The sequence below is a fragment of the Oryctolagus cuniculus genome, chromosome 5 (genome assembly GCF_964237555.1).
Source record: "Oryctolagus cuniculus chromosome 5, mOryCun1.1, whole genome shotgun sequence".
Classification (NCBI taxonomy): Eukaryota; Metazoa; Chordata; class Mammalia; order Lagomorpha; family Leporidae; genus Oryctolagus; species Oryctolagus cuniculus.
Genome location: NC_091436.1, coordinates 116,408,621 through 116,552,799, shown reverse-complemented (window position 1 = coordinate 116,552,799; position 144,179 = coordinate 116,408,621). Strand labels below are relative to the sequence as shown.

Here is a 144,179-nt window from a genome sequence, read left to right as displayed (position 1 = left end):
TCTCTGCCTCTGGTTCCAGATCTTCGCCTCTTGCTCCCCGGGGTGACTTGAAGAATTCCAAGGTGGCTTATATCTCCGCCTCGGCCTGCACTCGCGGCTTCATCCTCCCTAACGTTTTTCTCTACCCGGTATGTTTCCTTAAGTTTTCTTCCAACAATATTCCTCTCATTTCTCCTGGCTTCTCCCCACAGTCCGTATCCAAGTCTAAGTTTCTTATAGGTTTCACTTTCACTTTCAACCTGCAGTCCGTATCTGAGTCTAAGTTTCTTCTTGCTTTCACTTTAAATCCTAACTTCTTTCCCACAGTCCATATCCGAGTCTCTGCCTAGGCTTTCAATAGCTTCTTCCGGCACCTAGGCTGTTTACTAGTCTCTCTCTCCGGTATTTTCCCACTTCTTCCCGTTTCTTCCCTCTTAGGTTTCCTATCCGTTCTAGGTTTCCTATCCGAGTCATTTCTTCCCTCCTAAGTTTCATATCCGTCCTAGGTTTCCTATCCGAGTCACGGCACCATTATGTCGCTCCCCCTCTTCGTGGAGGAACGACACTAAACCCTGCCTAGGCTTCATATCCCAGTCACGGCACCATTATGTCGCTCCCCCTCTTCGTGGAGGAACGACACAGGACCCTGCGCTGTTCTTTCGTCTGCTCGGCCCTCCCCGGGTCTGCTGCTGGTTCTTCCCGGGTTGGCTACTATCCCTTCCACCTCCGTGGAAGGGCAGTTCCCCCTGGCCGCATTCCCCACTTCCGCAGGGGAGCGGCACACCGCCGGCCGGCTTTCTCGGGGGCTGCACGGGTTCCCTTAGATGTTCCCCATAGATGTTCCTGGTGCATGTCGTCTCTCCCCTCCTTTATAGTCCTCCTCCGCCAATCCCAACTCGGCTGAGTACGCTGCTCTCCAATCAGGAGCAAGTCCTACAGTTAATTGGTTGAACTGGAGGCAGCTGTGCGGAAGCTGTTTACTTCTCTCCCAGCGCCATATTGTGGGAGAGCAGATGCATAGAATAAGTCCTAATTCGAGTAACTTAGTCTAGTCAGGATTGCTCCCCACAGAGGGAGAGCAGATGCATAGAATAAGTCTTAATTCCAGTAACAGTATAGTCCGAGTTGCTCCCCACATTTTTCCTTACTGTATAAATGAATATTTGTGTGATTGAATTAACACACACACACACATTTCTGGGAATGAGGACGTGGAGGTTTTGGGATGGATGGCATTGTTCTGTTTACCCTATGGATAAAGTTTAAAGAACTATTGATGGTGTTGAGAAACCAGAAGATGTCACAAAAGTTGAAATAATTAGGCTTCAGATGGGAAGCAAGATGCACAAAGAGATAGAAGGGTTGACTTTTTAATTTTTTTAATTTTTTTTCAAGTATCACAATGTTTATTGATAGATACAAGTATATAAAATCAGGGCATGAACATGACTTGTTAAATTAAGTAGACTTAATTTCAATACTATAATAAGAGGGACCAATTGAAATTCTCACCATTTGTTTCACACCCACAAAAACCACTTCAAGGGCATTAACGATCTCTCAAAACTGATCAGTTTTGTGCAAGTAAACCATGTTTCTTTTAAAAAGACTTGTGCACTTGCCCAGGCTCAAGGATATTAAAATCCAGCACATAAAGCCTATGACTAGAGGTAGAAATACAGGCAATATACTATTACGGCAACAACCATCAATTACAGTTAAGAATTTTTCTGTAACAACCAAATGGATAATCAAATATTGCAACAACTCAAGTATTACTGAGCAAAGTGCATTTCTACAGTATTCAGTGTTGCTATTCAGGTTTTTTAGCTAACTTAAAACAGCCTATGGTAACTGGCAGCAAAGAAGAGAACAGATACATTACAAGAACAAAAATAGGACACCACTAGTCAACAGCGTTAGGAACATCTTAATCTTTAGTGAAAGGGAGCAAAGAGCAAATGTTTAGTTTGGGGATGTCTTTTTCTGTTTCATAACAAACAAAACAGAACTCAGCGCCTAAAACCGCACACTTTGAAAGGTAAGAATGTATTACCATGAACTACACTGGCCCTTCGGGGCCTCACTTGACTTTCAGGGATAGGAGGTACAAGGCAAAGCCACAGGAATGGCCTGAGGTCATCTCAGAACCCAGACAGTGTTTTAAAGAACTTAATGTGAACTTGGAGACTTAAAGAACTTATTGTGAACTCAGAGAGGCGAGGGCAGCCTCATCTATGTTCAGCGGCTTCAGGGATGTGGAGCAAAAAGGAACATGACATCTACAGCTAGGATAAGAGTAGATTCAATATTAGAGATGGGGACGCATCAACCCCAAGCATCAATAAAAAGTGAGAGCCAGATCCAGGAACAGGGATGCAAGTGAAGGGCTTGCAGCAGGGATCTCTCCGTTTGGGCTCTGTTGGCATCTGGACGAGATGATTCTCTGTTGTGTGGGCCCGTCCTGTGCAATGGAGGAAGGCTAGCAGCATCCTTGGACTGCACCCATCAGATGTCAATAGCTACCCTTTCCCAGTTAGTTACAACCAAAAATGTCCCCAGGCATTGTCAAATAGCCAGGGCTGGGGAGAGAGTTGAGAACCACTGGTATAAGACTGAAAGGAGCAGGCAAGGGGAAGCAGCAAGCCAGAAGGTGGAGCCCACGAGCCTGGAGAGATTCTCTGACAACAAGGATGCAAGGAGTTTTCCATGGCCTTTTGCTGGAGCTGGCCAGCTGGCAGGGAGCCACCAAGAATGTTCCAACTGGTTTGCATGTTGGTCTCTAACTTGGCCAAGACAGGCTCTCGGTCAGGAGAACTCAAGTAAAATTTGTTCAGGGACTGCTCTCTGGCTGCTATCCATTTGTTATGAAAGCATTGTTTTCTTTTCTTTTCTTTTCTTTTTTTTTTTTACAGGCAGAGTGGACAGTGAGAGAGAGAGACAGAGAGAAAGGTCTTCCTTTGCCGTTGGTTCACCCTCCAATGGCTGCCACGGCCAGCGCGCTGCAGCCGGCACAACGCGCTGATCTGATGGTAGGAGCCAGGTACTTCTCCTGGTCTCCCATGGGGTGCAGGGCCCAAGGACTTGGGCCATCCTCCACTGCACTCCCTGGCCACAGCAGAGAGCTGGCCTGGAAGAGGGGCAACCAGGACAGAATCCGGCGCCCCGACCGGGACTAGAACCCGGTGTGCCGGCGCCACAAGGCGGAGGATTAGCCTAGTGAGCCACAGCGCTGGCCGAAAACATTGGTCTTAAATGGCGATTCATCGAGCATTTGCAGTATATCTTACATGGTCATTCCGGGTCATCTAGGTTAACTGCCTGTCCTCTTGACCTCTGATTAGTGAGGAGGGAGCAAAGGAGGACACTGGCGCGACTTGGATGTAAGCAGGGCCCCTTCCAGCCAACACAGATGCTTTTTTGTGAATTAGAAAAGACGCACCCTTGGGTGGATGAATGAGGAAAGAACATCTCCCTAGGGGCGAGTCATGAACAGAGCTAGAACTGATGATGCTTTATGTTCATGCCTGGCGGGGAACACAGTACCACAGGTCAGTCCCACATAACACAGGGAGCCCCTGCAGAGTCCCTGTGGGGCCTTGTCCACATCCTGCAGAGGTGTATAAACCTTGGGAAGCAAATGTGGGACATGGGAGCCCCTGGCCGTGACAGCTTCCAAAGTTTGTCTTAAGAAAAAAAATATTTATTTATGTTTGAAAGGCAGAGCGACAGAAAGAGGGAGAGACAGAGACGAACAGAGATCTTCCATCTGCTGGTCCAAAGCCAGGAGCCTGAAATTTGATTTGGGTCTCCCACATGGGTGGCAAGGACTCAAATTTTTTGTTTTTAAGTTTTAAGCTTTTTATTCAGTGAGAGAAATGCATAGGAGGGTGAGGGCTCCATCTAAAAGAGAGAGGGAAATCTAGATTCATACTGAGCACCAGGAGCCAGCCAAGTGGAGGAACATACAGGCCAGAAAGCATGGGGCCAGTGGCCTGAAGGCCACACACCCTGGAAGTGCAGGGCATCAAGTGGATCCAGGGCAAAAGGAAAAAGGCCAGGCCCACTGTGTTCCAGGCCTTTAATCCACTTCCAAAGGGGAGTGGTTAATTAGTCTGATTGGCAGGTTGCGGCACAGATGTGGTCGGGTAGGGGAATGAGGTCACACAGTGGGCATGGTGAAGGCGTGGTGTTCTCCTTGATCAATTTTATCCTGCATGCTTGCGACAACATTCCCCCCTCAGAGACTCCATTCCCTTAGTCCCAAGGGATGTTGAAGGGCACAGAATCATCTTATCTCCTATAGCTGCTTCCTGCTTATAAGGGGCGGAGTGCAGGCCCTGCCTGTCCTGGGTCTGGAAGTCTCATCTAACAAATTCGCTTTGTGAGCTGGAGCGGTCTCGATCACCACCAGTGTCTGTGTCCCTTGCACGGGGACTCAAGTATTTTAGCCATCATCACCTGCTGCCTCCCAGGGTGTGCTTAGCAAAAAGCTGGAATTAGATTCAAACCCGGGCACTCGAAACAGCATCTTAACCACTGCACCAAATGCCTGCCTCTGGTGCTAACCTTTCTTACCAGCCGAGTTACAATTTTAATACTTGAGCAACACATGGTAAAAAGAAAAAAAAAAAAAGACAAGCAATTCCAAAGGAATGAGTGGAAAGTGATTTAAGAATATGCTATGTGAAGAAAAAGCCAGTGGACAAATCAGGAGAGGCGGGCCCAGTTAGCTCTGTGCATTCGGCTGGACAAGCCTATTCGTTATACATGCAGGACCCAGGCAGTGAAAGTGGGGTGCAGCAATAAGCAAGAGCTCTGTGCATTTGCAAGTGAGGGCCCACCCCTAAAATCCTTCTTAAGTTTCAAACTCTGATGACTCCAGGCTGCTAAGTGCCCTGATTCAGGCGATGCCATTCCCTAAAGTAAACCATGACCGCCTATGTGAATTCCTCTGCCCTGGCTGTTGCAGAAAGAACTTCTTTGATGACTAGAAATGTTAACCTTTTCCCTAGACGGGCCAGATATCACCCTGCCAAGGGAAAAAGGAGGAGACCTAAATCAGGAAAACGTTCATTAAGTGCAGGTGTCTCTGCATGCTGTAGACGTAGACCTTGAATCACACTCAGACCAGCCCATACATGTGCAGAGCCTGGGATGGGAGAGGCGGCATGGAGGCCTGGGCACCCAGTGTACAATGTTTGAGCTTTGCTCCTTCCTTGTCCTTTGGAAAATAAGTTTTCACTTATTTTGAAAGTGGGGGGAAAATGAAATGTTTTGTTGTTGTTGTTGTTGTTGTTTTTTTTTTTTTTTTTAAGATTTGAAAGGCAAAGTTAGAGAGGCAAAGGCTGAGAGAGGTCTTCCATCCACTGATTTACTCCCTAGGTGGCCACAACAGCTGGAGCTGCGTCGATCCAAAGCCAGGAGCCAGGAGCCAGGAGCTTCCTCCAGGTATGCCACATAGGTGCAGGGGTTCAAGGACTTGGGCCATCTTCCACTGCTTTCCCAGGCCATAGCAGAGAGCTGGATCAGAGGTGGAGCAGCTGGGACTCAAACTGGTGCCCACATGGGATGCTGGCACTGCAGGCAGCAGCTTTACCTATTACGCTGCAGTGCCAGCCCCTGTGTTTTTCCAATTTGAATGACAGTTGGCAAACATAAAAAGAAATGACTGGACTTCATTATTACTGCACATCTCTGAATGTCCTGCTGGTAGGCTGACACATTTGAATAAGTAATAAAATGAAGGTATACACAACACATGTATTATATATTTATCCATACATAAGTACTTCCGGTTTTCATTTCAGAAAAATCACTAATTCTATTGTTATAAACACTATTTTCACATACTTCATGTTCTATTGACAGTAATGTCAGCAATCTAATTGATTACCTTCCTTGAATCTTAGTTTTGTTTTCTTTTTTAAAGATTTATTTTTTATTTGAAAGAGTTACACAGAGAGAGGAGAGGCAGAGAGAGAGAGGTCTTCTATCCGATGGTTCACTCCCTGATTGGCTGCAGTGGCCAGAGTTGCAGCGATCCAAAGCCAGGAACCAGGAGCTTCTTCCAAGTCTCCCATGAGGGTGCAGGGGCCCAAGGACTTGGGCCATCTTCTACTGCTTTCCCAGGCCACAGCAGAGAGCTGATGGGAAGTGGAACAGCTGGGTCTCAAACTGGTGCCCACATGGGATGCCAGCCTCAGGCCAGGGCGTTAACCTGCTGCGCCACAGCACCGGCCCCAGTTTTGTTTTCTAAAATTTCCATTTAAAGAAGCAAACATTTGGCACAGCAGTTAAGATGACTTTTGGGACACCCACATTCCCATAATTGAGTGCCTGGGTTCATGTCCTGTCTCTGCCCTGGATTGCAGCTTCTTGCTAATAAGGCAGCAACTGATGAGTCAAGTAGTTGGCGTTCCTGCCACCACATGGGAGAGCTGGATTTAATTCAGGCTCCTGGATCCTGGCTTCAGCCTGACCCAGTGCCTGTGATTGGAAGCATTTGGGGAGTGAACCAGTGCATCAGATGCTAGAGAGGCAAGAAAGAAATGGAGCTTCTGAAGGACCACGGTTCCTGCCAACACCAGATTTCCTGCCTTCCAGAACTGTGACAGAATAGATTTGTTGCATTAAGTTTGTAGTAATTTGTTATGGCAGTCCTGGGAAACCAGGGCTAATTACAGACAATTATTACTAATGGTGAACAGTTCCTAGACTTGATTCTGTGCCAGGTATTCTGGTAAGTCCCTTTTCAAGCATTATCTCATTTAAATCTCACAACCATCTCATGAAACAGGAGCTATCATTAATTCCAATTTACAAGTGCAGAAACTACGCACACTAGTCAGGCTTCCTTCACTAGACGCTGCTTATGAAGGAAAAAAGTTCTGCTGTGACTCTCAGTGTCGGAAGTTCGCAGCCTAAAATCAGGTGGTCTGATCTGTTGGACATGTGATGAGGGTGGTGAATGACAATGGCAGAGCAGGTGCATAGAAGGAATCACATGGTGAGCCAGGAAACAGGGAGAGAGGCTGGGCCCCACTCAGGCTGACATAACCAACCCCTCTGTGAGACGTATCTTCTGAGGGCACACCTGCAGAGACCTAAGGACCTCCCACTAGGCCCACCTACTAGGTACCATAATTGAGTCAAGTGTCTTCCCTCTCAGTATCATTAATTTATGATTTAAGGATTCAGTGTCTGCAAGAGCCAAATCATAGTCAAACTGCTGCATTTATGTTCAAGCAGATCAAATAGCTTGTCCAAGGTCACATGGTTAGCAAATGTGGAAGCCAGGCCATCGTTGTGGCACAGCAGGTAAAGCTGCCGCCAGTGATGCTGGCATCCTTTACGGGCTGGTTCATGTCTTGGCTACTCCAGTTTAGATCCAGATCCCTGCCAATGGCCTGGGGAAAGCAGTAGAAGATGGCCCAAGTACTTGGACCCCTGCCACTCATGTTGGAGACCTGGAAAAAGCTCCTGGCTCTGGGGAGTGGAACAGTGGATAAAAGATCTCTCTCTCTGTCTCTCTCTCTCTCTGTCTCTCTCTTCCTCCCTGCTTCTCTCTCTCTATGTAACTCTTTCAAATAAATGAATGTCCATTCTGGAATTGGAACCCAGGTCTAGTTCACTCCAAAGATTACTTTCTTTTTTTATTTTTAAAGGAGTTTTTTTTTTTTTAAATTTGCAAGGTAGAGTTACAGAGAGAGAGAGAGAGGGAGGGAAAGATGGAAAGAGATAGAGAGATCTTCATCCACCGGCTCACTCCCCCAGGTGGCCACAATAGCTGGGACTGGGTCAGACCAAAGCCAGGAGCCAGGAGCTTCTTCTGGGTCTTCCACATGGGTGCAGGGCCCAAGGACTTGGGCCATTTTACTCTGCTGCTTTCCCAGGAGCATTAGCAGGGAGTTGAATTGGAAGTGGAGCAGCTGGGATATGAACCAGTGCTCATATAGAACATTAGTGCTGCAGGCAGAAGCTTAATGCATTGCGCCACAGCACCAGGCCCACAAAATCCACTTTCTTTTTTTTTTATTTTTTAAATTTTTATTTATTTTTTTCAACACACACTGCAGCCTCCCTGCCTTGTCACAGATCCCACTGTCACAGGCAAAAACCCTCCATGTTGTGGTTTCTAACTCTCTGGTACATGTTCCTTGTCTCTCTGCTTCAAGAGGTGTCAGTTCTTTAATCACATTCTCTCCAACCCTCAGCTCCTTACCACCACCTTAGAGGTGAGACGTGGATCAGAATCAACCACTCTTCTAGCTCAGGAGATTAGGAGAAAACTGCCCACTATGAAGAAACATTTTGGTTCAGTGTGGTCACGCACAGGTCTTCTCATTTATCCAGTCCTCTGGGCCACTCCGGTTTATTTGCAGATCTACCAAGATGAATCAGAAATCTGGGGAAACTGTGTGTCCTTGGAGAAGGACAACCGTCAGGATGGATTTTTTTTTGTTGTTAGTTTCTTTTCTCCAATTTTGAATTCGTGTGAAGACTATCTCATTGTCCCAGGAGAAACAAAAGTTGTTTTCTTAAGACCTGAAATATGTTCTCTGAGCTCCTTAAACTATCAGAACTTCAACCCTGGCTCTGGGGACAGCACGCTTTAGGGAGTAACATTTCTTTCCTTCTCTAGTTCAGGAGTCTTTCGGATGCTGGAAGGAATTGTTCTTCATCTGCTAGCAGGTCCAAAGGTAGTGTGTGCTTGTGTGTGTGTGTATGTGTGTGTGCAAGGCACACTAGGGTCTAGATCAGGTGAATGCTTTCATCTTTTTAATACTTTTTTTTTTTTCCAACAAAGCCTATATCCCATTTTACAGGTGGAAACATTGAGTCTTAGTGAATCTTAATGATTTTTTTTCCAAGATAATTCAACTAGACTAATTACCAGTGCCATGCTAGTCGTCTCAAGAAACATTCCATTTAGTGGAAACGAGAGCTGTTATACAATGAATTTGGAGGCTAATTTTAAAGCAAGTCATGGTCCCTCCTGCTGCTCTGACCCAAATACATATGAGACAGACTCAAAGTTGTACACACAAAATAGCAAAATCAGTCGAGGGACTCTATGAGGATGGCTTGGTTGATTACGGGAATGTAAGCCTCATTTTCTAGTCACTGCAAGGCTTCATCAGCAGGGATGCACGTAGTGACCAGTTAGCCACTGCCCGGGAGGCTGGAAGGAAGGGAGCCTGAGTCCAGAGCCAGCCTGGGTCTGACCGTGGGTCAGCTGCTCTCCCTGTATCCAGGTGTCCAGAGCAGCAGAGATACTAATCCAACTGCTCTCCCCAAGATGCTTTCGTGCGGTGCTCACAAACCACTGCTGATGGAGGTTTGATGCCGTGACCCAGAGTGCTCTGATGGGAGGGGACACACACCAGGTTGCTGATCGGAGGAGTGTTAGTGCTGAGAGACATCACCAGCCTGCACAAAAGGAAACTTCACTCCCGGTTTCACTTTTCTGAACCCCCTTCATTCTGTTTGGGGTGACTTCACCATCACTGGGGCTTGGGGAGCTTTCCTCCTCTCTCATTTCTCCCAACCCAAAACTGCTCCCAAGAAATCATTAGACAAGTTCATTTGCATCATGGAGAACAGATGAGGAGGTATAGCCGCATTCAGCAAGCATTTGCATGTGAAGCCTGAAAGCTAAGGTTCTGGGTCGCTGAGCCAGTTCAGGAGTCAGGGATAGTGGGTAGGAGAGGTGGGCACTTCCCCCCGCAGGACAGGCATCTTCCAGAAAGGAAGGCAGAAGTCATTACAGTAAGGGACCCAGGGAGCCATGAAAAAGGCAATAGAAACCAAGGAGGTGGAGAGCAGAGCATTGTGGCTGAAAAGCTCGTTGGAAGTTAGCGACTTTGTCTCTCCTGTAAGACAGTCAAGAAAGTAAGTGGGGACTGGCGCTGCGGTGCAGCAGAATACGCTGCCACTTGGGACACCGGCATCCTCTATCAGAACACCAGTTTGAATTCCAGCTTCTCTGTTTCCCCTCTAGCTCCCTGCTAAAACACCCGGAAAAGCAGCAAATGACAGTCCAAGTGTTTGGGTCCCTGTCATCCACGAGGGAGATCTGGCTGGAGTTCCAGGCTCCTTCCTGGCTTCAGTTTGGCCCAGCTCTGGCTGTTGCAGCCAGTTGAGGAATGAACCACAGTCGGAAGGTCTCTTTTTCCCCCTCTCTCTGTGTCACTCTGCCTTTCAAATAAATAAACATGAATCTTAAAAAAAGTAAGTGTGGTGGGCCGGTGCTGCAGCATAGTAGGTTAACCCTTTGCCTGTAGCACTGGCATCCCAAATGGGCACTGGTTTGTGTCCCAGCTGTTCCTCTTCTGATCCAGCTCCTTGCTATGGCCTGGGGGAGCAGTGAAAGATGACCCAAGTGCTTGGGTCCCTGCACCCACATGGGAGATCCAGAAGAAGCTCCAGGCTCCTGGCTTTGGATCAGCTCAGTTCCAGCCACTGTGGCCATTTGGGGAGCAAACCAAAAGACAGAAGACCTTTCTTTCGTATCTCCCTCTGTCTGTAACTCTGTCTCTCAAATAAAGAAATAATTTTTTAAAAAAGTGCTTCATATAAAAAAGGTAAGTGTGTATACACATGCATTTATACTTGTATTCATTCACATGAAAATATAATTACTAAAGTTTCAGGTTTCAAAGGCATAGCTGGGAACAAGATAGAAATGGAACTTTCAGGCTAGTGGGTGAGGCTAACAATGAGAAAATAATTTCATGTGGCTGTTAAGTCCTTTAAAGAACAAAACAAGGAGAAAAGAGTGATTGAGCTGCATGCCGTGGTTAGAGGCTTCCTACATGGGGGCAACAGATCAAAAAAATACAAGTATAAGGCACACCTACATTTGCATTTTACATATGAGTGCTTTTTAGCATATGTGTGTCCCATGCAATATTTGGGACACACAAGTATTAAATGATTCTTCGTTGATCTGACATTCAACAGTATCTGGATGCTCTGAATTCTCTCTTGTAACTAAGGGTGTATTCCAGGAGACAGAATGGGAAGTGCCACGATTCCCAGCTTTCCCACGAGCCTGGCTGGTTCAGGAAGAAGCCTCACATGGCTGGCATCAAGAGGGCAGGAGGGACAGGGGTGGAGATGGCAGGGGAGGTGGGTGGGGCCAGATCATGCAGGGTGCCAGGCCAGTGTGAAGAGTTTGCACCTTATTCTGATCTTTGGAGACCTCAGCATTGCAGATTATATTTCTATGAATATTGCACTTCTGTATTGTATTTTCCAAAGAGGCTCCACTGATGTTGCATTAAGATCAAATGATCAAATATTAGGATGGGAGATAGTGGTGCACCCTGCACTGAAGAAAATGGGTGGCATCTCCCCTACTGCACCTGACCTCTCTCCTCTCCTTCCACTCCATTTACTATGGTCTTCAGCTTTCCTAATATCACTTCAGCAGACCACAGACAGGAATGTAAACTTTTACTGGGAGAAGAGACCTATAGCATTAAGCTCTTACTAGTGGGTTAATGACTAGCAGAGCAAGGGGAGAGCATGTAGTACAGGGCAAAGCAGGATAAGAATGAAACAGGGAAATGTCAGGGCCGGCGCTGTGGCATAGCAGGTAAAGCTGCCACCTGCAGTGCCGGCATCCCATATGGGGGCCAGTTTGAGACCTGGCTGCTCCTCTTCCGATCCAGCTCTCTGCTATGGCCCTGGAAAGCAGTAGAAGATGGCCCAAATCCTTGGGCCCCTGCACCCGCGTGGGAGACTGGGAAAAAGCTCCTGCTCCTGGCTTTGGATCGGCACAGCTTGAGCTGTTGCAGCCAACTGGGGTGTGAACCAGCAGATGGAAGACCCCTCTCTTCCTTTCTTTTCTCTCTCTCTGTGTAACTCTGACTTTCAAATAAATAAATAAATCTTAAAAAAAGGGAAAAAAAAAACACAGAGAAATGTGACAGTGCTAACGTTAAGCACGGACAGCTTGGCCAGTTTTCCTACCTGGGACCCCAAGGCTGATAGTGTTTGCAGAGTGGAACTGAAATCCAGTTCTTTATGTCAAGACGGCCATAAAGCTCTCCTGGGACCAGGCTGGCTGGGAACCGAGGCTGCCAGATGGCGGAGACGTCCAGACACTGAGCCGTGAGGCCCACACTGTGTTGTGGAGGAGTCTGAGCTTGCATCCGGGCCACAGACCTCGGGGGCTCCCATTTCCTGCTTCCTCCGTCCTCTGCCTCAGGCGGCACGAGTGACTCACTGCTCGTGTCCAGCAGTTTGCTCCTTGCAGGGATTTGTCTTTTGAACCAGTCTCCTCTGGGGGCTTTCTAGTACAAGATAATGTGTCAAAAAAAAAAAAAAAAAAAAAAAAAAAAAAAAAAAGTCTTGTCTGCATTTCTGTGCGAATGGCCCAAACTTACTTTCCTTGCAATGTGGGAGTTTTCAGACCCAACAGTCACTTTGTCAGGTAAACAGAAGGTGGCCGCTGCTCTCCCATTTTAGATGAAGCCACTGAGAACTGACTTGGCAGAGGATGTGAGGACAGTAAGAGGCAGTGCATGAACTTGACCTCTGGATTGAGTCTTCTTTAACACATTAGGGTTGTCAATTCAGTGGAGACATATTTAACAATCTGTTCAGGATTATTTAGTTATATGCCTCCCTCTAAAATCAAAATTTTTAAATATAAAGCCAGGATTTTGAAACCAAGAGCAGTATCTACAAGAGGAAAGAGCTTTTCTTCCATTTTTAAAAAAGATTTATTTTATTTGAAAGGTAAAGTAACAGTGAGAGGGAGGGAGGGAGAGAGAGAGAGAGAGGTCTTCCATCTGCTGTTTGACTCCCCAAATGGCCACAATGACCGGGGTTGAGCCAGGCCAAAGCCAGGAGCCAGGAACTTCATCAGGGTCTTCCACGTGGATGCAGGGGCCCAAGCACTTGAGCCAACCTCCGCTGCTTTCCCAGGCACATTAGCAAGTAGCTGGATCAGAAGTGGAGCAGCCAGGACTCGAACTGGCACCCATATGGGATGCTGTTTCTGCAGGCCAGGGCTTTAACCCTCTGTGCCACAGTGTCAGCCCCCAGCTCCCTGTTAATATTCCAGAGAAAGCAGAGGATAATGGCCCAAGTATTTGGGCCTCTAAAATCCACAGGGAAGATCAATGGAGTTATGGGCTCTTGGCTACTACCTGGTCCAGCACTAACCATTGTGGGCATTTAGGGAATGAATCAAAAGACAGAAGATCTCTTTCTCTCTTTGTCTCTTTCCTCTCTCTGTAATGCTGCCTTTCAAAAAAAAAAAAAAACTTAAAAGAGAAATATTGAAGAGATTAGAAAAACAACAAAGGGATAATAAGGATCACCTATCACCTTCCCACCCAGAAACAGTTGCTGTGATACTTGATACGCATTCTTCTTTGTCATACACTGATTTAGATACTGCAAAAATACATGAAAAATGGAATTAAAAATCTATGTTTGTTTACTTTGATGCAAGAAATTTTTGAAATCCATGCACACTTGTATTATTAGCTTTATTTTTTACTTATTAAAGATTTATTTGAAAGGCAGAGCATCAGAGAGAAAGGAACACACATCCACAGTACACAAATTTTTGCATCACAGCAGTTTGATTAGCAATAGGCAAAATGTGGAAAGAATTCAATTGCTTGTCAGTAGATGAATTTAAATAAATTATGATCTATCCATTCAAAAGAATACTACTCAGCCATAAAACTATTAATATACACAACATAGATGAATGTCAAAATCATTACAGTGAGTGAAAGAAGTCTAAAAAAAGAGTTCATCTTATATGATTCTATTTGTGTAAAGTTCTAGAAAATGCAAACTAAGCTTTATCAATAGGAAGAAGATCAGTGGCTACCTGGGGACGGGAGTAGGAATGGTAGGATGGAGTAAGTCCTAGGGGAATTACAAGAGAGAATCAGGAAACTTTTAGGGAGCTGGCTTTATTATCTTTATTTTTAGAAAAAGATTTTGTTTATTTGAAAGGTGGAGTTACGGGGGTGGGGGGGGATCTTCCATCTGCTGGTTTACTTCCCAGATGGTCACAACATCTAGCACTGGGCCAGGCAGAAGCCAGGAGCCAGGAGTTTCACCTGGGTCTGCCATGTTGGTGGCAGGAACTCAAACACTTGTGCCATCTTCTGCAGCTTTCCCCAGGCCATTAGCAGGGAGCTGGATCGTAAGTGGAGCAGCCAGCACACGAATCAGCGCCCACATGAGATTTCTGTATCACAAGTGGTAGCTTTACCCCTTACACCACTGGCCCCTAGCCTCATCAGTTTTAAAATTAGAAAAGGGGCTGGTGTTGTGGCATAGCAGTTAAAGCTGCCGCCTGCAATGCCAGCGTCACTATGGGCGCTTTTGTGTGTCCCTGCTACTCAACTTCTGATCCAGCTCCCTGCTAATGGCCTGTGAAAAGCGGGAGACCTGGACGAAGTGGCAATCTGGGGTGTGAACCAGTGGATGGAAGATCTCTCTCTGTCTCTTCCTTTCTCCCTGTAACTCTTTTAAATAAGTAAGTGAAACTTTAAAAAAAAGTTAGAAAAAATATAGTACAAACTGGTTGACAAAACTTGGCTTTTCATTGAATAGTTCCAGAACCATTTTCTCCCAACATTAAATTTCCTACAAAGCATGTCTGATCATAGTATGATGTCTAACTTATGAAGGATGCACCTGTTTATAAAACCTATTGATATTCTGAAGTTATGACTATTTTTTTTAAAATAGTCTTATAAAAACTTAGTGATGTTTTTACCCAGAGATTTGTTGAGATCTTGACTTGAGAAAAAACTTAAGTTGGAGAAAAAGCAGAGAAAGTTGATAGTGATGAGCTCAATGTTTATCTGCCGTTTAGAGAAGGAAGAGAGGCAGAGCCACCAATTTCAAATGTCTCCTCTGTAAAGGTCATTTCCTCCCCTGTGCTCTTAGTTCTATTCATTCCTCATCCCCTCTGCATCTCCTTCTCCTTCTCTCTACAACCCACCTCCACTGCCCCTTCAGCAACAATTCTCTGCCCTCTTCATCACCTTGCAACCCAACTTCCTTGTCTCACCAGCTGCTGAAGAATGTTTTTTGTGTCTCTACTTAGCACCTGGAACATTATTTCTAAGGTCACCAAATGAGGGATCCTCATTACAGTAGCTGAGATTCTGTCCATGAAATGCTGTGACAAATCACTGCACTGTTTTGCCGGCCCATGTGTGTAGTGCGGCTACGGATAAGAAGTGGTCATGGGAGCGGGCACTGTGACATAGCAGGTAAAGCTGCTACCTGCAGTTGCCAGCATTCATATGAGCACTGGTTCAAGACCCAGCTGCTCCACTTCCAATCCAGCTTTCTGCTATGGTCTGGGAAAGCAGTAGAAGATGGCCCCTGCACCTGCAAGGGAGACTTGGAAGAAGCTCCGGGCTCCTGGCTTAGGATCCACACAGCTCCAGCCTTTGCAGCCATCTGGGGAGTGAACCACCAGATGGAAGACCTCTCCTCCCCACCCCCCTCTTTGCCTCTGCCTCTCTGTAACTCTGCCTTTCATATAAATAAATAAATCTTTAAAAAAAAAAACAACGCACCTCTCAGCACTTAAAAAAAAAAGTGGTCACGAACTTGATCACTAACAGTGATCTGACATGAGTGTCCCCCCACTCTTATCACGTGCTGTTTGTTAGTTCTGGAAACAGATAAAGACGAGTCAACACATCAAAGAAGGCTGAACACTCTGCCTTTGGGGAATAAATGTCTCATTTGTTGCAGTGTTCTAAAAATAGTTGCCAACATTGGCCTTCACCTTCACAATTATTTTTGTCTTCAGTCTAAAACTGAATGGCACAGAACAGCAGAATTTATGCGAGTTCACTGGAGAACAGAAGGCTCATTAATTCTGAGCACTGGTAGGATCTGGCTTTCTTCATCATATGCTCCATTCTGACACACACTGGGGCCCGCTTTTCTAAGACGATTAAGATGTCGTATTGACAAGCACAGGGCTGTTAAAGACACAGAGCCCTTCACACGTGAGACAAGGTCACAGCTTCCACAAGGGAGCATGGGGGTGACACTCACCCTAATCATATCAGGTTCATTCATTCACAAATTCATTTATTCGAATATTTAAGATTCTCCTTCTGTGCCTGGCAAGAGACAAGGCCCTTGTGTTCCAGGAGGGTGGCAAATAAATCAATACATAACACAATGAAAATGTTGCAAAGAAAAATAAAGCTAAGTAAGAGATCAGTGAGTGTGTGGTTTGGGGTGGGTAGGGTCTGATGCTTTACATTTGGTACTTAGACAAGGCCTCTGGGCAGGTGTAATTTAAGGGCAGCAACAGGCCATGCAAATATCGGAAGAAGCAGGACTAAGGTCTTAAGACGGAAGCAGTACAGGGTGAGTAGGGGTGAATGTGGTGAGAGAGGGCCAGGAAAGCATTGAGTGTGGCCAAGGTCAGCTCCAGGAGAGCTTGCAAGGCGAGGAGTGAGGCTGAGGATTTTATTCCCTGTGAAGTGACTGTCTGGAGGTGGCCCCGAGGCACAGGGGACCTTAGTCCTGCTCTACCATGCCCTACCCAGACAGCTAATCCAATACAGACTCCCACTGCCCTGAGCCCTGCAGCCACCTCTTTGGTTTCCCAGTAAGTTGGAAACAAAGTTAGGGATTCTGGGAAGAACCACTGGGTTCCATAACATGGCCCCTGAGGACACCAGGCCCAGCGTCCTGAAGGTCCCATGGTTCCAGTAAGTTGTTCTGATGGCCTGCATCTAGCAAAAGCAGTTGAGATTTATTCCTGCTGTGTCCCCAGCAGGGTTTCACGACCGCATGTAGCCATTAACTCGCACGTGGAGCATCACTCCTCCTGGGCTCTCCTGCAGATCGTGGTATTTAACTATATTTTTTCCAATCCAACAGAACTGTGCTGATGTTTAGGTTAGGCTTCTTGACAAGGTCATGTGTCGCTCCCCCTCTTCGTGGAGGAACGACACTAAACCCTGCCTAGGCTTCATATCCGAGTCACGGCACCATTATGTCGCTCCCCCTCTTCATGGAGGAACGACACAGGACCCTGTGCTGTTCTTTTGTCTGCTCGGCCCTCCCCGGGTTTGCTGCTGGTTCTTCCCGGGTTGGCTACTATCCCTTCCACCTCCGTGGAAGGGCAGTTCCCCCTGGCCACATTCCCCACTTCCGCAGGGGAGTGGCACACCGCCGGCCGGCTTTCTCGGGGGCTGCACGGGTTCCCTTAGATGTTCCCCATAGATGTTCCTGATGAATGCCGTCTCTCTCCTCCTTTATAGTCCTCCTCTGCCAATCCCAACTCGGCTGCCCACACGCCGAGTACGCTGCTCTCCAATCAGGAGCAAGTCCTACAGTTTATTGGTTGAACTGGAGGCAGCTGTGTGGAAGCTGTTTACTTCTCTCCCAGCGCCATATTGTGGGAGAGCAGATGCATAGAATAAGTCTTAATTCCAGTAACTTAGTCCAGTCCGGATTGCTCCCCACAGATCCCCCTTTCTTTTTATTTTTGGCGTTGATACGCGCCTGTCTTCGGTGTCCCGCGGCACACACTCTGCTCTACTTGCTAGAGTTGCCACAGGCTCTTACAAGTCCTATCAGGCAAACCGAATCCGGGTCCTCTCTTCGCCATGTTGTGAGGAGGTTTTTAGGCGCTGATACGTGCCTGTGTTCGGTGCCCTGCAGCGCATGCTCTACTCTGCTAGAACTGCCTGCAGGTGCTTACAAAACCTATCAGGCAAACCGAATCCAAGCCTTCTCATTGCCGTATTGTGGGGGAGACTTATTAGTGTTGGTTTGTGCCTATCTTCGGTGACCTGCAGCTCATGCTTTGGTCGAGCTGCTTGCTGGTGCTTACCGCCTTAAATCAGGCAGACCGAATCCAAGCCTCCTAATTGTTGCATTGTGGGGAAGCCTTACTGATGTTAATTCGTGCCTGTCTTCGGTGACCTGCGGCGCATAAGCTGCTAGCCGCCCAGGTGCTCATCGCCTCACTTAATCAGGCAGACCGAATCCAAGCTTTCTCATTGCCATGTTGTAGGGAGGCCTTTCTATTTCTCTATTTCTCTATCTCCGGGCATTCCTATTTCTCCCATTTTACTTCTATCTTCCAGCATTCCTATTTCTCTCACTTTACTTCTAAACTTCTGTTTCTCTTATCCCTGCAGCTTCCCGGCGCCTCGCCCCGCCGGCGGGTTCCCGGCTCTGCGCCGCTTCAGCCCGCGCCTCATCTGCGCGGCTCGGCTTTGCGCGGCTTGGCTTCGCGCGCTCCGCGGTCTCCACGCCCTTCGCGTCTGCACCACGGCCTTGCGCCAGCCCCTTCCCTATCTATTCACGCCCCGTGCTCTCTCTGCACGCGGCGGCTTCCGCGAATGTTTCCGCCACCACCGGCATTCAGTCCAAGTTCCCCGGACTAACCTGGAGAATCCTGGCGGCCCACGTCTCTGCCTCTGGTTCCAGATCTTCGCCTCTTGCTCCCCGGGGTGACTTGAAGAATTCCAAGGTGGCTTATATCTCCGCCTCGGCCTGCACTCGCGGCTTCATCCTCCCTAACATTTTTCTCTACCCGGTATGTTTCCTTAAGTTTTCTTCCAACAATATTCCTCTCATTTCTCCTGGCTTCTCCCCACAGTCCGTATCCGAGTCCAAGCCTCCTCCAGGTTTCACTTTCGCTTTCAATCTCCTAGCTTCTTTCCCACAGTCCGTATCCAAGTCTATGCCTAGGCTTTCAATAGCTTCTTCCGGCACCTTTCTCGTCTGGCTTTCCCCTAGGCTCTTCGCTAGTCTCTCTCTCCGGTATTTTCCTGCTTCTTGCCGTTTCTTCCCTCCTAAGTTTCATATCCGTCCTAGGTTTCCTATCCGAGTCACGGCACCATTATGTCGCTCCCCCTCTTCGTGGAGGAATGACACTAAACCCTGCCTAGGCTTCATATCCGAGTCACGGCACCATTATGTCGCTCCCCCTCTTCATGGAGGAACGACACAGGACCCTGTGCTGTTCTTTTGTCTGCTCGGCCCTCCCCGGGTTTGCTGCTGGTTCTTCCCGGGTTGGCTACTATCCCTTCCACCTCCGTGGAAGGGCAGTTCCCCCTGGCCACATTCCCCACTTCCGCAGGGGAGTGGCACACCGCCGGCCGGCTTTCTCGGGGGCTGCACGGGTTCCCTTAGATGTTCCCCATAGATGTTCCTGATGAATGCCGTCTCTCTCCTCCTTTATAGTCCTCCTCTGCCAATCCCAACTCGGCTGCCCACACGCCGAGTACGCTGCTCTCCAATCAGGAGCAAGTCCTACAGTTTATTGGTTGAACTGGAGGCAGCTGTGTGGAAGCTGTTTACTTCTCTCCCAGCGCCATATTGTGGGAGAGCAGATGCATAGAATAAGTCTTAATTCCAGTAACTTAGTCCAGTCCGGATTGCTCCCCACAGTCATGAGGTTGATGGTGGGACTCAAACTCAAGATCTAGTTGGCTGAAAATTCTGTTTTTCCCACTGAGCACCACACTAACATTCCTCAAATTTAGACAGCCCTCTGTATCAACAGGGTCTGTGTCTGTGGGTTACAAATTCAGGCATGGGCTGGCAATATTTGAAAAAATTTGCCTCTGTACCGAACATGTGTAGACTGTTTTGTCTTCCCTAAACAATATAGTTTGCCAAAGATTTTCATAGCATTTACATTGTACTTGGTACTATAAGTGATCTAAAGAAATTTAAAGTGTATGGAGGTTGTGTGTAGGTTACATGCAAATCTATGTGATTTTATATAAGTGGCTTGAGCACTGGTGAATTTTTGCATCTGCAGGGGTCCTAGAACCAATTCTCCATGGATACTGAGGGAACACCTATATTTCCATTCATCAAAAACATGTATTGAACCTCTGCTATGTTTGGTGCTGGGCACATACCAGAGATGCAGAGACAAATCAAAGACAGTTCCAGCTCTCAAGTGTCTAGGAATCACATGGCCATCTAGACTCTATATGATAGTTCCCAGCATAGAGTGAGAATATAAGGTACAGGCTCCCCTACTCTCCCCCTAACCCACATACTATTTTAGGCTTTTTGAAATGGAAGTTTGCTTTTCTTTGTCATTAAGCAATTTTGCCAGGTGCCTGGCAGGACACGATGTGACTGTTATCGTCTGTGTACCTGTGATAGCCATACATGAAAATCACCTGTTGATCCATCTGTCTCCAACTGACACTGGTACTTAAAGATAGATCCTTAATTGTCACTTCAAAAAAATCTTCAAAGGGGGCCAGTGTTGTGGCCCAGCATGTTTTTTTAATAGAAAGCTTTTATTTAATAAATTTCATAAGTACAACTTTTGGATTATAGAGGTTCTTCCTCCCATTACATCCCCAAACCATCTCACCTCCTACTCTTTCTCCCATCCCATTCTTCATTAAGGTTCATTTTTAGTTATCTTTATATACAGAAGATCAACTCTATACTAAGTGAAGACTTTAACAGTTTGTACCCACACAGACATACAAAGTGTAAAGTACTGTTTGAAGACTAGTTTTACTGTTAATTCTCATAGTACAACTCATTAAGGACAGAGGACCTGCATGGGGAACAAGTGCACAGTGACTCCTGTTGTTGATTAACAATTAACACTCTTATTTATGACGTCAGTGATCACCCAAGGCTCTTGTCATGAGCTGCCAAGGCTATGGAAGCCTCTTGAGTCCACAACTCTGACATTATTTAGACAAGGTGGCCCAGCATATTAATCTATGTCCTGCAACACTAGCATCTCATATGGGCACTGGTTTGAGTCCTGGCTTCTGTACTTCCCATCAAATCCCTGTTAATGTGCCTTGGAAAGCAGAAGATGGCCCTGAAAGTCCTTGGGCCCCTGCACCCACATGGGAGACCCAATGGAGTTCCAGGCGCCTGGCTTTAGCCTGGCTCAGTCCCAGTCATTGCAGCCATTTGGGAAGCAAACCAGTAGATGGAAGATTGCTCTCTCTCTCCCTCTCTCTCTCTCTCTCTGTAACTTTGCCTTTAAAACAAATAATAGTTAAATCTTTAAAAAAAAAATCTTCAATGTATGACACTATGCTGCAGGACTAAAATGGAAAGTTGTTATGTGGAAGATGGCCCACCACATGGGAGCAATGCAACTGAGAACTGTCAGAGTGCTGGGCACGGCTGACTCATGTGTAAAGGACTACTATTCAGGTGGAGAGAAGGCAGCTCTATCAGAAGCTTCCAGATGGCTTTCTAGACATGTGAAACCTCCAATGAAATAAACTACTGATTTATAAATACATAGTTTATGTATTTGTTTATACGTAACTACCTATATATCTATATATGTACATACTTATATTAAATATATCAAAAATAAGTATATTTACACACTACCTAATTTATAAATATGATAAACTTCCAATTTAACTACATATATTAAAAACTCCAATATTTTTTGAAATGCTTTAAAATTATCTAACAACTTATTTGAGAGGCAGAGAGGTAGGAGAGTGATAGAGGTCAAGAAAGAAAGAACTGCTAACCACTGTTTGATTTCCCAGAGGTCCACAACAGTGAGGACTAGGCCAGGGGGCCAATGCCTGGAGCTAAGAAGACAACCCAAGTCTCCCATGTGGGTTGAACCCTACCAGGGTCTGCACTGGCAGGGAGCAGAAGTCAATAGCTGGAGCTTAGAATTGAACCCAGGTACTCCCATAGGAGACACAGGGATCTTAACTGCTACTGTAAACACCAGATCCTTGAAAATGACCCATCCAAGTGCCTAAGAGTATTCTCAGCATCAGTACCCTGTTTCCTTCAGAACAGTTTCCATAATTAGAAATGATTTTGTTTGCCTGTCTGTCTTTCCCAAGAATGAGATTATCTTTTCATCCTGTCTGTCTTTCCCAAGAATGAGATTATCTTTTCACTGACGTTTCCCCAGCCACTGGCAAGACACCCGGAGCAGGGTGGGCACTCAGTGAGCACTGCTATAAAACTGCAAGAGGTGGGCGGGGGCTGCAGGTTTCTGAGAAACTGCAGACTCACCCAGGGCCAAACCGACTTCCAAGTTCCAACCGTCTTTGGTGACGGGTGGAGATTAGACTCAAAATTTTTACTGTAGTGCTAAAGTAAGCACTAAGTAGTTGTACAAATAAATCTATGCCACTATCAACTAGTCTTTTAAAAAGAGAATCATGAAGATATGATCTTTTTTCTGGAAAACAGACGTAGAGAGAGACACTAGGTGCTAACTTTTATGACCTGGCAGTTCATTTACCTAACAGCATCAGAGTGAAGGAAACAGTAAAATAAACGTGAAAGTCCTTAACTATTTTTTTTTTTTTTTTGACAGTCAGAGTGGACAGTGAGAGAGAGAGAGACAGAGAAAGGTCTTCCTTTGCCGTTGGTTCACCCTCCAATGGCCGACGCGGCCAGTGCGCTGTGGCCGGCGCACCGCGCTGATCTGAAGGCAGGAGCCAGGTGCTTCTCCTGGTCTCCCATGGGGTGCAGGGCCCAAGCACCTGGGCCATCCTCCACTGCACTCCCTGGCCACAGCAGAGAGCTGGCCTGGAGGAGGGGCAATGGGACAGAATCCGGCGCCCCGACCGGGACTAGAACCCGGTGTGCCAGCGCCCGCAAGGCGGAGGATTAGCCTAGTGAGCGGCGGCGCCGGCCAGTCCTTAACTATTTCAAAGCCCAGTGAAATCAGATAGTTCACCATTGGGGGATTCCTTTGAATGAAGGAAATGAAATGAAAATCCTTGCTGGAAAATGTGGACTTTCCCAATGATGTAAAAACCACAGTGATGTCACTTGTAGGCTATCGTCCTGCTTAGAAGAGAAGCCTCGGCACGACGCGTGTACACGCGGCTGGAACTGCACAGGGAGGACTCCAGCTGAGGGTGCTGCTTTCCCTGCACCGTGAACTTGAAGGGCCAGCATGAGCTCTGGAGTGGGAGAGCCCATTGGAACTCTGGTGTCACACTTACCTTGGGCAGTCCTTTATCCTCTCTGGGCTGTGTCTTGCATGCAGCAGGTGCCCGGCACAAGGTGCTCCTACCAGCTCCCTTCTAGAACACCTTCAGAACCCTTGGTGATGCAGTCCATGACACAGACAGCTGCGGACAGCACCATTCTACTTATTAGGGATCCCGAGTGAAAGTCTTGTCTCTGGAGCTGTGCTCCTTCTGTGGGGCTTTTATCGTCGACATTTCCCTCTTGCCCCTTTTGTGATCCAGACTTGGTGCTTTCTTCTCTCCTACTGCTCCCCCTGCATCTTCAGAATCCTCACTTACAAGTCTCCCCCACGTCCTCGCTTGCATCCTGGGCCAGTGCAGACACTGGAGAGGCTGTTCAACCCTTCAGCTTCATTTCATATAGGATAACATGTGAATCACCTCCAGTCAACTCCGCCTTGCACTGGGGGTACATTTAAAACATGCATCAGAGACACTTTCTCAATTATAGTCTCCAAATGTGAAGGACTAACCTAAAAGCCAAATAACATCGTCCCGGATGAATTACAGAGGCAGCAGCCCTCCCTCACTTGGACCTTCTCTTATTCACTGCTGCTTTCCCCAGCAGTGCTCAGATACACAGGATGGCCTTACAGTCTGCAGTCCTGCAGAGCCAAATAGGCTTTCTGTGTTCAGGATTCTTCACATTGCCCATGGTGATTAAAGTCTAACCTGCGAGGGGTAGTGCATCAGGGTAAGTCACCACCTGTGATGCAGACATCCCATAATCATAGCTTTGGTTTGAGTACCGGGGGCTCCTCTTCCAATCCAGCTCTCTGCTATGGCCTGGGAAAGCAGCAGAAGATGGCCCAAGTCCTTGGGCCCCTGAACCTGTGCGGGAGACCTGGAGAAAGCTCCTGGCTCCTGGCTTCGGATCAGCGGATCAGCGCAGCTCTGGCTGTTACGGCCATTTGGAGAGTGAACCAGAGGATGGAAGTCCTTTCTCTCTAACCTACTCCCCTCTCCCCTCTCCCTCTACCTCTCCCCCTCCCTGGAACCCAGAAAAAGCTCTTGGCTCCTGGCTTCTGATCGGCGCAGCTCTGGCTGTTGCGGCCATTTGGGGATTGAACTGGAAGTGTACTGACTTCTTCAGTACAGACTGGAGACCCAGAGAATCACATGAATGTACCACAATTACATGGCAGTTGTTGCTGACACAGAAAATTTTTGGGTCACCATTTCTGATTAGGCAATTCTCATATTAAAATCATTGCGAGTCAATGAAATTTAAGCCATCTAGTTCACCCACTTTTTGAGAAATATGGGTTCCCTTATTAAAAGCTAACATGAACAGAGCCTCAACCAGGATAATTTGATGAAAATAATGTGTTGAGCAACAGAAGTTGAAATCTGATGCAAAATTAACACATGCCTTCTTCCTTCTTCCCTCACTGATAACAAACCACTACTGGTCATAAAGGCCTGGTTATTGTAAAGCTGTGCTAAAAGCTTAGCACTTTGTGTCCATACTTGACCTCAACCAAACGAAGCATCTAGGTATCTCTTCTACAGTTCAGGAAAGTGAGTCTCAGAAAAGCTTGTAAGGCCGCACAGTGGTAAAGAGCAAAGCCTTAGCCTACAGGTACACTGTGCGTCCACCAAGCATGCACAGATGGACCTCCTGTGGCGTGGACAGGCATGCTCTATGTGCCCCACAGAATGCATCCTTTAGCACCCACTCCTAAAGTAAAGATGTAACTTATGGTTTACCTTGGAACCATCACTGTTTCCCTCTTCCACTGCCCTTGAGAAAGCAGCTCTGCTTGCTTAGCTTTGATTTCCAACCGTTTCCTTGTGAAGACAGGGTATGACTTTTGGCCTTAGTACACATAACCCAGTATTCCTAGAGCAGGGGGCCCTCTGCTTCATATGAATGGAGGCATAGGGAGCAGTCAGGTGGGGCTTGGTGAACCCTTGGCTATGCAGCCTTCCTTAAGGATGGAGAGAAACACGATTCACAAGGAAGCAGGGGAGTACATAAGGTTGCTGGGACCCGCTGCTGAGGCTTCGCCACAGACACCCATTCAACTGGGAACACCTGTCAAGCAGAAGACACAGAACCTGCTGCAAACTACTAGCTTGGTTTAAACATCACCAAACCCATCCATCAAAGGCAATCCGCATCTAAGCTCATTACGTGAACAAAGAATCCAGAATTATTTCTTAACATCATCACAGAAGAATGTTTGCTGTAGCAGCCAACTTCCATGTTCCACCTACAATCCATTCCTTCAGGTTCCTGTTTCTGGGCTTCAAATGTCATTGCTCTAGCTAGCAGAACGTTCTTGGCAAAGGGCTGTCTCCTTTGAATCTGCCCTATCTGGCAGAATGAGTCCCAATTCTTGTTACCACCACCTTCCTAGGCCTCACTAGGCCTGCTGGTGAGAGGAGCGTGGGGAGGGCATGAGGGCAGCCTGGCAAGCTCCAGTAGGCAAAGCTCAGTGATTCCTGCCTGGCGTAATTACTACTTTCTCCTGCAGCTCTGAGCAAGCTTCTACACATCTCAATGAGAACATCCAGACAAATTCCACCCTCTTCCCACTTTACCTCTATTTTAAAAACAAGCAGTTTCACCCACACACTCATTAATTCAGTGAGAGGTGTTGTGTCTGTCTCATCCCTCTACACATTTGCTTGTGCTGTTAATGTGCGCTGGGCAGGGAGTTAGTGGGGGACATAGGAGCTGAGAGGTTTCCAGCAGTCTCTGTGCTGTGGCCTGCACCCTAACTCCACCCCTTACATGTCAATTAACCCATTTTCCTGTGAGGCACCTGAGTCTCCTCCACCATGGAGAACATGTATACACTGAGCTCCACGTGGCGATGCCATGAGACCTTCCATAGATCATCACGTACACTGGACCCCACCCAAACTCCAAACCATTTGTGTATTCAATCAGGGTACCACCCCCTAACCAATAAAGGGGGTGAGGGGGTGAATGAACTAGGGTGCAATCGACTCTTCTCATGGCCTGTATCTCTCCTAATGGGGCTGCCTGCATGCACCTCTGAATGTAGTTGTCTATCTCCTTAAATAAATCCTGCTCCCAGTCTTGCCCTTTGTCTACGTCTCTGCTTTGAATTCTTCTGTCACATGGAGACAAGAACCTGGAATAAACACAGCTGGAGACCCTTCCCTTCAATGCTGGTTCCCAAACTGAAATGCTCTCAGCCCACCTCCAGCCTCTGCTTACTGAAACAAGATAGTCTTTGGAGCCTCAGATCAAAAGCCCACTCTTTCACAGAGTTCCTCCCAATCCCCCAAGCCAGAGTTCTCTCTCCTGGGACTCTCAAAGTAGTCGGTTTATGGTACTCCCAAGGCACTTGCCAGAAACTACCTGGTGAAGCCACCTGCATGTCTGCTTGATCCCAGCCCAGCAAAGGCTCCTTGGGACCAAAGTCATTCCTCACAGATCCCCCTTGCTTCACACACCTAGCTCAGTCTTCTGTATTCTCTCATGTACACTCTCCTAACACATTCTGCAAAGATCTGGTTATCAACACCGCTACATAAATGAGCAACAGAAGGGACAGTTTGGGGAGAGCTCAGATTATGAGAGAACGGGATAATCACTGACAACCAGAGGACTGGATCTCTGCCACTGGGCTGTTATCATTTCACTGGATCTCACATCGCTTGTGCCTACAACTTGCACCCTGGAAGTCTTCCATGACCTTAGATCAAGAGCCAAGTCCACACATTCTATGCAAAGTATTTCAGCAGTATTTCTTGACATAACCACTTACGAATTTTTTTTGCAAGCCAAATTCCACGTTCCACCCATTACCCATTTCCTTTAGGTTCTTGTTTTCAAAATTGGCCCAGGAACTTTGTCCCTTCAGATAAATGCCATAAACACACTGGAGAGAGATATTCATAAAGATGTCAAGGATGGCAAAAGTGGGTTCTCAGCGTATGTCTAGAGCAGGGATGAGGAGCCAATTGGTGCAATGCTAACAAGCAGACAGCAAGCTATGGCAGCCACTATTCCACTCCTGTCTTCTCCACTGCTGCCAGTAACCTCAAGAGGAAGTGTAGAGGAAAATCTGATTAGGATTTTAAGTCACAGATGGATAAACGGACAGTAAACCCGTGCCCGTGATTACAGAACTGCTGTCAGAACTTGGGAGAAATCATGGACAAAAGGCCAGAGTCTGAACATCACTGCTCTGTTTTCCAACAAGGAAATAAGTAGATTCTAGAAGCTCCAAAATGGTGAACTTAATGTAAAACCCTGGCAAACTGGGAAATATATGAAGGCAGTTCACAAAAATTCTTAGAAAAAATTGAATTAGGGGCCGGCGCTGTGGTGCAGTGGGTTAACACCCTGGCCTGAAGTGCCGGCATCCCATATGGGCGCCGGTTCTAGTCCTGGCTGCTCCTCTTCCAATCCAACTCTCTGACCTGGGATAGCAATGGAAGATGGCCCAAGTCCTTGGGCCCCTGCATCCATGTGGGAGACCTGGAAGAAGATCCTGGCTTCTGGCTTTGGATTGGCGTAGCTCTGGCCGTTGTGGCCACCTGGGGAGTGAACCAGCGGATGGAAGACCTCTCTCTCTGTCTCTGCCTCTCTCTGTAACTCTGCCTGTCAAATAAATAAAATAAATATTTTTAAAAAAAGAAAAAATTAATTAAAAGATGTTTATTTTTGGTGCAAAACTTTGAGATCCACACAGCGTGTTTTCACATCATACACTTTCCACAAACTTTTTGAAGTATACGTATATAGATGACAAACTTTTTGCCTCCTGAGATCACTAATTTCAACTCTGAGTCAAGAACATGTCATGCCTACTTCCTTCCCTTTTTTTATATGATTACTGAACAGCCAACCATGAATACCAAAACCACAGCTTATAATTAAAAAGCAACAGTGGGATGCATTGAGATCACTTATTTAGTTTACTTCGTGCTAGTTGTGGTTCTAAGGGATTTGTCTATACAAGAATGTATTTAATCCTAGTAACGACCCTCTAATATAGGAACTAACATTATTCCCATTTGTGAGATGAGAACACTGAGGCAAAGTTAAAGCAATTTGCCTAAGGGTCATACAGATAGGATTTCAGCCCAGGCAATGGTGACCTACCCCCAAGTCTAGCTTCTTACATTAGGCCACACTGCCTGTCCTTATGAATACCAAGGCTGATAAAAATGGGAACTGAGAATCCTTCTTTCCATTAGTGAAAGCATCCTTGGAAAAGCACAGGAACACACCCAGCCTCGCCCTCTGCTCTCACCCACTCATTCCTCTGAGGGGAGGAGAGAGACTTTGCTGAAATTGGGAGATTCAACTGGGCTTACTTTCTTGGCCTGGGAAGGTCACCGTGGTAGAATGTGCTTCTGCAAGGAAAACCTGTACTTTAAGGTGTGTGAACCCCAGAGCTCACATTAAAAATGATATATTAACCAGTTCATTGCCAGGCCAGCAAGCAGAACACCACTGATGTGCTGGGGCCATCCTTGCTGGGCTGAGGCCGGCAGGAGGATTAGCTGGGGTCATTAGAGCCAGACTGTGATCTTGGTTTCACTGATTCATTCTTTTCAGTAGGAGATGTGCTATTTTGATTTTCATCGCTCTTATTATAATGATCTTATTTTTTTTCAATGTGGTCTAGACTTGAGGGGAAATGGCAGGGAAGTTATTGTTACCACTGACCCTCCAACAATCCTCTTACACTTCTGGCATGATACCACAAATACTCAAAGCAGCTGCAGGTGTCATTTTTAAGGTAACACTGGCAAACTTGATGGCACCTGCAAGCCAGAGTCAAACCTATAATGGAGGTTGTGCAGAAGGAAGAGAATGGAGGGAAGCTGGGCACATTCATGTCGTCCTTCCCATGTGGACACGGACAGACTTGTGAAGTCAACCAGACGAGTAGGCTGGGAGGGGGCCATGGTCTGGGACTTGAAATTATCTTTGACAATGAAAGCAATAGAGCTTTGGGGCTTAGGAGGGACCTCATTATTCCAGAAGAAATCAGCAAACTATGGTCACACCAATCTTTTGTTTCCATAAATAAAGCTTTGTTAGAAGACAACTATGACCATTTGCTTACCCATGGTCCATGGATGCTTCTGCAAGCCACCATGTGAGTGGCTGTGACAGGGACCGTATGGTCTGCAAAGCCTGAAATATTTTCTACTTGGCTATTTTCAGGAAAAAAAAAAATGCAGGGAAGTAACTCTTAACAGCCCAGGGGTTAGGAGAGAGGGTGGGGTCAATGGAAGGAAGGACAAAGGTGTGCTTAGGGCCAGGACCTCTGGTGACAGCTGGAGAGGACCAAGAGGAAAGAATGAGGGTGGAACTACCACCAGGACTTAGCATGCCAGGTTCTCTGTCGAGCCAACTGAGCAACAACTGAAGTGCGTTATTTCCATCTCTCTGGGTAAGCTGAGAAAAGCGGATTTTTGCCCCCAGTCTTTCAGAACTGGCAGCACATAAGAAATGTAAAACACAAGCACAGGTAATCAAAAATGTTTTAATGATTAATGTTTAGACATTATTTAACAGTGTGGGTATATCCAGATGAGCTAAGCACACTTTGACAGCACACTATTGAATGTTACAGTTTCTGTATTGAAATATGTAAAGACATCTGCAAACTAGTACCTAGGAATGCAGACACACATTTACAAATATACACATTCTAGATTTGATAAGGTAAATGTAAACAGATGCTGAGACTCTGTCCAAACAGAAAATCCACAAGACTAATAAGAGAGCCAATTGGCTCCCTAAAATATGAATGTGCAAAATTAAAGCATGGTAAACTGATATTTACATAAATATCAAACCAACAATTAGTTTATACATTGTCAATGACCTTCTAGGATATGTCATGAGTGGTTCAATGAATGTTTCTGTTTTCAATGGAGAAGGTGGTATTCAGAGGTTAAATTTCAACACTTTAAAATGACACATATAATAGTCCTTATCTGTTTGACCACTGCCTCAAATGTGTGAGACATGATTTTACAATAAACAGTATATTATTTTTAAACAAGCAGTTCTAACAAATTTTTAGATTCTAAGCAGAAAAAAAATTATAAAGGCTATTAGATTTACATTAAACAAGTTATCTGTATCCAATTTTCCAGGTCTCTTATGCTGTAGCTATCTGTTTAATTTTATATTATATTAAATTTCTTTAAGGTTCTTTCTTCCTGTTGTGTGAATTTTGGTAAACTAGGCACATTTTAAAAGGAAGTTCATGTCAAAACAGGTAACAGTACAGAAATCAACCCAAGTCTGGACCCTGGCAACCAGTTCCCTACTGCACAGCTATGGGACTCTGTCAAAGAGCAAATATTCAGGCATCTCTCTTGAAAAGTACACATCCTCTCGCACACAGGTGGAAAGCACAATGGACTCTGTTTCCTGTATAAAAACACCCAGTACTTCAGAAATTAACAATGGCCTACTCGCCCTACACACATCCTAAAATCTTGAGGATAAAGAATATATATTTTAAGTTTCATCAAGACTACTTTAGAGCCGCCGGCCCCCCCTTTTTTGTACATAGTGGCACTCAAACTAAAAAAATAAGATCTGTTAAAAAGTTAAACTGACGGTTTGTTCCACTAGATTTGAGCCTGCCTGATTCAAAGCCAATACTACAAAACTGAAGGTGCCATTTCTGACTTCACATCTCTAAGTCACTTGGAATTATAGGTCACACACTGGTTTAATAAATCACGGTCTTTGATTTTTTTTTTCCTAAACAGAACTATTACAAATGAATACAAACTTGAAACATCCCCTAATTTAAACTAATAAGCTTTGGGCCCTGCTTTTTAAATTTTAAGGCATGTGTGTTTTTCTACTGTAACAACATTGTACAAATTTACATTTACAATCACATGCATGATCTACAGTTAAAAAAAAAAGTTTGGATTACAGTGTTTTTAAATTGTGAATCACAATTCAGCACCTATCATGTTATAACTAATAAGGCAACAGCAGTGTCATATACTACAATAATACTCCCTTTCCACAGTCTAGCGCGGGGGTCAATGAGAGCCCAGAAATGTTAAGAAATCTTAAACCTACTTGGATAATTTGTCTAGGTTGTCTAGGGGTTTTGAACTGATGAAGGAAGTCCTACACGAATCACGCTATTGTAGGCCGGACTAGTTACAGCAGCTGTTAACAGCGTCGGCACACAACTCACACTGTGCTTACAATCGGGTGACGTGGCCTGCAGGTCCTCGGCTCCTCCACTTCAATCCTTCCGTTGCTTCCGTGGCTTCACATTGTTCTCCAGGGCGGAAAAGCTGTTGGTGTGTCCATTCACAGCAGTCACGGACCCGTTCTGGTGGTCCTTGAGGTGGTCTTTCCTTCGGGAGGCCCCCTTCTTGTTGTAGGTCTGAAACGCAGTAAGAGTGGACGGCTAGCCAGGTGAGCACAGGGCCTGTATGGACAACCTCACTGGGAACTGAATTCCTAACACAGGCCTGGTTTCCTTTTATGACCAAATGTTGTTAAGAAGTAATTCCTGGGTAAAGGAACTGTGACTACATTTTTTTTTTTTTTTTTTTTTTTGCCACTGGTTTCAATTACTCTTCCCTTTCTTTCCCAAAAGAAGTATTATTCAAACATTACACAAGGAAAGGCATTTGGTGCAGTGACTGAGGAGGAATGGCTTGAGATGTCCTCATCCCGAACTGGAGTGCCTGAATTCCAGTGCTGGGCTCTGGTCCACTCCAGCTTTCTGCTAACGTGCACCCTGGGAGGCAGCAGGTGGTTAGGTCCCTGCCACCCACCATGGGAGACCTGGATTGAGTTCTTGGTTCGTGGCTTTGACCTGGCCCAGCCTTGGCTGTTGACGGCATTTGGGGAGTGAACTAGTGGTTGGAAGATCTCTTTCTCTCCCTCTTTAAATAAACAATTTAAAAATATTACACAGAAAAAAAGCAGTTATACTTTACTCTGCTTAGCCTTTTCAGTGCCTGGATGGCAAAGGACAGGAGTTACGTGGCCAAACTGGTTTCTCCCACCCAGTAAATAGCTCTCTTGACATCCATATCCCTTGGCCATCTTCAAAATTTTCTCCTTTCTTCAGCATCTATTTCAGGCCTCAGAGACACAGCCCTATGCTGCCACAAGCAGCTAGGAGAAGTGTGAGTTCATCTTCTTTGTGTCTCTTCCTATCAACCCCTGTACCTGGTGCATGTTCCAAAGTCGAGTCAAACTGCTGAGCTCGCCAGGGCATAGAGTCAACTCAAACTCACTATGCCACACATAGTTGTGCAGCTGCTCCACACTACTGGGCTTTCCCTGCCTCAGGACCCCCAGCCTCTGATTTACTCCTGAACTCCTGTGTCGTCCTCACATCAGTGGCAGCACGCCTGCCAGGCACTGGCCACAAAAGCAGGAACACACATGGTCCAACAAGTGGCAGGGGAATCAGCAGAGGCTGCCAAGTAGTCAGAGATGATCTGCCCTAAATAGACTCTCCGGGGAGAAAAACCCACATCACCACGTCATGTGCTTGGGGACGCCCTGACCCCCAGACCAACAGTGGATGGATAAGGATAGCGGACAGAAGGGCAGACTTCATCGTCTTTTTAAATTTTCATTTTGAACTTCAAAGGTGGAGAGACAGAGAGAGATCATCTGTCCACCGATTTACTCCCCAAATGCCTGCAGCAGCCAGGGCTGGGCCAGGCTGAACAGGCTGAAGCCAGGAGCCCCGGACTCAATTCAGGTATCCTTTATGGATGGCAGGGACTCAAGCACTTGAGCCATCCTTTGTGCCTCCTGGGGTGTGCATTAGTAGGAAGCTGGATCAGAAGGGGAGCCAGAACTGAACCAGGCATTCCGATATGGAATGAGGGCATCTCAGGTGGAGTCTTAACCACTAAGTCAAACACCCGCCCCCAAGGGCAAGGTTTCCTTCTGTATTTGAGGACTGTGATGAAGACATTTCTTTCGAAATTTTATTTGGCTGTGATGTTTAGGGTGGCAAGGCTGAGAAAGTTCTGACTGGAACTTCCTGCGCCCTGGCATGGGTCAGTGGGAAGCAACACAGCCTGCTGAACAGCCCTCTATCTCCCATGTGTTTCCCCACGCACCCTCACCCAGAACCCAGAACTGATCTAGCACCTTCTAGTTAGCACAGTGCCTGGCACCCAGAGGAATTCCACACATCCTTGGAAAACAAAGGACGAGAGTCTTTGTCAGAATAGGTAAGAGAAGGGTGAGGCTTACCTGAATGTAGAAATTTGTGAAGAGGGTGATCAGGGAAATCATGTATCCGATCTGGAAATACAACCAGCCGAGAGGGAACGTGCATGGCCATATGACCCCACAGCTGGTCTGGATGATTGTCAGCACAAACTGAAGCTGCAGGCGAGAAAGGACACAAGCCAGTGGTGACAATGGATGCACGAGGCCCCTCGCCAGACTGCTTGGCCTGCACCCCCGAGCTCCTGAATTCACACCCACCAGCCTTTCCACAGGTAACGGCAGTCATTTCATTTTTTTTAAATTTTTTTTAATTTTTTTTATTTTTGACAGGCAGAGTGAACAGTGAGAGAGAGAGAGAGACAGAGAGAAAGGTCTTCCTTTTGCCGTTGGTTCACCCTCCAATGGCCGCCGCAGCCGGCGCATCGCGCTGATCCAAAGGCAGGAGCCAGGTGCTTTTCCTGGTCTCCCATGCAGGTGCAGGGCCCAAGCACTTGGGCCATCCTCCACTGCACTCCCTGGCCACAGCAGAGAGCTGGCCTGGAAGAGGGGCAACCGGCACAGAATCCGGCGCCCCGACCGGGACTAGAACCCGGTGTGCCGGCGCCGCAAGGCGGAGGATTAGCCTATTGAGCCACGGCGCCGGCCTGGCAGTCATTTCACAAACACGATGCATGCATGGCACTCATCCTAACTCTGTGTGTATCTCATACACTTGTATATTCTCTCCCCCTTTCAAGCTACTAAAACCACCTTCACCAAAATCCAAGGATACAACAGGCAGGCACAAGGGTTTGCCTGAAAAATGTGTTAAGCAGAGAAAGGCAGGGTGAGGGGAGTGGGTTTAATGGAGCTGTTGACATCCCTGCAGGATGGACAACCGCCTGGACACTCTTCCTCGTCCTCAGTGGTGTACCCTCTGGTTTGGGGAAGGCTGAAGGGATTTAACTCCTCCTGGCAAACAATGCCAGGTCAATGAATGATTCCTGGTGAGTAATCCTTGAACAGCATGTGACTGCATGGAACACAGTGAAAGGCTGTTAGAACAAGGCGTGGCTACGGGGGCGCATCCTTCCGAAGAGTGACGGAGGAGTGAATACCACTCACTGCCTGTCTGGCAGTTTCCAATGTTCCACACAGAGAAGGTGGCTTTTCTTTCCCCCTTCTTTTTATTCAAGGTGAGCACCCTAGGCTGAAAGAGTTGTGCACCCAAAAAATTAGACAAACTGGTACAATCTTCCACCTCAAAGCACAGATCCTAATGGATAATCAACTTTCCCTGTCTGTTCTTTTAAACCCTCCTTCTGCAGGAGCCACACCGCTTGGTTATCAACTGATCCTCAAGTGTAACAAGGAAGCTAAAGAACAATTATCCTTCCTCACAGGGGGCCGAGAGAAACACAACCAGGACTGCACAGCAGCTGGCAGAGGTGATAATGAAACGTCAAACACGTAAGTAGCTCAGAAAAGTCTCTTGGGGTTTTTTTTTGCCCTAGGTTGTTATTTTTAAATAATGGGGGGAAAATCACAATTCACTTGCAGGGATCTGAATCAGCTTGCTTTGCTTAGGAAAACATGCTAATAAGGCTATGGGTTTAATATTTATTACTTCTCAGCCAGCTAGCTTTGGCCCAACACCTTAATGTCCTCATCTACCAAGTGGGGACAATAATATGAAATCAGGCTGCTAGAACATTCCATGTAAAGTCACTTACTTAACATGAGGACCTGACATGTGGTAAACATTTAACAAAAGTCAGTGTTTAACATTGTTGGTATTAATAAATAATAATATTTTTTTTGAGAACAAGACACAATGAGTTTTAATAAACGTTTACCAGAGGACACACTCATGGTTGCATTTCTGATCATGTGTTGGTAACATTGCAGGAGTCTGTGGTTCTGAACTCTTTGATTCTTGTCTCAGACCATGGAGAATGAAGATCATGGACAAGGAAGGGCAGGCACAGAAGCAAAGTTTATTGAAGAAAGAGAAAGCCCTTGGGCCAGCGCCGCGGTTCACTAGGCTAATCCTCTGCCTGCGACGCCGGCACCCCGGGGTTCTAGTCCTGGTCAGGGCCCCGGATTCTGTCCCTGTTGCTCCTCTTCCAGGCCAGCTCTCTGCTGTGGCCCGGGAAGGCAGTGGAGGATGGCCCAAGTGCTTAGGCCCTGCACCCTCATAGGAGACCAGGAGGAAGCACCTGGCTCCCGGCTTCGGATCGGCACAATGCGCCGGCTGTAGTGGCCACTTGGCGGGGTGAACCAACGGAAAGGAAGACCTTTCTCTCTGTCTCTCTCTCTCTCACTGTCTAAATCTGCCTGTCAAAAAAAAAAAAAAAAAAAAAGGAGAACGTCCTCACGTGAGGAACGGGTCTCCAATGGAGTGAGGGAAGCTGGCTCAGGGTTTAAATCCTTTGGGCTATGAGGAAGCTTGTACAGGGTCTTGTAAACTTGTCATTTAGCCATAGGTGACTTTCTCATTGCTGGGGAGTTGATATCTGGAGCTATACAAGTCCAGCTGTAACCACGTCTTGCTTTGTTTTCCGTTTCTCTGTCTTGATTTTGAGTAGTGAGGTATTAATAATTAGTTCATGAAAGAATTCATGAGCGAGGAGTGGGGTCTATAATATACCGACAACTGGGAAAGGCTTAAGAAAGAATGGTGAGCACCAAGTGCTAACAGTTGTCTTGGCCCTTGCAGGGTGGGCCTGGGGATAAGGGTTGTCAGCAGAGGCAGAGCAAGTGCCACCCCTGCCGACAGGTGCCCCACTGCACAGGGGCTGCATGGCCACCCTGCACCTGCCTTAGCAAATACCCTTGCTGCCTAATCAGTGGCAAGTGTCCGATTCCTGCTACTCCACAGCTCCTCCTAAATCCTGGTTTGGGACTACAATTAGAACACACACACACACACATACACACACACTCACAGAGGAACGAAGTGAACTTGCAGGTGGGAAGTTAGTTACAGTCCTCATTCTACAACTCAACTACTGTACACCATGAGTACAGTTTCTCCATCAATTAAAAATGAGGAAAGTCACTTATTTGCCTCTTTCAAGCACTTACTTGGATCAAATGAGGCAAGGGAGGGGAAGGGTCTTTAGGGACTCCTACTAAAGCCAGGAAGAGGTCTGTGTCCACCCAGGATGGAGTCACTCACCAGCTGCCCCTGAGTGATGTACTTCTTCCACCAGAGGTACGGACGCATGGATGGCACGGAGGACAGACCATAGTATGAGTACATGAGGACGTGGATGAAGCTGTTAAGTGTGGCACCAAAATAAGCTGCAGGAACACATGGAATTTGGGGAAGAAGATGCAACAGTATTTTATATAACAGACAAAAAGGGCAAGATTCTTGTTTTAAGAAATTTATGTGGCTGACATTGTGGCACAGCAGGTTAAGCCACTTGTGATGCTGGTATCCCATATCAGAGTGCTGGTTTGAGTCCAGGCTGCTCTATTTCCAATTCTGCTTCCTGTTTTTTTTTTTTTTTTAATTTTTTTATTATTATTATTTTTTAATTTTTTGACAGGCAGAGTGGACAGTAAGAAGAGAGACAGAGAGAAAGGTCTTCCTTTTTGCCGTTGGTTCACCCTCCAATGGCTGCCGTGGCCGGCGCGCTGCAGCCAGCGTACCGCACTGATCCTATGGCAGGAGCCAGGTACTTCTCCTGGTCTCCCATGGGGTGCAGGGCCCAAGTACTTGGGCCATCCTCCACTGCACTCCCAGGCCACAGCAGAGAGCTGGCCTGGAAGAGGGCAACTGGGACAGAATCTGGTGCCCCGACCGGGACTAGAACCCGGTGTGCCAGTGCCGCAAGGTGGAGGATTAGCTTAGTGAGCCGGGGCGCTGGCCTCTGCTTCCTGTTAATGTGCCTGGGAAGGCAGTGGATGATGGTTCAAGTAGTTGGGTCTTGCCACCCATGTGGAAGACCTGGATGGAGTCCCAGTATTCTGGCTTCAGCCTGTTCCAGCCCAGGCCATTGTGGCCATCTGGGGAATGAACCAGCAGGTGGAAGATGTCTTTCTGTCTCTCTTGCTCTGTCTTTCAAATAAATAAACAAATTTTCTAAGATTACTTATTTATTTATTTTTAATTACAGAGACAGAGAGACATTTTTCATCTGCTGGTTCACTCACCAAATACTCATAACAGCCAGGGCTGAACCAAGCTGAAGTCAGGAGGCTGAAACCCAATCCAGGTCTCCCATGTGGGTGGCAGGGACCCAAGTACTAAGGCCATTACCTGCTGCCTCCCAGGGTGCACATTAGCAGGATGCCAGAACTGGAAGCAGAGCCACGACTCAAATCCAGGCAACTCTGATATGGGATACAGGTGTCCCACACAGTATCTTAATCACTATGCCAGATAGCAGCTCCCAACATTCTCTTTGAATAGGATGTTTTTGAACGGGGGCTGACAAACACTGCCGCCCCAAGCACTGCATAGGTGTGTAATGAGAAGTCAACTTCCACTTTGGCCGGCAGCCATCAATCAGGATGCTCTTTTAGCTCAGAGGTCAGCTGGAGCTGCCAGGTGGGCATCTGACACAGCAGCCATGGTACCACCTGCCCTCTCTGGCACCTGCAGGCTTTGCTGTCAGAGTTTGAGCAACTTCCAGAGGCAGCTGCTTCTCTTTCCACACCCAACTGCCTCAGCTGTGCTACTCTGCAGGCTGGGGAAGGCAGCCAACGGGCAGCGTGCTCAAAGCTGGCTGTTTGCACACATTTGCTGAGGCTGGGAGAGGCCTCTGAAGTCACCTCCTGTTATTCTCCTGGACTGCAGTGCTGAGGTCATACAGTTTTATTAATAGAGCCCAGTCCCTCAGGGATAAAAGATCTCTCTTGTCACATGATTTTCAATTTCTAGTAGAACCACAAATTCTTTTTTTAGATTCTCTGCCCTCCTCCCTGACAGTAAGCAACCAAACAAAGCTATCCTGCTTTTCCCTCTGCAGTTGGAGGTGCACAGATCAGTGTCAGGGAACAAGCTTCCACTCCGAGCTATGACAGCACCTTGGCCCTGTGCCCTTGGATGAGCGGGGTCCATTCTCTGGTTCAGATTCTTATGGGCCTGGTGGGACTAGTTACAATCTGTCATCCTGCAAGTTCTCTACAAACTTAAAGCACTCCTTGAATGTGAGGAGGCGCTGTTTCTACTGAATGTTGGTTGGGTTAGCTCAGCCACAGTCATGAAGTGTGATGAAAGGGAAAAACCACTAGGGGTGGGAACCTGGAGCCCAAGCTCTACCAACCCTTCCAGGGTCTCAGCTTCCTCCCAAGCGCAGAGGAGCTGTATGGGGAAAGTCCTGACAATTTAGCCTTTGAAAACCAAGGCTTAAGACAATAAGCTTCAAGACTCTAACAGAAGTGTTCCAGAAACCATATGGAACCTTACAGAATTTACACCAAACTTTAGTGCTTGTCACATATAGACACCCTGACAACTAGACTTCATTAGACTAAATGGAAATGTCCTGGTATATGACTTGGCAAAAGTATTTGACAGTCAGTTTCTTTTCCTGGCAATCGCTCCAAGGTGTGATTCCTCCTTCCTGGTCTGCAGCACTTTGACACCATAAAGTCAGGAGGATTTAGAAAGAACCTGGAACAGCTGCCCTCTATGACGAAAATGCTGTGTCTATTTCTCAGTATTCCCCTGGCTGGTTATCTCTCTTATCTCCTCCTTCAGGCAAAGGATGTTTACGCAACCAGCAAAAGGTCTTCCGAGCGCGAGCCACACAAACTCTCATTAAAAGCAATCTGGACATAGAGTTCAAATTCCTGACTTAGAAATCAACAAAGAAGCACCTTTCCTGAAAGCCCTGGTTGGAACTCAGCACATCTGCTCACCCCTGTTCCCCAAGCCCCCTTGTCTCCAGTACTCACAGTGGCCACAGGGGACCCAGTTCATCACAAACCACCAGATGTTCAGCATGGAGGCGTGGTGGTAGACATGCAGCACGGTGATCTGATGGTTGTTCTTGCGCAGGATGAAGAAGAAGGTGTCCATGAACTCTATCAGTTTGGAGAAATAGTACCACCACAGGACACGGATTATCTAAGAGGAAAGGGTCAAAGATTGAAGGCTCATCCTCCATGCTGCTCTGGGACATCTCAGAGCTGTTTCGCTAACATCCCAAGATCCAATGCCAACTGGGAGCAGCCCAAGCACCCTACTGCCTTCTAATGTTCTTGAGCAGTGGGGAGCTCCTGGCATTCAAAGTGCCTTTTAAAATATACCATGAGGTGGGTGAGGGCAGCTGAAAGGACAACCTGGGAAGTTTTAAAAGGCCCCCTGACACCCTTAAAGACTAACAAAAACAGGAAGCTCAGGGTTTAAAACCTTGATGTTGGTGTATTCCCTCTGGAAATAGTCTGCAGAGCTACTATTACAGAAAAACTACCTGAAAGATGCATCTGATGCCAGGGACTTTGCATAGAGCAGGTGACAGGAAGCACAGAAGAAAAGAATCAGACCTGCAGGGTCAGGACCCTGCCCAGTTAAATATGCCAAACAGGTGCTCTAAGAAAATGACTGCCCATGCCGAGTTGACAGACTTCATTAAAAATTTTTTTTGAGTGAAGTTGGATTCCATGTTTAACATCACTGCTCAGAGAGTATTTATAAGAATGATTAAAATATTTTAAGAGATTGTTCTCATGAGTCCATTTATGTAACTTGAACACAAATAACAATAAATGCAGATTTTTCCCTTCAACCATTAACAGGAGTTATTTTTCCAAAGGGGAAAGCTTTACTTTTCATTTTGTACCTTTCACATTATTCAATTTTCATGTTGCTTTTTTCCTATTCTTTTACAAAGTGTCAACAGGAATTACCTGGGCAGTGAGGTTCTGATCCATGTTGTCTTTTGTACAATTTCTTTATTTTAAAAGCCACGCAACCACATACAAATCACAAATACTCTTCAACAAGAGACAGCCAGTACCTTCATGTCCGATTCGCCCGCGCTGCGTGTGCCCTGACAGAAGAAGTTGTATCTGCCTTCCCATACTCCAGTAACTAACTGAAAAAGAGGGAAAAGCGTCAGCAACCACAGACAGCCCAACTGCATTCAATGCCATTTGTTTCAGGGTCTGTGACAATGCACTTGGGGCTCTGCTAGGCTAGGTCTGCTTTAAGGGAGAATGTACTTGTAGGGACATGTGACCAAAGGGGAAGTCTGCATGAGTGCAGCCTCACTTCCACAGGGGTGGGCACGTCCACACACTGAGTGGGGACCTGGGAGGCACTCCCAGCCTGCTCTCTTCACAGGCTCTCCTTTCTCACACCGCCACTGCAGTGTCCCGAGTTCATTACTCCTTCAACCAACGCAGTGTTGGGTCCCCCAGCAGCCTGGAGCCACTTTCCCTGTCAGTGCTCCTCAAACTCCAGAGGGCAGTATTGGACCCACTTGCAGGGCAAGTAACAGCCCAGCCCATGGGGGTGGGGGACTGGATCGGGTTGCAGCAGGTTCCCTGGTGATGCCTGTGCTGCTGGTCCGGGGGCTGTACTCTGAGAAGCCATGCTGTGGGCTGAGGGGATCATGGGCCCCACTTCATCTTCCTAAGTTCCTGTGGCTGGGGCATTCTCTAGACCCGTGAATTTGGCTTCTGCACACTCAGGAAATCATGCCCTTGCCTCAGAATTCACCTGCAGGCTCTGGTGTCACACAAAGGACCAGGACTGGGCTGAAAGGTCTGTATTGCAGCCCTGCAGGCATCACTGGCTCATGGGGGCTCCTCAGTCTCATCAGCACACAAGGGGAACAAACGCCCCAGAAGAGACTTCTGGACCTTGTAGAAGGAGCCCTTCTCTGGATGCAAAGTCTTCCTGGACCACCCTGTACATCTCTACATTGTCCATCCACAGTGTTCTGGCCAAACATCTATGAGATGCTACCTCTCTCTGCAAAAACTGTGCCTCACTGTGCCCCTTCCACTTCCTCCTGAAGCCTAGGGCACCCGTGACTTTTCCTGCTGATGAACGGGTGCCAGCAGGGGATAAATTGGACCTGGCACAGGAAACTGGCCACTGGTTCTCAGAGCCTGTTCCTATCCCCGGCAGCATCGGCATTACACAAGAACTTAGAAGATATGCAACTTCTACAGCCCACCCCAAACCTTCAGAATCTAAATCTTGGCTGGGTTACCCAGGTAGGGCCTCACTAGCTCACATACCCCTTTGAGAATCTACTTCTGCAGTTTCAAAGTGTGGTCTCCAAGCAGCAATACTGAGGGACACCAACCAGGACCTGGGTAGAACTTCAGTGTCTTGGGCCCCACCCCAGGTCTTCTGATTCAGAGGTTTCTGGGTATGAAGCCCAGCGGTGTGTTTTTCCAGGTGACTGATGAAGCCCAAGCTTGGAAATCACCAGCGTAACGCCGTGGCTCCCGTTTAGCCTAACGAAATCACCTGGGGAATTTTAACAAGTCACCAACGCCTGGCCGCACCCCAGGCCCCTACACCAGATTCTTGAAGAGTCTTTCCTAAAGGTCTTAATGCAAGTACAACGTACAACTAGAATTTGCTTCATGCAACTGAACTTTCCCTAAGAAATGATTCACCTCCCATAGCTTTTTGGGAAGGTGTAACTGAGAACTCAGGCCTCCAGAGACGCTGGCTTAGCTCCCCAGCGCCCTTGAACACACGCGTTTAGCTTGCTGAGCAACACGAATTCCCTCCAGGGAACAGCAGGTTCAGACAAGGCTCTGAAGACATCCTGCTGCATTTCCATCCAGCCTGACCTCAAAAGTAAACGCCAGCAGTGGGTGTAGCCACTGCCCTCACACTAAACACCTGGCTTAGCATCTGAATTTTCTTCCATTAGCTTCCTTTTTATTGTTTTCCTTCTGTCTAGTCACCCTCTAACCATAAAAGAGCTGTTAAGAGTTAACAGGGTTTTCATGGGCAAAGAACAGCACAAGGATTTAGTGTGCTGTGATACAGAGTAGGGGACGCGTCACTGCAGGATGGAAAGAGCCGTGGATTAGGAAGATCTGAGTGAGAGACCTTGTAGCTGCTGTCTTTGCTGTTTTAACTGTGAAGACGTGAGGGTGGACTACAGGATTGCCAATGGTCTGTTCTGATTTTCTAAGTTAACATTTTACAAAACAGGTCACCAACTATTCTATATCATCTCTGAAAGGCTGGCAGTCACACGACAGTTTATTAAGAGTTACTTTATCTTCTCAGTCTTACGCCATTCTCTAAAGTCATGGCCAGTTAACTAGGTCATATGCACACCTATCAGAAGTTCTAAGAATCAAACGACAAAGTCTGAGCCCAAAGTGCAGCGGGAGGCAGGCAGTGGGGTCCTCAAGAGACCTGGGGTGGAGAGGGGGCAGTGCTGTCTTGGCACAGTGTTCTGTTACGCTTCCTTCCACCCCTGGAGGAAATCGATGAACTGTCTTCCACGGCTTGAGGATAGAGAAGGGAACTAATGACTCTTGCTGAGTTTTACATGGCCTATCACAAATGAGAAAAAAATAAAGACAATGCAGTGAAGTTTTCAAAAAGATAAAACTGTGCAATATAAAAGATACACATTTTATTTAAAATAATAGGCTTATTTGGGAAAGTTAAAAATTTACTAACGTATGATTATCTTTATTAAATATATATTTTAAATTTTACTATGTCTTACATTCTAGGAATTATTATCATCATTTTTCCAGCTACTATTTTGGTTGATGATATCCTGAGATATCCTGGGTTGTTTTTCCTTTCGCCAATTTAAAAATAGGATGTTGGTGTACTTGTGCATGTATAAAGGGTCTTTAAAATATTCATGGAAAATAAGTATTTTATATATATAGACATATTTATATACATAAATAGATCACATGAAATTAAAAATATTTTTTGCACCAAAATACCTCATACTAACTTGCTATAACATTTCTGAACAGGATCTACTTCGAGGCACTAAGAAGAAAAAGATACCTGTTTAAAGAGAGTCCTTGTTGGAATACTATGAATTCTGTTCAAAAAGAAGAACAAACATCAAATTTGTGGGTGGAAGAACCGTGAAATTACTCACGCTTTATGAGAACTCTACGGTGATAATGAAGGGACAAGACAATATTGAAGATGAAGCCTGCAGGAGTAGGCTATCCACATCAATTTGTGAGAAAGAAAAAATCTGGCTTGTTCACGCCCTAATTGAAGAACACTTGCGATTAACAGCACTAACAGCCTACACCTAGACATCTGAATTGATTCAGCTTACACGATTCTGACTGAAAAGTTATATTGGACAAATAAGCTGACAGCGGTTGACAAAGGCAGAGCTTCAGCAGAAATTTTAAACAAGCGAGATCAAGTTCGTGAAGGGTTTCTTCCCACACTGCTTTACCAGTATGATCCTGAAGACAATGCACATTCAAAGCAGTGGCTACCACACCGCGGAAATGTTCAGTCAAAGCAAAAGCAGATCAGTCATGAGCAGAGGTCACGGCAATAGCTTTTGGGGACGCTCAAAAAGACTTTTTGCTTATTGATTTTCTGAAGAGCCAAAGGATGACACCTTCTGCTTATTCGGAGAGAGTGCTGAGAAAGTTAGCCAAGTCTTAGTAGGAAAACGCCCTGGGAAGCTTCACCAGGGTCCTCCCAAGCACAGCAATGCTCCCGTCCATTCCGTTCATCCAACAAGGGCAACGTGGCAAGAGTTCTGATGGGAGAGCATGAGGCCGCCACCTTATAGTCGGATTTGGCTCCATCTATTTCTTTTTGTTTCCTTAAGTATTTAAAGAGCATCCATTTTTTGTTCAGGTAACGTAAAAAAGCCTACATTGACATGGTTAAATTCCCGGGATCCTCAGTTCTTTAGGGATGGACTAACTGCCTGGTATCACCACTTAGAAAAGTGTCCTGAAATTGATGGAGCCTATGTTGAGAAATAAAGTTTGTACTTTTATCTTTTAATTCAATTTTTCATGAATTTTTTTTGAAGTCTCATACATACATATGTGCATGTATGAGGAGGTGCAGATGACTGCATTCATGAATACCTACAGTGGCAAGGACTGGGAAAATCAAGGGAGCTCCTGGGGAAGAAAAAGACACACCCTCCTTTGTAGCCCTATGGGGGCCTCAATCCCAGGAGTAGGCACAGCGAGCGATCATGTTGACTGAAGGCTTCTCCTGACATGTGCTTCCTTTTGCTTTCCAGAAGGAATCCAGGTAGGATTACCTTGAGTCTATAAGCTAATTAACTTAAAATTCCACTTTCTCTTCCCTCTATAAATGAGAAAAAAATTCCTATATAAAATACCCACTGTTGGGGTGAGTGTTGTGGCACAGTGGGTTAAGCAGCCTCTCAAGATGCCGTATCCACATCAGAGTCCTGCTTTGTGTCCCAAGTCCTCTGCTTCCAAATGCAGCTTCCTACTGATGCACATCCTGGGAGGCAGGCGATGATTCAAGTGCTTGAGTCCCTGCCACCCACATGGGAGACCTGGAAGGAGTTCCTGACCCTTGGCTTGGGCTTGGCCCAGACTTAGCTGCTGCAGGCATTTCGGCAATGAACCAGTGGATGGAAAATACCTCTGTGTGTATTTGTCTCTCTGTGTGTTGCTCTGCTTTTCAAGTAAATGAAAATAAAGTTAACGTTAAACACACACACACACACACACACACACACACACACAGTCTTTGGAAGCAGCTCAGGCACTGGGTGATGAACTTCTTTACTACAGAAGCATAAATCAGGCACACACTAGAAGTGTCTCATCTGGTGGCACTGCATTTGATCCGAGCCCACTGTTCCTCTTCCCTGGAGGCAAAGCTTCACTGCAGCACTCCCTCCACTGCCACTGCCACTGCCACTGCCACTCCACTGGTCCTGGAGCCGCTGAGCCTCACAGGCCACTGAATTCCGTGTTTAAAACCCTTCAGACTCATCACTGCCTTGAGAATGAAACGCCAAATCCTAGGCACAGCGTACCCGTGTTCTTTCACAATGCCTCCCCAAAGCTTATCTTTTACTCCTCCCTTACTTTACAGTCAGACCAGACCTTTCCCATTCTCCACACATGGCTTTCCATAACCACTACACAGTGGACGAAGGGACAGAATACATGCTGGGCTATGGCTCATTAAATCCTAGCTTCTCCACGTTTAGTTGGGTGACCTAGGGCAAGGTATTCCAACCTCTAAGGCTCAGTTCCCTCACTCCTCGAATGGAATGGGATAAACAAAACCTTCTCACCTCTGAGGGTGTCCTGAGAAGTCAGTGAGATGAAATACATACTGCTTTCCTCATCTAACACAGTGCATAGGTTAAGTAAAATAAATGTTAGCAATTCTTGTTATTTTCCTCTTTCCAACTATCTGTACCCATGTACTCCCATGGCCAGATCTCAAAATTCTATCTATCTTTCAAAGTTCTGTTACTTTCACGTTTTCTCCCCTGAGCACTGCACCCTGAAGCTTGCTCTTCCTCCAAGTTCACCCTGCCATGACTTGTAGTTATTTGCCCATAAATCGCCTTTCAGCCTTGTGAATAGGTCTGTTTTATGCCCATTTGTCAGCTCTTGGAGAGTGGTGGCTATGGCTGCACAGACAGAATCCAGCATAAGGACTTGGAAACCAAAGGTGCTGAACAAATATTTGCTAAACTAATGATGAAGAGTTTATAGTGTTATGTTTCCTTTCCCCAAATCTAGGCCTAATGTTTCATTTCAAGCAGAAGAACACCCACTTCATTTCATTTCTGCTTTGCAAATGGAGAAATTAAAATATCAGAAAGCATTTTCATAAAATTTGAATATGATGATAGTCATCTGAATTGTGTTTACAAGATGAAAACCATTCTTCATCAAACTTCATACTGGGGACAGAAATTCTCAAATATCCTGGCTTCTAAAGGAGTAAAATATTCAAGCACATGAGGACCAAGGATCTGAATTCAAGTTCCTTCCCCTAAGACCTTCATCACGCCTCCACAAAATGAGCCAGTTTTAGAGCACTCTGCTCCCTCCATCCCCATCAGAGAAACACAGTACATCCATGGGTAGTGGACTCCAGAGACTCTCAACGCAAACTAGCCCCAACAGGAACACACCAGAGAACAGGCTCTACTCTAAGTCATGTTAGTGACTGTGTCCCTTTAGAGCTTTGGCTTGACTTCTCTCCAAAAAGCTGCTTTGGTCAACCCCCCAGAAATCCATCAAGCCGTATGGAAGCAGATACCATGGGCTGACGGGGCACAGGAGGCTGGACAAGGCAAGGCACTCAACATAAGGGCAGGTGACTACCCTGGGCTTCTGTGAATTAGCTCAAAAGAAGGCATGACTGAATGTACTACAAGGAAAAAAAGAGGCCACAAAAAACAGCTTGCCACTACCCACACAGCTCCCCATACCACCCTACTACAAAAGAACAAATGAGGGAGCACTATTTATGTTGCTTTTTCCAAGAAATCAAGATACAAGTAGTACCACTGCAAAACCATATGTGCTTTCTCCTTCCTTGGAGTAAAGCAAATCTTAATTAGGCCAGGGGTGTGTGAAGAGCTATAATTAAAACATAGCTGGAAGCTTTCTTCCCTCCTTAGGAGACAAATTCAATAACCAATGGTGGTTTCATGCATCTTTTCATTGAAAGAAGAAAATATGGGCGAGCCTCACAGCTGGGTCTGGATGACGCAATTCATGGAATGAATCATTTTAATGGCGAGAGTTGCCTTTTCCCATCTAACAACCCACTTAACCACAAATGAGATGTAACCTTTAGCATGATAAGCCTCTCCATGGTACTTTCCAGACTGCTACCAAGCATCTCAGGAAGCGAGTTCATTTATGAAACACATAAAAACATTGCCCTGGTAGCCTTTATCAGCTTTCTACCCCAAGATGTCAGAGCAACAGGATAAGGCCTTTCTGAAGGGGCTGACTGCTTTTTGTGATAAGAGCTTAGTGAGCTGTATGCTTATTACTCCCCATAAGCAGAGATGGAATGAAAGGTAATGAAAATAAAGCCTATCTACACTTGAACTCAACTAGATCACAGGACCCAAGACATTTTAAAAATAAATTTGAAAAGAGCCACACACACACACACACACACACATCTTCTATCCACTAGTTCACTCTCCAAATCGCCACAACAGCAGGGTTTGGGACTTGGGCCAGGAGCCAGGAACTCCATCTAGGTTTCCCATGTGGACAGGAAGAACACAAGTATGTGAGCCATCATCCGCTGCTTCCCTGGTACATTAGCAAAAAACTGGGTAGGAAGCAGAGTAGTTGCAACTTGAAGTGACTTTCCAATGTGGGACCCAGGTGTCACAAGTGGTAAGCTTAAGAAGTACCTTCCCAAGGCACTTCCCTAAGTAACACCACCAAGAGGGTACAGGGTTGACATCTTTCACAGCTTTGACTGTATTTATGAGAATTCCTAAATGTGCTAAATTTGTTTTAGACTTGGTAGAAGTACATGTTTTTATTTTATTACCAACAGACATAAGAGAAGCAAATGGAGAGAAAGAGTGAGCAAGTGAGCAAGCTGCCCTGTATCCAGTTCAATCCCCAAGGCCTGCAATGGTTGGGTCACGCCAGGAGTCAAAAACTCAATCCAGTTTCCCCCATGAATGTCAGGAATCCTAGTACTCGAGCTATGATCACTGCCTCCCAGGGTCTGCATTTTTAGGAAGCTAGCTGGAGTTAGGAGCTGGAGCCTGGTATCTAACCCGGTTACTGAAATGAGATACAGGCACCTTAATGGCTAAGTCAAATGCCTACTCTTATGTTTCTGTTTTCAATGAGAAAACAGAGCCTGAGAAGTGACATGGGAGGCCTGAGGCCACAGTTTCTTGGTGGTGTCACTGAGACTAGCACTCAGAAATCCTGATGTGATCCACATGAACCTAAAGCAGTAGTTCCAAGCTCTTCTGACCTTCCTAGGCTGTTTTTCAATCCTTGCTGATAGTACAATGGGGATATTCTGCACATTAAGAATTCTGTGGAAGAGTGTGGACCTTTAGCTGTATCTTTAACTTCAGCAGATGTTTGGTTTAAAATTAACTATCACTACTCCAAAATTATAGCACTTACTTCCTGTAGGATTTAGCCGGGCAATTTTGGCAGTGCCACTCTGGAACCAAGTCAAGTCAAAGCATGTGATTTTGAATTTCAAATCTTTCATGGCCAGAGCATAAGGATGTCCATTAAGTAATTTCACATCCATGACCTCCAAAAGTGTTTCCTTCCCCTCCTTATGACCAGGAACACCCTTGGGTTATAGCTCAAGTCATAAGGACAGGTACTGTACACTTGAGAAGTCTTGAGAACAAAACACAAAGAAACAGCTTGTCCTCAGTCCAACCTGAAACAGGTATGTTTTGCACTTTCTCTGAACTCCAGACCCCGCCCTCCATGCTACCAGTCCTTTTCTCTCCCTGCTCAGGCCTCCCAGAACTTTCCCTTTGCCGAAAGGGATGCTAATAAGGCAATGCATATTGGTGAGTTCACCTAGAACCTGGCGTAAGATAGGCGCTGTGAGTCTTGCTGTGATTTTAGCCAAATGTTTGTTTGCTGTTTCTGCTTCCAATGCTTCCAGGCTGGTCACTAGGGCTGAAGTGGTGTCTGCCCAGCAGCCTTTGTATAATTTATTTTTTATTTTTTTCCAAGATCTATTTTTATTTATTTGAAGTACAGAATTACAGAAAGAGGTAGAGATAGATAGAGAGAGGTCTTCAATCCACTAGTTCATTCCTCAAATGGCCAAAACAGCCAGAGCTAAGCCTATCCAAAGCCAGGAGCCAGGAGCTTCTTCCGGGTCTCTCACGCAGGTACAGGGGCCCAAGGAGTTGGGCCATCTTCTACTGCTTTCCCAGGCCATAGCAGAGAGCTGGATCGTTAGTGGAGGAGCCAGGACTCAAACTGGCGCCCATGTGAGATGTGGGCGCTTCAGGCTGAGGCTTTACCCCACTGTGCCACAGTGCCAGCTCCAGCCTTTGCATAATTTAAACAAAGGTCTCCAGCCTACTGGTGGTCCTAGCCTTGCAGAGAACTGTAGTTCAGCTGGGGATGCGTAGAGTGCCGTGCCCTCTGTTGTACCAGTTGCAAAGTCAAGTGACCAAAGGTTTACAGAGCTAGTTTACAGCAGTGAGGCTTGGCTTTGGACCAAGCCCAAACCCTCCTCTCCCTTGCCCTGGATGTGGGTGAGCAGGAGGGGAGGAGTGTCTCAGTTGCATCCTTCTCTCTCTCCTCAATTTGAGTCATAGGTACACTAGGGGGCAGGCAAGTAACCCTTCCTTCTCTGAGAGCAGCCTCCTTGTAGGCCAGAAATTGCATTCGTAAGGGAACTAAGAAGTGTTTTATGCAACAGATTGGCCTTTCTTTTATTTATGAATCTCACACCAGCTATTTCAACTTCTCTGTACCTCTGCTAAATGGGAAAGGGAAGATTAAATGGGAAAAAGAACAAGCATCTTTTTCACAGGATTTTGGTAAACAAAGTAATTTTGAAAATAAAATTCAATAATCGGTTGCTAGAGAGCTTAAGTGTTTTCTGAATCCTATTTTCCCACAATGACATATCTATTTTGGGAAAGCTTGAAGGGAAAGAAAAACAAGGAGGCAGTGTAGAATGCAGTGTTTCCAAAGCAACTGCTCTTGTGACTCCGTCAGAGGACCTGCAAAGCCAGGGCCCGGGAGGGGCGCAGCAGGTGCCGGGGCAGGGGCTCCCACAGCCCCACAGTTATGAAGAGGTTAGAAAGCACAGGCACAACAGCCAACCCATCAAGTGCTTGCTTCCCTTCATTTTTCCAATAATGAAACATCAGAAACCTTCAAAAGAGGATTCAAAGAGAAAAACAAACTGATTTCTGGTCCTGGTCATGAGGCAAACTGAACAAAAGCAAAACCAGTCTCCGACCATCAACACAGAAATGCTACATAAAACATACCAGACAATGCCAACACCATCGAGGACAACTTAGGTGAGGCTTTTCTGCCTTCCCTAGAAGTATTCTTCAGAAAAGAAGAAACCAGTTTGCATTCAAATCCTTTCAAAATCTTCTTTTTATTTGGGGAAGAGTCATTTACCTGAGATGATTCGAGCAATACTAGTTCGGGATGCATACATAGAATACTCAACAAACCTCCGTTTTTATGTTAAAGAAATTTAAATTTAGAATTAATTATTTCATAGGCATGACCTCCCAGATAGAGAAGCAAGTACATTTTTAAAAGTAATTCTGCAAATGTTTGAGATTGTCCAGTGTTTCCATATTATGGAATTAAAAAAAGTGAGAAACCCTCCGGAATAAAAGATATGCTGTTATTTATACTAAATCTTCAACATCTGTGTGAAACAGCACACACTACACAAAACTAAAGCATCTATCAGTGGATTAGAAGAATGCAATCATTGTCAAGTATTTGGAAAGAAAAAGATTACCTACAAATGAACAAAAGTAAGACTGCTACAGATTTCTCTGGGATAAATCTTCAAAGTGCTAAGAAAAAAAAAAAAAACAACCCTGTCAATCTAGAATTGTATGCCCTGCTAAAATATTTTTCAAGTGGAAAGGCGAATAAAATGGTGCCCAAACAAGGACTAAGTGTTTGCCTCTCAGAGAAAGAACCGCTTTTCAGAGGAAGAAAACAACTGAAACTCAAAGTAAAGAATGGATTTCACAGAACAGCAGTGAGTGAAGAAAATCAGTTATGCAACTGACTACAGCAATGACAATTGTTTAGGACCTTGAAAAAAAAGGTGGAATTAAACTCCTGATAATAGTAACACAGAAGATGGGGGAACGGAACTGAAAATTTCTAATCTTCTCAATCTTCTTCCTTGTATTGTTGAACAGAAATACTCGCTGACCTTGGACTTTTAGTCATGGATGCATGTTAAAGGTAAATGGGTAGGGGCCAGCGCTGTGGTATAGCGGGTAAAGCCGCCACCTGCAATGTCAGCATCCCATATGGCACCAGTTTGAGTCCTGGCTGCGCCGCTTCTGATTCAGCTCTCTGCTATGGCCTGGGAAAGCAGTAGAAGATGGCCCAACTCCTTGGGCTTCGTACCCGTGTGGGAGACTCGGAAGAAGCTCCTGGCTCCTGGCTTCGGATCAGCACAACTCTGGCCGTTGCAGCCATTTGGGGAGGGAACCAGCGGATGGAAGACCTCTCTCTCTCTCTTTCTCTCTCTGCTTCTGCATCTCTGTAACTCTGCCTTTCAAATAATAAATAAATAAATCTTAAAAAAAAAAAAGGCAAATGGGTAACCACTCAAATTGACTCAAGTTGTAACTTTCAAATCAATAAAAGGAAGAAAGAAATAATGAACATAAAAATTCCACAGAAAGCAGCAAAGGAAGAGAAAAGGACAAAGAAAAAACATATACACAAAAAATGAATTTATGCTAATCAGATTCATCTATCAACCTAATTTTTCCCCAAAATTACATTTTGCATGTTTTGAATATTAGAAAGATAATTTTCTTACACTATTCACAACATACAGTTCTAACTGCAAGGTAAGAAAATACAGACATTAAAAAAAATCATCTCATTAGTAACTATGACTTATCTCTGACTGCTAAATTACAGACAATCACGGCTCTGGCATTTGCTTTCTATACTGATGCTCAGGATACATCTGGTGGAGCAATCAGCCAGGGTGACAATGATGTGGAAGAGACTGCGTCATTACAGGCATCTTGACCTGGAGTCCGGTGGGGTAAGGGACACAGTGTAGTGCTACGGAGCACATTCCAGGGGCATTGTCAGTGAACGGAATGTGTTCCTCGGGTACCACGGGGAGGTCAAGGAGAGCTAAAGAAAAAAAAAATCATGGTCCTAGCACAGACAGCTTCACAGGGTCACTGCCTCCTCCGCAGAGATCTCTTAGATGGGATGGTGACTGCCAGAGGAGAGCTCATGTCTGCAAGGAAGAGGCCCAGAAGAAAGAAGCCTGGAGCAGGTGGGGTGCAGGGAGAGCTAGGCAGAATGATCGGGCTAAGCAAGCCCAGAGTGGCTCTGCTAGAGAAAGGAGCCAGCAGTCCTTTCAATGCAGTGTTCCTGGGAGGGTTCAAAGGCACATGCACCGTGCAACACTGACCCTGCTCAGCCTCCAGCTGCTGCTGAGTCCACGCATCAGCCTGCGAGGCACAGGCTGATCAGCAGGGATGTTCCCTTTTGGACTGTAACAAACGACCCAATTAGTCCTGCCTAGGGTCTGAGAGGTCAGAAGCAGAGGGAGGGAGAGAGCAAAGGCACCAAAGTGGCTTCACATCAGGACACAGCAGCCGCCTGCAGGGACACTGTATAATTCTCTAATAGCTCTTAGAAGTGGCTCTGACAGCTCGCTGGGCCGGCCTGGAGAAACCCGGGTCTGACCCAGTATGTAGACACCACAGGAAGAGGGAAGGCAAGTTTGGCACCAGGCCAGCATGGGCTCTCACTTTGGGACCTTGGGACTAAGGGGTAACATGAAAAAAATGGATGAGCTTCCATTCAGATGAAATATGCCTTAAATCTCAGGGGTGGGAGGAAGGCACGCCAGACTGTCACGCTTGCTACGATGGCGCAGTTTTACAAGGCTGCAGGACTATTGTGAACTAAGTGGCTCCTCCTTCAGGACTTGGAATTTTACTTCTGAAGCTTTGTTTTGGATTGCGATGTTAGACAACATCTCACGTAAAAAGCAAAAGCAAAGAGGCCAGCTGTCAAGTTCTATACTTTCAAATGAAACATACCACTGTTCAAATAAATTAATGAAATATCAGAAGTAATATCTCTTCTCTCTGTTTAGTTTTTTTCCCCCCACCAAATGTAAAGACCGAATAGGTCTATATTCTTTTTGTATTTTAAACTTAGCTTCACAGTTTTAAAACGGGAATTATTTTCCTTCCAGTAATCTTAAAGTTTCCGTGACTCCTCTTTCATTTCCTCTTTACCTCTCTTCTTTCAAGACTTCTTGTTTCCTTTAAGCTACAGATAATTTTACATTTATGAACCCAGAACTTGCCAAGGCAGCTGGGAATTCATGCCACAGAACTGAATAAACAAATACCAATGACTGCTTATTTACTTTAAAAAGGCTTTGCAGATGCAAATATGTAGATAAGTGAGATGGTAAAGAAAGGCTGTGTGACCTCAGAGAAACTGCTCCAACTCTTAGAACATTTTTCTGAAAGGAGGGCCCAACTGGGCTTCCAAATCTCTCCAGTCCTTTCTGCTGTGAAACTCCACGGCTGCCCTTCTGCTCCTTACTGTTTTCATAGGGGAGAAACGCTAAGTAGGAGGAGAAAAACCTGTAGGTAAAATGAAACCCAAAACTTGACAAAGGATACATTACAATGGTATTGCGGATGGGATTAGGTAAGTATGGGAAAAGGACAGACAAAAGTTAAGTGTAAAGATTATCAACTTCAAATCTAGGGCTTATTTTCAATTCAAGCATATCTTATGTAGATATATTTTTATAAATCTGATTTAATTTAAGGAACTACTGCCCAGTATCTCTTGCCCCTCTATGAATTCTCAATTGTGAGTTTTAAATGTGTTATTGTCCTCCTCTGTATCTCTATATCCATGCTTAGACTTGTTCAAATTCTTCGATTGTGTCAGAGGAAAATCTATACTTTCTATCACAGTGTGTTCAGAATCCCAAATTCTACTTGGACACACACAGCAACAGTTTCTACAGCAATTTTCTTCCCAGGGAAGCACCCAATGAAGACAGGTTAAATTATGAAGTCACATCATGACCTCTAGGGCTGGACAAACACATAAAGTAGATGCTTGAGTTCACAAAGATTTAATCATCTTATTTTTTTTCTCTAAAATATTGCTATGTGAAACAATAAACGCTACAAAAGCTATCTTAAAGTAAAGGCTCTATAATTTATCAATTATGGTAGAGTAAACAGTTCGTTCTGAAAAAACTGACAACTTGCTGTGGTTTTGTCCCTTGAGCACTGAGAGCTGTACCCAGGAGCCACTCCTGCGTACTTCCCCTGCCTCCAGTCCTGCAATCTCCATCCTGGAGTCTAATTAAACTGCCTTCATTCTAGAATAGGACAGAAAAAAAGCAAAAAAAGGAGTTGTAAGCATTTCCTGGAGTGTCAAGCATAACAGCAACACTAGTAGTATCTATGATCTAGTCACAAAATCCGTACCTTGCTTATGAACGACACATCGAAGAATCGATTGATGATCAGATACAGCATTTCCACAGCCCATGTATGACCACACGTAGGCTGAGGCTGATGGAGAACTCATTTCTAACTCTAAACACTAATTTCAAGATTTACATTGCCTCCCCATCCCCCCAACCCTCTTCTTTCCTACTGCTTGGAGAATGAAAGCCATAATAAAAGGTTAAAAACCTAGGAATGCTTGAACATGTCTGTTTTATGTATGCTTAATTCTCTCCCCCTCCCCCACCCCAGAGGATTTAGCATCAGGTCTGTGTCGTAAGCTGGAAAAGCAGACAGTCCTTCCACCAAAAATGTGCACAAACTGTACTTAACGCTGGAGAGCACAGCCCTCCCCACTCTTAACTTTCAGGGCTATATTATAACTCCCTGCAAAACAGAGAGAACCCAGGTGATGATTCCAGTTTGTCTTTCATTTCTCAAGCTATGACATTTGCCCCAAGGATCACCAATCTGACTTTCACATTCCATTCACGTAGAAGAAATGGTTAAGGCCTAAACTCACACAGACCACTCTAAACCTAACAGGGTTCTCAATGCCCACTCACTTTTCTTAGTTTTTAAAAAATAACTTGTGAGGTACAATAAGTTTCCAGATCAGGACAGAAACTGACTTGCCACAAAATGTACCAAACACAAGTACCCTCCTCCTTCAACTCCAAACAAAAAGAAAGCATTAATTAAATGCTTAATGACAAAATACTGGCACATCTGTTTTCCCCACTCATTTTCCACTCTGCATTCTGCATGCATGACAGAGAATTCTGGGAAGATTTATTTTAATTGTGAACATCATCTATAACATAATAACTGAAGAATCCACAGCAGAGGCTGTGTTTCAGATATTCTAGAAGACGTGTACAGACCACCGTGGCATTTCAAACATCAGTCTGGAAAAGCTCTCAAAATGCATTCACATATTTGCTCACACAACTGTCCCCTCAGCCCAAGCAGCTGCCTTTCCTTATTTAGAAATACAAAGCAGGAAAGTGCTATGAGTACATCCAAGTGCAGCCACTGACCTACCTCACAGAACATATACAGAGACAGCAATGTGAGTCCAAGGTTATACACCACTAAAATGCCCCGGCAAGAGAATGGCTGTCTGTTCTTCATGTATTTGGGTCCCAGCCATACAATTAGTAAATATATGATAGAGCAGACCAACGTGGGTATGTAATTGTCCAGAAGGAACCATCCTTTTACTCTAGTATCTGAAAAATAGTACAAGAAAAAGTCATAGTGATTAACAACGTAGATACAACAATAACCACAACCACAATGTGTCAAGCATTTTAAACATTTCTCTAACCAATATTGTATAAAAAATCACCTAACATTAATGTCCCAACAAAGCAACAAGAGGCAGCACGCATTTTTAATAAACATCAAACAAGGTGAAGCCCCTTGTCATGTGATCTGAATAGAAATGTATATTCTTTAATGTCTTTTTTAAAAGATTTATTTATTTATTTGAAAGTCAGAGCCACACAGAGAGAGAAGGAGAGACAAAGAAAGAGAGAGAGGTCTTCCAACAGCTGGTTAACTCCCTAGTGGGCTGCAATGGCCGGAACTGCACCGGTCTGAAGCCAGGAGCTTCTTCCGGGTCTCCCATGCGGGTGCAGAGGCCAAAGGACTTGGAGCATCCTCCACTGCTTTTCCAGGCCACAGCAGAGAGCTGGATTGGAAGTGGAGTAGCTGGGACTGGAACCGGTGCCTATATGGGATGCTGGCACTGCAGGCAGCGGCTCTACCCTCTATGCCACAGCACCTGCCCCTCTTCATGATTTTTGCTAAGCAAAATAATTATAATGAAAATATCATTTCCAAAGAATTTAAAAGAAAACCAGAAAGCAAAATTTCCCATTCACTGGCTTTATTATTAACCAGATGTATTGAGTTCTGCACACAGTATTGAAACCCAAAGAATGCCAGCTGTCAACTCGGATGTCCATGGCCTCAGTGGCCCATCAATATGTCTGCCTAGCATGTGCAGATGCCAAGAAAATGTGTTGCTGAACCAGGTCAATGACAGTGACCCTCACTAGAAAGGTAGCATCGGCTGGTGCCGCGGCTCAATAGGCTAATCTTCCACCTGCGGCGCCGGCATCCTGGGTTCTATTCCCGGTCAGGGCTCCAGATTCTGTCCTGGTTGCTCCTCTTCCAGTCCAGTTCTCTGCTGTGGCCCAGGAGTGCAGTGGAGGATGGCCTAAGTCCTTGGGCCCTGCACCCGCATGGGAGACCAAGAGAAGCACCTGGCTCCTGACTTCAGATCAGCGCGGTGTGCTGGCCGCAGCACGCTGGCTGCAGTGGCCATTGAGGGGTGAACCAATGGAAAAAGGAAGACCTTTCTCTCTGTCTCTCTCACTATCCACTCTGTCAAAAAAAAAAAAAAAAAAAAAAGAAAGAAAAAGAAAGGTAACATCTGCTGTGTTCTAATGGTCAACATTAGAGGTTCTAATGGCCTCTAATGGAGGGGACAAGGATTAAAAAAATCACAAAGGTGAAGGGCCAGCACCGTGGTGTAGTGGATAAAGCCACCACTTGCAATGCTGGCATCCCATATGGGCGCTGGTTTGAGTCCCAGCTGCTCCACTTCTGATCCAGCTCTCTGCTATGACCTGAGAAAGCAGAAGATGGACCAAGAGCTTGGGTCCCTGCACCTGTGTGGGAGACCGGCCGAAGCTCCTGGCTCCTGGCTTCAGATTGGCGAAGCTCTGGCCATTGCAGCCAATTGGGGAGTGAACCAGCGGATGAAAGACCTCTCTTTCTCTCTCGCTTTCTGCCTCTCCTTTTCTCTCTGTGCAACTCTGATTTTCAAATAAAATAAAATAAATCTTTAAAAAAAATGTTCTATCAGAGAAAGGACTGTTTAAAACTACGTAACAAGAAACAGTTTTAAACAGTCCCTTGTGAGAGAAGACTTCCCTTGATTCAAGAGACCACAGGTGTAACAGATTCTCTCCATCCCCGCCCTGCCCTGCCTTCAGTTCCTTTCCCAGAGTGGCAGGGATGAAAAGGGAAAGGAAGCCCAGGCTCCACTAGCTGCCAGCAGACAGCCGGCCCTCTCCCTGGATGGTAATCAGCTCAGCCAGATTCCCAGATGGTGTGTGTCCCTGGAGAGATTCAACTTCATCCTCTGGCCTGACCCAGAGCCGCTTCTGCAGCACATGCCCCTTTGCGTTCTGCTGTGAAGACTTCCCTAAGCCTGCAGCTCCTACATTTTCCTCCTGGCCAAGGCCTCCTACCCTGGAGTGCAAAGGCACCTACAGGACTTCCCTCCTGCATCTTTGAAGGAGTAGCAACAGCTAATAGGAAGCGTTCTGTCCTTTTTTGACCCCCTAGCTGGACCATCTTGCTACTTGTTCTAGCACTTTTCCTCCCAATCTCAGTGTGTCCTCATGGGCAACTGACTTCCTTCCCCCTCTCATGGCTTGCTTTCTTTGGCTTCAGAGGGAGATGCGCCCCCCACCCTATACTCTCCCCATTAGGAGTGTTAGTAGGGTGGAAGGTGTTATTGTCAGGTCTGTGGAACTGGGGACTCACATGAGTCCTTAAGGCAAGTGGCTGGGCCCCCTTGTGGATTCTTTTAATTTGAGAAGCTAAGAGATAGAGAAAGAGACAGACAGAGACAAATGCAGAGAGCGAATGATTTACTCCCCCAAATGCCCACAACGTCCTGGAGCAGGTCAGGCCAAAGCTAGGAGCCAGGAACTCAATCCAGGTCTCCCACTTGAGTGGTAGCGACTTTTGAACCACAACCTGCTGCCTCGCAGTGTCTGTACTGGCAGGAAGCTGAAATCAGGAGGTGAAGCTGAGAATCAAACCCAGGTGAAGATGGGACCTGTCCATCTCAACCACTGGGCCAAACGCTTACCCCTGTTGGGTACTCTCAATACCTTTTGTTCTCAGCTCTTGGCCTTGGACTGTTGATTTTGATAAAACAAGTTTACTGTTTTACCATTTACAGTTGAATCCCGTCCCTTACATCTGAAGTTAGACATCCTTTCTCAACACAAGCTCACCTAGATGGATCTAACTCATTCTTTTCAACTAGCTGTGCCCTCATCACTTAACCTGTGCCGTATCAACGGGCGTTAGATGATTTCCAGCCCCGTAACAATGCTGCACTGACCATCTTGGTATGCTGCTTTACATAATGCATCAAGGTTCTTGGTAGAATAGTCTTTGCAGCACAACAGCTGGGCCAAAGGGCATGCACATTTTAATGCCAACAGAACGCTCCACAGAAGGCTCTAGAGAGCCTGGACCAATTTAGACTCTATTACCATAGACAGCATCAAATACTATTTCATCTCAGCTACACTAACAGATGAAGTTTACTTTTAAATATATTTTTTTTAAAACGGGTGAAACATCTTTTCAACTGTTTTAAAAGTCATTTGTAGCTTTTCTGTGAACCTATTTCTTTATAGAAAAGACATTATGGATGACATTAAAGAAGCAATATGGAGCTGATTTACTTACTAAAAGATAACAAAAGATACAGAGACAGGACAATTGAGTTCAGATGCATACATTTCCCCAGTGACATGACACAAAGTGAAAGGCCATTTTAAAAGTCTTAACAATTGTAGTAAGGGAGAGGCTTAAACTCCTAGAGCAGCAGTGCATTTTGGAAGCCAATTTTGCTCAGAGAGTCACAAGAATAGAGAAAAGCATTCCAATGATAATGGCGAGATCTGCGTCATGTCATAACTGGATCTCCAGCGGAAGTCAGCAGAGGGCCGCCACAGCAGCTGGGTCTCTGCCCCAGGAGCCCAGGGACACTCACAACTTCAGCAACTGTCAGGACTTTGTCATGGCCCTTGCTATCTGGGACAAAGTTTTTCTCTTACCACAGAAAATGCTAACCTTTTCTAGAACCTCCTCATGTAATATTTATAAGTGGCTATAATGAGGACGGGGCAGGAGGGCTGCAGAAGGTAATCAAAACCAAAACCACCTTACCTCGGGGACCTAGCAATGCCTTGAAATAGGTACTAAGTGATGCATCAAAATGTTCCATTTTAAAACCTATTAGAAAAAAAAAAAGACATTGATTAGTGCTTACTCAAATGGCTTTTCAAAAGTATTTTTTCATCAAAGAATAAATTCTTTTCAAAGAATATGCTACAAACAAGGTAAAAGTTCTTCATGTTAAAATAAACAAAGTTAACTCTCAAAAGTAACTTCTGTGCTAGTTCTAACTTGAAAATCAAAAGGAAAGGCACAGTCCCATGGATTCACTTTATGAATGAAGTGCCAGTTTTCTGAACTTCTATTCTTGGTTCCATAAAAATTCTCTGGGTGAAGCTGAAATCTCAGTGGAGAGAAGAGTGGAATTGGACTGAAAAGTGGCAGACAGAAGACAGCCCCAGCTGGGCAAGAACTGAGACTTGTAAGACAACAAGACAGGAAGAGCCAGAACACGGAATGGAATGCCACAGTGAAAAGACAATTTCCTCTGCATGTTACTTTTATTACTGTGTTGAAATACTTGATGTACACAAATTTTCAAATATTAAAAATACCAAAAAAAGAGGCAGAAATCTTATCACTTCCATCCATCCATAATCCATCAACTCCGCAGTCAGAAGGAACACAATGGTAATAGTTTTTGGGTGTGTTTCCAAATATGTTTCCTCTTTTGGGCACAAAAGAGGTTATACTAAATGCTTCTTACAACTGTCAGCTGAAACCCATTAACAGATGATCAAGTCAACTTAGCATACAGAATCATAGTGCTTTGTGCTTAGTATGAATGAATAAATACTGTTATCAAACTTTGGTTTTCTTGCACAACTGAAGCTGGCACATGATCAAGTAGCTCCATGGTGGACTCTGTAAGACAACTAGGCTTTGAAACCCATTTTTTCCCACTTACTAGCAATGTGACCTTGAAGAAGTTATTTAACCTCCTATCTATAAAATGGGGAAACCAGCAAAGTAACTGCGCCTCTATGTTTAGGAAGATAAATTATTTTAGACAATTAAGGCCCTTAGAGCAGTACCTGGCATATAGCAAACTCTCAATGACTTTTTAGTACTGTCTGCAGGCGCAGGACCAATGCCATGAATGCTGTCAACCTTCCCTGGCTGTTCCCCAGTCCCTGTCCACTAAATGCCTTCAGTGAGACCCCAATCATTATGACAACTCAAGGGGTCCTCTGTCAAGTCCTAGCACACCCCTAGGGGGAGAACAACAAAAGGTGAGGAGGAGTTTATAACATCTCAAGAGAGGGATCTGTCAGCAAGAGACATTATTTCAACAGGAAAGGCCAAATGAATTTACTTATTAAATATGCAAACATCAAATACTTACTATATACAAAGGGTTGCTAAATAGGGAGGGTCAATCAAAGAAGCACAGAGATGAAGACAGATGCAATAAACCCAAAGCAAAATCCAGGTTGAAGAGGCTGGCATTGTGGCACAGCGTGTTAAGCCACAACCTACAGCACTGGCATCCCATATGGCCGCCTGTTTCTGTCCCGGCTGCTCCACTTCTGATCCAGTTCCCTGCTAATGGCTTGGGAAAGCAGGGCAAGATGGCCCAAGTTCCTGGGCCCCTGCCACCCACATGGGAGATCCAGATGAAGCACCTGGCAAATGACCTTGGCCTAGCTGTGTCCTGGACATTGCAGCCACCTAGGGAGTGAACCAGCAGGTGGAAGATCTCTCTCTCTCTCTCTCTGTGTCTCTCTCTCTCTCTAATTCTGACTTTTAAAGAAATATATAAAAATATGCACATTAAAATCCAGGTTGAAAATGAGCAGATAAATAACTCAAGCTGCATTTACACATTTAATACCATGCTGTAAAAATAAAATTTAAATAACAGGATTCTGGGATTTAACTCAAAAATAAGCAAAAACAGTAAGGGAATCGATCATTCCAGTCTTTTTTTTCCCCCAAAGAGACCTTTTCAATTTCACCCTTTAAGAGGCCTTTCAGATGGCTGCAATCAGTTTTGATTTCTATGTAAGGAAAAGCTGGAAATAGGAGTGAAGAAACATTTCAAAATGCAGAATATCAATGGGTGGGGTGGGGGTGGAGGACAGGATGGTAGAATATTAGTGGACCCAGGAAAAAAATAAAAAGATGTTCAGGAATTGTTATAAACAACCTATTATTACAAGGACACCAGCCTAGGGCAGAGTCCAATTTGGGAATCTAGGTTAAAGCAGCTTGATCAAACATAAGGTAAAATTCCAGTCCAAGAGCAGCGAACCCAGCAGCAGGCGACCCCAAGTCACTGTGGGATTTCATGTTGGGCGATGTTGGAGAATCCTGTTACACGCCATCTGTCCTCAACAATCTGGGTCTGAACCCAGCCTGAGGAGAGGCCCGAGGAAGCTGGCAGGCAGGCGCAGCCTCTCGTCTTTGTAAAACGGAACCACTTCTCTGCAGAAGCACACTCAAGAGGTGACTGTCAAAACACAGTGCATCTGTTCTCGGGAGGCATTTTCTTCTCGGCTTGAGAATTCTTCTCTTAGGTTTGGTGGAACTTTTCACAATCAAACTCTGGAACACACTGAACTCAAAAGATTCTCTAAAAGAATAGATTCGGGAAACAGTGACAATGACATTTCAAAGAGCTGCTTGTTGTTCCCCAACTATCCAAGAGAGAAAAGGGTTGGCAGAGGCCCCTCATCAGTGAGTCCTGATCCGTGGATCACAGGCCAATTCTGGGCTGGACACAGATGTGTTAAATACTTCCCTACACTCCTCCACCACACCCACAACTAGACACCCGCTACCATCTTCCAAGACAAAGGTGTTTGTTTCCACTCATGTTACCAAGAGACACCCTCGCTAGAAGTTTCCTTTCATCATTTACTCGGGAAAATATCCTGTTTCTGTCGAGCCAGCCACATACAGAGTAACCCTCAATGCCGTGTGCACTCTCGCCACACACAGAACAAGTGTCTACTGTGTGCCAGGTCCTGAGAAACATGCAGGGAATGATTCAGTACCCCAGACTATACTCACAGACAAGAGGACTTCAAATAGTTTACACTCAAACAGAATGAAAAGATAATCTCATTTGGTACCCAAAAAGCACTGAAATTGGCATTCCTCAATGGTTCCCCCTCCTCACCCAGTTTCACTTTCTGCAGTGTTAGTGACTGTCAACTACAATCCAAAAATATTAAATGGAAAATTTCAGAAATCAGTTCAGCTCATGTTACAAACTGCATGCCCTTCTCATTATCTTGATGAAATTTCACACCTTCCCGCTTCCCAGGATATACACTGTGCCTTTGTCCTGTGTATCCATGCTGTATGTGCTACCCGCCCATTAGTGGCTTGGTAGCCATCTCAGCTATCAGACTGATTGATTGTCACAGTACTACAGTGCTTGTGCTCAAATAACCCTTATCTTATTTCATCATGGCCACAATGTAAAAGAGTAGTGATGCTGGCAATTGAGATACACCAAAGAGAAGCCGTAAAGAGATTCTTTAAGCGAAAGTAACAGGTATGTGTGAGGGTACTTCACAAAGTTCATGGAAAATGAAATTAAGTTTTTAAAACTTTTATTGATTTTCAAGTTATCTGACAGGCAAGGAAACAGGGAGAAGGGCTATCTATCTGTAGGCCCTCTCCCCAAATGCCAGTAACAACCAGGGCTGGGCCAGGCTGAAACCAGGAGACCAGAACTCAATCTTAGTCTCCCACATGGATGGCAGAGACCCAGGCACTTGAGCCATTGTTTGTTGCCTCCCAGGGTGCACCTTGGCAGGAAGTCAGATCACAAGCAGAGTAGCCAGAACTCAAGTCAGTCAATCTGATATGAGACGTGAGCATCTCAAGCAGTAACTGAACTGCTGCCCCTGGAAAATAAAGTAAAAGAAGTTTTGTTGCATAAATATTTTGAAATCCATGCATATAAGGGGTCTTCAAAAAGTTAATGGAAGTGTTGGGCACAGAACCCAGTGGTTAAGATGCCCATGGCCCGTATCAGTGCCCGGATTCAATACCCAGCTCTGTTCCTGATTTGGTTTTCTGCTACTATGCACTCAGGGAGGCAGCAGGCAACAGCTCAAGAGACTGTGTGTACTGTCCACGTAGAAGACTGGGATCAAGTTCCGGGTTCCTGGCTGTAGGCTTCTGGCCCAGGGCCATTCAGGCATCTGGGGAGTACACACTAGCAGATGGAAATTTTCTTTCTCTGCCTCTCAAATAAGTAATTTTTAAAAAATTATGGGAAAAACTATATATAGATATCAACTACTTTTGCACCAAAAAAAAAAAAAAACCCTTTTATTTCCATTTTCCACAACCTTTCTGAAGTACTTAACATATGCATAGAAAAAAAAAAACCAGTATAAATAGGGTTTGTTGTTATCTGTGAGTTCATATCCCCCTGGGGCTCATGGATAGAGGGAGATTACTATAATAATTCCATACAGAGGGGCTGGTGCTGTGGCATAGCAGGTAAGGCCAATGTCTGTGGTGCCGGCATACAATATGGGCGCCGATTTGAGACCCAGCTGCTCCACTTCCGATCCAGCTCTCTGCTGTGGCCTGGAAAAGCAGTGGAAGATGGCCCAAGTCCTTGGGCCCTGCACCTGCATGGGAAACCTGGAAGAAGCTCCTGGCTCCTGATCGTTGTGGCCATCTGGCCATCTGTAGCTCTGCCTTTCAAATAAATAAATATTTTATAATTTTATAATAATAAATAAATAAATATTTTAAAAAATAATAATGCCAGGGCTGGCGCTGTGGCACACTAGGTTAATCCTCTGCCTGCAGCACCGGCATCCCATATGGGCACTGGTTTTAGTCCCGGTTGCTCCTCTTCCAATTCAGCTCTCTGCTGTGGCCTGGGAAAGCAGTAGAAGATGGCCCAAGTCCTTGGGCCCCTGTACCCGCATGGGAGACTAGGAAGAAGCACCTGGCTCCTGGCTTTGGATCAGCACAGCTCCGGCCACTGCGGCCATTTGGGGAGTGAACCAATGGAAGGAAGACCTTTCTCTCTGCCTCTCTCTCTCACTGTAATTCTACTCGCCAAATAAATAAATAAAATCTTTTAAAAATAAAAATTCCATACGGAACCAGATATATTTAATATACAAAATAACTATTAGCAAGAAAACAAAGCAGGGAAAAGGGGGAAGAATCACGGAGTGGAGGCTTGTTTTAGAAAAGGTAATCAGAGGTGGTTGTCCTGAGAACGTAGCAACAGAGACCAGGTGTGAACGGCAAGAGCAAACTACACGCCCATCAAGAGAAAGAGCATTCCACACAGGGACAGGTGAGCATCATGGCCCCGAGGCCAGGGAGCACTTGGCCAGGCCAGGTGGGTAGACAGCAATGCAGGGAGCCTTTTCTCCCCACTCTTGGCCCGGCGCTCAGTGGTGGACAGAGGTCAATCGCATCATAGCGCACCTTGCAGAGAGCATGTGGCCAATGAGCTGGGCACAGCAGAGGGTGCCAGTTCTTAACTGCTCACACGGCAGGCCTCCCTCGCCCTCCTGGCGACAGCCTGCCTTGCCAGCAGCATGCCCTTTTCATTTCCATCTCCCTTGCGGAGTCTCATCTGCTGTGCCACATGAACTGCACAAAAGATCTCAGCCAATGATCTCTTCATTGCCAAGCTGGGCCAGCCTGCTCCGCTGGGTAGGCTGGGCACTTGCTGAGTGGCCTGTGGGCTGAGCTATATTTTTTTGTACTTTTCTAAAGTAATGGGAGGCACAGGGCTCTGCAAAAAGCCTGACACTCTGCCTGGTGATCTGGAATTATGGGAACGGGATGACCTACTTTGCACAAGATACCCGGTTGCTCTGTCATGACTGCTGCAGTTCCCCATTTTCCAAGCTGTGTGGGCCAGTGACATCACTTCTCAATAACCCGAGCCACCCTGCAGGCAGCCTGGGCGAGCTGGGCCAAGTGGAAACACAGCTTCTCTGTACAACTGTACTAGCACGGACCAAGCCCAGGCACTGGGCCCCGCGCAAGATAGCCAGACCAAGCCCAGGCACTGGGCCCTGCGCAAGATAGCACAGACCAAGCTCAGGCACTAGGCCCCGTGCAAGAAAAGCCTTGGTCCTACATGCAGCATGAGAACAGCTATTCTTTGATCTTGCTGGTTTCCCATATACACTGTCAGGAAAAGGGACATGGCTAGAGGTGGCCAGCACCTCGCAGGAACCTAAGCATGCTGACATTAAGGCAAAACATCAGTTCCCATCCTCTGTGACTCAGAATTACTAACCTCTGGTCAATCTAGGTGGCTACTCCTACAACACCTACAACTGCAACGGTATCCCAAAGCTTTTCCCTAGTTCAAGAGCCACAGACAGAAAATGATGACAAATGGAGTAAGTGCAAGTAAATTAGAATAGTTAAAAGAATCCCTGTTTTTATACATATTTCCCCAAAGATAATCTTGGTTGAAGCCACTTCCCACTATATAATTCTGGAATGTTTTTGGTAGCTGTGCAACTATATTATAATGGTACCTCATTTCAAGTATTTCAGTGTGAAAAACTGACTAGGGCTTGTCATTCTCTTTACAGTGTGGCTCTGATTTAAATAGACAGCTGAAAGGGACATGCAAATATGAGAAAGGCTAGGTGTTCTGAATCACCCCATCGTCTGAGACCCTAATCAAGTTCCTGCCACAAGTGCTAAGTGTTGCAAATTTTAGGATCCTTAGGCCTGAATTCAAAAAATCAGAACTGCCATAGCATGAAACACAGGATCCTGGAAACACCAACAGGAATAGAACCTGAAAGGGCAGAAATCAAATCCCCCAAAGACAACCCTGCTCATGTGGAAAATCTGTCTGTGTACTCGCTGGCTACCCCGCAGGGGCAGTGTATGCCCAGGTGAATTATGTGTGGGAAGTTCAACAAACATTGGTGCTCCCTCTGAACTAATACCAAACTGTCGTGAGAAGCAGTCCCGAGAAGCCTGTCTGAAAGAAGACAAGACTGAGAGCCGATGGGGCAACAGTCCCTTCCTCCTCCTTTCCACTTGGCTTCTATAAGGCACAAGGCAGAACACCAGGGACAGGGTGGGCTTGGCAACCGTGGAAGGAGGTTGCTGCGCCTCAGGGCGAGTAAAAATAAATGCAAAGGAATCTTCTTGGCTATTTCTGAGGCAGGAGACAGCAGAAAGCTGCCCAGCAAATGAAGCACACTGGATCTTAGGGCAAATTTATAAGTTTTTTGTTTTTTGTCTGTTTGTTTTTACAGTTTGTTTATTTACTTGAAAGGCAGAGCTATAGAGAGAGAGAATGAATCTTCCAACTATTGGTTCACTTCCCAAATGGCCACAATGGCAGCTGGGGCTTGGTCAAGCAGAAGCCAGGAACCAATAACTCCATCCGGGTCTCCATGTAGGTGGCAGGGGCCCAAGCACATGCGCCATTATCTGCTGCTTTCCCAGGCGCATTAGCAGGGAGCTGGATCAGAAGTGGCTTATGCTGTGCCACCTACATATGTCGGCATCACAGGCAAACCCATTTGGATGCTGATTTAAGCTCGGGCTACTTCACTTCTAATCCAGCTCCCTGCTAATGCCCTGGGAAAGGCATCAGAAGATGGTCCTGTTGCAGCCATTTGGAGAATGAATCAATGGATGGAAGAAGTCTCCCTTTTTGTCTCTCTCCTCCTCTAACTCTTTCACATAAACAAATAAATCATAAAAAAATAAAAAATAAAAAACTGAAGAACACCAAGACTTAAAAACCACATTTCTTTTTTTTTGATGTTACATTAACTTCTTTTTATTTTTTATTTTTTGTTTTATTTATTTTTACTTAATAAATATAAATTTACATTTTTGCATTGTTGTGGCTTTTCTCCCAAAACCTCCCTCCTACCCGCGACCATCCCATCTCCCACTCCCTCTCCCATCCCATTCTTCATCAAGATTCACTTTCAATTATCTTTATATACAGATGATCAACTTAGTATATACTAAGTAAAGATTTCAACAGACTGCACCCACACAGCCATACAAGATATAGAGTACTGTTCGACTAGTAGTTTTATCGTTAATTCTCATAGTACTCACATTAAGGACAGAGATCCTACATGGGGAGCAGGTGCACAGTGACTCCCATTGTTGATTTAACAACTGACACTCATTTATGACATCAGTAATCATCCAAGGCTCTTGTCATGAGCTGTCAAGCTATGGAAGCCTCTTGAGTTCACCAACTCCGATCTTATTTAGACAAGGCCATATCACAGTGGAGGTTCCTTCCTCCCTGCAGAGAAAGGTACTTCCTTCTTTGATGGCCCTTTCTTTCTGCTGGGATCTCATTCACCGAGATCTTTCATTCAGGTCGTAAAAACCACATTTGAAAGAGAGTTGTCTGAGCCCAGAGCTAGGCTGCTGGCTGACTCTGAAGTGTCAAGATCTCTGGTCCAGCCTTGGGTGTGCTGGCTGCTAAGATGATGCTGGCAGGCAGCAGTCAGCTTGCTTTGAAAGCTCCCTTTCCCATGAAATCAGTCAAGCTGCATTCCTTTGATATAAAAAGTTATTGCTGAAGTTCAACTGATGCCTGGCACAACTTCTTCATAATACCTTTCATTTTTTTTTGAATTGTCAGAGTTCACTTAAAAATGAATTAAATGAGCTGAGCTTACAAGTACATGTGAGGCAAAGGGTCAAGCTGAGAACTGCCTGCTTCTCCCTCTTCTCAAACCCACCCTCCCTTTTAACACTCAACTTGGGTCAAGCAGGCATGGGAACACTCTGTGAGTTGGCTGCCAGTTACCCTAGATCACAACACGATTCAATGGTGCTTTGATTTGGTAGTCACAACACTATTTCTTGAGTTTAATAAGCTTCTTCTAGGCTGCGAAGATTGGCTCCCGAATGGAAGGAAGAAACACACCTTGCTCAGAGATGTTAATATACAAAACGCCACAAAGGCAAGAACACAGACCTCGATGACAAAAATTAAGTAAGTTACATAAATTTAAATAAATGACAACTCTGGATTAAATCTTGGCCTGAGACAAGCACATTTGCCACATCAACAGTGACCCCTCTGATTGCATGTGGTCATCCTAGTAGGTGAATCTATGCTTCCTCTCCAACCTCCGTTCTAAGGATGTAGCAATCCCTTAACACGCTGATAAAGTAATTTTTTCCTTCCTTACATTATATAGGGAGGAAAGGAACACAACCCTATTCGAGGTCTCAGGTGAGTAACTGCAAAACCAGGCACTGGTATGTTCCAGAAGGCACTGCTCCAGGTTAGCTCCACAGTTAGGGAAGGCAGAATCACCCCATTCTGGAACAGTGGACAATTTGAGAAGGGTAAGGAGGCTATCAACTGCTACAGCACTCAGCATTCCCCTGTACAAAAATAAGCGCAGCCAGGTCAAAAGGGAAGCGTCCCTCTCCGGCTCTTCAGTTGCCCCCAGTTAATTAAAAAGCAATGTGCTAACTGCTGCTGAAGGACATTCCTGTAAGGCAGTGGACAGTCGCCCTCGGCTCCCTTCTGCAATGAATCACCTGAGGTCCTCCCTCCCTGTTCTCCCTTGTGTTCTATCCTTTCTCCATGGCCCAGAACAGGCCTTAAAAAGCCAGTCCCTGACACTTCCACCCACTCCCAGTCCCGCCAGGGCCTCCAGCAATCTTGCTGTCTGGATCACTCAGAATACAGCAGCTTCTACTTCCACAGGACTTGAACGCTTACACGTTCAGGAATTATGGCAAGAGTTGCAACTCAAACTCTCCTAGGACAGGTACTTCAGTGTGTTCTATGAGGACAATAATTATCTCCTAGTGATACTGTAAATGAGGCGCTACACCTGCTAGTACAGAATGAAAGGAAGGAAGACCACAGCTTCCTAAAACCGGGACTATATCCTAGTCACTAAGGCCACTGCCCCAGGGAAAACCGCCTCAATACTGGTGATCTGGAACCTAATATATGTACTCTATCCTTACCTAGTACTGGATCTGAAAGGCATTTTAAGGCATGAAACAATAACAAATGAAATACACACACATATACCCCTTACACATTCAAGGGAATTTCTTTCCTACTCAGAGACAGATGTATTTTTCTAGCCTTGGAAGGCAACACATAAATACACTTGATCTAGAAAAAACTCAGAGACTTTTTTTAGCAGCGGAAAGCGGACGAAGACATCATTTTAGAATTTTAGTCTAGCAAGACTACCATTCACAGCTAAAGAACAGAGTGTACTGTCAGGTCCAAAGTTCCCCCAGCTCTCCACAGGGATTAGCTGTTAGGACAAGGACCCCACTCACCAATCCACTTAACAAACAAGCACTGGGAGAAGGGCTCCCCAGCATAGGAAATCACCCGGTGCCGGCTTACAGTCTTAAAGGCGCCAACTTCATTTTTATTTGAAACCAGAAGAACAAGACCTGGGGACAGTGTTTGCTCGGGTAAAGCACACTGTGTTGTTTGGAAAAACAACTCATAATAAACGAAACTCCTTGCTGGTAGGTGAAAGCCAGGGTGCTGCACATGGACTTAGAACTGCACTCTCACAGAGACCTTTGCTGACAGGGAGCAATGAAGGCCCACAGGGCCGCCGTGAAGCAAGGTAAATGATCCACTGAATGTGGGGATGGGTCACCTTGTGACTGGTTTTGTTTTTGTGCTCCCAGTGATTCTCAAAGACTGCTCTTCACGCTACCGCCCCTCTGAAAAGCAGTTGACTCCATGAGTTCACAGCTTCAGCTGTGTACCAAACAGAATACTGCTTGCTAAGAAAAGGACAGTGACAGACACACATACACATGATTTCTGTCCCCTTGAAACAAAATAGTAAGCAGCAGGCAAGGACACTTGGGGGGTCACCCTGTTTTAGGCTGCAGTGTGGAGGAGAACACGCTCAGGAACTATCCTGCCCGCCTACATTCAAATCCCTGCTCCACCACTAACTGTTGTGTAACCTTGGGTAAGTTACTCACCCTTTCTGTGCCTTAGTTTCCTAGTTTGTAAAATGAGGGTAAGTACCTTCCTCATATAATTATGTTAATACAGGTAAAATGCTTCGGACAGTACATGGTACACAGCCTAGTACTGCAAAGATGTTTGTATTATCATGCCCCTACTGCAGACTCTCAACACTGATCAAAGTCACAGCCTATGCTTAAGACAGTTGTGCTACGCTGTAAGCTGGAGTTCTGTGCAAGGAGCACGAGCAGTCATGCTTGCCCACAACAGTATCTCACAGCTCTGTGATTCTCTGTTTCAGACGGAATCACATGCCAAAGTGGATTTGTAAGAGATTCTAGACAAATTCCTTTGCTGGAAGAGCAGATCAGTGTCAATCCCAACATTAATACAGAGCCCGAGGAACCAGTACCTCATCTGCCTCTTTTGTACTCCCAGCAACCAGCATATGGTACATGCTCAATAAATTCGTTTGCTGAACAGAAGGCTAGGTGTACAAAGATCACACAGCTGGGGTGGAGCCAAAATTTGGACACGAGTTTCCTACTCGATGGCCAAGCATCTTATAATACCCCAGGCAGCCTTTCAAGGTAGCATCTCCATGTATTTATTGCTAAGAAGATGATGACAATACATACCAGAATTGGTTGAACTCATACAGCTTTATCTATTAGAATATGACAAAGATTAATGTAATTTTATACTTTAAAAGATTTATTTATTTATTTGAAAGAGTTACACAGAGAGAGAAGGAAAGTGAGAGAGAGAGAGAGAGTGAGGTCTTCCATCCGCTGGTTTACTCCCCAGTTGGCCGCAACGGCTGAAGCTGTGCTGATCCGAAGCCAGGAGCCAGGAGCCTCCTCCAGGTCTCCCACATGGGCACAGAGGCCCAAGGACTTGGGCCATCCTCCTCTGCTCTCCCAGGCCATAGCAGAGAGCTGGATCAGAAGTGTAGCAGCTGGGTCTTGAACCAGTGCCTATATGGGATGCTGGTACTGCAGGCAGCGGCTTTACCAGCTACGCCACAGCACTGGCCCTGATAAATGTAATTTTAGATAACAGTGTCCAAGAAAAAAAAAAAACACAAAACACAACCCACCTGTCCATCTAAGAATGTTTGGTAACAGAAGCCGTAGAAATCTCTGTACTCAAGGCCTAGATGGGAAGAAAAGGGAGCCTCATTTTCAAGCTCTCATCATCACTTCCACTATATCTCAATCAGTGATAAAATGATAGACTTTCTAAAGTGCTGTGATTATCAGTTATACTGTAATTATCTGTACATGTGTCACAATCCTCACCAGGTCCTAAGCTCTTCAAGGGCAGAACCTCTGGTGTCCTAATTTGCATCTCTAGAGAGCCTGGAGCTGAGACTGACAGACTGCTCATTGCTAGAGGAAACCAAGAATGAATGAATGAATGAATGAATGCCTTTCCAGAGTTCTGAGGCAGTGGGTTCTCAAATCTGGCTACAACTCAGAAATCCTTGGGAGCTTTAAAAAGCACAGATGTCTGGGATCCACCCCTAGAAATTCTGATCCAAGGGTCTAAGGGCTGAGAAAATTGTCTTTAAAAAGTGCCTTGGATAATTCTGAGGAGCAGCCTGCTCTGGGAATCGTTGTATGCAACAAACTGGGCTCCTAGACTAACAAAACCCTCTGTTAGTTCAATGGCCTAGACGGTATCCATATATTATATTACACTGCCAGGGCCTACACCAGCAGGATGGTCTCAAGGACAAGCTGTTTTTTATTCCAACAAATTATGTTACAATTCTCTGTCTGCCCTAACTCCACTAGCCAGGGAAGAAAAGTCATTTCCTCCCAATCACCTCTCAGATGAAATAACACCCACCAAGGCAGAGATCAGCTCTCTACTTCTCAAACACTAGGTCACAAAGCACACACCGCATATGATTAACAAGCATTAAACAGTACAAGTTTTTTCCTCATTTTGGAATGTTTTGGTAAAAATTCCACTGTCGGTGCAGGAGACCCTAACACCTGCCACCACATCCTGAGACAGGAGTCAGGGTGACCCAGTCTGTAAGGTCCACTGAAGGCAGGGAACCGATTTATCTTGCACCCTTTGATCCTGAGCAGCTGTTCTTGGCACACAAAAATATTAGGTCATTACTTTCTTACTCATATTCAAGTGGGGGCAGCTTAGGGTACCAATGAGTGGCTGCTGCCGCCACCAAATCATGCATATACTTGGCCACAGCCAACTACGTACATTCTTTGGGAGGAGGCAAGATACGGACAGGAAAAACGTGACACTGGCTGGGAGATGCAGGTATCAGCTCTAAATGGAGTCACTTCCTATTATACAAACTTCATTAGCTGGGCTAGATGATTTCAAGCTCTCTTCCAGTGAATCTGGTATTCACAGAAGGCAAACTCTTGAGATGGATCCAAGGATCCCCTTCTCCTGATACCCACACCCTGATGCAGGGCCCTCCTGCATGGAGCCAGGGTTATGTGGGAACAACAGAACACACATAGGGACGGTCTGTCCCTCCTAAGATTAGGCGACAGGCAATACATGGCCTCTGTCTGGGTCAGTGGCCTGTTTCTGTTTCTCAGAACACTGGCTCTGGGGGACACCAGTTGGCAGGTTGTGAGCAGTCCTGCCAGGAGGTGAACGTGGCAATAAAACAAGGCCCTCTAAGAAAGGGCACGTCAGGGGCTCAGCAGATCCTCTGGCCCCACTCCTTTCCAATGATAAAGACCCTGAGCCAGAACCACCCAGCTAAGCCTCCCAGGATTCCTGATCCTCAGAAACTGTGACATAAGAAAGGTTTGCCTGACCATTACTTTAGGCAATCTGGCTTACGCTTCAGGCCAACTTTTACAGCAAATACTTCTATCCATGGACATTCTGTCTAAGGTAGTTAGGGACAACCGACAGGCCTTGGAATATATACTGATAGAACAAGGAGGACCGTGTGCATTAGTGGAATCTGCCACCTCTAACAAGTAGTATGTTTACTGAAAGAGACACTAAAAAGTTCTATGCTCGGGCTAACTGGTTTTACAACCTGCACAAGGACAGCCTATCCCCACCCACTATCTGAGAATCAACAGAATATTTTCTTTCCATCCTAAAGGCACTCCACTTGCAATTTGCTTTATTCCAGTTTTGCTCATATTGACTTATAAACCTGTGTTTCAGAATTTAGCAACTTCTGAGAGTAATCATAACCATGTGAGGAACACAGCCATTGGTGTGACTGAAAATACTTCAGCTCATGAAACATATTCATTAGATGAGATAGGACAAGATTTCCGGACCCACAACAGGCAGGGCCCGCATTCAGATCAGCAGCAAGTAGATACAGAAGATATGATGAGTCTATGCCCTTCAGCATCTCCTTAAGATTAAGGGTCAGAAATCTCAGAGGGGGAAATGAAGAGGGAAATGTCAGGGAAATAGATTAAGTTCATGAGCTAGAGGCCATACCTGCCCCACCCCAATGCAATCTTATCATCAATTAGATGACTCCTCACCAAAATGCACCTCCCCTTACCTGGGACCTGGGGGCAGCACTATGTAACCACTTCCCTCTTCGAAGCTATTAAGAGCCCAGTGACAGGGAGGGCCTTATTTTCTGTCTCCTCACCTCATGGACCCAAGATGAGCAGAGCAGGGAATGGAATTCCCCCCGTCACCTTTCCTGGCCCACTCTCCCTAAATGAAGCCCTCACATCCCTGTGTATTCTTCTCACTTTCTAAATAAACAGTACCAATGCTGCAAAAATTAAAAAATAAATAAAAAGAAAGGCTTGCATTTTATGCTGCTAAATGTCAGCATAATTTGCTACTCAGAAACAGAGAAAAGGCTTAGAAATTAATGAAGTCAGTGTTGTCAGACTCAAGCAGGCGGCAGGGAACCTTTTTTCTACCAAGGATCTTTTGGATATGTATAACAGCATTCATGGGCCACACAGAATTATTAACTTAAAAATTAGCCTACTATAGATTTACTGAATTTTGAGTCCCGTCTGCAGTTACCTTGGCAAAACCAGATCAAAGCATTGTGCAGGCCCTTTCCAGTCCATGGGCCAGACGTTCCGCATCCCTGTGAGGAAGAGGTTCTGAAAAGTCAACCCTCCTTTCTCCCTTGCCAGCCTGCCTTTCGGTTCCTACAAGGCAGGCACCGATTCTAAGCTTGGCTTAATGAAGCAGAAAAGCTCCCCCTTGATCTAACTTAAACTTGGAAGAGAAAGGAAAGGCTTGTTATTTTTAGTGTAGAATTTGGTTATGAAAACAATACACTTTATTACTCGTGCAAGACAAGGGATCTAACACACCAACATCTATTGTGTACCTAGCTTGTCAAAGACTCAATAAGGAATTAGCTCCATTTTCTAGAAGAAGAAACTGAAGTTCAGAGATTTTAAATAATCCTATCAAACAAAAAACATAGACACTTTATTAACTCCAGGTTAATGTGCTGTCTTCTATTTTTGTTTTTTGGTTCCTGAAACCAAACTGCAACTTTCAATGCTAACATCAGGAAATTTCTGGGCACACCAGGAAGAGTTGGCCACCTTACTTCCTATTAAGTATCTCATAATGTTAAGCGACTTTGGAGTTGGTTGCAACTCACCACACAGTTGATTTCTAATGTTTATCTTTAAGCAATCATTTGGCAGCTTATGATCTGCAACGAATTTTGAAATGTCACCTATTAAAAAGAAAACCACGAACCTCTCCAGTTTTTAATCTCACAGCACCCAGGAAAGGCTGTTGTGGCTTTTTTTTCCCCTCTGGGAAAGAGTAAAACAACTGCTGCTTTTGTGAAACATACTAGTAGCGTGGAAAAATTCCAGCTGAAGAAATTCTGCAAATTTCCATTCAAATAGCAGTTGAGTCCACACAGCACACTGGCCATGACCCCTGGGTCTCACCAGCTCCCGCGGTGTGGCTCAAAGAGCTGACAGACGATCCCAGATGACCGCGGAACTACACACCAAGTCCCACGCTCTGGCAGCAGCGAGTAAGGCACACACTTTTCTCTTCTACAGACACTCAAAGACAGTCAACTGGCACTATGGGAATTCAACCCAAACCATGATACTGGAAGGGCAGAGAGGTAGGGTTGCCCAAAAAAGACCCACTAGGATAGTTATATCATAAAGACTATATCATAAAGACAGACAGTAACAAATGCTGCCAAGGATATGGTACATCTGCTGCTGACAATAATTTGGCAGATCCTCAAAAGTCAAACACAGAGCAACAGTATGAGCCAACAACTCTGTTCCTGCATAGATGCCCTGGAAGAAGCTCCTGGCTCCTGGCTTTGGATTGGCCCAGCTCCAACCGTTGCGGCCAATTGGGGAGTGAACCAGTGCACTGAAGATTTCTCTCTCTCTCTCTCTCTCTGCCTCTGAAATAAACACATTAAAAAAAATAATTAAAAAAAAAGAAGTTATGGGCTCCTGGCTTCAGGCCCCAGCCATCGCAGCCATTTAGAGTAAACCTGTGGGTGGAAGATCAAGTGCACTTGCTCTCCTCTCTCTCTGTAACTCTTTCAAATAAATAAATATTAAAAAAGAAATTAAATACTAAGCTGATCTTCTGTATATTAGGATAATCGAAAATGAATCGTGATGTGAATGGAAGGGGAGAGGGAGTGGGAAAGGGGAGGGTTGTGGGTGGGAGGGACGGTATTGGGGGGAAGCCATTGTAATCCATAAATCGTACTTTGGAAATTTATATTCATTGAATAAAAGTTAAAAAAAAAATTAAAAAAAATGTTCTCTGGCCAGTGCCATGGCTCAACAGGCTAATCCTCCGCCTGTGGCGCTGGCACCCCGGGTTCTAGTCCTGGTCGAGCACCAGATTCTGTTCCGGTTGTTCCTCTTCCAGTCCAGCTCTCTGCTGTGGCCCGGGGAGGCAGTGGAGGATGGCCCAACTGCTTGGGCCCTGCACCCGCATGGGAGACCAGGAGAAGCACCCGGCTCCTGGCTTCGGATCAGTGCTGTGCGCCGGCCACAGCAGCCATTGAGGGGTGAACCAATGGCAAAGGAAGACCTTTGTCTCTCTCACTGTCCACTCTGCCTGTCCAAAAAAAAAAAAAAATTCTCTGAGTTGTTTTTTTGTTGTTGTTTTTGTGCAAATTGTTGACTCTTTACTTAGTAGAGGGTTGGTCTTCTGTGTATAGTTAATCAAAAATGGATCTTAGTGGAGAATGGACTGGAAATGGGAAAGGGAGGAGGAAGAGGGGTGGGAGAAGGGGTGGGAGGGCGGGTATGGTGGGAAGAATCACGATGTTCCTAAAGTTGTACTTCTGAAATGCAATAAAGTTTGTATTCCTGAAATAAAAGGTTTCTTTGGGGGGTGGGGGATGGGTAGACATTGGAACCAAATAGGAAAAAAAAAAAAAAAAGAATGTTCTGTATCTGGGCTACATTAATGTCAGCATCCTGGTTCTGATACTATGCTATGGTTCTGTATGACAAAGAATATTCAGGATCTCAGTATTCTTTAAAATGATTTTAACTATTTGAGAGGCAGAGAGAGACACACAGACACACAACCACACAGAGAGACAGATGAAGAGAGCACCCTGCTATCTGTTGGTTCATTCACCAAATGCTCATGATAGTTAGGACTGTGCCAAGATGAAACTGGGAGCTGAAAATTCAGTCAGGTCTCCCAAGTGGGCAGCTACCCAATTACTCAAGCCACCACTGCAGCCTCCCAGGTCCACATTAGCTGGGAGCTGGAGGTAGGGACTGAACCTAGGCACTCTATATGTGATACAGGCATCCAAACTGTTGTCTTTACTATACTGAATGCCCACCTCTGTATTCTCTTAAAACTTCAAGTAAATCTACAATTATCTCAGCCTAGTTTTTAAAATTTTTTTTGTAAATCCACAACAGGTAGGAAAACAAACCAACAAGCCAGTCTAAGCACTTTTTTTTTTTTTTAAAGAAACCAACCTCTCCAACCCAATGGTAACTTTTTGGGTATCTATGACTGCAGTGGGTTGTGTTGGAAAGGGATAGTCTCCATTCACTACAGTTAGGGCCTTTCCTTAAATGCTGGTATTTTAACTATTCATCGGTCTCCTAGCAGTCTGACTTAGCTTCCCAGGAGCATTTACTTACCTAGACTACTCTGGCATTAGGGATGGTATTTCGATGAGCCTAGTGTTCTGATTCACTGCAAGGATCACACATTTCACACAGAGGTTAGTGTTTGAAGAGTAAAATCATGAAATACTAAACACAACCCTCCTGAATAAAACAGACTGGATGATTCGAGGCATATTTTTGATCACCAAACACTTCAGAGTGAGAATTGGAAATGCCACATCTCAACTTTACAGCATGCATATGAGTAGGCATGGTTAATCGGGATAAATCTGTTAGGACTCTGCAGCTTCACATAAGAAGTTCCTAAAAACAGTTTGCTTCCATAACCATCTTCCTTTCTCATAGATGAATGTTACAACACCATCAATAATTTCAGATTGTCAGATTCTATAAGTTTTTGATGATTAAAAAAACAGTAAGAGCTTACTTATAAAAATGAAAACTGCTTTCTTCTATTGTTTGGATCATTTTGTCAACCCACTGAAACCCACAAAGGGGTTAAGAAGCACTTTTACCACGTTGGGGAATCTTGTCACTGTGAATGCAGTGTACAGGGTGCGCCAGGCATTTTGCTGAGGGACAACCAGGAAGGAGCCATTCAACGCCCACAGCCCTCCAGAGCACAGCCCTGCGGAGCACGGTGGATGAGTTCCAGAACTGGATGAGATGATTTCTATAACCCTCTCTGGAAAGTCTCCAGCAAGATTAGAACCCCTCCTGGCAACGCTTCTCCCCTTTTCACCAAGTGCTACTTTCCACAAATGTGTCACTGTGTTTAAAACTCCCTTGACAACCATTGAAGGTGACAGACTGAGAATTAGGCCCCAAGGTAACTACATTCTAGTGGAACTACAAGGATTTCATCTTGTCATACTAATGTAACTGAATATTCTGACTGGCTTATAAGATTTTTCCTCCATTTCACTTCTCCCCAAATAGCAATACTCAACTCTAAGCTGTCATAAAAGCCATTTTGCTGTAACAAAATGAAGGAAAGCTAGTGATCAAATTAGCATGAAGTCAGTTAGGTGCCCAAATACCACCAGTATACCAAGGGAATGACACCAACTGGTCCCAATGTGAAAATTAAAGACACAGCTAAGGAAAGAGAAAATACCTGTTTGGGTAAGGAAGCTATAAAAATCCCTTCCCAAAAGAGTAATCAGGCAAAAAATTTAGAGAAAGACTTTAGATGATAAAGTGGCACAAATCATTGTTACTGAGCCCCAAACATGTGTAAGTCACTATGGTAGGTGGCAGGTACAGAGAACACGGTCTGTCTCCTGAAGCTCAGAATCCAGCTGTCATCCTATGGAGACACATATTTTCAGTTCATTTCAAAACACAGAAATTCAGCACAATTAACAACAGCACATCACAATCACACAGAAACAGACACACACACACATTCACACACACACACCCCTCTGAAAGGTAAGAACATGTGGCGGCATGCAGGAAAGAATTTAACATGGTATATAGTATCTACTTCGATTTAGAAAAGCTATCACATTTTTCCCACACAGAATCAAATGAAAACAATTATGTAAGGAACACGAATATGACTACAGAAGTAATGGCATATTTAAAGTGTATTACTATTTTCTCCAACAATTTTTTTTTCATATACGTGAACAATTCAACATAGACCACCAAGTTGGAAAAGGGAAGGAAGAATGTCTCAGTCAGCTTTCTTCATTATGACAAAATTTCACTGACTTGGTGGCTTAAGCAATAGGCATTTATTTCCTCCAGCTCCTAAGGCTGGGAAAGTCAAGATTAAGGTGACAGCAAATTTAGTTCCTGATGAAAACCTTCCGTGTAGCCTGCAGATCGCTGAACTTGGGAGGGAGAGGAGGCAGTCTCTCTTCCTGTTCTTATAAACATAATGAACTAGACCTAATCACCTCCCCAAAGCCTCACCTTCCCATTGGGGCTTAGAAGGCTTCCAGACTTGAATTTGGGACTGGGAGCACATATTCAGTCCACAACAGAGAGGCAGTTTTCTATTTGAGAGTAAAGGGAATGACTACAGAGTCTAAAGAAAATTACCACTTTTTAAAGAACAGGGTCATCAAAGAAGGAGGTACCTTTCTCTGAAGGGAGGAGAGAACTTCCACTTTGACTATGACCCTGTCGGAATAAGATCGAAGTTCGGGAACTCAAAAGGCTTCCATAGCCTTGGCAACTCATGACTAGAGCCTAGGGAGATTACTGATGCCATAAACAAGAGTGTCAAATTGTTAAGTCAACAACAGGAGTCACTGTGTACTTACTTCTCATGTGGGATCTGTCCTTAATGTGCTGTCCAATGTGAAGTAATGCTATAACTAGTACAGAAGCAGTATTTTATACTTTGTGTTTCTGTGTGGGTGCAAACTGATGAAATCTTTACTTAATATATACTAAATTGATCTTCTGTATATAAAGATAATTGAAAATGAATCTTGATGTGAATGGAATGGGAGAGGGAGCGGGAGATGGGAGGGGTGCAAGTGGGAGGGAAATTATGGGGGGGGGAGCCATTGTAATCCATAAACTGTACTTTGGAAATTTATATTTACTAAATAAAAAATAATAAATTCTTCAAAAAAAAGAAAAAGAAAATTACCACTTTTTAAAAACCTAGTCTCCAGGGTGAATCATTTTCACTCATTTCATTCAATCAGCCAAGTTATCAAAACACACAATCTCCACTGTGTTCCAGCTGTTCACTTGCACATCAGTCACTTGCCCTTTGGAAAACAATTTTCTATAGGAATAAAATTATATTAGTGAGTCTGAACCTTTTGGGAGTCCCAAACCAATTGTGAAAATATGATTAAAGCAATGCGACCTCCTCCCTTTCACCAAAAGACAGAGTTTGGATAAAATCTACTGACAAGTCCCCAGCAAAAGTTAAGAACTCTTGCTGCCAGTGGTTGACGAATCTCCAGACTTAACTAATAGACTCATAATGAAGTGACACCAATAGGCCTACATCAGAATTCCTACTGTGTCTATGAGCAAATGTAAACAGTAATACATCTAGCTTGTGTTACAGTTCACTGAGCTCTGATATTGTAATGACCTCGGGCAAGCTGTTAACCCTACTTCTTGATCTATGGACAGGAGCATAATAATGCTTAAACTGCACAGGACTGCTGTGAAGATTAAATGAGGTTATATGGAGCACTTCAACAATGCATACGCATCTCAACTCACAGCAGCTATTTTTATTACCATCAGCAAACATTCATCAAACATACATACATACATACATACGTATATATTTAACACATTGGCATAGGCACAGGAGACTCAAATCCATCTGCAAGATGATTAATCTGCCTCTCCAGGGAGATTAGGGGGAGCATGAATTATGACATATACTTTCTTGGTTTTCAGCCACCATTCATGGCTCATAACCCTTTTTTTTCTTTTAAAGATTTATTTATTTGAAAGTCAGAGTTACACAGAGAGAGAAGGAGAGGCAGAGAGCGAAAGAGAGGTCTTCCATCCACTGGTTCACTCCCCAAATGGCCGCAATGGCCGCAGCTGCGCCTATCCAAAGCCAGGAGCCAGGAGCTTCCTCCGAGTCTTCCTATATTGCTGCAGAAGCCCAAGAATTTAGGCCATCTTCTACTGCTTTCCTAGGCCATAGCAGAGAGCTGGATCGGAAATGGAGCATCTGGGACTTGAACTGGCACCCATACGGGATGCCGGCACTGCAGGCAGTGGCTTTACCCACTACACTACAGCGCTGGCCCCGGCTCATTAACTCTTGTTACTTCCTAAATGGCCAGAACATATTTGGCTTTCTGTCCTTGGTTCCTACAACAGCTTCAGGACACCATCAGCATAATTAAGATGAAAGACTGTTCTTGTGTTGAAGCACACCTCAAAAGCAAAATCCCCCTCTCTCTTACCTTCTCCTGCCCTTAGTCAACTACTCCTTCTTTTACCCAAGGAAAGCCATGGAAACTAATTATCTAATCTTCTCCCACCTTTCTGTCTTAGAGCTGGCCATAAAGAAATTCTCCAACCTACCTGGTCTGATGCTAAATTTTAGGGCCCCAATTTCAGAAGGGGTCCTGCTCCAAACCTGGGAGCAAGGAATGCTGCACAGACTGGCATCACTGGGTTCCCACATCCAGTCTATTGCATTAGAGCATAGCTCTGTTGTCCAATTACATTTCTACATAGTTGTTGAGGCTTCAATCGTGCCCATGCAATGAAGTCTCTGTAAAGACCCAAAGCTCAGGGTTCAAGAAGACTCTGGACAGCTGAACACGTGGAGGCTTACATGAAGATGCACAGGAACTCGTCCATGTGCTGGGTGTGTCACATCCCAACTCCACTGGGACCCTTCCAGATCCGGATCCAGCCCCTTCATCTGAATGCTTATGTATGCTTTAAAATTCCTTTATAAGGAATCAGTAACTCAGAAGTGTGTCCTGAGTTCTGTGAGCTCAGGCAGAAAGTGTCAGAATTCAACTGAATGAGAGGGTACCCTGCTGGTGTCTCTGTAGAGCTGACTGCTTGCTGGTAGGGAAAATGCCCACACGCTGCGATCACAGAAGTGGTCTGTATCAAGAGCAAATAGAAAAACCGTGTTTGTTTCTCATAATATCCTCAGAGACACAGAGAAACAGTAACTCACTGTAATGAAGAGATGGAGGTGCCATTATCAAGTACATGGAGGGGAAACAAGGTGCATAAAAAGAGAGCAGTCAATTCCAGGTGGGGACCAGCAGGTCAGAGGAGGCTTTGCAGAGTAAAGGCTTGCCTGTCAGGGATTAGACATGTGTACGTGTGTATGTGAGAAAAAAATCATTTTGAAGAGGTAAGGGCCCTTCCTTTTCTGATTTTCAACTGGGGATCAGATTGGGTGGGAGTTGGGGCAGGCAAAAAGCTGGCCAGAAGGTGAGATCAGCATTAGGTCAGTTAGCAAACTACTGCAACAGTATACACGACAGAGATGCAGCCCATCCTAAGCAAGACAGGTGGGAGAGGGAGCAGTTAGAGGTCTGGCTTCTCACTCTGCACCCCACACGGGGTGCCAGCAATGGTTCAAGAAGCACAGGGGCAGGCGGGCCCAAGCAAGGGAATATGGAAAGCACTGCTCATAGAAATGTGCTGCTCCACTGATTTTATTCATCATAAGTCAGCTACACAGTTTCATGTGTTATGTTCTATACATGTTGAGTTAGGAAGCATGCCACATATTTTGAATTAGTGGAGTACAAATCAGTGAAAAACGTGTACTGACATGTTCTCTAATGGAGAAAATTTTAACAGATGAACTGCACACTGAGTTTATAACATTCAGTTTAGTAACTTCAAACTTAAACTAGAATCTAAACTACTCATCTGTCTAAGGATGTATGTACAGAGGTCCCTTGGTTAAACATGGGGGATCAATTCCAGGACTCCCCTTAGAAAACAAAATTCATGCATCCTGAACTCTCTCACATAAAATGGCATTGTATTTGCACATAACCTACACACATGATTCTGAATACTTCAACTTATCTCCAGATGACCTATAATGCCTAATACAATGTAAATGCTATGCAGATAGCTGTCATACAATACAAAGTACAGTAAGGAAAAAGTCTGTGCATGTTCAATATAGACAATTTTTTTTTCAAATAATTTTGATCCATGGATGTGGAGGTCCAGTTGTACCTCTGTCCCAAGAAAACATTAAGCCAGCTATGTTCCACTGTGAATTACACACTTCAGCGGGTTGAATTATTTAGCAAATTGCTATTTCCTTCACTAAATGGTCTGCTAATGACTGCTCACAAGGAAGCTTTCCAAACCAAAGTGCTATTTCCCAAGGCATTGAATCTATCCAGAAGCTGATAATCATTTAGAACCTACCCGGGCCCACCACTTCAAATGATGCTTTCTCTTTTATATTTAATCCTCATCCTAGCTTCTCACATATCCCCTTTCCATAGATGAGTATACTGAGACAGATATCAATTAAGTCATTTATCCAAGGACACATGGATAGCAGGTTGATTGACTCCACAGCCTGTTCCTTCAACCACTACATCTACTGACTCCCTCTGTTAACTATAGAAATTTTTTATAAAAAGGAAAAGTAGAGAAAAAAATGTTAAAGAAAAGACAAAGAAAGCAACCAACAGTGTAGCAAAAACTGTTGTAGTAAAAAGTGTTAAAAGTATAGTAAAAGGACTCTTTTACTATGAGGGGATTTCAGAAAGATCATAGAAAAATATTATGAAAAGAAATTTATTTTGGTGCAAAATATCTTGAGATGCATGCATACAAGAGGCCTTCAAAGAACTGAAGAATGAATGTTACAAAATATTATTATTCATGGATTTCAAAACTTTATTTGAGGCAAAATCAACTTATCTGTCAATCTCACTTTTCCATGAACTTTCTGAAGAACTAGAATATTTACAAATAGAGTGATCTTGAGCGAATTAACCTCTGATAACCTCTGTTTCCTCACCTGGATTATTTCTGTTAAATGAGAAGAATAGTATTGTCCTAATCAGATAAGATAGCTCAGGTAGAGCATTTAGCATGAAGCTGTGCTATTATCACATAATAAATATAAATAAAATGTAATTGTATTTCTTTTCCAAGAAAGTGCATACTTATAAATCTTAAATTTGAAATTAAAATAATCATTTTGAGTTTTTAAGTAATATTTATATAAATACTTTGTTATCATGTAATATTTCCAAGTTTTTGTTATTCTTAAATAATACTGCCACAAATATCTTTACACACAAAATTTTAGCTGTGTATTAAATAATTTCCATTGGTGAGACTCCCAGAAATTACCCAATTAAGTCAAAGAATCTTAATATATATTGCAAAACTCTTCTCCAAAACATCTGTACCACTATAAACAGTCCTACCAGCAGATCCAAAATAAAGTAGTCTATAGAACTGCACCATGGACACAACTGGGTAATCTCATAGAGGGGAATTTGTTTTACACTAATTCAGTATAATATGAAATTACAGGTATGTCCAAAGTATCAATCAAAATCCCAATGGCTGAAACACTGCATACACTGGGGCCCTCATTGTGGCATAGTGGGTAAAGCCAACGCATGTGTTGTCAGCATCCCATATGGGTACTGGTTCATGTCTCAGCTATTGTACTTTCTTTCTTTCTTTCTTTTTTTTTTTTTTTTGACAGGCAGAGTGGACAGTGAGAGAGAGACAGAGAGAAAGGTCTTCCTTTGCCGTTGGTTCACCCTCCAATGGCCGCCGCGGCCGGAGCGCTGCGGCTGGCGCACCGCGCTGATCCGAAGGCAGGAGCCAGGTACTTCTCCTGGTCTCCCATGGGGTGCAGGGCCCAAGTACTTGGGCCATCCTCCACTGCCTTCCCGGGCCACAGCAGAGAGCTGGCCTGGAAGAGGGGCAACCGGGACAGAATCCGGTGCCCCGACTGGGACTAGAACCCGGTGTGCCGGCGCTGCAAGGCGGAGGATTAGCCTAGTGAGCCGCGGCGCTGGCCAACTATTGTACTTTCAATCCAGCTCCCTGCTAATGGCCTGGGAAAAGCAGCGTAAGACAGACTAAGTGATTGGGCCCTGTCACCCACGTGAGAGACCTGAAGGAAATTCCTGGCTCAGCTTGGGCACTGCAGCCACTTGGGGAGTGAGTGAACCAGCAAACAGCATATCTCTCTTTTTCCCCTCCCACTCCCCATCTGTAAATCTGACTTTTGAATAAATAAACAAATCTTCTAAAAACAAAAATAGAGGGGCCAGAGCTGTAGCGTAGAGGGTGAAGTCTCCACCTGTGATGCCAGTATCCCATGTGGGCGCTGGTTTGAGACCTTGCTGCTCTACTTCCCATCCATCACCCTGCTAATCCACCTGGGAAAGCAGCAGAAGATGGCCCAAGTGCTTGGGTCCCTGCACCCACATGGGAGACCTGGAAGTAGCTCCTGGCTCCTGGCTTCAGATGGGCCCAGCTCTGGCCATTGTGGCCATTCGGGAAGTAAACCAGTGGACAGAAGACCTTTCTCTCTCTCTGCCTCTCTCTCCCTCATAACACTGCCTTACAAACAAATAATTAAAGTAGATACACTGAAAACTTGTGAAAACAGTCATTTCTGGCTGGCAGTCATAATAAAATATGAATAACAACTTCTGTGTGTCTCTGCTTTCCGAAAGATTAATTTGTGAATATCATCTGGTATTTGTTAATTGGTTACTTATGCTAAGAGCCTTTCATTCTCTAGGGTTATTAGTAAATAGTAAATGGAATTGTCTGCATTCCACGAGGAGCTAAGTCTAGTTATTTTTAAAACCTATAAGAAGTATCACACCCCACATAAACAACAAGGATCCTTGAGAACAGTCTGGATTTAAAAAACACAGTTCAAGCATTTCCTAAGTATCTGTTCTGTATAGGGCTGTGGCCTGTTATTTTTTAAAAACTAAATCTACAATCCCAAGTAGAAAGGAGCCCTGCACCACACAGCAAACAGAGACGTTTATAAAACTATCTTTAAAAAGCCCAATGCGTGAAGAATTTGAGGGAGGATGACTTTTCCAGCTGACTTTTTAACTGTGTACATAACATTTTGCAGAAGACACAGCATTTTCATTAATCAGCAGCTGCGTCAGCCAAGTTCAGTTTAGGTCATTATTATTGTTGTCAATAAAGCAGCATAAAACAGCTTGATCTTTTTCCCAATCCCACGTAGAGACACAAAGGGAGCCGTTGGGAAAACATTCTGACTTGCTCACAGATAAATTTCACACATGTGTCGCAAGACACAAATGAGAAACTCCAGTGAATTCTGCCTGTACTTCTGGGCTCAGCCACCACGTCCAGAGTAAATAAGCAGTGCGGGACACAAGCATTTGCACTTTAGAGTCAACCCTCTCCTACCTGGGTCATGACGGTAAGTGGCCCACCATCTGGAATGCAGTCCCACTGAAAGGACAACTTCATGAGCAAACTGTCTGGCGGTCACTGAGATGAGCTATCAAAGGTTTAATAGGATGAGGTGGCATCCCCCTGCCTCATTTGTTCCAGCATCAGACAATTCTTGCATCATTAGGGACTAAAATGCTTAACAAGTTAAGATTTCATTCAAAAGCCCTAACACTCTTCCATCAGCAAGTCCTTGGTTTCAGTAACATGGAAAACAAAACACACACCCGTGATAATAATCGTAATAGCCACTTACACTGATCATGTTTTACGTGCATCACACCATGCATTTCACACATACTACTGAATTTCATTCTCAGTGACCCTGGAAAGGATTAGTTCTCTCATTTACGGGGAAATGGAGGCTCACAGAAGTTAGGGAACCTGTACTTGGTTGGAAATGGGATTCAAACCCTGGCTGCTGGCTCCACACCTTGAGCTCTCAATTGAATTCTTATCTGCTAGGAAAACACAACAGTGCATCAAGCCAGCAACCTGTCGAAACCCATGACACAGTACTGGGTCCCAAGTAGTAATCCAAAATGTGAGAAACACCACCAGAGCCACCTGACACCAAGATGATGGTGAACAAAATAGAATGTCAACAAGCTACTGTGTCCAACTAGTTACAATGCTTTTGCGACATAACACTTGATTTGGTTTCTCTTCCCCCATTCAAATGATTCATCAGCTAGACTCTGGTCTCCTGGAGACAGCACACCTGAGTATTAATTCTCAGGCAGAAATGACATACAAGCAAGTATAATGATAACCTGACTTCAGGGAGACTGTAACTAAAAAAGTCTCAAATAGGAACTTTTTGCCCTGGAGGGTAACACAACTTGGAATAAGAAGTGTATTTAAGTATGTTTATGTGTTCAGCACTGGTCATTTCTGTAGGGCCAGAAAGGGAGCAGGTTTTTCTCATGATTCCCTTGAAGCATGAGTATGCAGCAAGTAAAAAAATCAGTGACAGATTGATCTCTGATCTATGGATATTAATTTTTAAATGTATGTAACTACAACACACATTTTAAAACCATGGATTAGATAGAGTTAAAAGAATTATTGGGACAAAAAATCAGGGCATGGCAATGAGCTTGCAACAACTAGAGAGTCCTAGATTGAGACTAAAAAGCAGAGGAATGAGCTGGCATAAAAAAAGGAAAAGTCAGGACTTTATCACTTCATCTGCAAAATGAATCAATAGGAGACAAGGCTACCCCTAGGTGTGGTGTTAGGAAGAACTTCCAGAGCCAGAGGCAAACCACTAGAGTTTGCCTGTGCTGGGGCAATGTAGAGGAGCCCCGCCTCTCCTTCCCGGGCTGGAAGCGTGGGTTAACCTGAGGCAAAGGAGGGTCTGGTGACACGGATAACACTATTCCAGGTAGAGTGCACCTAGGTAGAAAGGCACTGTGTTAAAGGTCATCTGGCCTCTCTGCCCTACCCTCAGTCCCACTCTCTAACTTGCACAGCCTACCCTTCCTGGTAATGTCCTTTCAGAAAGATCAGTTCTCAGACAACTCTCCAGATTGCTCTAAACTTCTCACTTTATCTACTACTGACCAACTTCATATATGTTTAGATGGCCTAACCAAGGACCAGACAATTTATTAAAAAAAAAAAAAAAAAAAAACAAAGGAAATAATTTGGGTATCATCCTTTAGACCAAAATACAAAATCTTGCCTAAGATTTCCATTATTGTAACTTAAGCCAAATGTTTGCTTACATCCAAATATCATTTCTTAAAAAGTACCCGCATCGGGGCCAGCACTGCTGGGCAGTGGGTTAAGCTGCTGCCTGTGATGCCAGCATCCCATATGGATGCTGGATTGTATTCCAGCTGCTCCACTTCCAACCCAGTTCCCTGGTTATGACCTGGGAAAAGCAGAGGAAGATAGACCAAGTGCTTGGGCCTCTGGCACCCACAGGGAGACCTGGATGAATCTCTTGGCTTCTGGCTTCACCATGGGCCAGCCCAGGGCCACTGTAGCCATCTGGGGTGTGAATCAGCATATAGAAGATCAATCTCTTTCTCTCCATCTCTCCCTCTCTCTCTTTAAGTCTTGCAAATAAATATTCTTTCTAAAAAAGTACTCACATCACATCTGTCACTTATGGGAAATGGTGAAGGTGATGTGCTATCTGCAGATACTGTACAAGCATGCTTCTGCATGGAGTGAGCCTTAGAGTTTACAGCTCTCCAACACGACTGGAATCACACACACTTGCAGTATTAACGACCACACCAGCACCCAGTACAGGCCAAAGGGGGCAGGGCTATGGCAAGTAGGGAGAGCCAGGGTATTCCTGCTTAAAAGCTGGAGAGTGGGGGCCAGCGCTGTGGCGTAGCGGGTAAAGCCACTGCCTGCAGTGCCGGTATCCCATATGGGTGCCAGTTAGAATCCCGGCTCCATTTTCGATCCAGCTCTCTGCTATGGGCTGGAAAAGCAACAGAAGATGGTCCAAGTCCTTGGGCCCCTGCACCTGCATGGAAGACCAGGGAAGAAGCTCTTGGCTTCTGGCTTCAGATAGGCACAGCTCTGGCGGTTGCGGTCATCTGGAGAGTGAACCAGTGGATGGAAGACACCACCCCCACCCCCCACCCCCGCCTCTGCCTCTCTGTAACTCTGCCTTTCAAATAAATAAATAAATCTTAAAAAAAAATCTAGAGAGTGGGCATAGGTCAAGGAATGGGGAAAAGAAAATGCTCCCCCAGAGCAGAGTTGGAAGCGAGCTGTACACACACTCCAGAGGGGCTGAGATGTTGAGTGGGCCTGAGGAATGGCTCACGTCCTACTTTCCAATTTCATTAAGCAGCCATGTAATTGGCTGGCATGTGTTAACACTCTGCCGCACCAGAAAACCAGGTCGGCAATGAGCTCAAAAGCACATTAAAAAGCACATGTGGACCCTCTGTAGATATCTGTTCAATGAACTGATTCTAAGCAAGGCATCAGGGAAGATGTCACACAAGTGGCATCTGGCCAAGCTGTTAAGGATCTGACCTGGGGGAAAGCCTGGCAGGAAGAATGTTGATGGGACTCTCAAGAGCTAAAGGCACAGTGCGAGAAGAGACATGCAAGCATGACAGGATGCAGTGGAAAGAAGGCAGGGTACCACAGCACACAGCTACTTTGTGGATCCACCTCTTCCCTTGTGGACCACCATCCCCAGACCAAGGGCTGTCTGTGGACTCCAGCTGCCTTTCAGGCATCCACACTGGTCCCCTCCAACCCACCCCCACCCTGGAGAGTTTCCTTTAAGCCTCCCAAACTGATGGCACCTGAAGCCTTGTACCCCTTTCTCTTCGGACACAATCCACAATCCCTCCCCTGCTGAGAGGCCCCTCCAAGCCCTGGTCCACATTTGCTTCCCCAGCCCTACTTCCACCCTCCCTCCTGCTCACTGTCCTCATTGTCCCCTACAACTACTTCCACCTTCTCCAGTGTGCCCTGATCTGCATATCCTGCTCCCCGCTCACTTCCCTCCTGCCTGTGCGGGAAACCCACACTCAAAGAGGGCATGCTCCAGGGACATCTTCCCTGACTCCTCCCCAAAAGCCCAGGGCTGGATCAGGTCCCTCCACCCAGGCTCTCACTCTGGTTCCCAAATACCCGTTCTTCATCACATGATGAACATCTAAGTGCTTGAGGGCACAAGCTAGGCCTTTCTGGGGCTCATTACTTACCTGTGGGGTGAACAGTCTGCCAGGTCCTGTGGCTGGAAAGCAGCAGGGGATAAAACAGGGAGGCCGTGGAAAGCTAGAAGTGCCCTCACCTTTACCCTGCAGGTGCCAGAGAGAAGACAGCGGCACCCTGCCTGTGGTGGCTGTCCCATAGGTACCAGCAAGAATGGCTGACTCAGCTTTCGCAGCCTTCGTCAGAGGCAGTAGACAGAAACTCAAGGTCAGCTTTCCACTATCCTGAGTGGAAACCTTCAGAGCAGGAGTGCTGCACCATTTCCCAGCAGCAAAAGCTACGCAGCTGCAACATCATCTGGTTCCTTAGAAGCTCAGTCTGTCCAGCCGCTCACCGCACCTGCCCACTTCAAGGTGGGTTCGTTTCCCATTCCCATTTTACTTTCAACTGCTTCTCTCCACAGGATCCCCTTTTCTGCTGACAAATCACCTCCAGCCTCCCCAACCTAAAAATCCTTCTCTGAACCCTGTTCTCAAATCTTATCTAATTTCAAATCACAAAATCACAAAAAAGCAGCATATATCAACAGCCCCCCTTTTTCACCTTCTAGTTCCACTTCCAGGATTAAGGCAAAATGAGTCAAATTTACCTGCTATGACACATCTGAGACTGAGAGACAAGATATTAAAACAACACTCTTGCTAAAATGAATGGATGAGCCTGCAAGAAACTCTGAGGTCAGGAATGTGCCAGGAATGAGTCATTAAAAAGAAGCTGCCAAAGACAATCAGCAAATATTTGCAATCTACTCATCCAACAAGGGATTAATAGCAAGAATATGTAAGGAACACGAATAGTTCAACAGCAAAAAACAAGTAATCTGATGAAAAAAAAAAAAAGAGCAGAGGATCTGAACAGACGTTTCTCAAAGAAGACAAGTGCAGAACAAGTATATAAAAACCCGCTCAACATCATGAACCACCAGGGAAAGGCAGATCAGAACCATAGTGAGGTATCATCTCATTCCAGTTAAAATAGGTATTACCAAAAAGGCAAAAAATAACAAATGCTGGAGAGGTTGGGGAGAAAGAGATGTTTTTATACACTATTGGAGGGAATGTAAACTAGTGTCCCACTATGGAACACAGTATGGAGATTCCTCAAAAACAAAACAAAACAAAACAAAACAAAACAAAAACAAAAGCTAGAAATAGAACTTCAATCCAGATAGGATCCAGAGGGATTCAAATCAGTCTGTAAAAGAGATATCTTCACACCCCTGTTTACTGTAGCCAAAATAAAGAACATACCAAGGTGCCCATCAACAGATGAATGGGTTAAAAAATATTTATACATACACAATGGTATATTATTCAGTCATAAAAAAGAATGAAATCATCATCTGCAGCAACACAGGACAGGATGCTGTGTCGAGTGAAATAAGCCTGACACAGAACACAGACACTGCATGTTCTCCCGCATCCATGGGAAGCCAAAGAAACTGATCTCATAGAAATAGCAGGATAGTGGTCACTGAAGACTGAAAGGGGTAGGGGGTGGGGATAGAAGGAAGATGGATAAAGAGGTACCAGAATATAGGGAGAAGAATGAGTTATATTGTTCTATGGCACAGTAGAGTGACTAATTTGCAACAATTTAGTAATATATCACAAAACAACTTAAAGAGTTTAAAAGTTTTCCGATCCAACATGGGAAGCAAGATACACAGCAGACTTATAGAATGGTGGATGTCCTAAACAGCACTCTGGCCTCAGAATCAGCCCTTAGGGCATTCGGATCTGGCTGAAAAGCCCATGAGAGTATTTCAGGCATGGAAAACCAAGACACTCTGGCAAAAAAAAAAAAAAAAAACAACAACAACAACAACAACAAAACACAAAAACCTAAATGAAAGATCTCTGCGAGTGAGATCCCAGTGGAAAGAACAGGTCTACAAAGAAGGAGGTACCTTTCTCCTGAAGGGAGGAGAGAACTTCCACTTTGACTACGACCTTGTCTAAATATGATCAGAGTCGGAGAACTCAAAAGGCTTCCATAGCCTTGGCAACTCCTGACAAGAGCCTAGGGTGATTACTGATGCCATAAACAAGAGTGTTAATTTGTTAAGTCAACAACAGGAGTCACTGTGCACTTACTCCTCATATAGGATCTCTGTCCTCAATGTGTTGTACATTGTGATTTAATGCTATAACTAGTACTCAAACAGTATTTTTCACTTTGTGTTTCTATGTGGGTGCAAACTGTTGAAATCTTTATTTAATATATGCTAAACTGATCTTCTGTATATAAAGAGAATTGAAAATGAATCTTGATATGAATGGAAGGGGAGAAGGAGCGGGAGAGGGGAGGGTTGCAGGTGGGCGGGGAGTTACGGGGGGGAAGACATTGTAATCCATAAGCTGTACTTTGGAAATTTATATTCATTAAATAAAAGTTAAAAAAAAAAGAGTTTAAAGGTTCTCAATTTAAAGAAATGCTAATTACCCTTAGTTGATCATCCCACACTGGACACATCCATCAGATTATCACATTGTACTGCGTAAGTATATGCAACTATTATGTGTCAAAAATTTTTTTCAAAAAAGGAAGATGCCACACACTCTTGACACTATACTGTCCAATACAACAGACACAGGCCACGTGTAATTATTTAAATTCATTAAATCAGTTGCATTAACCATTTTTTAAGTATTCAATAGCTACATGTAGCTAGTATCTACTATCTCAGTGGCAGAAAAACATCAGTATCTTAAAATGTAGTAGCTTGACTGTACCAGCACCTGATTCAGGTAGCACAGAACCTGAGGTTATAAATATCCTGAGAGAATTCCCTAGAACAAAATAAAGGGGCGACCAATGCTATTAACTTTTACTCAGAGTAGACTTGACCTGATCCAAAACTTAACAAAAACAGTCAGAGGGATCCTTCTGTAATACACGGGATTAAAGTTAAGTGGTTACATGGAACAGGATGAAGATATAGGACATGACACCCCAAGTTTTTGTTTAAACAAGGCTATGTCCAAAATAAAGAATAAGAATAATAAAGATGTCAAGCAACACTGAACAAAAAATAATTTTTAAAATTTCTTACTTATTTGAGAGGCAAAATGACAGAATTCTCATCTTTTGGTTCATACCCCAAATGTCTGTAACCAGGGTTGGGGTTAGGCCAGCAAAAGCTGCAGATCCTTCACATGGGTGGCAGGCAGGAGACCAATTCCTTGAGACTTCACTGTTGTCTTCCCAGGTCTTCATTACACACCTTAATCTATTCATTTACTCTTTTCCACTTTGGACTTCTGTCTGTAAAATTAACCACTACAGTCCCACCCAAGCAACCAGTATTATGAGGCATGAATTTACTTTCAAGTATTATTCTTCCTAAATGGGTACCCCAGAAATATTTCACTTGCTAAAAAGACCAAAGTCAGTCCACCCAATGAAGTTCAAATGTTAATGTGACATACATGTATCTTGCAGCATAAATCAAGAAATCTACTCAGAAGGAAACAGGAGGCAATGGCCACTGAAGGAAGAAAGGTAAAAGAAAAAGACACCCTAATAGCTAGGTAGAAGTTTAACCATTCTTTAAAAACACAATAAAAAGGATCTATTCATATAGAGAATTTCAGAGTACAGTCCAGTCACCCCAAGGTTCCTGGACCCTGTCAGGAGTTCTGTGAGATCAAAGTTATCTTATAATCCTCTTAAGGTACTTTTTCCTTCTCCTCTCTCTCATTATTGTCAAGTTTTCCAGAGTCTACATGCTATATGATATTTCAACAGAATGACTACAGAGACAGGTAAAAAGATCCAGCTGTTTTTCACTAAGCCAGAGACCTAAAATACTAGCAAATGTCAAGCACTGTCTGTCATCACTAAATCAGTTTGTTTTGGCAAGCATATATCTCATAAACAAATGAGCTATTTAAACAATCCTGTAATGCATTTATTATTTTAAATATTAATAATTATTTAGAAATTCTTTTAAAATAATTTAAAATGAAATTCTAGTAAGGTAAATATCATCCAGCATCTCTGAGGTTCTCACTAACTTTTTAGTTTGAGACCAAACAGTTTGAGAGCTGTTGCACTAAGAACTCTATAAGGTTTTATCTTTAAAAAGACATTATAAACTGAGCTTCTCAGCTTAAAGGCAAATATACCACATTAAAGTACTGCAAGAAGTTCATGGAATATAAAATTAAAAATTAAGTTTATTTTGGTGCAAAAAAATTTGAAGCTCCCATGCATATGAGGAATCTTTGCGAAAAGTTCATGTAAAATGCATACCACAAAAAAAGCTACGTATGTATTTCAAACTTTTTTCCTTATATTTTAATTTTAATTTTCCCACAAACCTTTGAAGTATCATATACCTGGAAAAAAAAAAAAAAGGGATGTTTAGGGGCCTATGCTGTGTGTGGCACAGCAGGTTAAGCCGCTGCCTGCAGTGCCAGCATACCACATGGCCACTGGTTTGAGTCCTGGCTGCTACTCTTCCAATCTGGCTCTCTGCTATGGCCTAGGAAGGCTGTGGAGGACAGCCCAAGTCTTTGGGCCCCTGTGCCTGCATGGGAGGCCCGGTAGAGGCTCCTGGCTCCCAGCTTTGGGTTGGCCCAGCTCTGGCCGTGGCAGCCTTTTAAGGGGTGAGCCAGCAGATAGATGACCTCTCTCTCTCGGCCTCTGCCTCTCTGTAATTTCTTTCAAATAAATAAATAAATCTTAAAAAAAAAAAAGGAATGTTTATACTCAACATTAGCAGTTAAACCTGGAGTACACAATTTTAAACAATGAACAGATATTCCAAAGCCTCAGTTAGTTAAAATGGGCTTTTCTGAAACTGCTAACAAAAATGAATAAAATAAAAAAATATAATAATTATCATTAGAAGTAACCTATGAAGTAATTAAGTTCATTCTGGCTCCCTACTAACTCATTAAATCATATATAGTGTGGCAGTAAGAGAAATTCAACACAACCAGCCAAACAGGGGTGAGCTGATTTTCACATTACAGTGTGGGCATCAAGCTGAGTATCCTATAGCCCTAGAATGACACTAACCTTCAATTCAAATGAGGATACTACTCCTGGAAACTTACTCACCACAGACTCAAATTCGAAATCATAAATAACAAGAGAAGCCAGTTTCCTGTGACTAAGTCACATTAGACACTACCGAATGTAAATGCCATGCATTCAATTATTAACCTCTCCCTAAGTGCGTGAGTGTTTGTATGCACACATCTGTACATGGGGGCTGGGGAAGGATGAGGAAATGAATGAATGGATGAATGAGGAAAGGAAGAAAATGACAGCACCTGCCTTCAAAGTAGGAATCAGAGTGACCTTCCACTTGTCCACGCATGCCTTCCTTTCCCAGTTTGGAAGCACTTTCCTTTGCCAACAGAACAGTGCCAATGACAGAGGAGATCCGTGTGTACCCTTCTGCACCTGCGGTAAGGGGACACTGAAGACACCCACAGCTTTTACACCAGAATTCAGAGCAATTACGACATCATTATCCCAACATGGACATCTTCACGCTTCTCCCTACCAAATGTTTCCTGTTTGCTTTCTTAGTTTGGAAAATATTACAGAGGAAAGTCTGAAAGACAGGTAGATTGTCTCACAAGGGAAAATAACTTGACGAGAAGGAAGAAAACCTGACTACAGGAGAGCACGCAGCTCCAAAGTTAACCACGGGCACGGAAGAACGAGACGGTCACCATTTCCTCCTGCGTCGGACAGCTCAGTTGTGCTGCACTCAGCTTATGCTTTCAGGATACTAACGGGCTCTGTCTTACACCAATAACAACATGGCAATTTAACAGATACATCTTACTTCAGCCAATCAGAGAGCCAAGGGAAGGGAGAACAGAAAGTTTCATTGGTCAACACAGAACAAATGGGATCTCTTGCTTCCATCTTACTTCCCCTTTCAGAGAATGAAATGTAAGTAACAATAGTTATAATTAAACAGGTTTTCATTTGTGGCTTGTTGAAGTCATTACTTTATTAGTCATACTTCATAACTTTATAAAGATTTCCAACGTTTAAATTATATTCAAGGGCCAGCACTGTGGCACAGTGGATTAATGCCTGCAATACCAGCATCCTATATGGGTTCCAGTTCCAGTCCCAGCTGCTCCACTTCCGATCCAGCTCCCTGCACCTGGGAAAGGATCGGAAGATGGCCCAAATGCTTGGGCTTCTGCCATCCATGTGCAAGACCCAAATGGACCCCTGGTTCCTGGTTTTTACCTGGCCCAGCTCTGGCAGTTGTAGCAATTTGGACAGTGACCCAGCAGATGGGAGCTCTTAGTTTCTCTCTCTCTCTCTCTCTGTCCCCCCCCCCCCAGTAAATCTGCCTTTCAAATAAATACTTTTTAAAAATAAATTATATTCAGTACAGTATTCATTGAAAAAAATTTTTTTTTCATCTGGAATCTCAAATTCCATGGTACAGAAGTGATCAGGTAGGACAGTCACCAAACAGAGATAAAATGCCAACAGACAGGTGCAGAGGCCTTGTGGTGCCACAGGCGAAAAAATCTCTAATACCAAAATATTCTCCACAGTTGCTCTAACATGGCCTCGCTCCCATTTCTCAGGAAATGAGCTGTACTTTCAATCACTACAGCCAAGTTAATTACCAACTATAAAGCACTTCAGAAACCGAGAACTTTCATAGTCTTTTGTTGGGATGCTGGAGCACTGCACTCAGAGGCAGGCCTCAGAAAGCAGAGTCCCTCTGGCCATCTCTCGCCCTCCTTCCACCTGCTCCCTTCTCTCTCCTAGGGAGGTCACAGAAATTTCAATTTCTATTTTGCAATGCAGGTCATAAAAACTAAAAATAACCCTTAATCTTCTCCTGCCGCTCTGTCTCGGAGTTGGTCATGAAGCAATTCTCCGACAGTAGGTCTTAAGACTCCCATTTCAGAAGGGGCCTTGCCCCATACCCAGGAGGAGGCGAGAAGAATCTGAACCGACAGGCCTTGCTGGGTTCCCCTCCCAGTCTACTCCCTGTAGACCATCGTGCCCAATCACATTTCTCCATGGCTGTTCATGCTTCAATAAGTCTCCACAAAACCCCGAAAGGACAGGGCTCAGAGAGCCTGTGGACACCTGAACACGCTGAGGCTTATAGGAAGGTGAACAGGCAGCCGAGCCCAGCTCCGTGACCCCCTCCCAGCCCTCGCCCCACTTATCTCTTCATCTGTTCATTGTGTTCTTCAAAACCTCCTTTACAATAAAGCAGTAAACGTAGGTGCAGCGTTTCCCTGTGTTCTGTGAGCCACTCTGGCAAATTGAACCCAAGGAGACTGTGAGAACGCCCACTGGTGGCCTGTCAGCCAGGAAGGAATTCCAGAGGCGTGCATCGGAGCCTGGTGTCCGCAGTGGGGGCACACCACGGGACCTGCCGTTCCCTCCAGGCAGACTGTGCTGGGACTGAGCTGATCTATGGGACACCCTGTGAGCACCTGCTGCAGAAGGGGCTCGCGCCTCACACGCCCAGCGCCCAGCGTCTGAAGCAGTCTGTGTGATGAGACTGAATTTCAGTGGATTTTGTTGAGGTATACAGGGTTTCTCACTGGAGAAATCTAAAGAAAGGGCATAACTAATCGTGACCAATGTCACCCATCCAGCATGCCAATCCCAGCCTCAAGGGCCTGTATCTATCTACGTGCCCTCCCTCTCCCCCTACACAGGATACTTCTGAACCAGAAACAAGCCAACCACTGAATTCATCACTTCTCCCTCCTAACTGACTGTTCCTCTGACTCTATTATTTCTGTTACTAGCCCCATCACTTCCCCAGGAATCCAGCCCTGGAAGCAGGCTAGACTTTTCCCCCTACACTGGACAGCAGGCCCGTTAGCTTTCAGGTCTGTTCTTGGCTCTGCAATTTTGGTCACCCTTCCCCAACACATCATCCTCTTCGGTCTTGGCCCTCTGCCCTCCAAATTCCTGCCCATTTCCTCCTCCCACCAGACACATTACTACTTAACACTGATGCTCCAGTCGGTCTGAGATGTCCTTTCTGTCTGCTCCCACTGCAATCTACACCTCCCTAGGCCTCATCGCTGCATTGCTAAGGTCTGTTCAAGTTGGCAGTGTCCTCCACCAGACTCCAAGTTGCAGCAGTTCCAGTGGGGACCATCAATCTTGTTCACCAGCTGTAGTACAGACTGCTGGTTGCTGCTCAGACTCCTGACATAGTAGCATGGCTTTTAGCTGCACACAGCTTTTGAAAATCAAGATGAAGAGTCACAGTGAGGTGCAGTGGGTTAAGCCACCACCTGCAGCACTGGGATCCCATATGGGTACCAGTTGGAGTTCTGGTTCCTGCACTTTTGATCCAGCTCCCTGCTAATGCACCTGGAAAAGCAGCAGAAGATGGCCCAAGTGCTTGAGCCCTTGCCACCCACATGGGAATTCCACCCACCTGGATCGGAGTTCCAGGTTCCTGCCTTGGGCCTGGCTCAGCCATGGTGGTTGTGGCCATTTGGGGAGTGAAGCAGCAGAGAGAAGGTCTCTCTCTAACTCTGCCTTTCAAATAAGTAAAATGAATCTTTTAAAAGACAGATGAGATTTCCCAGCCTCTTGGAGCTTTATTTAAAATTTTTTAAATTTTTTTTTTTATTTGACAGATAGAGTTAGACAGTGAGAGAGAGACAGGGAGAAAGGTCTTCCTTCCGTTGGTTCATTCCCCAAATCATTGCCATAGCCGGTGCTGTGCTGATCTGAGCCAGGATGTGTGGCCTCTTGGAGCCACACATTTAAGTTCTGGCCAAAAAGACGCAAATAAAACTGTGCAGGGAAAATTTCTATGAATGCCCCTAAGATAACACACCATTTATGCTTCTGCTTTGTCTCTTCCATCCTCCTGCCTAGAAGATGGGGGGGGGAGGGGGGAATCACACTCTTAAGTCTTATGTACAGTGAGTTAGAAGGAGCTTGGCAGGGTTCCATCAGCTCTGGATGACCTTTCACGGGAGATGCATTTCTCCTTTGTTTTGAAATCCCAAAATTGGAGCCATTATAATTTTGGGATCCCATGCAGCTGAATCTAATAGCAACATATATAACCGTATTGGCAGTATCAATAATTATCTGTTGGCTCAAGTACACGCCTCATCTTCCTTATTGGATTATAATCTTTATCTTGCTAATTGGACCAGTACATGTCTCCATAGGATCTACCTTTCTCAGCAGAGAATAGTACACAGAAATGCCCAACAGTGAGTGTGAGTGACCAATGAAGTAATGGTCATGTGGCTACTAAAACAGATACACCCTGTCCAAACCTTAAGATCTATTTTAGCCTGGGCACCATGTTGCTGCCAACCAAAATCAAGTTTAAAAATATTTAAGGGGCCAGAGCTGCGGCATAGTAGGTTAAGCCTCCGCCTGCGGCACCAGTATCCCATATGGCCACCAGTTCATGTCCCGGTTACTCCTCTTCCAATCCAGCTCTCTGCTTATGGCCTGGGAAAGCAGTAGAAGATGGTCTAAGTGTTTGGGCCCCTGTACCCACGTGGGAGACCTGGAAGAAGCTCCTGGCTCCTGGCTTCCATCTGGCCCAGCTCAGGCCATTGCAGTCATCTGGAGAGTGGACCAGGAGATAGAAGATCTCTCTCTCTCTCTCTCTCTCTTTCCCTCTCTCCCTCCCTCCCTCCCTCTCAATTCTGCATTTCAAATAAATAAAATTTTAAATATTATCATGAAATAGCTGGGTTCCTATACACCAGAGTCTATTTCTTCTGGGCACAGGCATCGTCTTCCAGAAAGCTTAACAAGGTATATGCAAATAAGAAAGGCCCTTAAAAAAAAAAAAAAAAAAAAACAGCACGTGTAACCTCCACTCTGAACAGGTAGGAGGTCTAACCATTTGCATGGTCTGAAAGTTGTTGCTGTTTTACTCCCCTGGCCTGGGAAACCTGTCTGCTGGAGTCCCCTTGCCTAGGTAGGCTCTTCATTGCTGAAGTGTTCCCAGGCCAGGGAGGCATGCTCAGTTTCATACAATCACTAGCACAGGTTACAGAACTGAATTCTATGTGAAAGGTACTTCTGAATTTATGTTATATTCATGCAAATAACAGCTAGATACACTGCGTGCCAGACAGTAAGTAAGCATGCTCCAGACACTTTGCAAAGCACTATACAGGAAGAACCTCCTTTAATGCTTAGGAATCAAGAAAAGGAAAGCATGGGTCATCCTGATTTAAGAGTGAGGAAACTGAGGTATCTACAGGTTAGGTGTAAGGACCAAGGCCAAACAGCCAGCAAGCGGTGGGAACGTCCAATTCACATGCAGAGGACCAAAGGCAGTGTGTGAGGGTTTGAGTTTGAGGAAGAGAGCCTCCCCAGTGAGGATTTTGTTTTGCTTTTGTGTTGCTGTGGTGTTGCTGAGGGACAAGTGATGAGGAAGCCACTGAAACTCAAGCCCCGCAGAGCATGGATGGAAGCTGGCAAGGCTCACTCATGTAATGCCAGCCTGGTGTGTTCAGGGTGAAAGGTGCTCGCGTGCCCCTTGCCTGCCTCATGGCACTGGATCATGGGAATAAATGAAGCTTTCAAAGTAGCTGCAACGATCCTATAAACATTCCAGAACACCACTCTACTCTGTCAATAGAGTAGGGACCAGAACACAGAGAGGACAGAAAGGCATAGGGAGAAACTGTAGTAATCCAGGATGTATGGCAGTATTTTGTGGAAAACAGAAATTGAAAGTTTACTTTGGGAAAAAAAAAAAAACCTGAAATCCTTGAATATTTTTCTCCTAAGATGCATTTCCATTAACTTTCTTAAGCCTTCTTATATGTATGAACTTCAGAACTTTTTGTACCTTATAAAGATCTTTTATTGTAATTTGAAATTTCTATTTATTTTATTTCAAAGGTAGAGAAACAGAGAGAGAAGACAGAGATCCTTCATCTACTAGTTCACTCTCTAAATGTTCACAACAGCCCAGGCTGAAGATAGGTGCCTAAAACTTAATCCACATCTCCCATGTGGGTGGCAGGGATCTGACTACTTAAGCCATCACTTGCTGCCTCCCAGGATGTACACTAGCAAGAATCAAGAGGAGAGCGGAGATTCATACCCAAGTATTCTGATATGCAATATAAGCATCCCAAATAGTGGCTTAATCCACAATGCCCACCCCAAACATCTTTTAAATTCCATTTTTCCAAAAATTTTTTGAAGCAACAACATACTGGAAGGACTGGAACCATGGGGTTAGGGTGCCTAGGAAGGAGTGGCTCAGAGGGACTGAAAGGAACCTGAACAAATAACACATGATGACTAACAGTTGGAGGGAGTAGTGTAGAAGGTAGATGATGAGAGAAAAGGACCCAAGCACTGCTTCCATCCAGCTTGACAGCTTGGACAAACTGGTGGACACTAGTACGCCTGACCATGCTGGCCAACAGAAGAGGTTTGTTGGAGGCATCCATACCAACTAAGCTGATGAGAAGTTATGAAGTTATGCCTCTGGAGTGCAGAAGAAGACACTGTCTATCTGAGATGGACAATGGATAGACCAGTGGATATTGGAGTCCATGGGCAAGTAACCCTCCAGTGAGATTTGGTCTTCCAACAGTAATTCACAAGGATGATCTAAATCTTGAACTCTGAAAGGCCCTTTCAAATATGCCAGTCCCTTTTCTCAAAAAGATGATGAATTTTATACCACTACTCAATGCAAAACACCTAGCGTGCTGTCAGTGAGGTCATGGCCAACCTCCTTTAGGGTTACTGAGCCCATTCCAAACCCTGTCACTCCTTGCAAAGTGAGCTGGTATGAAAATAAAACCACTACCGTATTTACAGCATTTTCCTAGGGACAAGGAAACCCTGAGATATTGTTGTCTTTTGGGGGCTTTTCGGAGAAGCTCCATCTATTTCACAGAGCAACTACCTTCTTGGGTGAAGCATACTTGCAGAGAAAACAGACAAGGGCCAAGGCAGATAATGCACATCAAGATACTACGCATGCCTTTCACTGTTCCCTTTGAAATTTAATTTAAAGAGGCTGGGCACTACTTCAATCATATTTTAAACACATAAAGCAACAGACTGCAATTACAAATAGCTGGAAGACACATATCCACGAGACTCCTAAGCAACATTTTCTTCTATGGGCAGTCAATTATAATTCTTATTTGATTGCAGTCACTTAACTGATGTGATTACTTGAATATTCAAAATAAATTATCATGTTCTCCAAACTAATTTATGCAAAACTTACAAAGGCAGTGCTACAGCCCGAGTTGAGCACAGAGAAACAACTGATATAGTTAGCAACCCCCAAAGAGAAAATGTCTTCAAAGATTTTAATTCAAACTTGTATACCATAAATAAGGCATGGAACATGAAAACATATCTTCTATTAAGCTCAATCTAAACACCCACATTTTATAACTGTTGTTTGGGTGTGGGAGTGAATGAAGAGAGGGAGAAGGCAGTGTTGAAGTGTGTAAAAGAGAGGAGAAAAGCCTGTTATAATGTGGCATTCTTTTTCAAAAAGCAAATACAAGTAATCATGTATTCATCTCTTCTATATATAAGACTGTGTCTAAAGCAAACAGTTGTTTCATCACCTGGTCAGGCTCCATGTTAATGTATAAGCCATCCTGTGAATTCTGATTCTCTTGTTTAGGAAGTATGGTACTCCTAGCCATCAGACCTAGTGACCCACACCCAGAAAGAAAACTCAGTTCTGAAAGAGTCTAAGAACCCCCATAACTGAAGGTGATGGGCAATATCTGTACAGCCTACAGATACAGACAGCAGCCCCACACGATGGGGCTTGTATAAGAATAATCTACAGGGCTGGCACATAGGGTAGCAGGTAAAAGCTGCCGCCTGTAGTGCTGGCATCCCACATGGGCGCTGGTTCAAGTCCCGGCTGTTCCACTTCCAATCCAGCTCTCTGCTATGGCCTGGGAAAGCAGTAGAAGATGGCTCAAGTCCTTGAGCCCCTGCACCCGCGTGGGAGACCTGGAGAAAGCTCCCGGTTCCTGGCTTCGGATCGGTGCAGTTCTGGCCATTGCAGCCAACTGGGGAGTAAACCAGCAGACGGAAGACCTCGCTCTTTCTCTCTGTGTGTGTAACTCTGACTTTCAAATAAATAAATAAAATCTATTTTAAAAAAAGATTTCCATCTTCCATCTTCACCCAAGGTTCCAAAAGGCAATCTGGAGGAGGCAGCCCCCTAGAGGATTTAGGCACCCTTCCTTCCCAATCCACACCTCTTTGGTCTTACACAGCCTGTACACCTGGATGGGGCAGGGGCTGGCTAAGAACAGCAAGGCTAGGTTCTCTCAACCAGGCACATTACACCAATTAAGAGACTGAGCTTCTGCACACTGATTTCTCACCCCATTATCTATAGAGCTCTTCTGTTTACACTTCTGATGACTCCTCCGAAAGAAAAATCTTGAGTTCAGAATTTCTAAAAACAATTGGGACCGGTGCTGTAGCACAGCAGGTTAACACCCTGGCCTGAAGTGCTGGCATCCCATATGGGTGCCAGTTCAAGACCCAGCTGCTCCACTTCCAATCCAGCTCTCTGTTATGGCCTGGGAAAGCAGTGAAAGATGGCTCAAGTCCTTGAGCCCCTGCACCTGCGTGGGAGACCTGGAAAAAGCTCCTGGTTCCTGGCTTCGGATTGGTGCAGCTTTAGCCATTGTGGCCAATTGGGGAGTGAATCAGCAGATGGAAGACCTCTCTCACTCTCTCTCTCTCCCTCTCTCCCTCTCCCTCTCTCTTCCTCTCTGTGTGTGTGTGTGTAACTCTGACTTTCAAATAAATAAATAAATCTTAAAAAAAAAAGAATTTCTAAAAACAAATCTGCAGAGTATTCTACTGCTCGGATGTTGCAAAACTCAAGACATTTATCCCACTGACTCCCAATCTTCTGCTATTATAAAAAAATGCCTTAATAAACATCCTATCCAATGGATCTTTTACCATGTGAATCAAATTAAGTGATGGTTCCACTTACCTTTCACTTAAACCACTAGTGGTTCTAACATCCTGCAGTATTCACACAGGCACTTTCACTTCCAAGTTCTAGACAGGACCTGAAGTCTTGAGGATGCACCTGAGCCCAGACAGCCCAAAGTGACAGAGCTGGAACTCCACAGTATGTTGTGGCTGCTAATCCAAAAGGCATCATCTTTAACCTACTTTCTACAGTTTTCCTCACTAAAGGCAGCACAGTAGATGCCCTTTGATTTCATATCAGATGCATAACAAATATTCAGAAATTGTCAGAAGCAAACTCAAATTTTCACAGAGGTGCATTATCAGCTAACAAATACGGCAAACAGAGGTGTCAACAACTTCTGCAAATATGAATGTAATTTATTTCTTCTGCCAAAGACTGAAGCAGAGGGACCCTGAACACTATCCCTGGGGACATATAACCCACTGCCAAACTCCCAGGGAAGCAAATGAACAATTATTGAATTTGGTATCATGAGAACTATCCTTTGGGGAAGGAGAAATTCACAACAGCTCACCTTACTGTGGCTTTTGCCGTGCGTCAAGACACAGAGGGAACAAGTAACCTGGAGCTCAAGAACTCAGATAAAGCACATCAGCACCAGCACCTGGATGGTCAGTTCTCCAGCGTGGCTTTCATGAAGTCTGTTTAGTATGAGTTTATAAGAGATGGGCTCCGACAGGACCACACTGTGGACCCAGGCAACAGGGAGGGGACAAAGGGGAACATAATATCAATGAGACTCACAAGCACAGGAGGTGACAGCATTAGCAGGATAGTTCATGGAAAATGGAATTAAAAGATTAGTTTATTTGGTGCAAAAACCCCTGAAATTCATGCATAGTTTTCTCATAGTATACATTTCCATGAACTTGAACATCTGTTGCATAACTCTAAGAATCACAGCTAGAAATCACAAAATGATTACTATCTCAATCAGGGAAAGCATGACAGTCTCAGCACTAATGATTTTTTTTGCCATTAAAAGAATTTTATTACTTACAGTTCAAAAAGGAAGGGCCACACCACATAGGCAAGGCCACACAGGGAAGTACTAGGGTCAGTTAGGGGCCAGAGGGAGTGAAGGAGTGAAACTGAGTCCCTAAACAGTGCCTTGAATGCAGGCACTAGAAACCATCAGGCTGCAGTCTGCTAGCCTCCCTCCCTTAGCTTGAAGTCTAAAAGGCTGAAATAGAAACTTCCTGAGTCCTAGTCAGCATGAAGACAGCAAACAAAAAGTACAGAAGTCTAACTGAAGATATGTATGCTTGCAATCCCAAGCATACATCAGACAGAACTGGGCAGGGGAGGAGGAGAAGAGTGAGAATTTAGTCTTTCTAAAAACTCACCACGTATGAATATTTTAAATCCAGACCACACAATGTTAAAAGCCAATGCCCACAAGTCAACTAAAAATGTTCTCAGGGAAGAAGCATGGCAGCAGAGCCCCCAAGGGACCCAGAAAGTTTGGCAATGGTAACATTGGTAACATTTATGGCTTGAAATCGGGGCTGGATGTTAGGCATTCCTATTACAGACACTCAACATTAGATCAGGCTGGTTTCTTGAACAATTCATTCTGCTAGGTCAGAACATCTTAAAGAGAAAAGCAGCAGCTGTTTGCTTTGGCAATTGTCAATTTCCAACACTAATTCTGACACAGACCTTTCTAGACCCAAATGATCTCAATTTTCATTCTCTGTTCCTGGCCAAACAGAAACAAAGGATTTGTTCTTGGCAAAGATGAAAAAAAATTTAATCTTCATTTAAAAAAAAAAAGAGATCAATGCCCAGGGTAGACTTTCTTATGCTTATTAGTAAGTTAGGCCAAGAAACCACAGTAGCCAGCTTCTTTTACAGGAATGGGGCACCTTCTGAAACAGTCATGCCTTCTAGTCTTCTCCCATTATTTGCATTTTAATAAACAGACAAATCTGCAAGTGCTTTATTCTAATCCTGTATCATGAGGCTATGTATATTTTAATAACTCTTACGTGAGCCAAGGTATACTGGCTAATGGAAAGATCCCAGGGGCTTTGGTTGTTACCCCTGGCTCTGCCAGCAGTTGGTTTCAGGAGCTTTTGCAATACTGGGGCTTTCCTTCTCTCACCAATGAAACTTCACTGAAAGGTGGGTATGCACATCCTGATTTCAGTAATACTAAAATGCAGAAAGGTGTCTAATTGTAAGTTGCGTGTCTTCCCAGATGTTAAAAATGTGATAAGCTGTCTGAGAATGGATAAGATGTTGTAGAAACATGGACTTGCAAAAGGGCAGCCAAAAAAGTGGCTAAGGGGCCAGTGCAGTGGTGCAGTGGGTTAGGCCACCACTTACAGCACACACAACCCATAGGGGCCCTGGGGTTCCAGTTTCAGCTGTTCCACTGCCAATCCAGCTCCTGGCTAATGTGCCTGGGAGGACAGCAGAGGATGGTCTAAGTTCTTGGGCCCCTGCACCCTCGTAGGAGACCCAGATGAAGCTCCTCTCTCCTGGCTTTAGCCTGGCCCAGCCATTGCTGTGACCATTTGGGGAGTGAACCAGGAAATGGAAGATACTTCTCTCTCTCTCTCTCCTTCCTTCACTTCCTTCCTCCCTTCCTCCAACTCTGCCTTTCAAATAAAATAAATCTTTAAAAACAAAAACAAAAAAGTGGCCAAGACAGAGTCTGACCATGAAGAGGAGAAATCTGAATTAGAGAGAAAGAGATGGCTTTTCTAGGTATCTGTCTGAGCTGTCAGGACAATTTCCATCTGCTTATAAAGCTTCCCCCTCTCCTTGCAACACCACGTTTCTTCTATACCCAGTCTTAGAGCATCCTTCCTTGTCAGCCCTGGAATCCACTGGTCTTCAGGTTCTATCCTGGACACAACCTCCTACATTTTGCTCTCTCTCCAGTCTGGGCTCATGGCTAGGTCTCTGGTCAGGCCTTACCACTGCCCCAGACACCTCTAATGGCCTCCCAGCCCCTCTCCGCTCTCCTAGCCTCTGTCCACACCAATCCATCCTATATACTCTGATGAGACTCCTATTTCTGGAACGCAGCACTCATCATGCACCTGTTCTAGTTCAAAAGCTTAGTGCTATTCTGTTACCAAACACCTCAGGAGAGTGAGCAGGCTAGGGTTTCAAGACAATCTGGGCTGGGATGCTCTATGACCTTGGGCAAGTGTCTAAGCTTCTCAGAGTCTCCACTTCCTCACCTGTGAAGTACAAATGCTTCAGAACCAACTAATAACTGAGATGAATCCTCCCAGTGTTCAATTACACACTATATCAATAAAAGTTTGCTATTATTATTATAATAACTTCCACCCTATCAGCTTCAGCCAACTGGACTACTTTCTTTCTACCCAATAATTCTACACTTGCTTGCTCTTTAAATTCCCTCTGATTTAAAATGCATATGCTGCTTTCAATGTCAATTAAAATTCCTCTATGAAATAATAAGGCTGTGGCTCAGCAGGCTAAAGTCATGGCCCGTATCCAATGCGGCCACCAGTTGTTCCATTTCCAAGCTAGCTTCCTGCTAATGCACCTGGGAAAGCAGTGGAGGATGATCCAGATGCTTGGGTCCCTGCACTTCCCTGGGAGACCTAGAAGAAGCTCCTAGCCCCTGACTTCGGATTGGCCCAGTCCTGGCTGTTATGGCTACTTGAAGAGTCATCCAGCGGATGGAAGATATCTCTGTCTCTCCTTCTCTCTCTAACTCTGCCTTTCAAATAAATAAACACATATTTTTAAAAAGAGAGAGAGAAGGCTGAAGAAGCCAATGTTGATTCATTTATGTTGCATCTAGTCCAGTCATCTGTTCACAACGCTGACATTCTGGAGGTCCATATAATGGTCACTGTAGCTAACTTTCTCCTGTTGAAGCTTGCCTTCCCTGAAGGCGTTATAGCCAGTGTGACTGGGTAGGATTTAACTCCTCACTTTTCCAGCTTGAGGATAGTCCCAGGTTATCAACTTTCCACTGTTCCAGTTACTGCTTCAAGTAACCAAGGCTAAGTTAATAACTTCAAGACCAAGAAGACTCTTTGGAAGGTGGTAGAAAGTGAGGTTCCTATGTGTAATTATGTGCGGTAGAGGAGGGATGTTCAGACAATTCCTGGCAGTCATCTTGCAAAAATCAGCCTAAGGACAACTAACATCTGGGAGGACTTCTGAGAAATGGGACAAAAATCTTGCCCTGAGGACTGTACAGGACAGGCACACAACTAAGCCTATCTGAGTCAGATACTCTGTATCTGGCACCAAAAGCATTCTTACCCATTTATAAGGGCCAGGCACTCATATGTCCAACATGGAAAGCACTGCCATAAAGCTTTCCCAGAAGGAGGCTGCCAAGTGCCCCAGAAATCTGCTTCGGATTCCCTTTTGGTCCAAGATGCAGATTAATTTGGGAACTAAAAAGTTTAAAGAGGAAAATAAATCAGGAGGTCCTTTAGAATATCCAGAACTGTGTCATTTGTCTTTATACCTAACCTACCACCCACACACACTCATTAAATACATACTCAATAACTGAAAAGTCAATAAATTAATAACCATAATGAGTTCATATGGGCTAAAAAGAAGGGGAACAGACTTTAGGCGGACTTGAGATAACAAAATGATAATCTTGTATGGCTTATTAGGGCACAATGCTAGATTTCTAAGATATGGAGTAATAGGATTTGATCTATGGCACAAAGTACATTGGGCAAATGATCTAGCCCTGTGAGTATAGATGAATAAGCAGGAAACTTGCAGGAGACAAGAGCTATGTGGTATCTTCAACAAGTCTGTGAAAAACACATCATTAAAAGCTATGTACAGCACTCTGGCCTCAGAATCAGCCCTTAAGGCATTCATATCTGGCTAAAAAGCCCATGAGAGTTTCTCAGCCATGGAAAGCCAAGACACTATGTCAAGAAAAATGACCTAAAATGAAAGATCTCTGTGAGTGAGATCCCAGCAGAAAGAACGGGCCATCAAAGAAGGGGGTATCTTTCTCTGAAGGGAGGAGAGAACTTCCACTTTGATTATGGCTTTATCTAAATAAGGTCGGAGTTTGTGAACTCAAGAGGCTTCCATAGCCTTGGCAGCTCATGACCAGAGCCTCGGGTGATAACTGACGTCATAAATAAGAGTGTCAATTGTTAAATCAACAACGGGAGTCAGTGTGCACTTGCTCCCCATGTAGGATCTCTGTCCTTAATGTGTTTGCTGTATGATGGGAATTAACGGTAAAACTAGTACTCAAACAGTACTTTATACTTTGTGTATCTGTGTGGGTGCAAACTGTTGAAATCTTTACTTAGTATAAACTAAGTTGATCTTCTGTATATAAAGATAATTGAAAATGAATCTTGATGAAGAATGGGATGGGAGGGAGTGGGAGATGGGATGGTTGAGGATGGGAGGGAAGTTATGGGGGGAAAAACCACTATAATCCAAAAGTTGTACTTTGGAAATTTATATTTATTAAATAAAAGTTTAAAAAAAAGCTATGTACAGATTTCAAAAATTTTTGGCACCAAAAAAATCTTCTAATTCTGTTTTTTAATTAACTTTCTAAAGTACCCTCAAATGTGAATTTGGGCAAGTCACTTGGCATCTATAGCCCTCTGTTCTCAAAAAAAAAAGGGGGGGGGGGGCCAGCGCCGTAGCTCACTTGGTTAATGTTCCGCCTGTGGTGCCACCATCCCACATGGGAGCCAGATTCTATCCCAGTTGCTCCTCTTCCAGTCCAGCTCTCTGGTGTGGCCTGGGAGGGCAGTGAAGGATGGCCCAAGTGCTTGGGCGCCTGCACTCACATGGGAAGCCAGGAAGAAGCATCTAGCTCCTGGCTTGGGATCGGCGCAGGGCAGGCCGTGTTGGTCATCTGGGAGTGAACCAACGGAAGGAAGACCTTTCTCTCTGTCTCTCTCTTTCACTGTCTATAACTCTACCTGTCAAATAAATTTAAAAAAGATTAAAAAAAAAGACATAGGGGATAAAACTTCTCACAGGGATGTCATAAGGATCATATGCGGAAAGCAGTTGTCTGTATCTGCAGATTCTGCACCAAATGCTGCTGGCTGAAACATGTGAGCAACTTAGCGGTTACTCATTGATAGCTGAAGCATGGAAAGGCCAAAAGAAGTAACCAAAAAATTACAAAATTCCTCAGGGAAGGGCAAATAAGTCGACAAAGAAAAATGCAGAACTGTCTACTTAGGCACCAAAGTCACCCTCAAGGAAGGCAAACACAGTATGGCTCTGATTTTATGTAATTCAAGTTGGAAATAAGACATCCAAGGACAGGATAGTCACCTCTGGAAGCAGGAAGACAAGCAATAATTACAGAGACAAAAGAACAGGTACTGAAAACAAGACACTTGTAAACACGAATCATCCAAAAATGAAGTCTCTAACCAAAAAGCAGCTCTGTTGATTGCCAAAAGAGAGAAGGAGACATTTATCAAGCCAACTTTTGGCAGACCCATGCTGGGCTCTTTCATTTCTATCATCTCTCAAAATTCATGGGGGCAGGGGTGTTCAGACAGTCATCTTGCAAAATCAGCCTAAGGACAACTAACATCTGAGAGGACTTCTGAGAAAGCAACAAGGAGCCCCCATTTATAGACAAGGAAATTGAGTTAGGGGGTGACAACACTGTCTGAAGCCAGGAAATACTTTTCTTGAAAAATGTGACCACTAAATTCGAATACGCTTTCTACTTTCCCTTCTCAGTAAAGTTCTAGCCTACACTTGGTAAAATCAGCCATCTGCAACCATCTACATTTTCCCTTTTGCCTTTGGTTAGAAACGAAAGAGAAATAAAAATGCAAAAAAAGAGAAATAGTAGAGTAAAAGTTCCACGCAACGAGAAGTTATAATCTGGGCTAAGAATCTAAAAAGCGAAAATGAGCACCATTTCTCTTTCAAGAGCAGAGCTGTCCGGAAGAATTCCAGGCTGACTAGGAAAGTGATCCACTTGACTCCAACCACAGTTGCAAAGCTAAAGTGTTTGTCCACTGCCATCTAATGCAAAACCAGTTGGTTGCCTTTATCTATAGATGCTGCATCAAATGCTGCTTCCTGAGACGTGCAAGCAAAACAAGTGCACACCAACAGGTTACCTGCCAAGTGGTTAGGGGAATGAGTTTCAAAACCCAAGAAGCAACATTAGCTCTTCATACCACCCTATAGAGCACTTCCTGCCACGGTCCCGCTATTTAGAATAAAGAAATAAGGCTGCTCACTCCCCACAATTCCCCAGCAGCAGCTCTTGGCTCCCTAGTCCAGCTAATAAGTCATGCACAGGATTCGTCCAAGCTGGACCCGTCGCCTCCACCCCTCCTACCCTCTCCCCTCACCCTGGCCTTTTTGCAAAACCCAGCCAAATGTATTCTCCAAATTTGCAGTCCAGGAACCCGGCGGTGATCTTAACTCACAATCGTGAGAAGGGGAACTACCAAGTGCAGGAGCACGGAACGGTTGCAAGGCAGTTCGGAAAGAACAACTCGTGCTCTAGTCACTGCTGCCTGCGCCTCGAGGTTGGGGGAGGGCGGTCTCGCTAGCGTGCAAACACGAAAAGGGCACTTTTTCTTAAAATTCGAAACACAACGCGCCCCACCGCTCGACCGGCCCAGGGCCGCTCCGGCGCTGCGCCTCCTAGCACGCCGGCCGCTCCCGCGCCCAGACTCCCTAAAAGGGCCGCCCGGTGGCCCTCCAGTCTCCGCCCTCTCTCGCCAGCCCACCGGCCATCCCTCCCCGAATACCGAGGGCTGCGGTTATCTGGTTTTAATAAAAACCGAAGAGGTCCGCGGCTAGCGGGCCTCCTCCGAGAGGCGGATGGAAGGTCCCGAAGGCTGACCGAGACGGGGAGAAGAGGGCAAGGCCGGAGCGACGGATGCCTAAGCCGACCCGCGACCCCGCACCAGGTCCCCAAACTCGCCTACGTCTCGTTTCCCCCACCCCCAAACAAGGAAGGGCGGAGGGCGCTCGCAGAACCTCTCACCCGCGAGTTCATCCCGACGGGGCGGGAGGACTCGGGCGCGCCGAGCCCCATCCATCAGCTCCCGTCTGGGCAAAGCGTCGAGTCCCCGCGGCGTCCGTCAGCCCGGCCAAGAGCCCGCGCGCGGCTGCCACCCGCCGAACAGGTGCGACAGCATCACGGCGGAGCTCCCGAGGCGCCCTCCTCGGCCTCGGCGCCGAGGGGCCGAGCCGTCCCCACGCCGGCCCGGCTGGCGGCCGCGGGGTGGAGCGCGGGCCACGCCGGCGGCTCTCGGTCCGCACCGCCGGGTCTGGGACCTAACGGCAGTTCGCCTCCCCGCTCCCCGGGCGCGCGAACGTGGGTGTCATGGCGAGCGGCAGCCGCAGACGAAGTTTCCCGGAGCTGCCGGCTTACCTCCTGGCCCCAAGGGCAGCAGCAGCGACGCGGCGGCGGTAGCGGAGCGCCGGTGGCCAGCAGAGCCTGGGAGGATGTCGGAGGGAGGCGCCGCGAGCGAGGATCCGCCGCGATGGGAAGAGGAAGGCGCCGGGTATCTACAATCAGAACGTGGGCTGACCGTGACGTCACAATGGCGCGGCCGGCCAATCGGGGCGCGAAGGATTAATCAAGCGCTATGATGTCATGTGGCCCCGCAGCCAATCGTGGGGCGGTAGAACTTTCGTGATTGTAAATTCCAGGGTCCGATGCGGTGGGGAGCCGAGGCCGGGGTTGGTCCCCGCGGGTTCACGTGTCTCGGGGCGATTTTATCCCCCTTTCTTCCGAATAAGCCTGCGTGGAACCGAGAGCCTGCGCATTAGCGGCAGTGAAGTTCCCCTTGCTCTGAACTCTTTGATTCTTTTGATCCCAGCGGTGGCAGGAGTCGGTGACCGCATTTGGGCGGCGGCAGCCCGCCCTCCGAACGGCCTCCACGGTCCTGAAGGGGATGTAGGTCTTGGTTTTACCTGAAAGGGTTAAATGTCTGCGGGAGACTACTGGAGGGAAGCAACAGCAACACACACACACACACAAAACCACAAAACTTGCTGCAGCCTCAGCTCCCTTAGGACAGAGTTACCCTGTTGTTTTTCCTGGGCGTTTTTTTTTTCTTTATTTGTCACTACCAGCTCCATTTCCGCTCAAGAAGTTACTCCAAAGACTTGTAAAAGGAGGGAACGTGGTGGAGTGAGTGATGCTTTTTTCGAAGAGGCAAGTTCTGCATTTAAGACAAAAGAGGCGCAGGGCACAAGCAGAGGAGTCTTGCAGTTTTTCACCGATATTTGGACTTATCCAAATAAGGCCTTCATCCTATTTCAAGCGTCAGAAATTTAGCTTTCTCATGTCCTTCCTTCTGTATTTCTACTACACCGTGTTCATCCATCCGTCAGCCATTTAATGCAGGCAAATCTATTCTTTCACCTATTTACAGTCTAATGTTTATCACGTGCCAGTGTGTCCCAGGCACTGAGCTATTGCGTTGGATAATCTAAATGTCTTCGTCACAGATAATTGGTATTGTTGCCTATTTGCCCTTCAACTCTGTAGACTGAATGTCTTCAGTTTACCAGACAATATATGCTAGGTGTTAGAAGTAAATAAAACGAAAATACTTCAAGGGCCCCCTCCACCTGTAAAATGACATACAGCTGGGAAAAATAATGCAGCCTGGTAAATGCTACAATAAAGTCCAAGAGTTACAGAACTTTGTTTCACTGGGCATGTGAAAAGCATAAGCTGGTGCCATAGAGATTTTGGTATCATATCTGCTTTGATCCCTCTTCCAACAGTTCAAAGCCAGGGCTGGTTCAGCTATCTGTCACCCTAAGTTCTGCCTTTCCGGGTTTAAAAGTTTCAGATTTTGTGTGGGATTCAAACAATCTCGAGTTTTATACCACAGTCAGTTGTTTGTATTGTATTCAATTGTCAGTTAAATGTTAAGCCCATGCTACTAAAATATCTGCATTTTTCTTTAATTATAGACATGTAACTTCAAGTTAATGTTAAATAGTAGATGACTTTTAATATAAAAATAAAGTTGTAATGTTTTCTTTCCATGGTGTCTTTTCCATACTCTGTGGCTAATGGCTCATAGTTGACTGATAGCATTGACCACTCTGCGTCATAGCTATCTACTGTTTTATCTCACTCAATCTCCTGGGTGCACGTACTCCATTGTTTTGGGTTGTAAATTCCATTGGAGGTTTATCTGTAGATTTTAGTGTGGTTCCCTCGGTTATAATAGGAACTCAATAAATACATTTTGTATGAATGAATGAAGTCCCTCACCATCACCATCCTCACCCTGGTGCTTCCATTCTCAGCTCCACATTCCAACTCTCAATCGGGTGGTCAAGTCCTAGGATTATTAATTCCTCTCAAACATTAAGTTAACAAGATCATGTTCTCATTCTTCCCTCAGCCAGAGACTTAGGATTCCCAAGACATAAATATGTCATTTGGAAGGAACTCCCCACTCCCTAATAGCTAACCGTACACCCTGGTGTGTGAAGTAATATGACCGTGATAGAATCACTCCAGATTTCAACGTCATGGCATTCACGGGTAAAGCCGCAAGAAAAGTGGTCAAACTGACATAACTGTGAGCATTCTTTCCAAATAAACCCAAAGAACACCTAGGATTCCATACCAGGCATACTGAGTAATGGAATTCAAGAAAGGTTTTATGGAGCATCAGAAGCAGACTCCAGGCCGGCCAAAATCTAAGGACTGTGCTGCAGCCGTCCTTGCCCCATTAACCCACCTTCCTGATAAGGAACACAGATAGGCTTGGTAACAAAACACTGTGGGAGTCCCCCAAGAAATGATATTTTGTTACCTTCGTTAGAGCTATTTTCTTCTTCTCTACCTCCTCCTTCTCTTTATTTATTCTTAAATTCTGCAGCATTCTAGCTGTTGCTGTTAGGTTTCATCAGTGGACCCAAATCTCCACACAATCTAAGTGTGTTAGAAGTTGGTATAGTATTGCTTTTGAGAAAAAAGTATGTAACATCCTGGGCATTTTATTGTTACAGCAGCTACAGTTGAATTCAAAAATACAATTGGAAGTTCCTTAGAATGCATTTCTAATTAATGAAACTGTTCTTTGATTAGGCAGTATTTGCATGACATTCGCCTTTGGATGTTTCAAAGTTGATTAAAATATAGGCCAAGTTATAAACTATTTTATGCAGATAATACACAGTCTCTGTTCCTTTTTTTTGTTTGTTTGTCCCTCTGTTGATACTTTTTTCCTTCTCTTCTAATTTTTATTTTCTGCTATCTTGCTGCCCTAAATTCCTATTGGCCTGCATTATCTTTACTGGAGGCAGAAGAGATTAAAGGCGGTGTCCTTTCCTCCTTAGATCTTGAGAGTCAGCTCCACACGTCCCTTGTTACTTTGCTGTTCCTCCTCTTGCTTCTACATGTTGGACAACATGTACTGTGGGTTATCTTGATTCTCATCCTTGAGTGTTCATCTTGATGACTATGTACTACCTGAAGGCATTGCCCAGGCCTGGCCTGCCATGTTGTTTTCTCAGTGCCTAGCAGAACTTCTAGAAATGGCAGATGCTCAAATATCTGCTGAAATAATGAACAATTTGGATTATTTCAGTCTCTTCCTCTATACATACTTTTATACTCTTCAGTGTTCCATCTGGGAGTGAATGAAAGATGAACAAGCTCTTCATTCTCAATTTTCTCTATCTACATCTGCTTCTCCTTTCATGCCTTTGAACTTTGTGTATGCACTGCTGACTCCCAAATATATTTCTCCAGCCCATACTTTCCCCTTGGACTCTAAATGCCTTTTAATGACTTCCCCTCTTGAATGTCTAAAAGGCATCTCAAACTAAGGATAATCAAAAATCAACTGATTTGCTCCCAAACTTGATTTTCCCATGATCTTCCCCAGATAGGTAAATGACAACTCCACCAATCCAGATTCTCAGGCCAAATGTCTTAGAGATGGGTTTAACTTTTCTCTTTTTCCCACCTCCTACTTCCAAGACATCAGTAAAACCCTACTATTTGACCTTCAAAATGTACCCAGGATGTTTACTTTTCATCATCTCTACCATAGCCACCCACTTTGTTACTTGTAGTTGTCCAGAATTTTGCAATAGTCCATTTTCTGTTTCTATAATAAAATATCTGAGACTAATTGATTCATAAAGAATAGAGGTTTCTTTAGCTCACAGTTCTGGAGGCTAGAAGTCTAAGATTGGGCATCTTGTGACACAACCTTTTGTTGTATGCATCATAACTTGGCAGAAAAACAGCAGGGTTAGCAAATAGGTGTGGTAGAGGGGCCTCCTTTATAACAATCTACTCTTGCAAGAAAGGCATTGATCCCACTTAAGGATGTAATCAACTCTTAAAGGTCCCTCTGCCAACACCGCCAAGATGACAATCAAATTACACCATGAGTTTTGGAGGGGACAAATTTTCCAAAGATACCTTATGAAGTTAGTGAAAAGTAGAATCAAAAGATGTTTATTTTGATACAAAACATTTTTGAAAATCCATGCATAGACGTGTTCAAACCATAGCCCCTACTAACTGAATGTGTCCTTCTACCTTTGCCTTCTACAGTCTTGGCTCACACCAGCAGTCAGAGTGATCCTTTTGCAAACCAAAGCCAAATTATGGCACATGTCTGTTTACCACCATCTATCAACTTCACATCCCATGGAGAGGAACAGTCAAATCTTTACAATGGTCTATAAGATCCTTCATGACTTAGCACCTTGCCATTTCTCTGGCCTTCTAAAGCTTCCCTGTTTTCCATCCACAATGACCTCTTTCTTATTCCTTGAACACCTGACTGCCTCAAGGACTATGCACTTACTAGTCCCTCAGGCCTCGAATGATCTAACCCAGAAACCTCCAAGATTAATATCTTTTGTTTCATTCTGTTCTCTGCATAAATGTCATCTCAGAGACTTTTCCGCTCTTCAGTTTTGCAACACCTCCCTCCCTGTCTCCCACATTGTAGAGATCTTTCACTCTGCTTAAGTTTTCTCCTTAGCATTTAATTCATATTATGGAAAAATCTATGTAAGGATTTAATGTTTTTGCACCAAAAGACACATATTTTCATTACATTTTCCCTCAAATGTTGGAAATCCTCTTGTATTACAGATTTACTTGTTAATATTTATCATCTCCTCCTTCCCCCACCCCAGTAAGCTGAGGGCACAAACTTTGCTTTGATCACTCTGTACGTCCAGACTTAGAGCACTGCCTGGCACCTAGTAAGAGCTAAATAAATATTGAATGGCTAGCAAATGAGTGAATAGAAAAGTTAAGTGCAAATCAGTAAAATACGTTTTTTTTTAAGGTACCGTTTGGTCAAAACTTGTCAAAGAGAAGAAAATATCAACTATAATAATTTGAAAAGTATTATCTATCGGTATCATGTTAATGAAAGTAAATTTCTCTTCCATCTTCCTGAAATATTAAAATCTGAAGAATTAACTTGTACCAAGAAAGTTAACCTTTTTAAGTGCTGTGAATAAAGACTGTGATTACAGTTATGATGAAAAGGAAACATTAGGTTTTAAATTGCGTGGGTTTGAGCTATCTTATTCTCTCTATAAATGCACTAGTTATCTTGAATACCAAGGACTTTCTCTAGAAATACAAATTATGGTGATATTTATTTTGATGATAAATAAAATTTGGTACCAATTCTTTCCTTTTTGGCTACTTATAAGTTCCTAAAATTTCATTTTATTCTTTCAACACCAAAATGAGATAAGAATATGGAGCTGAAGAAGAGTTAAGGGGTATACCTGAGACTATAAAGCCAATTAGTGCAGAATTAAGACTTGAACTAAAGTCTGTTCTCAACTACTTCAAATGCTAAGTTATGCTAAAGATAACATTTTAAACAAAGACAGACTCAACATTGCTGCTTGTCAGAACTTTTGTAACTTACTTATTCCATTCTATAGCATATTAATGAGCTAAATATTTTTAGGACATAGATAATTAAAATTTTAGCCAAAAGCCAGCAGTGCAGAGCTGGCAAAAAAGGAGCATGTTTGGATAAGGAGCATGTTTGGCTGAATTAATATATTCTGAAAGTAGTTTATTAGATGTTGGAACTGATGATACAGTACAGAATATGCTTTGCCCTAATCCTATCATTTATAAAACTGGTTCTCAAAAAAAATTAGTCATAAGTGATTGTCATTTTAGAACATGTGATGTTTTAATTATCTGTATAAGGAACCACAAAAGACCTTGTTTTTGTGCACTTGCAGTATTAGGCATGCTGTTACATATCAAACTTTTTTTTAAAGATTTATTTATTTTAGCCGGCGCCGCGGCTCACTAGGCTAATCCTCCGCCTCACGGTGCCGGCACACCGGGTTCTAGTCCCGGTCGGGGCGCCGGATTCTGTCCCGGTTGCCCCTCTTCCAGGCCAGCTCTCTGCTGTGGCCCGGGAGTGCAGTGGAGGATGGCCCAAGTACTTGGGCCCTGCACCCCATGGGAGACCAGGAGAAGTACCTGGCTCCTGCCTTCGGATCAGCGCGGTGCGCCAGCCACAGCGTGCCAGCCACAGCAGCCATTGGAGGGTGAACCAATGGCAAAGGAAGGCCTTTCTCTCTGTCTCTCTCTCTCACTGTCCACTCTGCCTGTCAAACAAACAAACAAACAAACAAAAAAAGAGATTTATTTATTTTTATTTGAAAGGCAGATTTACAGAGAAGCAGAGGCAGAGAGAGAGAGAGGTCTTCCATCCACTGGTTCACTCCTCAAGTGGCTACAATGGCTGGAACTGAACTGATCCGAAGCCAGGAGCCAGAGCTTCCTCTGGGTCTCCCATGTGCGTACAGGGTCCCAAGGACTTGGGCCACCTTCTACTGCTTTCCCAGGCCATAGTGGAGAGCTGGATCGGAAGTGGAGGAGCCAATAGTCAAACCGGCACCCATATGGGATGCCAGCACTGCAAGTGGCAGATTTACCCACTATGCCACAGCACTGGCCCCAGTATCAGAAACTTTTAGTACAACTTCTTTTCACAATCTTAGGTTCACCTTTTGCTAAGAGTGACTGTGTCTTAAGGCTCCAATTCTACAAGTTTGTGTTTAGTTTAATTACTTTTGAAAATTATTGTTTGGCATTCGTATATGTCTTTATGTGGGGTTCATTCAGTTAATTCCCTTGGATTAAACAGCATTGCAGTGTTGACTTCTAATTTGAATGGCTAAATGATATGCTGCCCTGTATCAAATGTATTTCTATAGAATGCTTATAAAATTTAAAAGTTGTCAGATACCCTAGGAGCATAACATTGGGGCAGCTTTAGACTGACATCTGGAAAATGCAGAATACAATATGTCATTGCTTTTATTTCTTGTTGGTACATAAAATTAACTTCTGAGTCTTGATCTACATTTAACCATTTTTCTATTCACCTCCTCACACTTGTTACTTTCCAGAATGTGATCTAGAACAAAATGTTTTCCTTCTCCCTCCCATGATCAGAGCACTCTGAAGGTTTTTATTTCACGTATAATTGATTGCTTTTTATTTCACTTATAATACTGATTGTTTATACCTATCTTCCCAAAATCAAAGGCATTCATATTTGTTATCTCTACGATGGTGCTGTGTTAGGGACATAGTGAACATTCAATAACTGTTTATTGAACTGGACTCTCAGAGGCTGTTTACGTTCTGTATGATAATGATAGCTAACAAAACACTGCAGGCTGTTTTCAGGATATGCCAGGACTTTTGAAGTCCCACATTCAGATCATCAGTGTATTGTGCTGTGATGATGTGGCAGGCGACTTCTGACACCTGATATCCATGCCCGTGGGCTGAACCTAGCAACCGGCTTGGAAACAAATGGAATGTCAGTTTCTAGACTAGGTTAGAAAAGAAGGTAATTTCTATCTAACTGGCATTCTCTTCATAGCTTCTTGCCTGGAAAAATGCCATATTGGAGATGTCCATATGGCTGGCAAGGAACTAAGGTTGGCCTCCTACTAACAGACAGACAACTAGGAAACTGAGGTCCTCAATCTAATATCCTGTGAGGTCTGAATCCACACAAGTGAACGCGCAAATGAATCTTTCCCAGTAGACCCTTGTGATGATTACAACCCCTGTTGACACCTTGACAGTAGTCTGTGAGAACCAATTATTCACCTGCAGAAACTTTGAGATAAAAAGACATTTCAAGTCATTAATTTTATGGATAATTTATTATGTAGGAAAAGCTAACATTAAAACTTTAACTTTGGGGCTGGCAACTGGCCACTGCCTGCGATGCCATGATCACTTTTGGAGTCCCGGCCACCCCACTTCTGATCCAGCTCCCTGCTAATGTACCTGGGAAAGCAGAAGATGGTCCAAGTGTTTGGGCCCCTGCACCCATGGGCAAGACCCAGATGGAATTCTAAACTCCTTGCTTTCCACCTGGCCCAGCCTGACTGTTGTGACCATTTGGGGAATGAGCCAGTGGATGGAAGATCTCTCTCTGTCTCTCCCTCTCTCTGTAAATCTGAATTTCAAGTAAATAAATAATCTTTTTTTAAAAAACTTTATGAAATAGAACCAAAGACAGAAAAACTGAAATAAAAGTTTATTTACATTACTTGTCACAGCAATCAACAATATTGATAACTGTGTCAATATTCCAGTTACAAAAATTTGCCTTTCCCAAGTATATTTTTCTTATATCAGAGAAGATTGGCACACAGGTTGCCCTCTTTCATAAGAGGGATTGAGCAAGGCCAGCCACTTTGAAAACAAATTGAGCTCCTTCTTTATTGATCAAGGAAATTTATTGGGAAGGCACCTGCGTTTCCCAATCCATGTTCCCCAGCATTGGTAAACATTTCATCTATTACTTTGAATTAAGTCATTGCAGGTTACTATTATAACACATAAATACACACATGTCTTATGGGGAAGAATAATGCACCATGTTTGCATTCGCTAATGGGCAGGTGCAGTTTATTGGATCAGCCAACTCAGAAGCAACTAGGCCGAGCCAGCGTTGTGACGCAGTAGGTTAACCCTCCGCCTGCGGTGCTGGCATCCCATATGGGCTCAGGTTCTAGTTCTGGCTACTCTTCTTCCTATCCAGCTCTCTGCTGTAGCCTGGGAAAGCAGTAGAAGATGGCCCAAGTCCTTGGGCCCCTGCACCCACTTGGGAGACCTGGAAGAAGCTCCTGGCTCCGGATCGGCCCAGCTCCCACCGTTGCGGCCATTTGAGAATGAACCAGTGGATGGAAGATCTCTCTCTCTGTTTCTCCCTCTCATTGTAACTCTACCTGTCAAATAGATAAACAAAATCTTGTGCTCGCTTTGGCAGCACATATACTAAAACTGGAACGATAAATGAATAAAATCTTTTTTAGAAAGAAGTAACTATGCTTTGGAAGCCTGGAAAGCTGCCTTGAGGTTTAATAATCAAGAAAAATTCCCAAGGAGTAGGGACATAGGATGTATAGGGCAAGCACAAAAGGATCGAAGTAACTTTCAGGAAACATTCGGGAATGCAGTATTTCATTTCAAAATGATCCTCAGTACCTAGCGGAAATCTGGAAGTCAGTTGGATGCTAAGTACATGGTTACTGACTATGCTCAGGGGATCTGTTCTATGCCAGGAATTAAGACGATAAAATTATAATACATGGTAAAAAGTCGTGAGCCTTAGGAAGTGCAAAAAAAAGCTCTCTGGGAATTCAGACGTGGGAGAGATGAGGAAATGACTCTGAGGTGGCAGGGCCTTCGGCGGGGCTACAAGTCATCTTTGCCTGGGGGGTCTTTTCCTAGTCACACTGCCCCTTAGTCCCATTTCCTCAGCTCACAGCACTCCCCACAGCCGGTGCCCGCAGGGTACCAAACACAGACACGCACGTGAACCGCAGCTGCCCCTGGGACGAGCCCGGCCATCTCTGCGCCCCGCGCTTCCAGAGCCCGGGACGCAGCCACAGGGGCACGGGTTCCCTTAGGCCCCGGCCCCCGGGCGCGAGCGACTTCCCTGTGCACCTAGGTCCTCCGCCCCCAGTGCAAAGGCTGGGCCCCCGACCCACACACCACGCCAGCCTCGCACCCGCGCCCACCTACGCGGCCCTGCCCTGCCCTCCCCTCGCGGGGAACCCGGACCGTTAGCCGCCCGCGCCCGAGGGCGTTGCCGCCACCCGCGAGCCCTCCGCGGCCCCGCCCCGCCTCCTCGCTCACCCCTCCCCCTCCCCGCCGCGGTCACCCCATTCATCCCGCGGCCGCAGCCACCAATCACCGCGCACCATCGGCGCCGCATCTGGCGATGGGGCGGGGCTTCGCGAGGCGCGCGCTCGCTCCCTCCCCGCCCCGCCCGGCGCTCGCGGCCAGGCCGGGTCATTCCCGGGCAATGACCGGACCTCGTCCCCGCGCTGACCCTGCGAGCGACGTGGGGGTGGGAGCGGGGGCAAATGAACCAGGGGGAGCAGAGTTGTGTGGGATCCCAAGGCAGATGCCGGCCTGAGGGAAGAATGGAAAGCGGCCTTGACTCCCTCCCGGTGGTCCCACGCCAGTGAGACCCCAGAGTCCAGGCTGGAACGCGGGGCGCCCCGGGTCTGGAGACGCAACTCAGGGGAAGTCGGCGGGACGGCAGAAGAGGCAGTACGAAAATATGTCCCTGTGGGCAGCTCGGCCAAGGCCTGGTGCTCTGGAGGGCCACTGGAGAGAAGCCTCCAAGTCTTAACTCATCTTTATCATCCCCGCTGAGCCTTGCCAGATAAACTGGGCTAACCCTTGCGTGGCTGCCGCCCGGGGCGAGGGTGGAACAGTGACAGGCGGCTCCCGTTGAGGTTAAATATATATATACATACATACATACATATATATGATTTTTGTGCTCTCACAAATTTGTGACGTTGACACTCTTTCTCCTGGTGTACTTTACAAACGGGCTGATATTTTTTTTTCTACTGAGCCATCTTCCATGAAGGCTGACTCACCAGAGAGGGTAAGAAAAGGAAACCTAGTGGTTTTTCTGTTGGCACCGAGGTCATACACTGCCTTCCCCCACCCACCCTGCAAGTTCCTTGTAAACCTTAGAGGCACCGAAAGCAGTTTTTTCACCCATGGCTGTTAGATTTTTCACTTCTGGTTCAATCCTCCCAACGTGTCTGGAGGGTCAGATGTAGAAACAGGCCCAGAGATTCTGGCCCAGGTCAGACGTGTAAGGAACCAAGCCTGGGCCCTTTCCACACCTCTTTGCCCCAGATCATGAAGTTTCAATCCACAACCAATGGAAGGGGGCAAAGGAATCCTGTACTGTTTGCAGTCCCTAGCAGAGGGATGGTGCGTCTAGCCGAGAGCAAGCTCTACTTGGAGACGGGTTTGCATTTCTTGACAACCACGTAAAGTACAGAGTTTGCATGTTAGGACATTTCCTTGAGGCCTCGACATGTGCCATATGGGTTGATGGCTTTGTAGCCCTAACCTGACCTAAAACAAAACCCCTTTGGGTGGTTGAGTTGCTGGAGGGCTGCCCAAGTCTTGTTCAGGCGCTTCAGCTTTTGAGGCAAGCAGAGAACAGAATAGTTTGATAAGGACAGTTAATTAGGTCACAAACTGTTTTGTAGTGAGACTGAGTAGCCAATTACAATGATACTTTTAATTCAATCTGATTTTTATTTTTTCAAAACTTTTTATTTATTTGAAAGGCAGAGAGAGAGAGAGAGAGAGAGCTTTCAAATGCTGGATCATTCCCCAAATGCCAGAGTTGGGCCAGTCATAAGCCAGGAGACCAGAATCCAATCTGGGTCTCCCACTTGGATAGCAGGGACTCAACTACTTGAGCCATTAACTAATCCAGTTTAACAGATTGGCCAGGGCAGGCGCTGTGGCAGTGGGTTAACGCTGACCTGAGGCACTGGCATCCCAGATGGGTGCCAGTTCAAGACCTGGCTGCTCTGCTTCCGATCCAGCTCTCTGCTGTGGCCTGGGAAAGCAGTGGAAGATGGCCCAAGTCCTTGGGACCCTGCACCCACGTGGGAGACCCGGGAAGAGGCTCCTGGCTCCTGGCTTTGGATTGGTGCAGCTCTGGCTGTTGCGGCCAATTGGGAAGTGAACCAGCAGATGGAAGACCTCTCTCTCTCTGCCTCTCCTCTCTCTGTGCAACTCTGACTTTCAAATAAGTAAATAAATAAATAAATCTTTAAAAAGAAAAACCAGATTGGCCAAGTGTATCTGCTCCATTCTCCATGGTATAAGCACATGAAGGTGAAGGAGAAACCTTTGCTGACCTGTGGAAAAGATACCAGCACATAAAGTGACATACATTAGTACAAGGCCAGAGTGTCAGTGGAGTAAGGGAGGGCAAAATGTAGAAGAGAAGTGTTCCCCTGTAGGCCTACCTACCACCCGGCCCCTCTCTGTACTCCATCATGTGTCTCTTCTACGTTAGTTTCAGTTTCTACCCTGGGAACTTTCCCTTCTAGATAAGACATACTGTTATGTCTGACATTAGCCCCTTTACTTTTTTTCTCAGTGTGCTTACCAAAAGTTGTAAGGTATTGTTCTTTTGTGATTAATTATCTTGTTTAAATGTGCTTGTCGTATCTTCACACCATGTTCCCTATTTGGACTCACAACATGTTATAATGAGGACTGTATTTATCTGTATGTCTGCGAGTTCCACTTGTTTTGGGGCTCCATGCAGACATGATTTTGTTTCCCACGATACCCAGTGCTTAGCAGCATAATGATTGACACATGGTCAGTGCTCAATACGTATTTGCCAAGTTCATATTCCAGATCACTTGGCTTAGGATATAGGCCTGAGAGTAGTAGGAAAGAGGCTAAGCACAGTAGGCTGGAGCCAGATTGTGAGGGGCCAGAGGAAGGCATTTCTGTCCCATTTGTTACACCTGTGCTGTCCCACCCAGCAGCTCCAAGCCAATGTGGCTATTGAGTACTTACAATGTGTCTAGAGTGACTAAAGAATTATATTTAAAATTTCTTTTAGTTTTAATTAATTTACATGTTCTAAAGTATATGTAGAACAACTTGGGTATATGAATCTATAAATTTCATGAAATCAAAATATAGATCAAATTATTTCTGATAAAAATATTTAGGATCTAAATTAATAAATACTACAACTATATAGGATTTTTGAGAATTTTTATCATGTAAAATATATTTTTTTCTTTTTAAGCAGTTATTTAAAGATAGACACACACACGCACACACACACATGTGCGCATGCACAGAGAGACAGGCAGAGAGAAAAAGAGAAAGACTTGATCTAATAATGGCATCTGAGAGGTAGGCCTGGTGGGAGGTGTTTAGGTCACTGGGGTCATGCCCTAAGAGGGTGTATTTCAAGAGTGTTTTGAGTACTCAAGTTCAAGTTCTACCTAGTTGTTCTCTCTTTGCTCCCTGGCTCACCATGTGATCATTGCTCCACAGACACTGGACTACTGGGCCACCTGATCCTTACCTGTAACCTGCAAGCTACAATCAACTTTCTGTTCCCCAAGAAGCTCTTTTCAGGTATTTTAGGTAAGGTAATGAAAGTGGACTAATACAGATGGAAACAACTGAATTATATCTACAGATAAATGGATAAACAAAATTTGGTCGGTCTATCTATCTATCTATCTACAATGGAATACTATGCAACCTCGAAAAAGAATAAAATTCTGATACATGCCACAGTGTAGATTAGCCTTGGAAACATTATGCTAGGTAAAATAGGCCAGAAGTAAAAGGACACATGTTGCATGATTCCACTTATTTGAGATACCTAGTATGAACAAATTTCATAGAAAAGAAAAGTAGAAAAAAGAAAAGAAAAGTGGAAGGGTAGGTGTGAGGTGCGATGGGTTCAGCTGCCACTTGGGACACCTACTTCCCATATCAGACAGCTTGCTCTGCTTCCAATTCTAGCTTCCTGCTAATGCTTACCCTGTGAGGTGGCAGAAGATGGCTCAAGTACTAGAGTCCCTGCCACCAATATGGGAGACTCAGATAGGGGTCCCTAGGTCCTACTTTCCATCTTGTCCAGCTCCAGCTGTTGTAGGCATTTTTGGAGTGAACCAGCAGATGGAAACTCTCTCTCTCTCTTTCTCTTTCTCTCTTTTCCCTTCTGCCTTTCAAATAAGTAAAAATAAATAAACTTTAAAGAAAAGGAAAGTCGAATGATAGTTACCAGGGGCTGGGGAAAGAAGAAATAGGAAGTAATTGCTTAATGGGTGTAGAATTTCAGTTTGAAATGGTGAGAAAAATTCTGTAATCAAATAGGGGCGAAAATTGCATAGTATTGTGCATATACTTAATGCTACTGAATTGTATATTTAATTTAATTTAATTTAATACTGAATTGTATATTTAAAAATGCTAAAAATGATAAATTTTATGTTATGTACATTTTTATGCAATAAAATTTTAATGAATTCCAATTATTTTTACTTTTTAAAAATGTGGCTACTACAGGGGATTCCAATTCAATTCCATCAAGATGGCATGTACCAATGCCATCTCACTAGTCAAAGTGATCAATTTCAGTTCACAATTGATCATACTGATAGGTCTAAGAGTCAAAGGGATCACATAAACAAGACTAGTGTCTGCTAATACTAACTGATAGAATATAAAAGGGAGAGAATGATCCAACATGGGAAGCAGGATACACAGCAGACTCATAGAATGGCAGAGGTCCTAAACAGCACTCTGGCCTCAGAATCAGCCCTTAAGGCATTCGGATCTGGCTGAAGAGCCCATGAGAGTATTTTAGGCATGGAAAGCCAAGACACTCTGGCAAAAACAAAACAAAACAAAACAAACAAACAAAAAAAAACACCAACAACAAAACACCTAAAAGAAAGATCTCTGCAAGTGAGATCCCAGTAGAAAGAACGGGCCATCAAAGAAGGAGGTACCTTTCTCTGAAGGGAGGAGTGAACCTCCACTTTGACTATGACCTTGTCTAAATAAGGTTGGACTTTGTGAACTCAAGAGGCTTCCATAGCCTTGGCAACCCATGACAAGAGCCTGGGGAGATTACTGGTGCCATAAACAAGAGTGTCAATTTGTTAAGTCAACAACAGGAGTCACTGTGCACTTACTCCTCATGTAGGATCTCTGTCCTTAATGTGTTTGTTGTTCAATGTGAATTAATGCTATAACTAGTACTGAAACAGTATTTTACACTTTGTGTTTCTATGTGGGTGCAAACTGTTGAAATATTTACTTAATATATACTAAATTGATCTTCTGTATATAAAGATAATTGAAAATGAATCTTGATGTGAATGGGATGGGAGAGGTAGCAGGAGATGGAAGGGTTGCGGGTGGGAGGGAAGTTATGGGGGGGGACCATTGTAATCCATAAGCTGTATTTTGGAAATTTGTATTTGCTAAATAAAAGTTAAAAAAAAATGTGGCTACTAGAAAATCTTAACTGACAGGTGTGACTTTCAATCATGGGTCAGCAGAATGGCTCCTGCAAAAAGAAGGGCTGTTCTGCTGTCAGTGACAAGTCCTTCCACCTGATGGGTTTCAGGAAGCATGTCCCTGTGGCACTCATAGAGATTCTGAATTTTCCTCGAAGATGATGGGAACGCCAGGTATGTGCATCAGTATCAGGCTTAACAAAGCTATATGTCAAAGAAATGATGAATGTCCTATACCATATTCTTGTGTGGTTGTTTTAAAAAAATAAACTGTAATGAGAATGAAAAATCTCTAAACAAACTCAATATACTGGTTATCTAGGTACCTGACACCAATTTAAAAAATCTTTAGAGAGCCAATAAGGATGAGAACTAACCAATGATTGTTAAAGTTATAAAACCACTAAAACAAATAGCCCTCTCATTATATTTCTATTGGACAGGAGTGTGTTAGACAGTTGGGAACCCTGAGAGAGGATGAGTAAATTTCTGTGATGGGAACAGGTGTTGGGGTATTGTGTGTTTGTGTTCCAGCTACTCCATTTCCGATCCAGCTCCCTATTAATGTGCCTGGGAAAGTAGCAGCAGATGGCCCAAGTGCTTGGGCCCCTGCACCCACATGGGAGACCCAGAAGAAGTTCCTGGCTCCTGGCTTCAGCCTGGTCCAGCCCCTGCCATTGCAGTCATTTGGGGAGTGAACCAGTGGATCTCTCTTTCTCTATCTCTCCCTCTCTGTCTCTACGTTAACTCTGTCTTTCAAATAAATAAATAAATAAATCTTAAAAAAATTCTGTGCTGAAGATTTTCACAAATGTCTCTGGTACCAGAAAGTCTGTCAGAAAGTAGGGCAAGAGAGAAACAGATAATGATGAACCCAAGAATTTCAGATTTAATTTGTTATAAAATGGCACATGAATGAAAACCTGGTGAATTGAAAACCAGAGGAAATGCAAAGCAGGATGTAATCTGACAGAGGCTTTTCTTGTGACTAAAGTGGGAACCTTCCAGAGATCATGTTTGCTGTGTTGTAATGGGCTAACTTGGCCATAAGCCCAGTGTGATGTTCTTTCTTTGTTGCGGGATCCAAGGAGTTAATATGTATGAACAGTCTCTCTATTTTGAGCTGAGAGGCACAGGAAAGGTGTCAGAGTTAAACTATGATATTTCTTCCATGTGTTTGGGGCAATTCTTCCTGTGTACTCTAGCTTCTGCAGAAACTGTAGCTTTGGATGATTTTCTACCTGTGAAAATATTTTATCTTTAAATAAAACCGTTTGAAGGGTTGTCCATTATGACTGCCCAATGCCTCCGCAATAGAAATCACTCCAAAACTGCATCATCAACCAATTTAAGAATGTTGCTCTTAAAAAAGAAAAGATGTATGCATGTATATGTGTATGAATTTGAAAGGCAAAGTTTCAGAGATTGAGAGAGAAATCTTCCATCAGTTGGTTCATTCCTCAAATGGCTGCAAAAGCCAGGGTTGGGCCATGCCAAAGTCAGGAACTCTTTTGTTTTATTTTAAGGTTTATTTATTTATTTGAAAAGCAGAGTTCCAGGGAGAGAAGGGCAAACAGAGATCTTCCATCCACTGCTTCATTTCCCAAATACCTGTAATGGCCTGGGGCTGGGCCAGGCCAAAGCCAGTAGCCAAGAACTCTATCCAGTTCTCCCACATAGGTGGCAGGGATTAAATACTTTGGTCATCACCAGCTGTTTCCCAGGAATGTTAGCAGGAAGCTGAATCAGAAACACGGTAGCTCTGTCATCTTGAATCTGTGGAGGCCCTTTGGGGAAAGGATCTCTAAAAGGCAGATATATCTGGAAGGCTGTGGTGCAAGGCCATTTTTGCTGTCTGTAAAGGAGCTCTCTAGAACCAAGGGGAACACATAGCACTTCTTAAAATTGAAGGTGATTATGCTCAAGATGATACTGAATTCTATTTGGGCAAGAGATGTGATTCCATGTACAAAGCAAAGAACAACACAATAACTCTGGTGGCAAACTCAGCAAAACCAGAGTAATCTGGTAACTCACGTTCATGGAAACCGTGGCATGGTTCATGCCAAATTTCAAAGCAACATTCCTGTGAAGGCCACTGGACACAGAATCCATGCGATGTTGTAGCCCTCAAAGATTTGAACTAGTAAAAAATAAAATAAAAAATTTTTTGAAAGGCAGAATTACAGAGAAAGGAGGAGAGACAGAGAAGATCTTCCATCCACTGATTCACTCCCCAAATGGTCCCAATGGCTGGGGCTGGGCCAGGCTGAAGCCAGGAGCCTGAGGCTTCATTCACATCTCCCACATGAATGCAAGAGCCCAAGGACTTGGGCAGTCTTCCACTGCTTTCCCAGGTGCATTAGCAGGGAGCTGGATTGGAAGTGGAGCAGCTAGATCTCAAACTGGTGTCCATATGGGATACCCCGTGTTACAGGTGAAGGTTTAACCTGCTATACCACAGCACAGGCCCCATATTTGTTCTCTTGAAAGAAAGAAGGAGGGAAGGAAGGTAAGAAGGAAGGAAGGAAGGAAAGAAGTAAAGAAAAAAAATGAAGCACCAAGTAGCTGTGACTCAAACCATGCACTCCTATATGGTATGCAAGGGTCCCAAATTCCAGTTTAACCTGCTATAGCACAACACCCATCCCAGTTCAGTTATTTCTAAAGGTTCTTGTAGGGCTTACAATTAGGTGCCAATCTGACCATTCTAATATTTGTCAAAAGCCAATTCCTGAACCTATCTGTCTACAGCATTGTTGCTGGTCTGGGAGTAAGGGAAGTATATATCTAACACCATCTAAATTCCTTTTTCCTACTCCTAAGTGGTTAAATAGTATACTTGATGGGACTTTGCTGATAGCTCATACTATATTGCTCTGATCATGGCCTGAAGTTTGCATTACATTTCTAGATATTACAAGTAATTGATTTTTTGGAGTAAACTGTTCCTTTCTGTCAGTTCTGAGAAGACAGCTATTTCTGTGCTCATTATATCCAAGGCATTCTAAGGCTATGTTTGTTCTTGACACAGTAGAAATTAGAGGTAACTATTGAAAAGCTGAGAAGGTCCACTTTGACCTGAATCTTTCAGGTAACAAGGTTTAACTTAACCTGGTAATGATTCCAGCATCCACTTCTCACTTTAATGGGGACATATGGGCATTATAAAGTTGCCTGGGGAAATAAATGAGACCTGGGGAAGAAATGCTTACTAGTTTGTAATTGCCCAAGATTTAGCTATTAAGATTTGACTCCAAAGAGAAAGCTATTACAAATCATTATTTTGTAAATTAGGAAGCTTGTTGATTGATTTCTTCTTATGTGATGCCAGAGAATGCATCTCAGCTAAAAGTGCTGAAGGATTAAAAGATACCAGAGTCAGGGCAGGCACTGTGGCACAGTGGGTTAAAGCCACTACTTGCAATGCTGGCCTCCTAAATGGGCTCCAATTGCTCCATTTCCAATCCAGCTCCCTGCTAATGCACCTGGGAAAGCAGTGGGCAATGGTCTAAGTACTTGGGCCCCTGCACCTACATGGGAGACCTGGAAGAAGCTCCTGGATCCTAACTTTGGTCTGGTCCAGTCCTGTCAGTGCAGCCATTTGGGGAGTGAACCAGTGGGTGGAAAACCTCTCTTTCTTTCTTACCTCCTCTCTCTCTGCAACTCTGTCTTTCAAATAAATCTTTAAAAAAGAAAACATACCAAAGTCTTTTAAAATAGGAACAACCATAACCTATAGATGGCAAAGTTCTTTAGTCCTCGGGATGGTTCTGGAAGAACCATTATGGTATTATAACATATGATGCATTTACAATGTCTGTATCCCACATTGTCATAGGGTGAACATTTCTGGGTTCTAAATTTGTTGTAGTAGTCGCTGTTATTATTATTATTGGTTTTTTATCTGAGAGACATTAATTATGGCTTCCTGTCATGCCTTGTCTTCTTATCCATTGACAAATCTAAGATATTTTTCTAAAGTATTTACTCACTACCATGAAATAGAAGGCTTTATGGGAATGGGGGAACCACAACTATTGACTGCTTCTTTTTCTCAAGTGTTCATAAAATCCCAGATCCACCAATTGTTTGATCTGAATAAATACTCGTACATATTTTAAAATCATGTAAGCAGTATAAGCATACAGCCTTTGAAATAAGACAATATTTCTCTAAAACAAACTATTTTATAAAATCTATTCTGTATCTTCATTGTTTACTGAATATACATTCTTTACACATTTGTACACCTTTGTTTCAGCTTGTTTAACTTAAGAGTTAATTATGATATTTTCCATGTTGCTACATCGTCTTTAAAAATATGTACACTAAGTGCACCATAGCTATTGCTTTAGTCACGGATGCTCAGTGAAAATTTCTAGGCCTTGAACTAAACCTACTGAACAAAAAATACTGAGGTGAACTCAGGAACCTCTATTAAATAAGTTCCTCTGCTTTAGCAAAGGTATTGACCCTGAGAATCAAGGACAGGAGGAGCTGTAGGAGTGACTCTGATGCTGAATTGAAAAGTCATCATTTTCCACCCTGGTAAGCAATGTTGTAATAAATACTCCTTTGAACATATGTTTTACCTTCTTTAGATAATTTCTTTAGTTTTTGTTCTGTCATATATTTTTACAAATACAGGCAGAATTTTTTTACCTACTCTTGACTTTCTTATATCCTTTTCCTGAATTAGTTAACAAATATTTCCAATAACAAACATGATTTTAGCTACATTTTTTATTTTTAAATATTTATTTTATTCATTATTTGATAGAGTTACAGAGAGAGAGGTAGAGCCAGAGAGAGAGAGAGAAAGAGAGAGAGAGGTCTTCCATCCACTGGTTCACTCCCCAATTGGCCACAACTGCCGGAGCTGAGCTGATCCGAAGCCAGGAGCCAGGAGCCAGGAGCTTCTTCTGGGTCTCCCATGTGAGTGGAGGGCCACAAGGACTTGGGCCATCTTCTACTGCTTTCCCAGGCCATAGCAGAGAGCTGGATCAAAAGTGGAACAGCCGGGACTCGAACCGGTGCCCATATGGGATGCCGGCACTGCAGGCCAGGGCTTTAACCCACTGTGCCACAGCACTGGCCCCTAGCTACATTTTAAATTGTAGATGCTACATGGGCAACAGTTTAAATTTGGGGAAGTAAACAAAGAAAGATCAGATTCTCCCATTCTCTACCTGGTTGACTAATCAGATTGGAGCAGATGGCAGTGGCAGCGTGTGGTAGGACTGCAGCCATCCATGAAGAACTGATTGAGGAACTGATTGGTGGTAAAAGCACTAACTCATGTAGGGAATGTTTTTTTTTTAAAAGATTTATTTATTTATTTGATAGGCAGTTACAGAGAGGCAGAGGCAGAGAGAGAGAGAAAGAGAGAGAGAGAGGTCTTCCATCCGCTGGTTCACTCCCCAAATGGCCGCAATGGCCAGAGCTGAGAGCTGATCCAAAGTCAGGAGCCAGGAGCTTCTTCTGGGTCTCCCACATGGTTGTAGGGGCCCAAGGACTTGGGCCATCTTCTACTGCTTTCCCAGGCCATAGTAGAGAGCTGAATCAGAAGTGGAGCAGCCAGAACTTGAACTGGCGCCCATGTGGGATGCTGGCACTGCAGGCGGTGGCTCTCCCCACTAAACCACAGCATCAGCCCCCAGAATGTTCTTCTGCTTGGAAAGCCATTTCATGTTCACCATCTCATGAGATTGTGAGGAAGCCATGCTCAAGCTTGTCAAGCAGTTTACCCAAAACTCCTCTTTGTTGTCTGAATGTGGTTTTCTGCCTCACAGCATACTCTCTCTATATTTATTTACTGGAGATATTTTCCAGAGAGTGTTTATTATTTTATTCTAATTTTAATTTTAAAAATTGGGCAACTACAGTCCCATCAGTTCAGTTAAAATAGAAAAGAAAACAGGTAATTAACAACAATTAGTTGCAAAGTTCCGCAAAGTTCCTACAGGTACTGTAGGAAATATAGAGCTGACAAGGCACAGCCCCAGGCTTAGACACTTAAAAAAAGAGATTTATTCATTTATTTATTTGAAACACACACACACAGACACACACACACACACACAGAGAGAGAGAGAGAGAGAGAGAGAGAGAGAGAGAGAGAGATAGCTCCCATCCACTGGTTCACTCTCCAAATGGACCTAATGGCCAGGGGGCTGGGCCAGGCTGAAGCCAGGAGCCTGGAACTCCATCTGGGTCTTTCATGTGGGTGCAAGGGCCCACACATACTTGGGCCATCACTACTGCATTCCCAGGTGCATTAGTAGGGAGCTGTATTGGAAGCAGAGTAGCCAGGACTTTAAACTGGTGCTCATATGGGATGCTGGCGTTGCAAGTGGCCATGACATTAGCTCCCCTGGGGGCTATCATCTGGGGAATGTACAGAGTATGCTTAAAGCAAGAGAAGACCAGGAACCAGAGGATATTGTGTGTTCTTCCTTTACAGTTGAGGTAAATGAGCCTGGGCATCATGGATTCCACACTTGAATTATTGCAAATACTCCTACTGTGCTGGTCTCTTGTCTGGGGCTTCAAGAGCAGGACATGGCTTCCTGTGCCCTTCTGTATTTGGTCCCCTGTGGTCATGCACTGCCATGTGTAAAGTGGGCATATATTAAATACATCTTGAACTCAATCTCTTCTAAATGGAATATGCTTCATGATATTTTTCTTCATGTAACAGTATTTATTTAGTTTCTACTCTGTGGTTGGCATTTTTCTAGGCACTCAAGAGATCAGGAAACAAAACACAGAAAACTTTCTGTTCTTCCAAAATCAAAACAAAAAAGAATTCCCCCTTTTTTTAATTCACTTTGTCCTCGGATAGAGGATGTATCAGATATTAAACTGGTAAGAACAGATACTACACTTCATCTTAGCCAAAAGGCCGAGAGTGATCAAGAATCCCTTTTTGCTTCCTGGGATTTTGATACCAACATGGTCTATACTGTAGGAGTGATGTTAAGAATGTCTCTACTTTCAGCTTCGGTTCTTCTGTACCTCATGTTGCTGAAGTAGCACAATGATTTCTAATAAATGAAAAAATTTCCAGTACCTCCCTTTTACTTCTTTTTGTTAATCTTGACTCTACATAAATCTGAGTTTTGCGTAGAATTTTTGAAATTGTAGGAAAGGGTCTTGGCAGAGACAGAGTGATGAAAATGCAGCAAATGTTTTGTGTTAGTGAATGATCCACGTGGTTTGTGGAGCCATTAGGTGGAGAAAAGATCAGGGAGTTGGTTTGAGACCAGAGTTGAGGTCCTTGGGAGAAACCACTTAGATCTGGGGTAACTGAGAGTGATTTGAAGCTATTTGAGGAAGGTCACTATGGTAGTGGTGAGAAAGATGCAGCAGACAGGTTGAGACAAATTAGGAGCATCTTACACACTGTTGGTTATGAAATATTAGGCCCATACCAGGACAGCAGGGATGAGACAAGGGAAAAGACACTGCAGAAGCAGAAACAGCAGAGCTCCATGGCTGATGGGATGAAAAGAAGGAGAGAATTTGTTTTTCTCTTAAATGATAATTTTATAAGTCAATTTTTAAAAAAATTATTTATGTGAAAGGCAGAAAGAGACAGAAAGAAATCTCCCAGCAGAGGCCAGGACAGGATGAAACCAGGAGCAAGGATCTCAATCCAGTTTTCCCACATGGGCTGTAGGGATCCAGCTACTTGAGCCATCATCTGCCATCCCCTAGGACATACATTAGCAGGAAGCTGGAGTCAGAAGCAGGGCTCCAATGTGGAATACAGGCATCATAAGTGACAGCTTAACTACCAAATTCCTCCTCCAAGGAGAAAATTCTTGATGAGAATGAAGAGATTTCTGGGAGGTTTGTGGTGATTCGTCATTAAAAATGCAGGACAATAAGGAGGCTTTTGATTGATGGATACAAGTAGTATAATGAATGCAATCTGGACATTCTGTCCCAATTATCTAGGACAACATACTTCGCATCATTTATATCAAGTAATTACATTCAGTTCGACTCAACACATTTCTCATGTTCCTGCCACTTGCTAAGTGTTAGAGATTATATAAGGCAAGTAAGACAAACACTGCCTTAAATGGCTTCAATATGATAGACGAAGTAAATACAAATAGTAATAAAATGTAAAATAAGATGTTTCATAAGAGAGGTAAAGGAGCCATCAGGACCCAGAGAAGGGGAAGATGATATAGCTCTTTAAGGGCAAGCTGTAATGGTTAGAATAGGATAGGATAGAAAAACAACTTTCTAATTGAAAATATTTTACTCTAAATATACCTACTGAAATGACCAAATTCAGAAACATGTAACAAAAGTGAACTTGATATGCACTCAAGTATAGTGGATATACTATGAAATTCCAAGTGAATTCCTTCGATGGGACAGTCTAAGATTTGTGAGTGAAAATCCAGGCCTATAAACATCTAAGGAAAAGGGATGACAGAGATGATTTCAACTTACTGTAGACTATACTTACAGACTGAAGCTGGCATACTTTGGCAGTCTCTTTATTCTACTCCTGAACTGATTGAAATGCCACAACCTGGGCCTTTGGGTGAGTTCCTAGGCAACTCAGCTAACAAGGGCAACTTCTTTAACTGCTGCAGAGAACCTTGTAAGCCCTTGGACAAACCTCTTTTGAAACTCCTGATTTTCCAGTACTACTTTCCTGAGTTCATCTGATAAAAGCAGATCGACATTTTCTCCCAACTATCAGTTGTAATAGGTGATAATGAAGTTGTACCACACACTGGTTGATGTCTAACTCCTTCCATCTGCATAGGTATCTCTGGCAGTTTGTGCCTGGTTGAGTCAGGAATAGTGAGTCTTCTAACTTTTCCTTAAAATTTCAAAGGAGTCAAACACTCCAGCCTGAATGCCAGTTATTATATCAGCTCCTGTTCTTCCTGAGCAGGCAAGTAAGTTTCAATCCATGTGCCTTCTTCTCTTCCCCATTCATTTTTTGTAGTCTCCCCATTTCTTTCCATAATAACAAGCTGTTGCCTGTCTTACCGCTTTCTGTCTTTCTGTAGTATCAGGTTTGGAATCCTGTTCGTGATGGTTCCACTGACTCTGTCTTGGTTGTGGACCATAAACTTTGTCTTACATTAATAATTGTGAACCTTTGTTTAATAATTACAAAACTGCCTTCCAATCTCACATTGATCATTAATTGCAGAGTGAGAAAGATCAGGAGATGTGGTTCTGTGTCCTCTTAACCACAGCTGGCCAGTCATCATTTTCACTGTGAGGGTTGTCTTATTACCAAACAGGAACACCTTGTACTCTCCCCACATTGGTCTCAGGTGCAGAAGGGTTGTTGGAACCACCCAAGCAGACTTTCCAACCCTCTCAGCCAAAGCCCTTGCCCTATCCCACACAGGAAACTTAGAGGCAGATGCAGCTAAGGATTATACCCAAGCCTCATGAATAGGAAGTGTTGATTTTAAGTATACTTTTAAATAAGCTCAATTCCAGCTATTTTCAGAGAGTCTGTCTAGTTAAAAAAAAGACCACTTTTTGTGTTTCTATTTCATAAAAGTAACACAGATGCATTGTAGAAAATATGAAAATACTAAAATTTGAAGAAAATAACCCAAACTACCCATCATATCACAACTCATGCGTAAAGGCTTATATTATTGTGTTTTCTTTTTTCTTTTGCTTATAAAACACAATTTAGACAAATATACCTTAATACACATATACTCTTAATTTTTCACTTTAATTTTGCTTAACAAATCCTGTGTGTGCGTGTGTGTGTGTTTGAATCGCAAATCCTTTGCACTCTGGTTACCTCTGGAGTTATCCCGTTTCCCTCTGTTAGACATTTACCTGACACAAGACCTTTGTGTCTGGTCTTCTAGGACATTTGGCTGCATTTCATTTATACAGCAAGTCCCTGGGGCTGGGGGATTATGTTATTTTCCCAGTTCTAGTTAGAGTATCTTATGTTTTTGCTTTAACAGCCTAATGTGTAATCTGATTACTCTTATGCAAGGAAAAGTAGACCAGCAACAACCCTAGCTTGTTTCAGGAATTGTGAGTTTCTTTAAAGACTTGGGCCTCATGAAAGTGTCTCAGGCATGGAAAGCCAAGACACTATGGCAAAAAATGACCTAAATGAAAGATCTCTGTGAGTGAGATCTCAGTGGAAAGAAAAGGGCCATCAAAGAAGAAGGTACCTTTCTCTGAAGGGAGAACTTCCACTTTGATTATGGCCTTGTCTAAATAAGGTTGGAGTTTGTGAACTCAAGAGGCTTCCATAGCCTTGGCAGTGCATGACAAGAGCCTCAGGTGATTACTGACGTCATAAATAAGAGTGTCAACTGTTAAATCAACAACAGGGGTCAGTGTGTACTTGCTCCCCATGTAGGACCTCTGTCCTTAATGTGTTGTACTATGAGAATTAATGGTAAAACTAGTCTTCAAACAGTACTTTATACTTTGTGTATCTGTGTGGGTGCAAACTGTTAAAATCTTTAGTCAGTATGGAGTTGATCTTCTGTATATAAAGGTAAGTAAAAATGAATCTTAATGAAGAATGGGATGGGAGAGGGAGTAGAGGATGGGATGGTTTGCAGGTGGGAGGGTAGTTATGGGGGAGGGAAGAACTGCTATAATCCAAAAGTTGTACTTTTGAAATTTATATTTATAAAAGTTTTCTATTAAAAAAAAAGGGTTGGGCATAACATGGGGCCATTCCATTAAACTTATGCATATAATGGTCTGTACTGTCCTGGAAAGTGATAATCAGAGGATTACCAACATTTGGTCAAAACTCAGAATGTTCAGTTGCTGCAACCATTCTTGTAAAGTCAATAACCTGATGGCCTCTAGGGTTCAGGGCTGGCTGTGACTGTCAGTGGAGATTCGTGCATTCGAGGAGTTGGAAATGAGGAGAGATAATTAGTCATCATTTCCCCCACATTTTGGGGGTAAGAGGGTGTTTTTCTTCTGGACACTTCAGAGGAAGTCAGACCCAGAACCTCAGTTGTGTAATTTGTTTCCAGAAATCATAGTGGACACTAGAATGGGCTCTTAAAAACATTGACTAGAAAGAGAGAAGTAACATTCCCAGTGGAATTCAGTAAGCAAGGAGGGTCTATAATAAAAGGTAACTATTTGAAGATTCAGAAAATAGGACATTTTTGTTTCTGTCCCTTAAAGAACAGCTTGATTAGTGGAAACTGACTGTGATGTCACCTACTGCCATTGCCAGATCAATATCCCACATTTGGTACTTTCATATTTAATTTAGGCAAAAAAGTTTGTGTCTTATAAAATCTTTTTTCTTGTTTTAATTATGTTTGTTTGATTGTATAGCCTTGGCTCAAAATTACTTTAACTTCTAACAGAGGGAGATGCTACAGTAGACCACAGTAAATATCAGTATTCTCTAAATTTGTAAACATTGTGAGTCCAAACACCTTGCAGAGGTTGTGACCCACTCCTTGACATACAGTTAACCACAGTGAATTAGAGGATAAATGTATAAGCTTTTTGGTGTGAAAGCACCTATACCTTATGGACTGCAGAGCCCTTTGTCTTAACTTTAGAGAAGAGTGCAAACTAAAAATCTGTAATAATAGCCAAGTTGATAACACGTCCAACATATTAGCTATTGTGTCCACCATTTGCATGTATCATATCATCTTCATCACAACCTTATGAGGCAGTTAGTGTGATAATTCCCATTTTGTAAACCACAAAGAGGTAAATGGCTCTTCCAAGGTCATGAAGCCAATAATGACAGAGCCAAAGCTTGAACTCCAGTCTGGCTGATGACAAACACATACCCTAAGCTTTAAGCTTTGTGCATTACTTGTTGGTAACTAGCCCTTATATCCTGGCAAATCAAAGGCTAGGCTCTTTTATCTTTTTCAGCTCTATTGACGACCTCATAACATTAATGAAGATTTCAAATAATGGCTGTGAGCCTTCTCCTGCTCTTTTTTCTGCTTCCTTCTCAAATCAGGAGTCTGTCAACACAAAATTACAAAATCAATGTGAATTTTTGTTTGAGGGAGTGCATGTTTTTCTGGCATTTAAATAGTTACAAAATACTATAGAAATTTCACTTATACTTAGATTCTGAGTAAAATATTAGTGAATAGAATAAGGACCACATTAGAATTCCAGTGGTGTTTGAAATATTAGTAAATGGAACCCAGCAGTATGTTTCAGCATACAAGTTCTTTGCAGAAATATAAAATTAATTTTAAAATGAGATTAATATTATACAGTTAGCTATATGAATGGATTAAGAAACCAATTTGATCATCCTCAGTTTTGATAAAGACATTTGATAAAATTTAATGTTCATTTTTGATAAAAGTTTTTACAAGTATCAATAATATCATTCACTGAAAAAATGTGTATAATTCAAAGCAAATACTGCTATCACACTTAATAATAATGCATAAGAGCACTAATTTTCCTATGAAAATTAATTGAAAAAGACATATATGTCTTTCATTGTACCCTACAATGAACACAGTTCCAAAAATAGTACTCAAAGCTGTTAGATTCAAGACAATCCAGTTCCTAGCACACAATAGAAATGCAATTATTTGTTGAATGAATCAATGAATCAATGAAAGACTGAAAAGGAGAGATATGTATTGTGGAACAGAGGAGTCAAAGTTACCATTAAATGCAAGAAATAAAGTGTTTTCTCAGAGAATCAACTAAAAATGACGAAGTAATAGGAACATTCAGAATAATTGATATATTAAAAACACAAACTGGGATGGCACTATGGCATAGTACGCTAAGCCTCTGCCTGTGGCGCTGGCATCCCACATGGCCACCAGTTTGTATCCCAGCTACTCCTCTTCTGATCCAGCTCTCTGCTTGTGGCCTGGGAAAGTAGTGGTGGAAGGCCAAAGTGCTTGGGCTCCTACACCCATATGGGAGACCCGGAAGAAGCTCCTAACTTTTTTTTTTTTTTTTTTTTTTTTTTTTGACAGGCAGAGTGGACAGTGAGAGAGAGAGACAGAGAGAAAGGTCTTCCTTTTTTGCCGTTGGTTCACCCTCCAATGGCCGCCGCGGCCTGCGCGCTGCGGCCGGCGCACCGCGCTGATCCGATGGCAGGAGCCAGGAGCCAGGTGCTTCTCCTGGTCTCCCATGGGGTGCAGGGCCCAAGCACCTGGGCCATCCTCCACTGCACTCCCTGGCCACAGCAGAGAGCTGGCCTGGAAGAGGGGCAACCGGGACAGAATCCGGCGCCCCGACCTGGACTAGAACCCGGTGTGCCGGCGCCGCTAGGCGGAGGATTAGCCTAGTGAGCCGCAGTGCCGGCCTGAAGCTCCTAACTTCTGGCTTCAGATCATCTCAGCTCCAGCCATTGCAGCCATTTGAGGAGTGAATCAGTGGTTGGAAGACCTTTCTCTCTGTCTTTCCCTCTCTCTGTCTGTAACTCTACCTCTCAAATAACTAAATACAAATCTAAAAAACAAACACAAACAATCTACAAAGAGTGGTAGAAGGAAGGATTCCATTTTTTTTAAGACATACTTATTTATTTGAAACACAGAATTACAGAAAGAGATAGAAAGAGAGAGGCCTTCCATCTGCTAGTTTACTCCCAAATGGCCACAGTGGCTGAAGGTGGGCTATCAGAAGCCAGAATCCATTAGTTTTGTCTGGGTCTCCCATGTGGGTGCAAGAGCCCAAGCACTTGGGTCATCTTCTACTGCTTTCTCAGGTGCATTAACATGGAGCTGGATCGAAAATGGACTAGCTGTGACTCAAACTGGCACCTATATGGGATGCCTGTGCCACAGGCAGAGGCTTAACCTGTTTTGCCATAGCACTGGCCCCAGGAAGGATTCCTTTTAAGCTAATCACAAAAATAAAAATAACCAGAAATATACTTGCCCTACATGAAGAAAATTTTAGAATTTTGCTGAAGATACTAAAATGTACATACTCTTCCCTTAGCAATTGTCACAGCAGCAATTCTAAACTGATCTACACATTAATAAGGTGCTAATAAAAATGCAGTAGCACATTTCAAAATTATCCAATTGATTAAACAGAGTTTTATATTAGTCAGTGATGGTGTGTGACGTGGAAACAGTACCCACCGTGGGGAAAGGTAATTATGTAAACACTCAAGCAAGCCCTTTGGTAATCGGCACCTATCAAAAAAAAATTGACCAAAGTTTCACTTTAGGATATTTATCTTCTAGATATTTCACAAAGTGCATAATTAAGTATGTAACAACACATGCATTCAATAAGGAAAGATATATGTGTACAATTTTCTTTATAGAATTGACTTACTTTGTTTATTAAGTAATAATGACCAGCATTTATTACATTTCAATGAAAAAGAGATACTCAAGTTTGTCACATACACAGGACCTTATTTATTTCTGAGCACTTTTCCTGAAAAACAACTTGCAGGAAAGTTGTTTTACCTACTTATTTACTTTTGAAGACATCTAACAGAGTGGTTGTTTTATTTCAAAAGCACTCATTTTTTTCTTTAAAAATATTATTTATTGAGAGAGAAAGAGACAGATACAGACACAAGGAGTGTCCATCTGCTGGTTCACACTCCAAATACCTGCATCAGTTGGGGTAGGCCAGGCTGAAGCCAGGAGTCTCCCATACAGGTGGCAGGAACCCAACTATTTGAGCCATCTTCCACTTCCTCCTAGGCTGTGCATTATCAGACAGCTGGAATCAGGATCAAAATTGAGATTCCAACTAAGGTACCCTGATACAGGGTGTAGGTGTCCCAAGCAACAGTGTAATTGGAGCCAAATGCCCATCCCTTTTTTTCTTTTTAAAGGTATATCTGAGCCCAGGTCTCTAGAGAGCAAAAACAAAATGCTAACACTTCATTCAGATTGGTGATCATCCGAAGATTTGAGGAACAATAAAGAGGAAGTAGACAAGAAAAAGTGTGAAGCAAGGCAGTAGTTCTTTATTGACTACTCTTTTACAAGGTACAGAGACTTAGCAGGTAGCTGGGTGGGTACTGTCACGCCCTATGCAGCATTTCTCTGCAGGAGTTGCAAGAAGAACCGCATCTTTGAGTAGTCCTAGAAAAGAGAAAGGCAGGAATTTTCTCCTGACTTTCTCAGAATTTTTGAAACAGAATTTTCTTCTAGGTTTCTGCTTGTCTCTTATTTCTCATAGATCAAGGTTTACACCATCAGGATCCTCCACACTCCTGTGTTGTATCATCTGGTTCTTTGGTGGCTCTTCAAGAAGTCAAAGCTTGTATCCCAGAGTGCAGTGCTTCAGCCTTAAAGTGGAGGCCAACCTAGTGTCGTTTTGATCTAGAGAAAGGAGGAGGCAATGAAGAGGCCCTGAGAAGGTATTTAGGGTTAATACCCAGTACAGACTGGAAGAAGATCATGCCTTAGGCACACCTGATAGCAGCAAGCAGTGAACAATCTTCACAATGGTTCAATAGCTGAATGGATCTGAGAAACAATCTCTTCACTTAGAAATCATTGCAGGGGCTGGCACTGTGGTGCACTAGGTTAATCTTCTGCCTGCAGAGCCAGCATCCCATATGCTCTCTGGTTCATGTCCTGGCTGCTCCTCTTTTGATCCAGCTCTCTGCCATGGCCTGGGAAAGCAGTAGAGATGGCCCAACTCCTTAGGCCCCTGCACCCATGTGGAGACCCAGAAGAAGCTCCTGGCTCCTGGCTTCGGATCAGCTCTCAGCTCTGGCCGTTGCAGCCATCTGGGGAGTGAACCAGCGGATGGAAGACCTCTCTCTCTGTCTCTCCTTCTCATTGCCTGTAACTCTACCTCTCAAATAAATAAATAAAATCTTTTTTTTTAGAAAAAGAAATTGCAGAACCCAAATTTGCAAAGATATTTTCAGCTGGTAGTATTCTGCTTCAGAGGAGACAGGACAGCATGCAGTGACAGAGCTGGTCTTCTCTCTCATGCCTCACTTGTGAAAACTGGGAGATGCATTGGCCCATCAACTGCAGGCAGATGCTATTTGCAACCCTATTTGCAAAGGTGAAAAGCTATAAACAATCGTCTAGGTAAATTATAGAATATTCAAGGGTGGGCATTGTGGCATACTGGGCTAAGATGCTTAACCCATATCAGGGTACTTGGAATCTAGTTCCACCTCCACTTCCCATCTAACTTCATGCTAATGTGCATCTGGGGAGGCAGCAAGTGATGGCTCAAGCACTTGGTCCCTGCACCCACGTGAGACCTGAATGGAATTCCTGGCTCCTGGTTACAGCCTGGCACAACCCCAGCTATTGCAGGCATTTGGGAAATAAACCAAGCAGATGGAAGATTCTCTCTCTCTTTTTCTCTCTCTCCCCTTTCTGTCACTCTGCCTTTCAAATATATAATTAAAAAATTCAAATAAGATAATTCTACTCAATGTTTGAAAATTTCTGAGGTATTTATTCTGACATAGGGATGCGTGTAACATTACATGATGGTGTATACGTTATGATTCTAATTGTGGAGGGAAAACATATGTTTTAAACATACTTCGGAAATTCTCTGAGGCAACAGAAAAAATTTTTGAAAGGTATCATAAAAGCTCTTAGGAAAGAAATCAGGAAATAAGAGCAGGAGAGAGCTTTACTTTTTACCTAATGCACATCTACACTATTTCAATTACCTACCTACCTTTCTTTCTCTCTCCTCTCTCTTAAGTTATTTGAGAGGTAGGATTACAGACAGGGAGGGAGAGACAGAGAGAAAGGTCTTCCATCTGCTGGTTCACTCTCCAAATGGCTGCAAAGGAGCTGGGCTGATCAGAAGCCAGGAGCCCCACAGGTGCAGGGGCCAAAGCACTTGAG

The 144,179-nt window shown here is 44.3% G+C and overlaps 1 protein-coding gene, 1 non-coding gene and 1 pseudogene across 3 annotated transcripts; 1 reads left to right on the top strand and 2 right to left on the bottom strand.

Annotated features, from left to right (window-relative positions):
* Positions 1 to 29,453: 29,453 nt before the first annotated feature.
* Positions 29,454 to 113,993, bottom strand: ELOVL5 (ELOVL fatty acid elongase 5). Of its 2 annotated transcripts, none has more exons than XM_002714509.5 (8): positions 112,367 to 113,993; positions 59,328 to 59,393; positions 55,383 to 55,570; positions 40,134 to 40,211; positions 39,070 to 39,241; positions 36,338 to 36,462; positions 33,199 to 33,333; positions 29,454 to 31,354 (listed from the first exon to the last, which is right to left on the bottom strand). In XM_002714509.5, the coding sequence occupies exons 2-8, from the start codon at positions 59,383 to 59,385 to the stop codon at positions 31,211 to 31,213; spliced, it is 900 nt and encodes a 299-aa protein (XP_002714555.1). In that variant the 5' UTR covers positions 59,386 to 59,393; positions 112,367 to 113,993; the 3' UTR covers positions 29,454 to 31,210. The 2 variants fall into 2 exon arrangements, with proteins under 2 accessions (XP_002714555.1, XP_069930091.1); XM_070073990.1 differs by lacking the exon at positions 112,367 to 113,993 and adding an exon at positions 111,977 to 112,154.
* Positions 113,994 to 127,517: 13,524 nt separating this feature from the next.
* On the top strand, positions 127,518 to 129,501 carry LOC108177341 (large ribosomal subunit protein eL33-like; annotated as a pseudogene).
* A 4,587-nt stretch (positions 129,502 to 134,088) lies between these two features.
* Positions 134,089 to 134,277, bottom strand: LOC127493385 (U2 spliceosomal RNA). Its single transcript, XR_007923432.1, has one exon. It is a non-coding gene; the product is annotated as a U2 spliceosomal RNA (small nuclear RNA).
* Positions 134,278 to 144,179: the final 9,902 nt, after the last annotated feature.

Coding starts and splice junctions, on each gene's coding strand:
- ELOVL5 (XM_070073990.1), bottom strand. CDS start 112,031: ATGGATGGGGCTCGGCGCGCCCGAGTCCTCCCGCCCCGTCGGGATGAA. Junction 55,571..59,327: donor GGCATTGCTAGGTCCCCGAG/GTAAGGTGGTTT, acceptor ACTATTTTTCAG/ATACTAGAGTAAAAGGATGG. Junction 33,334..36,337: donor ACATCACTCAGGGGCAGCTG/GTGAGTGACTCC, acceptor TCTCGCCTGCAG/CTTCAGTTTGTGCTGACAAT.